This window comes from Neofelis nebulosa, chromosome 3, assembly GCF_028018385.1.
Source record: "Neofelis nebulosa isolate mNeoNeb1 chromosome 3, mNeoNeb1.pri, whole genome shotgun sequence".
Classification (NCBI taxonomy): Eukaryota; Metazoa; Chordata; class Mammalia; order Carnivora; family Felidae; genus Neofelis; species Neofelis nebulosa.
This window is the reverse complement of record NC_080784.1, coordinates 107,231,730-107,375,908: the sequence shown is the minus strand read 5'-3', so window position 1 is coordinate 107,375,908 and position 144,179 is coordinate 107,231,730. Positions and strand designations below refer to the sequence as shown.

General features: G+C 34.8%; 1 long non-coding RNA gene across 7 annotated transcripts; it reads right to left on the bottom strand.

Moving 5' to 3' along the window:
- Positions 1–33,013: 33,013 nt before the first annotated feature.
- On the bottom strand, positions 33,014–117,659 carry LOC131507157 (uncharacterized). 7 transcript variants are annotated; one of them, XR_009259366.1, is made up of 11 exons: positions 117,427–117,659; positions 113,493–113,606; positions 110,859–110,957; positions 108,856–108,907; positions 80,323–80,441; positions 78,212–78,308; positions 59,148–59,248; positions 58,118–58,190; positions 40,756–40,829; positions 38,966–39,030; positions 33,014–34,930 (listed from the first exon to the last, which is right to left on the bottom strand). It is a non-coding gene; the product is annotated as an uncharacterized LOC131507157 (long non-coding RNA). The 7 variants fall into 7 exon arrangements; XR_009259362.1 differs by lacking the exon at positions 110,859–110,957 and having other exon boundaries at positions 59,144–59,248; XR_009259361.1 differs by lacking the exon at positions 110,859–110,957 and having other exon boundaries at positions 40,756–40,878.
- Between the last annotated feature and the right edge of the window lie 26,520 nt (positions 117,660–144,179).

Below are 144,179 nucleotides of genomic sequence, written 5' to 3'. Positions count from 1 at the left end.
TCATATTTAAATATAATTATCATATTATATAAAATAGAGTGATGAACTATCTTTTTATTTCTTCCATAGTTATATAAATAAACCAGCCAAAAGTAGATTTCTAAAACCGTATGTTTAAAAACTAATATGTTGTTAATCATGGAAATTATAATTTTCAAAAACAACAGACACTTGACAATAATTACAGTATAATATTCAGCAGTTTTGGTCAAGGTGTTCTATTGATATATCTATTAAATGCATTCACAGTGGTAAGATATTATGTGAGAAAATAAACAAAATTTCAATATCAGAAGAACAGTAGCATTAAGAGTCTATTTTTAATGTCACCCACTGAAAAGCAAAACATTAGAGCAGTATGAGCAAACACCTCAGTCATTTGAGTGCCTGTAATTAACTTTATTATTGTCTTAGATCCATAAGAAATTCCAGATTTTAGCAATTAGGAAGGTAGGGAAGCAACAATTCTTGGCTCCAGGAACACCCCACCTCACCCATAATTCGGAGACCAGGGAGATGAAGCCAGAACTGTTGGCCCCAGAATCACACCAGCCAGGCTCTATCCCCTAGGGCCCACACATGACCACTTCTCTCTTTCCATAACTAGTTTCCAAACTCAAGTGTTGTGTAAGTGCATATGACTGATGAAATACAAATCACACATGTGGAACCTCACTCACAAAATATCTGCTGTTACCTTTCCAAGCTTTGTGGTGCAAGATTGCATAGCAGAAGTAGGTCGGGACAGGTGACAGCCCACAAAACCTTGGTGCCATAGTTCACAGCCCTGGCTATTCAGCAGGACCCACAGGCTGCTTCCCACATTTAACCTCTACAACAATAGTTCTAACATGTTCCAGCTTAAAATATCACAACTGTATGTCACAAATAATATTCTCCCACTCTTTCTAAAAGATCCAATTTCCCTCAGTCACTGCATTCATCTCTGAATAATACTTATTCCCCTTTACTTCAGTTACAATCTCATCTGAATATCCTCTAACCTATGGATCTAATTATAAAAGTTACAAAGCACAAAACATATATATCTCGATAGGTAGAAGCTCTATTATTCCTCCCCTCTCTCCTCCTGTCCCTTTCCCTTCTCTCTCTCTCTTCATCATGACCTAGTACCTAGTAGAGTTCGTTAAGAACATGCTCTCTGGTGGTATACCTAATACTGTCAATCATGCTAAAACCATTTCCTGAATACACACACACACACACACACACGCACACGCACACGCACACATGCATGCCTGAGGTGGGGGGGGTGGTGGGAGGGGGAAGAAACACTCCTATACACCTTGTTCCTTCATCCTGTCACAAGGTCATAACCAGTATTTATAACTTCCCTTTTCCATTACAAGTACACGTTTCCCCTTTACTCAAATAGAAGCTGGGTGGAGTTCTTTACTTAGTGAGGTAAATACAATATTGAGTTCTGAAAAATGTGGGTCTTAGAGGCCCTGCCTGCATTATTTTGCCGAAATCTTTATTAACTTTATTGCCGGGATGTGACAGTTCTAGGAAACGCTCCAGATAATGATCCCTGGGTTCATGGGACATATTTCTGTCCCATTTTGGATCAGTGGTGTTCTTTCCCTTGGATAATCAGGGCTGACTATTAGCCAGTACAATGACACCCTCTCTAGTTTTGCATGACTTGTGGGGTCATTAGATAAATAGTAACAAGAGCTGTCACCTCCACTTCTACTGTATGTTCTAGGACTCATGATTATGGGAGACACAATACTGATCTTGTCACTGTGGCTTCAAGAGGACATATGTCAGCTGTCCTCTTATCAGTACTTATCAGGCACTATCTAGGTGATAAAGTTAATGGTAAGATTGGGTCAAACATTCCTGGAATAAATGCATTGCCTCATCTCTTTCAGTAAAGAGTGAGTATATTGTCATATCCAATGGCATTTAATAAAGCTGACAGTAAATGCCGGGGTAACAGAAAATGCTAACAGAACCACACAGGCACGGAAAGCAAATCTACTTAAAGAAGCACCTATCCCTGTGGCAGAAAATAATTTTCTCCATGGTGGAAAGTGCCCAATAGAATCGATGTGCCCACCAGATAACTGGCTGTTCTATAAAAGCCTATAGTATTAGGGACTCCAGTTCCTCTGGTAGATTCATTGCTAAGCACAGATATCAGTCAGATCAGCCTTGCTAAGGTACAGTCGGTGGTTTCAAACTTATGATGGTAGAGACGGAAGTTATATAGAACTATTTTGATTTCAAGTCCATTGAAAGAGGCTAACTGTTCCTCATCATGGATCATTTATTTATCTTATTATTTACAGCCATGTCTATATGTGAACCTTTCAGTGATCACTCACATGAAAAATAGGTTACACTCTAACCAAAGTTATCCTTGTAGCTCTTCTCCTTAATTCTTCAATCATGTTCTTTCTAATTCCCTAGCCATCTGGTCAGCCCATCAGGCTAATAAGGTAGAATTTTATGTCATGTCATATTTCCTTGCAGGCAGAGTTGATAAATACATGTACCACTCAAGTCTGTCCAATTGAAGTGCTTCTCTCCAGAATGTCTTTTGGAGATAACCCTGAAAGTCATTATATTGCTTTAGTAAATATAAGCAGCTTGCAATATACGAGAAAACATATGCAAAAGGATTAACTTGCCAAAGTGAACATCCTGTGTCACAGGTGTGGGGTAGGAGAAAGTTAGCATCACAGAATACTTGCTCATGTAACTGATTGTGTTTCCAGGACCAACTTGAGTTCAGTATTGCATCACCATGTTCTCTGATGATAGAGTATTTACTAACACAATTTACTCACTTGATAGATCAGTTTCCACATCGTTCATGATGAACATCTCAGAACACATGGTCACTAGAAGTGCCAATTCCAAGTTTTTGGTCTCTAATAAACTGCTATTTGCCAAAGAAAAATATAATACTATAGTTTTGCTAAAAAATTCTAAGGTGTGATTCTCTTCAGGATTGCCTTGTGTTTTATATTCTATTACAATATGTCATAAACACAATGGCATCATTATGCAACATATCAGGTTTTATGTGCCAAGAAGTTGGTGAGCTTGCTTTCCGGCGTAAATCAACTGGAGAATCTTCTTTTATTCCCCAGTCTACACCAACTGTGCAACCTTCTCTTGCTGTCCACCTTAGAGCAACTGTAGGTATTGTGCTTAGTCTGAATTCCATTTGAAAATGTCAGTAAATGCATGAGAGCAGTATAGGCAAATATGACTCCAAAACAAAAAAGGAAAGACAGAACAAAAAAGGAATGATGACAAAAAAAAAAAAAAAAAAAAAAAAAAAAGGAGGAGGAGGAGGAGGAAGAAGGGTGCTAATGATATGTACTAAGTTTTTGTCTTGTGCAAAATGAGAAGTGAGAGGTAGGACAATGACTTTTACACATTTCAGAGGATATTTCCAGATATACTCAGGTCACTGAAACTCAGAAAATTCACTGAAGTGATGGATCCTTACATTTTCATGGGGTTTATACCCAATACTCTGGCATAGGTCTTTCTAAATCTGCTACTTCCTGTCACCAGTTTCTGTCATCATAATGCCATTAGTGATGAGAGACACAAGCAGAAAAATGTTCACCTTTAGACCAGAAGGCTGGCCTATAGCCTGCATAGTTCCAATAAGGATCAAATACATTGGTTGCTATATTCTTAAAGGGTTTCATGACTGCCTGTATGTCTTAGTTATTATCGATAGTTATTATAGTTATTATTGAATACTTATTAGTTATTATCGAACTGAATGATAAGCACAAGAGAAATCTTATAAAAGTAATAGTTTTACACATAAAAATTTGAAGAAAACATTTATGATCTAATACTCCCTGTATCTCCTCTCCCCCTTGAGCATTATGCATATAACTACCAGCCTTATACAAGAAAAGTTCAGCTCTTTCTGCCCGTGGGTCCTATCCCTATGCTACCTGAATAAACTTACTAAGTTGCACCATAAAACATCTCAAAAATTCTTTCTTGACCATCACACTCAAGGATCCTTTAACATTTTTGGTGGCCCTCTATGGGGATTATGGAGTGAATCCAAGAACCTTAATGTGGCTTAGTAAGTCTTCTTTACCCCCAGTCTTCGTTTCTTTATTCTTTTTCAAAGAGGTCTTGAATAGCATGACCCTTCAGAATATGCCTTGTCCAAGGACCCAGGCGAGAACTTCTTGCCCATGGCTACTCTATGGGGAGGAACAAACTCCTGCTGCTCAGGTCAACACCAGTATTTTGGCTATAATGGTGTTGGGCTCAGAAATCAGGCTTTCCCTGTTCTACATGTTCTTTTAATACTTGTGTTCTTCTCAGGTATGGAACGTCAACACATGTCAGCCACTGATTTATTTTTCTTTCTTTCGTTTTGTTTTTGTTTTTGTTTTTATTTTTGTTTTCGTTTTTAGGATGGCCACTGATCTTATGACCCCTGTGTAAGGTTTCCTCCTAAATAACCTGGTGTGATCCCTCAATGAGCATAAAATCTAAGATACATATAAACAGTGTGCTTCCCCAGAGGGATCAGTTGGAACTATTACCCAGTTTGAGCCCTCACCCAATGGGGAGACACTCTCTTAGAATTGAATTATGGATAAAGCTCACAAGAAAGTTGTCCAGATTAGATAGGAGTTCCATACTTCCCATTTTTTCAGGTCTCTCATTTGTCCTTACCCATGGGCTGTTTGGTGTTCTTTGTCCTGCTCTCAGACTGAAAGTACTTCTAGCTTAGATACATGAAGCTCAATGTAATATAAAATAGCTGTCCCTTCTTGACAAAAGCCAGAACCTCTACTCCATCCACAAATATTAGAACTAGAGACTTACAGAGGGTATTACTACTGGTTGCCAAATATATTGACTTCCTCAAAATGGAAAGAGGCAGCCCCAGTCTGCAGCATTTCAGTTCATTCCCAGCACCCACTATAGTCTAGAATGCAATGAGGAAGTGAAAGGAAGTTAACATCCCTTCTTAGATATTACAGTGTTGGAGAGTGGAGAATGAGGGACATCTCCCACCACTCTGAACCCCAGGGACTTTTGGCAATATTCCTTATGGGACACCATTTGGAAGTTGAGGGAGACTTGGGTGATGAATTCTTACATAGTGCCCTCATTTTGTAGGAATTGACTATGGGATTGGCTTCCTGAGTCCCAAAGGATTTCCCTTGGGCTGTCTTCTAACAAATTAGAGTCAATTTGGACATAAAGAAAAAGTGCTAAACCCAACCCCCAGGAGGTGCAACTCTCTTGAGCTTGCCAGCTCTCAGATCATGAGTGTACTTTCACCTTAATAAACTTTTCCACTGTGCTCCATGTGTGTCTTTAAATTCCTTCTCATGACAAGACCAAGAACCTTCAGTGACTCTTTTAGGTCTGATTGGGTCATGGCCCCAGGGTCTCTCCAGTTCACCCACCAACATCTTTTTGACAACCACAAAAGGACAAGGTTTAACAATAGGTTGAGTAACTCTTATTGGTGAGTCTCCAATTCTTGCTTTCCTTGTATCAATGAGTTGCTTAGTCACTGTTCTTCTTTGGTCTATTCTCTTTCTGATCTACCCAGGAAAAGACCTAAACAGGACACCTCATATGCCTCCTTCCCAAGTTAGCTTTTTTAATACACTGTTGGCCTCAATATAAGCGAGAGGATAAGAAAGCCTGACCGGAAAAATGGACCCAAATCCCATATTGTCAGGCCTTTATGGCCTTGTACCAAACCCTCAATCTGTCCATATCCCCTCAGAGGGCTTTAAGACACCCATCTCCTTGCCCTCTACCCATTAATCCACCATCAGTTCAGCTGCCTCAGGCCCTCTACTTCTATGAATCTGCCACGTCACCTGTGTTCTGTCATATTCTCTATGTGTCTCCCACCTTGTCTGTCTTGTAAACAGATTGCTGCCGAGATCCTGTACATCCTCCCTCTTTTTCATAAGTTATCAGTCTCTTTGCTTCTTCTTTTGTGTGTGTGAGATCTGAAATTTATCTTGAGAGGATTGGATCAATGTTGCCTTACTCTTGTTGTATATGGGGGCTTCTTGCTCATTCATTTCTGGGTTAATGGGTATCATAATTGGAGCCAATTGTCTGGTTAGTCTACCCTGGGACAGTCACTTTAAGGAATATTCCCAAGAAGCTGCTGAAACTCATTTTGTTCCTGGGAGGCTCCCTGTCTTCTCTGGCCTGACACAAACTGCCTATTTTCACTTTTTGTTGATGAAAAGGAAAACTTGTGTCTGTTCATCTATCCAAGCTGACAAAGTTCAGGAGCATGAGCCCTCTTTCTTCTTTCTGGGCTTTGATCTGCCTCCAGCCTTGCTGGTAGTGCCTCACCTCTTCTGCCTCCACCTTGCCCTCCTCCTATTTCTGTGCCACCTTGGGCATGGCTTGCATAACTGGCTCCTATACCCCCCGCACCTCCTCTCCATCGGCCACTGATCCTCCTACCTTTGCTCTCAAGAAGCAAAAAGCACCCCTTCCCAGATTTAAACCACCCATTTCAGATTTCCCCACAGGTGCCTCAACTAAAACTGACAATAGGGGACAAACTGACTAAGTGGACCCAGATATCACATATTTGATATTTAAACTAATTTAAGTTTGTTAGTTTGATTAAGGTATACATGTCTTTAGAGCTATCAGCATTAAATATAAAACTTCTATTCTACCAAGATTTACTAAAAGGTCAAATAAGCTTGGGTTATCTCTGTTGCAATTTGTCAGCAAAAAGAGGACTTAAAATGATGGTTAATGTTGTCTGTCTCACAAGAGCTTTCAGGGGTAAGTATTAAAAAAAAACCAAGTAGGTTAAAGAAATAAAAACGGTTATAGGTAACTTTTAAATAGCTTTTTAAAATCCTTGAGGTTTTGCTAAGTTAAATGATAAATTAGATTGAATTCATTGAATATCTAAGCCTTTTTCAAATGACATAAAATACTAAAGCATTGATTATTGAACATAGGTTTATGCTTTGGACTTATTCCAGAGAAACTGAGGATACTGGGGTCTGTTGGTAAACATGCATTATACTTTATTGAAAGATTATACTATGGAAAAATACATGTTTTTAGTAATTTTGAAATGTATTCATGAATTTCAAATATAAAGAATTCAGATGTAACAGACAGTTCATAATCAGTACTTAATTTTCCCTGGAGACTAGGTTTTCTAAGAGTTAAAATTCTGCTAAATGTAATTAAGACTGATGGACATCAGGGAATCCACCCTGAAGGAAAGTAGGAGATATATGAGAAAGATATAAGGAATGGGAATATATTTTATTGAGGGAAGAAAAAGTAATTTTTGTCCTAAAATGAGGCTGGTTATTTAGAGAAAAAATGCTAAGGACAACATCTAGATAAAGAAGAAAGTTGCAGAATGTTTGTGAAGGGAATATTTGGAAAAAACTTTTATGTGTGGTCAGGACTAAGGTTTAAATGGATGGATTTTAAAAGTACACTGGTATTTTAAAAGTTCAACTGGTATAAATTTGAAATTCTGCTTTAATCTGTTAAAAAGACAAAGTTTTCTTGGATTGTTGGTCTGCTCTTGATAAGAAAATATAATTTTTTTTTCTTTTCCTTTCTTTATCTGCCCAGAAAACCAAAGCTTCTATGTTTTGTTTTTATCAGGTCTTTGATTACTTAAAAATGTTAAAACTTCTCAACCTTAAAGGAGCTAAGTTTTGCTAACAACTATGTAACTTCCTGTAGAATCTCTTATTGCCACTGTGGTTAAATGTAAATATTAAATGTGTAATGATCTCTAATCATATTAGGTATGTGCTTTAAGTTTTTTTTAAGGTTTTTAACAAACTAAGATTTAAATGGTAAATGAAGTCTTTTTGACTAATTAGGCTTGTTTATTTGGTATGTTAAGTTACTTGGAAAGCACTGTCAAATCAATAATGATAAGCCTTAGGCTGTATTTTATAGGTAAATACTATACCTGTTCTACAAATATATGACATCCCTAAAGTTTTAATATGTTTTGATATAAAGCCATCATTTGATATTCTAATTATTAAAATGCTACGTGTCAAAAATTGCTATGTGTCACAGGAATAACTACATTTCCCAGCCAGCTACATTATAATGAACCTTAGATCTTTAACCATGTCCGTTTCTGATGGGTTTTTTTTTGTCATTTATAGTTATTGTTTTTATCTTCTTGCAAAAGAGGTTTCATCTTCAAGGAGATTCATAAAAAGGACTAGAGAAATACAGGTTTTTGGTATCTTTAAAAGCATAAAACTGAACTGGGTAAGAATTTCCATAGCTAAAAAGTTGCATTCAAACTGAATGAGAATTAGTAACATGGGACTAAATGAAATAAAGATGATTATAATTTTTATGACTCTTACTTGAAACATTGCTGGTTCTCTAATGTTTCCTCTTCCAGATTAAGGAAATTTTCTCTTAAATCATCTACGACATACAGAAATATGATGAAATATTCCTTTGTAAACACACTGAAGTATTTAACTTTTCTCCCTACTTGAACCCTCTGAAATTCAGAAACTCTCAGTGAATATTCTTTCTTCCATGGCAATTATAATTATTTACATAAGTTCAATGAAAATCTGTTCTCCTTAAAAACAACACCACTGAAAACATTGGTCATATCCAAAGCTTTGACTGGAATGTCATATTTGAGGGAGACATACGTAGACCCACATATGACCAGACAGTTTTAAGGAATTAAGGTTGACTTTATAGAGCCAATGGAATGCCTTGGAAATGTTGGTCTGATACCTTGCTTATAGAGTTCCCAGAAGCCTTACCAGGTAAGTAAAGAATGTTATTTCCTAAAAGATACAGAAACCTCAGGATATTTGGGAGACATTGAGAAGAGGAATACACCCAAATATACAGGTATTGCAGGCAAGTCTGATGACAAGTATGTGGCTTGGCTCTGGCCTTGAGAAACTATTAAAAGTTCAATATAGAGATTCCTTATAAAGAGTTTCAGCAAAGCAGATTTTAAAGGATCCATATAATAATCAATCACTATTCCTGCTGAGCTTATGTAAATAATTAAGCCAAGTCTGTTAAAACTGGACTTGTTTTGGGGTGCCTGGGTGGCTCAGTCAGTTAAGTGTCAGACTTCAGCTCAGGTCACGATCTCGTAGTTTGTGAGTTCAAGCCCTGCATCGGTCTCCCTGCTGACTGACAGCTCAGAGCCTGGAGTCTGCTTCATATTCTCTCTCTCTCTATGCCCCTTCCCTGCTCACACTCTCTCTCAAAATAAACAAACATTAAAAAAAAACTGGACTTGTTTCACAAGTGACTTAGTCTTGATTTGGCTAGCTCTGGAAATGAGGGTGAATTTGGAAGGAAAAAATAGGTTTCAATAATGCATATTTATATGGATGTTAGATTCTAGATTTGATTGTCTTTAAATGCTTGCTGTTTGCCTAAGCTAGACAACCTGAGGTAAACTTCAGAGAGATTGGCATTATAGCTCATATATAATCTTCCTGCTTGTTACCTTATAGAAATAATAAAAAGGGACCCCATAGGCATATTATTATTTAAACAGCTGGACAATGGAATGGACTCCCCAACAGTTGTGTAACTCAGCTGTCACTTTGATTAATTCTATGTGGCTGGATAACAAAATTGCTCCTTAACAGCTAGAGCACGCCCTACTCTATGGGCAAACTATGAACTTGTGGAGATAATGGATGGTCCCACCTTCCTTTTAACTGGGTTTGAGAATACACTTGGGCATGCACTTATCTTCCAGAACAGGTCATTTCGTACTTACCATTGATTCCTCATAATTGGGATATTGTTAAGGCTAGTTATCAGGCAAAGAAGTCTCCTTAATGGTTTCATATCTTAGCCATATTTGTCCTGGAAGTCACCTCTATTGATGTAAAATTATAAATAGAGGCTGTAGCCAAGCATAAAGCAGCCATCTTTAATCAAACCCAACATCAAGTCACCCACAAATTCGAAAAGTGTCCCTCCAAAATCTAATGGCCCTTGATACCCTGACTACAAGTCAAAGAAAAAGTCATGATGCTAATATTGAGACTAAATGTTGCATATCTATCCCAGATGACTCTGCTAATGTATCCAAAGTTTTAGCAGACATACATACCCAAATTAAGGCTTTAAATGACTCTCAAAATAGCATTATATTATTAAACACTGAAATAACTCAAGTGCATAAAGGAGTTCTACAGAGTAGAAGGGCATTAGAGGTCTTGACAGCAGCACAAAGAGAAACAAGTGTCATTATTAAAGCAGAATGTCTCTGTCTACATTCCAAAATAGGACCAAAATATAACAGGGTTACTTACTGATACAAATAATCAAACTGGTACTCTTAAAGACCCTACATTGTCACTTGATGACTGGTTAAATTCCTAGTCGGAAGGTAGTCTACCTTAAAGGGTCATCTTATCACATATTTATTATATTAATCCTAATGGGTTTTTGTTTTGTTCTCTCCTATTGTGGAGATACAGGCAAGCAGTTCCTTACTCCTTCACCCAGCAGACAGATGATCCTTACTACATGGAACAGTCTTTCCTCAATGTCCACTTTGCCCTCTATAGTGATGGCCTTCCATAATAGTTACCTGTAGGGACAAATAATACCAACTTGGGTACATATGCAGAGACATCTCCAGAACCTCTGTCAGCTTGAAGAAGTTATGGAAAATGAGCCCTTCGCCCTTCAACAACTTTACAGATTTAAGGACTGAAAATTGGTCAGGGGAGAAATGATAAGGGATAGAAGCAGAAAGATGTCCACCTTTAGACCAGAAGGCTTACCTATATAGCCTGCATAGTTCCAGTAAGGATTAAATACATACTGATTGATAAATTCTTAAAGGGTTTCATGACTGCCTGTAGGTATCACTGATAGTTAATATCAAACTGAATGATAAGCACCAGAGAAAACTTATGAAAGTAGTTTTACAAGCAGAAATTCAAAGGAAACAGTTATGATCTAATATTCCCTGCATACCCCTTCCCCCTTAAGCACTAAGCTGATAACCACAAGCTTCATACAGTATGCAGCTCTTTCTGCCCACAGGTCCTGTCCCCATGCTACTTGAGTACATTTACTAAGTGGCACCATAAAACGTTTCAAGAATTCTTTCTTGACCATTGCATTCAATAATCCTGCAAAATTAGTGCTGAAGACCAGTGGTGAAATCCTGTGAGATAGATAATCCAGATTCATGAAGACCAAAACAGGGGAATCAGGCCAAACATTTGATGCAAGATAATGAAGATGTATTTCTGCCCCTGTCAGTTGAAGTAAATAGCTTCTAATATTTTGGGGAGAGTTTGGTATAGAAAAGAAAAACATTTTTAAGTCTTATTGCCACATAACAGAAGTTATATTGATTTGCTTCAATACAAAGACCATACGTGCAACTGTACAAAGCAATGAAATCTTCACCTGATTATATTTACAATAGATTATTGTCAATCTTCATGTTCTATTTTGGACAAACATGCAAGTAAAATGTGGATGCAATAGGAATCATCAAATTTTTATTTTCCAAGTTTCTGTGGGTGACTATGATACATAAACTTCCCCCAAGAGATGTATTGCTGACTTTGGTTTAAATTTTTTTCTAAGTATTTATTCTGGGGCTTTACCTTCCCTACTTTAATAGCTCTATCCTCAGACATCTGGAAGCCAAATAATGAGCCTACCAATTTCAGAGAAAATATACCACATTCAGGAGATAGAGAAATTTAAAAAAAAAACAGTTTCATGGAAATAACATACTAATTTGAAAATCATTTTTAGCCTGAATTTATCTAGCACCCAAAGCCCCAAAACAATGCATAATATACTGATCTTAATCACCAAGAACTCATGTTAACTAAAGTCAGTTTCCTACATATTTCTCTTTCCCAAGTGCACAGTAATTTTCTTAATAAGACATGGTGCCTTCAGTGATTAATAAGAGGAAGATTTATGGTGTATACTCAGGGTCCTCTCTCAAAAGTATTCAGCCTCCCAAAGGACTTGGGATTCATAACTTGATTAAAGTCTGAGATTTAGTGAACAGCAAAAACTTCACCACTGTGACCTAGATTCACAAGATTTAGAGTTCATGTTGCTATATAAATCAAAAAGGACCTCAGAAGATGGCCTTAACTATTTAATTCCCAGGGGATACCCTGTGATGTGTTCACCATTCCTGTTACTACTTCAGTCCTACTGTACTGAATGGCAAGCACTTTCACTTTTCCTCTGGTAATTAAACACTATTGCCTGGTTTCTTCCTTATCAATATCTTAACATCTACATTAAGTTTAGGTGCCCCATTTCAATAGTGGTATAAACAACCTTCACTACCACCATGACAGCCATCTTTTGGGATGCAAATGCTTCCCTTCACCATTCATTCTCAATGCCTTGGCGAAAGAGGTCTTCTCTTAGAATGCTCTTGGAAGATGAATTTAGGAAGGGGTTGTACAAGCAACTCTTGATGAATCCATTGCACCACCCCTTTCTACCTAATTTATTGATTTCTGTATATCCATTTTGTCTAATAATACCTTGTTTTCTCATCTCATTCTTTTTAAGCCACCACTGAGTCCAGAATCTATTTAACACCACACAAATGACATCACTCCCAGATGCTCAATTTTGCAAACTGAACCCAGAGTCATTGGTAAGCAAATTTGACTAAAAAAAATCAGTCCCACCTAAATTATGCTCTTCTTTACTTGTTTAGCACCGCAAGACAGAATTCCCACACAAATTCCCCAGAATTGTTATAAATTAGTAAGTCTTGAAATTCCACTAGCATTGCAACCTTTCCCTCCTAGGTCTGACTTTGTATTAATGCTGTGTGGCATTGAGGGATCTATAGCTAGTAATAGGTCAAGAAAGAATGACTGTTGGGAAAAGGTAGAGTATTGCAACATTGCCTTGCAAGTGACCACTGTGTAATTGTAATAAGATCTCCATAGAAAACATGGCTATTTGCACATGATGGGAAGAGAGTCTGTTTCTGCTAGAATCAGAGATGCACAGGGATATTCTGGAACTTGAAGTCCTTACAATTAACAAATATTTCCAATTTGAAGCATCTATGGTTTCCTAACAAATGTTTCTTAGCTATATGTAACAGACCGGACAATGCTATGAATTCAATTTACCTGGCGCTTTACGAATCAACAAAACTATGCAGCTGTTTTAGATACATGAGCAATAGGGCTTCAAAAACATACTTTAAAGGAAATCATAGGAATTACTTCATATTCTGGCATGCCCTGAATCAAGTTAGCTATAAGTTTGTTGTTTTCTCTCTCAAATACTGTAGTTCATTGAGAAGCATACACCTCACCCAGAATTATTTAGTGTTCTATAACAGCTGCCACATGATCTACCAAAGTTATGCATTAGTCACTTTGTTTCAAATGACCACAATGATTATTTCAGTAATGTTTGCTACAACATACACCAAACTACCGATGCCCCCCCTTCCAACAGTAACTAAATCATTACTTCAGTGGAACACAACGATATCATATAATAAGTCTTGATTTTCCAGATGCAAAACTTGAAGATCCATAGCTTATAACCAATCTGACTCCAAAAACTGTCAAGCAGATCTCAATTATAGATGACAAAAAGGTCTCAAATTATTTTAAGGAGAATGAGCTACTTATAAAGTCATTGGGAAAAACTGGAAGAGCATATCCTAACCTCTGCCTCTAGCAAGGACTCTACAGAAACATAACTGAACTGTGCTTACAAACAAACAAACAAACAAACAAACAAACAAACAAAAAAACAAAAAAACACTGATTTTTTATTAAAACAAGGATTTGGTTACCATCAAGACACCATCAAAGGACTGAGCACCACGAACAGGGCAGCTGTGCTGACAAGATCAGAAAGTTACTGTCAGAAGCATGAACTCTAGGTTACTGAAAGATCTGAACTAGCAAAATGAATCTCATGAATTACTGGCTGTTTCCCCACTTAGCACCAAAACCAAGCACATAAGTAAATCTTATTAAGAGAACCTAAATTTTAACTGGAATTTTTATTGCCTCCCCTCTCTGACCCATTGTTTTACTTTTGTATATAATGTTAATAATTTAAAGAAGGGAATTTTAAAAGTTTCTAACATTTGTTTTAACATATTCTAGCATTTGGGGAACATCTGCTAAAAAGAAAAAATACTGGGATTGAGAGGTTTTCTATTCTTTACAACAGATTTGTTTTAGTTTGTGGAGGAAGATTAGAGAGTATATATGCGTATTAGTGAGAGAATGTTAAATTTATTAAAATTCAGTAAGAGTAGAATAAACATTAGGCTATAAATTTATAAAAAGCTACAAGGAAGAAAATAGGAATAAGAAAGTATTATTGTGCCTCAGAAAATGAAGCAGCTGCCTGGAGCTAAGGGGAAAAAATATATCCAGTCACAAGGGACACACTTTTATGAAATACCTTAACTTGAAATACAAACATCTTGTGCCAAAATACATATTTAGGAGCATGGTAATGAAAATATTGTAGGAAATGCTGTGAAAGGCTTTAGGTGTTGGGACAGCCTATATCCCCATTTCTTTTTATTTTCCAATCTCTATCTCAGTGCTCTGCCTGTGAAAAATTTTATAGCAATGATCATGTAACATTTCATTTCTAAAAGGGGAAAAAAAGGAAAAACAGGAACAAAGCATGCTGTCAGAATCATATGCTCTCAATTCACAGAAAATACCAGAGCCAACATGTCATTAATCAAATGGCTCTAACCTTAGAGTATTTTTATTCTTCTTTGAAATAAAGAAAGAAGGTGCTGGAGGAGGATAAAGAAAGGAGGAATGATGGAAATGGGAAGAATAGGAGGGGAAAGGGAGGAGGGAGGGAGGGAGGACCATGAGCAGATGGCAACCAGAAACAGAATGATAAAGGGCAGAAGGAAAAGGAAAAAGCAAGGGGAGGAAGGAAAGGAAAGAGAAAGAGAGGAATGAAAAGAGAAGGAGGGGAAAATGGGGGGGGGGAGATGGTAAGGAGGAAGAAGAGTACAATTAGAGTAGAGAATGAAAAGAAACAATAATGGCAACAATGTCACCATCCATTGGTACTCCAAACTGAAGTCAATTTTTATAATCAGCTGTATTCCTTCTCCTTCCGGTAGCTAATTTCCCCCAGATATAAAGAAAGGACTGCCTCTGCTTCCTAAACTCAATTGCCCTCTGGTATGTTTTACTGCACAATTAAAGTATGCATCTTAGGAAGACTCTGAAAATACGGGGTGTGTTTGTGTGAGAAAGAGAGAGAGAGAGAAAGACTGCAATTAATACCAAACTACAACAAATAAATCTTGAACTTTGAAGCAATCATTTATTATTTGCAACCAGGTGCTATCATTTTAAAGCTGAAAGGCATGAACTGCTCTATAACTTAGAGAATTGTTTATCAATATTTGTCAAGACACTAGGCATCATTTCAAAGGGTCAAAATTTACCATTCGATTCCAAGAGACATAATATGTTGGTTAAAGTCAGAATAAACTAACCTCTACTCACTATAACTACTATAACCAGACCTTCCAGAAATTTCAATGCCTGTGGTCATAAGAGGTGGGAAAAAAATCCTAAAACTGAACACATTGATTTAGCTATACCAAACTTAGAGGAAGTGTTACAAATATCAGGATTAAAAGGAATTAAATCTAGTTACTCTATTGGAATCTTTCAATTTCTTTTTAGTTCTCCCTTTAACAAAATGTCCCATCTTGTCAGGAGACTGCCCTGCCTTACACAAACCCCATTCTTTCATTCCACTTGTGCAAATAAAAACATACCACCTTGTGACTGAAATGAGAATGCTTTTAATATATATTTTTATATATAATCATCCCAACAGGCTATTCTTCTAAGGCATTTGCTAGTTTTTTTTTTTTTCTGTTTTCCAGCTCTGATGAGTTGGATAAGATTAATAAGACTGTTGATTCACGATTCTTAATCAGAGAATTGGCTGTCAATCATGTGGTGAATTTGAGCTTTATCTAATCTCTGTCATTCAAGTCTCAAATGTATAATCTACATATGGAAAGCCAATGATTACTATGACTATTTTAAATGACAATTAATGTATTTTGTTTGAATTCTCTGTCAAGATGAAAAGGTCCTAAATTGAGCACTTATCCCAGCAATTAAAACTCAAAGGCCCTATAACCTCATAATCTGTTCCTTTTATACATAAGACAGGGAAAGAGTTGAAGATTGAGACCACTTGATATACATTTTTGTTGACATTTTTTTTCCCCTGTGAAACAGTAATATATATTCCTGACAACAGGTCTTTTTTTTTTCTCTATTACATGTGTGCTAAAATAGGAGATAGTTTATTTTGTTCTCACATTTAAGTAGGGGTTCAGAGGAAACTCATCTAGGGTGTGCAGGTACAGGACTCATGATATTTCCAGCTCACTGATCCCCCATTCCTTGCATGTATCTCTTACCTTAAAAGTTTAGGGAAGCACCTCCACAAAAGGTAGCAGAATTAAAGAACCAAGAATAAAGGGGGTAGTTACTCTCTTTTCAAAGAAAGACTTCTGGAAGCTTCCACAAGATACTTCCAGATATATTTCATTGGCCAAAATTCTGCCATATATCAACCTAGAGTTGGAAAGGAATGTGAGAAATGTTACCACTCTGGGTAGCCATGTACTTACATTTAGCCCCAAATCAGCAGCAATGTCACATTGGAAAATGAATAATAGATATTGAAGACAGCTATCATTTTTTTTTGCCATATTTTCTGTATCATTCTGGATTAACATAGTTTTTATTTCCCTTTTTCCTACATTTGATCTTTACTTATCTAAATCCAGATTCTCTGTTAACTGGAGAAAATCAGAAAGTCCTTGACATTTCATGAAATTCTTCAATATTAGTATTATTATGAGGCAGATTTTTAAAAGTATGATATTGCCTATAATGTTTCTAAGTAAATACTTATATTTTCACACGTGTATATTTGATTAGTGTAGGAATGAGACCAAATCCAGTTCTGATAAAGTGACTAACAATAAGTTGCTTTTCAATATGTCATCTTAACTATTACAATACAATTAATTATCAAAGCACTTCAGTGACTTGAGGCATTATTTGATAGACTGCATTTTGCTCAAAAACACTTCCTTTCCTATCTTGGTGAAGGATTATTACTTCTCTGTTTCACAAACTTCAAGCTTGATTATGTGACTTGCTTTCATGAAAAAAAAATGTGACTGGAAGTGACATGCGTCACTTCTGAACAGAAACCTTAGGAATCAGTACATAATTCACCATGTTCTCTTTTATTCTGCAGGACTACCAGTATTGTCCAGATAGAGGTGACCCCATCTGCCTGGGTCCTGAGCAAAGATAATGAGGGGCAGTATTTCATTTGACCTGGGAGATTAAGGAATAGTTTTGTTTACTGTACCATAATCTTGCCTATCCTAACTTAAAAAATAATTATGTCTTAATTTCAGGATTTCTCAAACTCACTAGTCTTGTCAATCAAAGCCTTGCTTTTTATTGAAAGTCTTCCAGCGCTTCCTATAACACAGAATAAAACTAAATATCTTAATATAACCAACAAACTCAAATGATTTTGTCCCTGGCCTATGTCTTCTGCCATGCCATTCAGTAAAACTATCCCCTACAGCTACTGCACTTTGGACTTGCTAGCCTTCTTTCTGTACCTGAAAAAAGATCAAGTTTTTTGGAGCTCAGAATCTCTACAATGATGATCTCCTCTGCCTAACTGCCAGTCCCTGAGCTGAATATATCTCTTCCTCCCTGTCATGCAGGTCTCATTGCAGACATACTTGGCACACGTTGCTAACGAATCCCCCTTCTCTCAGGAACTCAGTCCCACAATTCTATTTTCTTCATACCACCACCAACATTTTGTTTAGCTTGTGGTTTACTAAGTTATTTTAGGTCTCTTCTCACTAGACTCTAAGCAATGTGAGGGAAAAGGGACATTTACTGCCTGGAATGAAGTGGATAAGCCAGAACTGAATGGTTGAGATGAGATAGGACAACATTCGCATGAGATGAGCCTGACAAGGAACTCCTACTATTAATTCAGAAGTATAAAGGATATCAAGGCAATTTCTATCATTGGCTGGATTTCCAAAGACTTGGAAAGCTTTCCAAAGCTTTTCAGAGTAAGACTTTAAAAAGATCATCACTTGGATAAATCTAGTATCATTTTCTCCAATTACATTATCATCTATAAATGTTCAGGCTCGGATCAAAGTAGGTGATAATTCTGCCATGATGTAGCAATTGGAAATTCATGTTTAGGGTGCATTTGGAATTTTTGAATACTGAGGAACATTATCAGTTAGAATTGTGATTAAATTTAGCAGTAAAAACTCATATGGGTAAACTGTTTATTGTTCTGGTTATGGAGGCAGTTCACAGAGGCATCTATAGGGAAGCAGGATTTATTCTCAACCTCCTGAGATACTAAACCCAATCTTTCAATATGCAATTAAAAATGTCCTCTTTTCAACATGTAATGATGACAAATGAGAATATTTAAATTCAGTTGACAACAGGCAGGATGGGGTTCAAAGAAAAAACCCTTGGTTTATCTAAATAGTGACAATTTAGACTATGGTTGTTCAATGATATGGCTTTTGTGGTTTATGAAAATGATTTTAAAGGGAAAATATTCTCTCAGTTATCTCAGAGAGTCAATTTAAAGGCATTGTTTCACCATACAAAGTTTTATTAAATGGTTATTCTTTTTGTGTTTTTGTTTTTGTTTTTGTTTCACAGAATGAGATACATTAAACTAGTTAGAACTTCTGGAAACCAGCATGCTTATAATCTTGTTTCTTCACTGAGATTCACATGATTTTCACATAATTAAAAGTGATAAATGTTAGATAATTTATTAATGACTTTTTTCAGTCTGGTCCCTAACTGCCTACCAGTACTATTCTTCCAACACTAAATGCCTTTTTCAGCTGAAGAAAGTAACTAAATTCAACAAAATACATTCAAGACGTTTACAGTTAAAATTATGAAACATGTCCTAATTCTAACCAAATTGACCTATAGAGCCAATGCTGTTTCAGTCAAAATCTCAATAAGCTTTTGTTGATTAAAATTGGCTATTCGATTCTATCATTTCTGTGGAAAGGCAAAGGTCCTAGAAGAGGCAAAATCATCCTCAAAATAAGAATAACAAGATTTTAGAATGTCATTACCATATTTCAATACTTATTAAAAAGTTATACTCATCATGATGCCATGATATGGGCATAAAATTAGACAAAAATATCAATGAGACAGAATTTAAAAAATCGAGAAATAAACTGCATGCTTATATGGTTCATTATTTTTCAACCAAAGTGACAAATTCAATGAAGGAAAATAAAGTGTATTTTCAACAGATGATGTGAAACCACAGAATAAATTTGTATCAAGAAGTAAAACTTCCACCAATACCTTCCACCGGATGCAATAATTATCTCACAATGGATTATAGGCATAAAAAGTAAAGTTACAAATCTTCTAGAAAATACATAGAAGAAAATATTAGAGGCCTTGGGGAAGGTAAAGATCCATGTTGAGGATGCAAAATGTACCATTATAAGTAGTGGATAAACTAGACTTCATCAAAACTATATACTAAAGTAATTATTCTTTATTTATTGTTTAAATATTGTCTTTTCTAAAGCTCACCAAAAGACAATATTTAAGAAATGCAAGGGAAAGCCTAGACAAGGAGAAAATGTTTGGCCATATATCTAAGGAATAGTATTCAGAATATATAATATACTTTCATAAATCAATAATAAAAACACAACTGCCCCATACAAATGGGATGAGGGAGCGAAAATTAACAGTTTATAAAAGAAAATATATGAATGGCCAATAAGCATTTTTAGAACCTCCTTGATAGAGTTAGCATTCAGGGATATCCACACTAAAACTACCAGCTTAGAAACATTGGAATGATTATAATTAAAAGGACTAAAAACACCAATAATTGATTAAAGTATAGAGCTACTGGAATCTTCATATCTTGCAAGGAATAGGAGATAGTCCAATCGTTTAAGAAGACAGTTTGTAGTCTCTACATGTAGTTAAACATGTAGCTACCCTATGACCTAGGAATTCCATAGATATTTAGAGAAATTAAGACCCATGTCCAGAAAAAGACACTATCACACTATCCATAGCAGCATGAACTAAACCCTGGATATTAATTAGAAATAACTATGCTGTGTAGGAGTGGAAACAGCCAATCATCCTCAACATGAGAAGGAATAAATACATTGCAGTATAGGTACTATTTTTAAAAGAATGAACTACTAGCACATGGAACAACATTGGGTGGATCTCAAAAGCATCTTATTGAGCAATGAAGACAAACCCAAAACACTACCGTGGGGATCTATTACATTAACATCGAGAATAAGTAAAATTAACTTTTTACTTATTGGTGGTGATAAAAACAGGAAGAGCAATTTCTTGTGGGCATTGGAATCGACTAGAGGTACAAAGGAATTTTCTGCAATGATAGTAATCTTTCATAGTTTTACTAAGCTGTTGGTTACACGGGTACACATAATCAAATTTGAGGGACTTCCAGCTCTGCATGAACCTGGAAATCACTTTTCTGTTCTAATAACAAATAAAAACTGAAGCAAACTGAAAACGAACTCTTCTTAAATCTGGAAGAGAAGTGAGGCTGCAGGGAAACTCACTGCGCTCAAAACTGAAGACACAGGGAATCACAGCTTACCTGAGTTGAAACCCCAGTGGGAGCCAGTGCCGGGGTAGGAAGCCTGAACTGTGGTTGACAAGTTGCGGGAGGCTCAAAGCAGACAACTGAGTGTTAAAAACTCCAGCGGACCCAGTTAAGAGAGGCTCCCGCACTTTGGGGAACTTTTTCCCCAGCACCTGACCAGCTTCTCACAGTAAATACCTTTCCTGCTTCTGTCTGGGAAGGGGAAAAGGAACCATTTTGACATATGCCAGAGCACTGTGTTTTTATAAAGGCCTGACCTCTGGCGAAACTAATTGTTGAGAGCCTCACCTGCCGGGGTTTTAGCAAAGCCTACCTCACCTGGGAGAAGGGAACTATCCAATCCCAGTCCAGTCTAGCCATCCTGTTCTACCTAAGGGGAGAGAAAAAAAGGAGGAACACTTGTGAAGCTCACAGTCCAGGAGCACAGGCTCACTAAAAGAAAGACCTAATCACAGGACTATAGAATTCTTCCCCTTCCCCCACACCTCACCACTACATTGCCAGAGGCCTATTTGTAGCAGTAATTTTGCCTAGTGTATCATGTCAGCCTATCAGGAAAAAATTACAAGGACATACAAAAAGGCAAAAAAAAGAATTTGATTTCTTTTAGGTTTGAGTGTCAGGTGAAAGGGATTTACTGATTTCTCCCGCTAGATAACACTCCTTTATTACAAAACGTAGAGAAAAAATTCAATAAAAGTAGCAGAGAAGAATGATAGCCTAACTCTTTTACCTTGGTGTTAAAATGCAAGTTGCTTGAGGCAGTATAGCATCCTTATACAAGATTGCACCCAGCTAATTATTATTACATTTGCTTTCATGTGGAAGATTGCATGTGTTTCTTTTAGGAAACTATTGCTTTAAAAGTAAAAACTGACAAGTTCTTAAAAACAACTTGCAAATTCCTATCAGTGATTATCTCAAAGGTGGGTAGATATATATTTTAATTAGGGAAATGAAATCTGGAACATTTTTATGCAAAAATGTAATTATAATGGATATGAGTGTCTCTCATTGCCTCTCAGTCTGCTTTTTCTTTTCTTTTTTTAAAATTTTATTTTATATTTTATGTTTCCGGTGGCCGCTGTAACAAATTAACACAACGGCTTAAAACAACAGAAATTTTTTCTGTCCCTGTTCTGGGGGCACCTGGGTGGCTCAGTCGGTTAGGTGTCCAAGTCTTGGTTTTGGCTCAGGTCATGATCTTGAGATTTGTGGGTTCAGGCCCCACATGGGGCTTTGCAGCTGGCAGTGGGAGCCTGCTTGGGATTCTGTCTCTCTCTCCCTCTCTCTCCCTCTATCTCTCTCTCTTTACCCTCCATCATTTATTCTGTCTCTATTCTCTCAAAATAAATAAACAAACTTAAGAAAAAAACCCTGCTTATATTGTCACAGTTCTGGACGCCAGAAGTCTCACATCGAAGTTTCAGCTATATAGCATTCTTTCTGGAGGCTCTAGGGAGAATCAGTTTCTCGCCTCTTCTAGCTTCTGATGACTGCTGGCCTTTCTTGATTTGTCGTGGCATCACCCCAATCCCTGCCTTCATGTCCACCTTGCATCTATCTATCTTCTCCTCTGTGTGTCTTTTATATGGATACTTATCAATGGATTTTGGACCTACACAAATAATCCAGCACCATCTCCTCATCGCAAGATCCTGAAATTAATTACAACCGTGAAGACCCTTTCTTTTAAATGAGGTACCATTCGGGACACCTGGGTGGCTCAGGCAGTTAAGCGTCATGGTTTGTGAGTACAAGCCCCACATTGGTCTCTCTGTGGTCAGCACACAGTCCTCTGTGGATCCTCTGTTTCCCTTTCTCTATGCCCCTCCCATGCTTGTGCTCTCAGACTCTCTCATTCATTCTCTCAAAAATAAATTAAAACATTAAAAAAAATAATAAATAAATAAATGAGGTACCATTTACAGGTTTGGAAGATTAAGACATAGACACATCTAGGGGCGCCAGGGTGGCTCAGTTGGTTAAGAGTCCGACTTCGGCTCAGGTCATGATCTCACAGTCCATGAGTCAGAGCCCCGCATCGGGCTCTGTGCTGACAGCTTAGAGCCTGGAACCTGCTTCAGATTCTGTGTCTTCCTCTCTGACCCTCCTCCATTCATGCTCTCTCTCTGTCTCAAAAATAAACGTTAAAAAAAAGACATAGACACATCCTGTGGAGAGTCTTTCAATCCACTGCATATATCAATTAATATAAAATGAACATTACCCTGTGCTCAAGACTGTGTTTGAAGCTATATCAGAGGACATATAGAGTAATAGTTGTCTTCCCAAGTGCTTGACTTTATATCCCACCTCAGTTTCTTAAACGGAGTGAGAATGGGTAAATTACCAATATTTATTATGTTTTGATTATCTTTAAAATGGAAATAAATAATATCAATAGCAAACATTATTTTGGGATTTAAATAAGAACAATGAAGCAAGTAGAATGTTTTCTGTCACATACTAAGTGTTGAATATTTTTTAACTATTATTTGTTCAATAAAAAAGACACATTCTCTGATTTTAAGGAACTTTTACGTCACCAAATCTACACTAGAGGAAGAAAAAACTACAATCCCAACCCATCCGATACATATTTAGAATTTGTGGTCTCATCATGAAAATGATTTACCTTCCTAGCAATTTTTGCTTCTGTTATACTGATAAAAGTTATGTTTCCTTGCTTTATATCACCTGGCAAGTGAGAGAGGTAGATCAGAACGAATACAAATGGCTTGAGAAAGGTAGCCTGGAATTTAAAGTTTGACATCAATAACTGGAATAGGAGATCATCCACAGGCATATTTTTCCTTCGTCTCTCCTACTTTCAACCTACTTGCCTCCTTTCTTTATACCCCACCTTGTTCCATAGACAGTTTACCAAAAGAGCATATGTTAAAAAAAGAACAATACAGTAAAATAACAAAGTTCAAGAAAACCAAAATAGATTTGTCTTTTCCAATAAACAGAATTTCTGGTTTCACATTTACTCTCTATTCTGCTGCAAGGCCCCCAGACTGATGCTCACAGCAGCAGAGAACTTGCAACAATTCAGCTTTCAGGGGTTGAATGTTTACAAACACTCCACTGTACTTGCTTCAAATCCTATTGTTTAATTAAATATTATGTAGCTGGAAAATTATTAATTTGAAACAAAGTTGGTTGTTTTTATAAAAATGAACTGTTTAGCAACGTTAGATAAATGTAGTCATTTAAAATTGTTTCAAAATAGTTACAGGCTGCAGTCCAGGATGGGGGGAAGAAGGAGGGAGTTTAAAAATATCAAAAAATTCTACACTCCAATTGCTTCACAAATGTATTTATTCTACTTTAGAAAACTGAAACTGGAAACTGCAGTTTAAGCGAAAACATCCTCTTTGGAATTCTAGTCTGTGAACCCAATGCAAACAAAAAGGCTTCATCCCCTAAGTGATTACCAATACATTAGTTTCTGACAGCTGCCTTAACAACATACCATACACTAGGTGGCTTGAAGCACAAAAATGTATTGTTTGTTTGTTTGTTTGTTTGTTCCAGAGGTTGTAATTAAGTTGTCAGCCGGGAGGGTCCTTTCTGGAGGCCCTTAGGGAGAATCTGTTCAATACTTCTCTGTTAGCTTCTGGTGGTTGCCTGAAACACTTGTTCTTTGGCTTGTAGACACATCACTCCAGTCTCTGCCTCCAGCTTCACATGATTTCTTCCTTCCCCTCTTTGTCTTTGTGTGTCTGAATTTGCCTCCTCTAAAAAGGCACCAGTCATGACCTCATCTTAATGAGATTACATCTTCAAAAAACCTTATTTCCAATTAACGTCATGAGTTATAAGTGTACAAGTTATGAGTATACATGAATCTTTGAGGGACACTATTCAACCCAGTATAGCTAATACATTCCATTTGTATTTATGTTTTAAGATAAATTAATGCTTAGGGGCGTGTGGGTGGTTAAGCGTCCAACACTTGATTTCAGCTCTGATTATGGTGTCACATTTCATGAGTTCAGATTCAGTTCCCCACATCAGTGTGAAGCCTGCTTGGGATTCTCTCTCTCTCTCCCTCTCTCTCTGCTCCTCCCCTGCTCTCTCTCGCACTCTCTCTCTCTCTCAAAAAATAAACTTTAAAAAAAAGCTAAATTAATGCTCAAAATATTCTTCTATAATTTTATCACCATCTTTAAGTTAGTTACAGTTAATCACATAACCACGTATCCTAATTGCATTAATATAAAAAGAATAAATGATTCAGATCAGAAACACATAAAATATATAGGACTATACTTGAGCCTTACACTGGGGAGATAGGATAAGTTATATAGCTTTTATTATATATTTAAGCTTCTATCTGAAGAAGCACAGCAAATAAGGGGTGCCTGGCTGACTCAGTTGGTTAACCATCTGACTCTTAATTTCGGCTCAGGTCATGATCTCACAGTTCATGAGTTCAAGCCCTGTGTGGGGGCTCGGTGCTGGCAGTGTAGAACCTGCTTGGGATTTTCTCTTTCCCTCTCTCTCTGTCCCTTTTCTACTCTCCCTCTCCCTCAAAATAAATAAATAAACTTTAAAAAAAAAAAAAAAGGCACAGTAAATGAAACCTAAGAAATATAGAAAAGGACAGAAACAAAGAGAAACAAAGAAATATAAAATTTTTTAAATGCAAATAAAAATCAAATGATAAAATTGGTTCTTTGAAAAAATTAACAAAATCTATAAATACTTAGCAAGACTGATCAAGGCAAAAGAGAAAATATAACTTTAGTATCAGCAACAGGAAGGGGGACATCAACTACAGATTTGACAACATTAAAAAGATAATATAAAAATATGTTGAATACATTTGAAACATTACATTCAAAATTTTATATAAAATGGATAAATTGCTCAGGAAAAAAAAGGGCACACCTTATTGGAGCTGACAGAAGAAATTTAAAAATCAGATTGATTTGATGTCTATTTTAACAATTGAATCTGTTGCTAAAATCTGTTGACACAAAAATTCCTTTGGCAGAGATGGATTAACCAATACATTCTTTGAAGTGTTATTTATGGTGGAAAAATTGTATACAAACTCTTCCAGAGAATAGAAAAAGAGCACTTCTTAAAATGTTTCACATGAAAAGCATAAACTTCACAAAAATGGCATATAAGATTATTGTTAGAATGCAGTAGCCAAGAACCATCTCTCTCCTGACTATTGATACAAATGTCCTAAGTTAAATGTTTGCAAAGTAAAATCAGTGATCTAGAAAAAAGATAATATATCATGACCAGGTGACATTTTCCCGACTGAAATATTGATTTCACATTCAAAACCTAATATAATTCATCATTAACACATTAAAAAGGTAGAAAATTCCTATGACTCGATAGGTTTAAAAAAAAAGCAAATTTCCCCAAAATTAAAACATTAAAAAAATTTAAAAACAGAAAATAAAATAAAAACTTCTCAGCAACCTAAGACACAAGATACATTCCTTAACGTTGTAATGACTGACTATCTATAATATTTTAAAAAAGGAGAAAAAAACTATAGCAAATATCATTCCTAATGATGAAATATTGAAAGCTTTTCCTCTAGTTTGGGGAAAAAGTGAAAAGTATCACTGTTACCTCTCTATTTACTATTATACTTGAGTTTGTAGACAGCATACTCAGGTTACCAAAATCTATTGAGTATATAAGGATTTAAAAAAAGGAAATAATATAATTATTAATTTTACATAATTTTACACAAAGGAAAAGACAGAAAAACTATGCTCTTAAAACTAATACATAAGTTTTTCATGGTCTGTGAACACAAATTAATACATCAATTTTTCATGGTCTGTGTATGAATATACACATATATTAAATACATATAAAATAAAAATAAAAAGTAAAACATTAATAATACTATTCGAAATACTTTGAAACAATCTTAAGACAAATAGCTGGGACTGAATTACAAGGAAAGATATATAGGACCAGTACACTGAAAATTAAAATATATTTTTATAAGAAATTTTATAAGACAAATGTAGTTACATATATCCTTAATTTATCACAGAATAACATTAAATAATATTATATCATTTCACAAAGAAGTAATTCCATTTATCCATCACCAACCTTGGTACTCTTCTTGACATGTCTTACTTCTACACAGGTTATAAATATACAATAAATTTTCATTATTTTTGTTTTAATCAGTCAATGGTCTTTAAGGAAAATTTTTTTCATTAAGCCCGAAGAACTCCTTTAAAATTTAAGTGTCTGTCCTAGTGCTAAAATTTTCAGCTTTTGATTTTGGAAATACCTTTATTTCATCTTCATTTTTAAAATTTTTTTTTCAACGTTTTTTTTTAATTTATTTTTGGGACAGAGAGAGACAGAGCATGAACGGGGGAGGGGCAGAGAGAGAGGGAGACACAGAACCGGAAACAGGCTCCAGGCTCCGAGCCATCAGCCCAGAGCCTGACGCAGGGCTCGAACTCACGGACCGCGAGATCGTGACCTGGCTGAAGTCGGACGCTTAACCAACTGCGCCACCCAGGCGCCCCTCATCTTCATTTTTATAAAATATTTTATTCAGTATGGACTTCTGGGTCATTTTTTTTTTCTTTCTGCATCTTAAAGATGTTACCTCTTTTTCTCCCAGGCTTCACAATCAGCCATCTTTTGTTGCTATTCCCCTGAATGTAACATATCTTTTTCTTTCTGGCCACTTTTAAGAGTTTTTTTTTAATGTTTTATTTTCCGGTATTTGATTACGATGAACTTAGGGGTATGTTTGTGTGTGTGTGTGTGTGTGTGTGTGTGTGTGTGTAATGTTGCTTGAGGATTACTGAGCTCCTTGGATCTGTTGATTGATAGCTTTCATTAACTCTGAAAAATTCTCAGCCACTATGTCTTCAACAATTTCTCTTCCTCTATTTTTCCTCATTTCTAAGACACTAACTATGAATATGTGTGTGCATCTAATATTATGACATAGGCGTTGAAAATTGCGGCTCAGTTTTGTTTTACATTCCTTTTTTCTCTTTGCACTTTGGTTTAGGTAATTTTTTTTTTTTACTTGTCTTCACTTTCTTAAACTCTATAGTGTCCACTGTTAAGTTCATTGAATAAATTTCCCATTTCTGATGCTATATTTTACTGTTGTGGTATTTCATTTTATTCCCTTATACTTCACATTTTTTCTGTTGAAATGTTCCCTTTACTTATATATTTTGAATACTTTTCTACTAGATGATGTAAAATATTAGTTAAAAATAAAATAAAATAATAAAAATATTAACTAGAGTCATTTTTAAGTTCTCATTTTCTAATACTAATATCTGGAACATCTATAATTTAGCTTCTGTTGACTGTTTTGCCTCTTAGTGTTTATAATTCACATTTCTAATTTCATTTCATATTTCCTAAATTATATTATATATTGAAAATTGTGTGTCAGAAAAATAAAGATTAAAATTAATGATATGTAACTTCAGAAAAAGACATGTTTCTTCCCCTATTAAGTTGCTTCAAGAGTGGTAGAAGGAATCACTGTAATATATACTTCAGCTGGTTCTGAGCTTTGTTGCAGATTTGGTTAGATTCATTTTACCACTGGCTTCAAATATTTTGCTTTTGAGATCAGAATATTTTCTTCTGCATGGCTTGGGATCTGAGTCCTGGCAAGACTCCAGAGCTCTCTCTCTCTGTCTTTGCTTTTCAATTTATTAGCAATTACAATTCAATTTTCTGAATTGTAAGAGAGCTGTTTTATAGTTTAGTATCCAGCCTTTTAGGTAACTGGGGCCTTCTCTTTCTTTTCCTAGCTTTTCACCTTTGAGAGATCTTGCTCCACTTTGCTGCATTGTTCCCAGGCCACAGTGGCTCTAATTTGAGCTAAATAAAAGTCTCCTACTCTACACTTGGTACAGAGCACCTGCCTGCAGTTGATGAAAGCCTTGTGTACCTCCAGAAAACCTTCCACATCCTGTCCCCCTCTCCCATCCTTCAGCAACCTAGGCAAGGCCCTATTCATCTTGAGAGACTTTCTCAGCCCTTTTACCCTGTGTCCAGTCTTCAACTCACCACCTCCTTGCACTCAGTGATGAATACCTGAAGGAATTCTTTCAGTTCTCCTGTCCTGCTCTCAGGCTGCTGAGTGCCTAGCAAGGTCCTCATGTCTATAGGGAGTATTTTCTTGCTGTTCTGTTCTTCTGACAACATTTAATATGCTGCTATTATGCCCTCAGTCAATGCCTTGTGCGAAACAATCAAAGAATGAGCAGAAACTGATATTGCTTGGGATACTAATTAGTCATGTCAGGCCATATGGAGACATTACAATGGCCACATACGTTGAAATGGGCCACGCTTTTTTCTTTGCTATTATACGACAGGTTCACTCTCTTCCCGCCAGGTGTGCAAAGATGAAAGCAGCTGGGTCCCACTTCCCTTAGGATCGTTTCCTCCTCCTTAGAATATTTAGGTTTTTCTGGTGATCTCAAATTCTTTGATGAGCTTAAAACTATGATTTTTAACCTATTCAGTTTCTTCTTGGTAGGCCAGAAACTTTTTCTTAATTAGGACCAAAAAAACCCCTAACTATAAAGAAAATATTGATCACTGCAACTTCATGAAAAATCTATTTATCAAAAGACTTTATGAAGAAAGTAAAAATGCAGTATATGGGTAGGAGAAGATATTTTCATACATGTAACTGAAAAGCAATTTATATCTAAACTATGTAAAGACTTCCTGCAAATTAATAAGTAAAATGCAGGCATCCACCAATAAAAAACAACAACAACAACACAAAAGAAAGCAAAATTTCAAAAGAAATATTGAAAAGGTTTGAAAAAGGCATTTTATAAAAAAGGTTATCCAAATAGTCAATAAGAATTTGAAAATGTCTTCTATCACATCATAGCATTCATGAGGAAAAAGCAAGTGAATACAGCAATGCCATATCACCTTGTACCTAATACGGTGGCAAAACTAAAGAGCCTAACATTATGAAATCTTGGCCAGAATGTGCAGCAACTGAAACTTTAAACACTACTGGTGAGAAAAAAACATTCTGGAATACCGTTTGCCAGTATCTGCTAAAGCTCAATATATGTATGCCCTGTGACTTGGCCATTCCATGCTGATGTATATGACCAATAGAAGTGAGTATACATATATTCACCAAACTACATGTACAAGAATGTTTACGGTAGCATTGTTTGTAATAGACAAAAAATGCAAGCAACCCAAATATCCTTGAAGAGTAGACATACATAAAGACAGCATGGGAACATCTAATACTCATTATGTTGTCTGAATAAAGACAGACAAGAGATTTAATTTTTGCAAGGTGCAATAAAAGGCAAAACAAATACAGGATGATAGAAGTCATAACATTTTTTTTCTGGTTGGTTATTGAATGGGTGTATATGCGAGAGGTTTCTTGGTCTGTCCTAATACTCTTTTTCATAATGGAGGTACCAATTATCCATTTGTAAACATTATTCAGACATACACTTAAGCTCTGGATATTTTATATATTATATTTTTATTTTTAAGAAGTGTCGGGGCTGAATCTCAAACTCCTAAAATCTAACTCAGGGTCACTAAAACCTTTCTACCACTGCTACTTCACCAGGCTAACAATGATTAAGGTGCTCTTCTTTTCTTTTTTCATGTAATAAACATGCACTGTGGCTCCAAAAAGCCAGTCTTCTTACACTTGAATAACGTGATTTTGCTATGAAAAAAGTAAAAAACTCATGTCACCACACAGACGGGCAGATGCCTTAGAGAAAATGACACATTTTGTCTTTTAACTTTGCAGATTCACATTTATCATAATTCTTGACCTCTGATGTTTCTGTCTTACCTCCTATCAGTTCAACTATGCATTTAAAAAGATATTTTAAATATATCATCCAGGATTCTTAGGTGTTCTCTTCAGGAATAGTTTATCCAGACATCAAGTATGCCAGATCACCAGAATTATTTTAAATCTTGTTAAATATTTTTAACACATTATTTTGTATTTTTTTCTTCTCTCTAGTTCACAGTATATAAATTTTCTAGCCTTTATCATACATTCTGATTAGGAACTCATTTTCATTGTTTTCTATAGTCACTCCCCAAACACGGATTTGTCCAGACCAGCTTTTAAGTTGTTTTTAATCAGGACCCTGTGAGTTTCAACTGTTCTGAAGCAGTTTTCTGCTGACTTCTCAGCTCAGTTTTCTAGAATCTTGTAGGGAGCATTGTATCAGGCCCCACAGCAATGAGTCAAGCTTTAGGTTCCGGTACCTCCTCAATGAGTCTTTATCCTTTCATATCCCAACTTAGATTGGTACCAACATGCAGCTTCCCAATGTCAGTAGGCACAGCCGCTCAGGATCCTATCCCTGGATGGGATTAGTCAGTGGATCCCTGATTTACTCAGGATTATACCTAGTCCTTGTATTGAACAAGCTTGAGACACTATTCTTCATTTCTATTTGAGCATTAAAGCCACCACCTCAAGGCTTTTACTTGATTCTTATAGCCTTCTGTTTCCTACTGCAGCTAATGTGGACCAAGTTATGTTCTAGTTACCTATTAGTTCTAGAAATTGTTCACTCCTTTCCTTATTTGAAAAACTGTATAGTTTGAAAGTATTATATTATACCTAACATATGTATGTGGTGTCATGTGCATGTATTTTCAGTGAGTGGGGTTGTCTTTCTATATTAGCTTGGTTTACCATATTGACCAGAATTTTGTTAGAATTTGAAAATACATGTATTTTCTTAATGTTTAATTTTTTATTTTTGAGAGAAAGGATGTAAGGGGTGGGGGCAGAGAGTGGGGGGAGAATCTCAAGCAGACTCCACAATGCAGGGCTCGATCTCACAAACTGGTAGATGATGACCCTAGCCAAAACCAAGAGTCAGGTGCTTAACCAACTGAGCGACAGAGGTGTTTACTTTTTAGAAACAACTTACCTGGATTTACAGAGTCTTCTTTATCCAAATGTAATCTTCCTACACAAGCATTTTACTAGTTTCAAATTCCAGCAATATTTGGGAAGAGTCCCAAGATTGTTGGGCTACTCATCCATATTCACTTCATATTAACTGTAGAATACACTTTTTAAATTCATTATCCTCAGGAATATGCATCAATTAGCAATTGTTTGTAATTGGCATAAATATGTATTTAAAAATTTTATAATTACACATTTAAGTGCAATGAACATTACATTTAAGTGCAATGAACAGGTTTCTTTGAAAATCTTTTATTTCCCAAACCAGTTCCTATGCAACAGAAGCCATCTGCTCTGTAGCCAGCAGACAAACTTGGCTAATGATCTGCTGATTTCTCTGATAAAAGTTCATCCACTGCTGCCTCCAGCCTTCCTTTCTGATGTGTGCAGACACTCCCACCCTGTGCTCATCCAACCTGTCTTTAAAACACAGACTACCACAGAAATTCAAGCACCTTTTATGCACTGTGCAAATATACATGTGCACTTGCCTATCTTAAACCATGTTCTTCTCCCTCGTATATTGAAATATGACACGGTAATTTCCCTCAGGGTGTTCTGTTTGTCACTGCTCACCCAACACTGTAAAGAGCAAAAGTTTTGCCAGCATCTGATGCCATGTCATGTGATGTGCTATTTATTGGGCTGCATTATTTTTAATTTGAAATTTCATACTCAATGTGACATGTCATATGTCAGGATCAATGATCTTTAAACTTACAACTGAACAGAGTTTTGGCGATAGCTTCCTCAGACTGAGGCTGCTCCAATCCTCATACGCCCAGGAATATGTATTTCTTGTGTTCTGAAAATCCTGGTAGCAAAAGTTTTCTGAATGATCTACAAAATGCATTTATGTTTGAAGCTGCTCCTTAAATGTCTGCAATTTGTTACCTAGGGCCTTGTCAAGGACTGCTATAGAGGCTAGATTTATTTGTTACACAGAAGTTGTACCATTGAGAGACCTTATTATTTACTATTCTAAAAGGCAACACTGTACTACGTAATTTAGAAAACTTTTAAAATCACAATTTTGAAAAGAGCAAGTTTGCATTATAAAGAGCAGTAATCCCCCAAACCACGCTGTTGAATCTGTTTATGAAATAGAGACAGGGATATTTTCAAGAATTTTAAAAGCATAAAGTTAGAGATTCTTGCTTATGGTACACTTATTTTACTTTTTTTACGGACAGAGAGGGAGTGTGAGTGGGGGAGAGGGGCAAAGGGAGAGAAGCAGAGGAAGAGAGAGAGAAGCCCAAGTAGGCTCCACACTTAGAACAGAGTCCGATGCAGGGCTCTATTCCATGACTCTGGGATCATGACCTGAATGGAAACCAAGGGTCAGACACTCAACCAAATGAGCCACTCAGGCACCCTTCATATGTTTATTTTAAAATATTAATTCAATATTCTGCATTTTGACCATATAACCTAATATTTTAAGGCATTTGTGGATGATCCAAAATTTGATAAGTTAAAACAAAAAAAAGGACTTTGGGCAGTATATAAACATTTGACCAAAATTCTAGAAAACTGATTATTTAAACAAGCACATTTATTCTTTCATATGGGTGATGGACAGCTTCCTACCAGGATTATCAGACTGAATTGAAAAGTCCTATTCAAACCAGAGTTGAGATAATGTTTATGACTAGTCCAGGCTGGTGAAATTTCTGAGGACTTTCAAATGGATTCAGTGTAGTGAACAAAGCTGTGAAGAAAATAAAGTTCTGATCTTATTCAGCTTTCCAGCAAAATAACCCAAATTAATGTATCTATTACAGAATCCTGAGAAGTTGCTAACAAAGCAAAGCTGTTATTATCCCAACCCTTTTTGTTTTGTTATTTTCAATAAATGAAAGGGATTTCTATCACTACAGAACTAGAACATAGAGTATTATATCTATATGCACACGCACACACACACACACACACACACTCATTCTAAATGAAGAATTATTAAAATTGAATCTAATTGATTTTCCTCCTTTTTAAATTGAATTCATTTTTTCTCAAACTAATATTTCCTGGCAAAAAGTCTCCAACTAGTAGCATTCCAAAGAATCCTGAGATTTACCCAGGGATATTGTCATTTTTCACTTTCTTCTAGTTTATTCATTTTCTTCTTATTCAGAGACATTATCTTGCATTAGACATTCTATTTGATTCCTCAAGAAAGTCAAACTGATGAGTTATCTTCCTTAAGTATTTCTACAATAGAGGAGGACTTATAAGCACTTGAGCATTGAGTATAATAAAAGTCAGATGAAAATGGGAATAAGTTATATTCTTGGGCAATATATAAACATGCTTTATTAGTATGATAGAGACACTATTCTAAGATCCACTGGTGACTCTTGCATTCCATTTTCCCTTAAAGTGCTCTTAGGTTAATATTTGCTTATTATCAAATGAAATGTTTTCTTTGGCATCTCATTACACTGCAACAGGTCCATTTCAAGAGAGCTCTGTCTTCCTACATTGTTTCTAGAAGTTTGAATATGTTGGATACTTAAAAGTATATAATTCTGATAAGAACAAGTTTTGTTTTTATGTTATATCTTGTTTGTTTGAAGTAAAGCTTTCCTTTAGAAATGAGACATTTCTCACTGGTGACCTCTTAGGTCACTGAAATGAATTTCCTTTAAGTAGCGACAGATTCCTCAAAATATTTTTTATCTTCTTTTAAACTTGTTTTTGTTTTTTTACATTTATTTATTTTTGAGAGACAGAGAGACAGAGCACAAGCGGGGAGGGGCAGAGAAAGAAGGAGACAAAATCCGAAGCAGACTCCAGGCTCTGAGCTGTCAGCACAGAGCCCAACGAGGGGCTTGAACTCACAAACCATGAGATAATGACCCGAGTAGAAGTCGGACGCTTAACTAACTGAACCACTCAGGAGCCCCTTAAATATTTTTGATTTTTAAGGAAAGACTGTTTTGCCTTAATGCTGTGTTTACTTTTAAGGAATCACTTCATTTTCCTGAAGATTAAAAAAAGTGGGTTTTTTCTCATGTTTCTAAAAGGAGCATTTTTTGGAAATTGTCACATGTCCCTTAACGACAATGTTGCCCAGAATAGTTCCATTGTCAGTCTTATGCCTGCTCTGTGATGTGCTCCCAGTTTCAGGTGCTAGAAGGAAACAAGAACACAAAGACAGATAATGGAGGCTTCTGCATTACTCACAAAATTAAATAAATAAATAAATAAATAAATGTGGGCTAAATTTGTTCACTTTAGTATCTGAAAATAGAATATTTAAAATAATATTTAAATAACTATTCGTTTTTGAGAGACAGAGACAGGCTGTGAGCAGGGGAAGGGCAGAGAGAGAGGGAGATACAGAATCTGAAACAGGCTCCAGGCTCTGAGCTGTCAGCACAGAGCCCAGCGTGGGCCCTGAACCCACGAACTATGAGATCATGACCTGAGCCAACGTCACACACTGAACCAACTGGGCTACCCAGGAGCCCCTGAAAATATATTTTAAAGGAAATTAATTTTAATTCATTCTATGAGATATATGTTTGTCTATAAAGATAAATTCAACTCATAAGCTACACATAAAATATACTTTTTAATTTCAAATAGTATATTAAATGTTAGCAAAATTTCTCCTATGAAGATTTGAGTTTATACCTGCCCCACACCCTTTTCATGAATGGTAGAGAAAATCTTGTTAATTGCACAGAAGCAGCAAATATATTAAAGTTATTTGTGGACAATTTGGCTTCATGCTGCTAAGTGCTAAGTGATTGATTCAAAATATAAATTTGAAATAGCTGGTCACAAATGAATTAGTTGATGGCAAATGTATTTCTAGACATTGATTATTTTCATATATTATTAACTTTGTACACATAGAGGTGTTTGCAACTTCTGTATCTTTACATTTCTGTTCTTTCTATTTTTAAAAATTCTCTTTTAACCATAATACTTATTGGGTTTACGTTCATTTTTTATTTTATTTTTTTATTTTAATTTTTTATTATATTATAAATTTTATTTATAATATAAATATTTATTATATTTATATAATATAATATAAATATAATATATAATAATAAATATAATATAAATAAATATAAATATAATATCTATTATATTTTATTTTATATTATATTATAATTTTTTATTTTATTTCTAGCTGCAGGTGACTTGTCTGAAGGCAAATTTCAGAACTTTAACCATCATTTGGATAACACTTTCTATTTTTTAAAGTTATTATTTTTTTAATTAATTTGTATTCTGTCAATGTTGTCCACTTCATTTACTTTAATCATGTTTTTGTCTTTTCCCTTTGCATATGTGTTTTACTTTAAAGCAAGGTTTTTCCAGAAACATTTTAAGCATAATTTTTACTGTGCTATGCTCTTATTGCTACAATTTCAAATGATTTCTGCTTTCAAGATTGAAGCTGTATCAGGAAGTATGGGCAACCTCACTGCACATTCAGTGACATGTTTAGAGAAGAAAATTGAGACAAAATGCTAAGAAACCTGTACAAATTCTCCAAACCCTCTGAGAGTTCACAAAATATATTACTTTCCCCTCCTCCCCGACTTTTGATAAAAGGAAAAAATTCTTAAAGGTATGTAAAAATTGCCAAAACATCTCCACGACACACAAAATTATAAATAATTTGAAGCCAATGACTAGAAATATTAATTTTTTGACCAATTTGTCATGTTGAGCAATTTGTCATTATGATCATTTTGTCAAATCAGCCAGTTTATTTTCAACCAATTTACCTGTAGTTTAATAAAATTGTTCTGTAGTTTCTGGTGTTACTAGAGACATTTAAAGGCCCCTAGGAGAGAAAATTCTGTTCGAAGTAAATGTTCATAAAATCTTCCAAGAGAAGTACACTTTTTCTTTGACCCTTGGTTTTATTCCTGCCAGACTATTCAATTACTATGTGTACAATATATTCCAATTTGGTAAGTGCATTTGATTTTGACCAACATTTAATGTAAGAGTGTGGCATACAAGTATCTTGAAGGTACCAACTTTACAAAACTTCAAGAATTAAATATATTTAAGATATATCAGAGGCTAAGAACAACAAGTTATGGAAAAATATGATTAGCATGATTTTACACTTGCACAAAATAAAACAAATAATACAAAAGTTTCTATTTTTATGACAATCCCCTGAGCAAATGGGATTATACCAAAAGGAATTATAAGGTAGGAACTCTCATTTTTATTTCATAGTTTTTTGTGTCATTTAGAATATTTAGAAACATTTAGTACTTTCATAATTGAAAGATTACATGGTTTGGGTGACTAGGCAGCCATTTGGCTAATCATACAGATAGGCCTGAGCATGTGTCTAGAGAAAAGCATCAACGTCTAGGGTAAGAATTGGAAACTGGCAGATCTAGGCACAAGCTTGACATTCAGCAGACTGTGCCTGATAGTCATGCTGAAGATACTCATATGAAGGTAATGAGTGTCCTTGACTCCCTAGAGCCCAAGAGAGGATTGATTGGTGAGCTGAGTGTCTTCTGACACTGAGATGGAAATTACAGAGCAGTAGGCTTCCTAGGTTCTGTCAAAGCAAAAATTGCACCAAAGCTAAACAAGTAAGGATCTATTCAAGACTATTCCAATAGAGAGGTGCCTGGGTGGCTCAGCTGCTAAACATCCAGGTCTTGGTTTCAGCTCAGGTCATGATCTCACAGTTGGTGGGTTAGAGCCCTGCATTGGGCCCTGTGCTGACAGCATGGAGCCTGCTTGGGATTCTCTCTCTCCCTCTATGCCCCACCCCTGCTCATGCTTCTCTTTCTCTCTCTCTTTCTCTCTCTCTCTCTCAAAATAAATAAACTTAAAAAAAAGGTTGTTTTTTTTAAGATTATTACAACAGGAGTGAGAGACTAAACTCAACCCTGCCAAAAAAAAAAAAAAAAGTCAGGAGAGTTTTTAAGTCAGGGTGCTCGTGGAAAAGTACTGGAGAATGTTAGGGGGTAAGTTCATCAATGGGATGCATCAAGCATATTGAATTATTTCCCTTTTTTTTTCTATGGGATTAAGCCATCTGTTTGCTAATTGGTGCCCATTGAATTTAGCTTCCTACACTCCAACAGACTAGGAAATAGGGGTACTATCTTCCTTGATGATTGCATTTCAAAGTTATAGCCCCTGGGTTTCCAAGAAAGACTTTCCTGGGTTGTAAACATGCAAGAAGCTTTTTAAATGGGGCACAGAAAAAATTCACAATTGTAACTTTTCTAAGGTAAATGCTTTAAGAAAAAGGAGATTAGGAGTTTGTGGTTAAGAAGAAACCTATATAAATTTCAGTCAAGCTAAGTGGAACATTGAGATAATCTTGGTCATTTATTTATATTTGTATCCCATAAGGTCAACATTTCTTTGCCTTTCACCACCTAAGGGATTATGATAAGAATATGACAATAACCAGATATGAGCTAAAATGAGTTTATAAATTTAAATAATATATAACATATTATATAAGGGAGTCTAGTAGTCAGAGAGTCAAGGTGAGTCAGATTTCAGGACACAAAAATTAAAGATACAGAATTATTTGAAGAGTTAATTGCACAAATACCTGAATAACCAAATAATAAAGCACTTAAGGTTCAATGCACCACACAAAAATAAGACACACTCAGGAACCAAGTTTGCCTTAGCAAACTAAAGGAATCAAGAAATGATTTAAGCAAAGCATGTTACTCGTTAAGACTTTTTGGTTTATTGATTTGAAACTCGTTTTATTGGTTTGAAAGTTTAAGTTCAAAAAATATCTTACAGGGGCACCAGGGTGGCTCGGTCGGTTAAGAGTCTGATTTTGGCTCAAGTCATGATCTCAAAGTTTGTGAGTTCAAGCCCTGCATCGGGCCCTCTGCTGTCAGCTTAGAGCCTGCTTCAGATCCTCTGTCTCCCTCTCTCTCTACCCCTCCCGTGAGCTTTCTGTCTCTCTCTCTCAAAAATAAATGAATATTAATTAAAAATATCTTACAGTACAAATACATATAGAGATAGATATTGTATGGGAGAAGCTAGGGAACAGGAGATATAATATAATAGGTCCAAATGGGGAAAGGGGAATGTAAGTATGGAACATGGGTAATAATGTAACAAATAATAACACTAAAAATTCCTAAAGGAAAAAAACATGCAAGTTTGTAAACCAGAAGGACTCACCTGTTTTTCAGGTGGATGATGAAAAATTATACATACTTAGCTCTTAGCATGGTCAAATTCTGAATCTAAAAGACAAAAAAAAAAAAATCCTTTCAAACTCTCTGACAGAAAGAACAAGATAACTACAAAGGAACAAAAGAAAAGAGAGCAGATGCCATATATCAATACTATTTGTCTGGAATTTAGAATATTATACATACTTGCCAGGGAGTAAGAATGCTATCAAAAGCATCTGAAAGAAAATACTATCCATCAAATACCTAATACATGAAATGATGTTTCATTTCACAAATAATCAAAAAATAGGGTATATTTTAAGATCATGGAGGAAAAGAAGTTATACAACCAAAAGGCAATTGTATTCAGAGTAATCAATATACTGATTTCTTCAGAAATTTTCAGAAAACGAGAAGTAACCTCAGGTTTGTAGATGATTGCAACAAGAAAAGGTTATCAGATAGTATAAGATTCAGAGAAGGGTATTTAGAGAGAAGAGAGTGAAATTGCAGAGAAGGAAGATTGGGAGACAATTTCTAAGTCTCTTTTGATTCTGCCAATTTCAAAAACAGACTGTCTTTGCTCTGGCCAATGTTTTCAAGGATGTTTGTACAGCAAACAACTTCGGGAGATAGAGAAAACAAAGGGCAGATACGTTTACTGGCCATTGCAATAAAAATAGTGTCTCCCTATTTGGCGAAGTTCAGGCAGTCTTATTACACATTTTGAAAAATCTGTTTCCTAAGCACAGGGTTCCTCTCCTGTAACGTATCCCCATGTGCACCTGTGTTACCTGACCCTCTCATTGTCACCCTGCAGGAACTGGGTTTCAGAGAGCTGGTAGAAGAAAGATGATATTCTGGCCACTGCTCTTGTTGTAATAAACTGTCCTTTGTCTGTGGAAAGAGGAAAGAAAAGAAAAGGAAAAAGAAAAAAGAAGGAAAGGAAAGGAAAGGTAAAGAAAGGAAAGGAAAAGAAAAGGAGAAAGAAGAAAGAGAAAGAAAGAGAAAGAAAAAAAGAAAGAGAAAGAAAGAAAAAGGAAGAAAGAAAGAAAAAGAAAGAGAAAGAAAGAAAGAAAGAAAGAAAGAAGTAGGGAAGGAGGGCTAGAGGAAGGAAACATTCTCCAAATAAAAGAAAGAAAACTACGACTTGGAGACAGTGAAGGAGAGAAAGAAAAATGATGACATATGAACATTAATTAATACATATAACCACAGACAGAATATGTGTCTCTATATACTGTCATATTTTAATGGGCTGATAATCTTTCTGGGAACAAAAAAAATATGAAACCTGGAACAAAAGAGGACATACTACGAGGAAATCCTCAAAGGTATTCTGTATCTCCTAAAACCTAAGCGTTAGTACAGGAGGGAGTGGAGGTACAATACTAAATCTTCCCTCAGATAGTGGAGAAGGAAGAAAGGGAGAAAAGGAATAACTGTATTTTGAAGATGCCAACTGTGGGATGGATTATGGCACTGTGGAGATGAAACAGTGCTTCTCAGCAGGGGGAAAAAGTTGGCATCTTGTTGCTAAATAATAGTCATACATGACCGAAAAAACTAGAAAAGCAGAAGTAACTATGAATATAATGGTGAGGCACAGAAAAGCCTCTACATGCTGGGGTAGGGTGGGGTTGGGGTAAGGAATTGATAGCATCTTGATTAAAGAAGAAAAAAGGAGGAGGAGGAGGAGGAGGAGGAGGAGGAGGAGGAGGAGGAGGAGGAAACATCCTTATTTTGTGCATGAAGGCCTCCTGGAAGGCACTGAGAACCAAAAGGCAGCCTTACCTGGGATGGACTGCAAGGAAATAGGGGCTAACACGTGAGCCATTCCAGGCTGGCTGATATGGCAGTATCCTTACCTGCAGAATTACAATTGAGAGATGCACAGACATGGAGGTAAAAGGAGCTCTGAAGAATTAGAAAAGGATGACAAGTAATTACCTCTGAATATGTGGGAAAGATTTCTTGTTCAAAGTTAAAACTTCTCCATTTTCTAGCTTGCAACAAAGAAGGTTGGCAGCCAGCCATGTCACTCTTCCATCTTGGATTCATACACTAGTATGAGACTCAAGACCTCTGAAGCCTCCAGGGTTGGCAGGGGTGAGTGAGAAGTGGTGAGAGAGCAGGACAAAGTCTTTTTTGATTACCATCTGACATTGGTTTCTACTAGATTTGAAGATATTTGATGCCAAAATCTTTTCCAGTTTAAACATTTCTGACAATTACCTCTTATCTTCCTAGTTCACTGAATCTAATACCTTGACTCTGAAACTTCTCCAAGACGGACCCATATCCATTGATCTCACTCTCTTTTCAGTGCATAACTAGTATCTCCAGCTTTCATCCTGTAAAATACCTACCATTTAAAAATTTTCTCAGCAGGAAACATTTTATTTTCAATATACAAATTTAATAGTAATCCATTTTAAGCTCATATTTTAATATGCATTTACATCAATGTATACACACACACACACACACACACACACACATTTTATGTTCCCCAAACTCAATATAACATTCTAAACAACAAAAAAGTGGAGGTGAATCTTAAGATACATTTTAAATATAATTGACAGAATGTCAGAATTATACATAAGTGTATTGAAGATGTTTGCATATAAATAGCATGCAAACTAAATACATTTTTACAGGCAGAGCAATTATTAGTTATTGGCAAGTAATAATTTTATGATTTGTCATCTAGGAGCGCCTGGGTGGCTCAGTCAGTTAAGCGTCCGACTCTTGATTTCAGCTTCAGTCATGATCTCACAATTCATGTGCGTTCCAGTCCCAAGTCAGCTCCACGCTGGCTGCGCGGAGCCTGTTTGGGATTCTTTCCCTCTCCCTCTCTCTTTGCGGGTCCCCATGCTCATATTCTGTCTCTCTCTCAAAATAAATAGAATAAAGTTAAAAAACAATTTTTCATTTAAATAAGATAGTTTTTTTATTCACAGACATTTTACTAAGTTTAGTTACATTTAAGGAAATTGGTTGGGGCTTCAGAGGTAATAAATAAATTTTTTATAGTTTTTCCTTTTCTTCAAAATAAGATATAGGCTCTTGGTTAGCTGTTTTGCACAAAACATCTGATTTACAGCGATGGTTTACTAAGTGGGGATCCTCACATTTCCTCACCATCCGGTACACGATGTCTAAGTTAATACCACATGTATTAGTTCTATGTTATGGCAGCCCCTTTAAGTTTCACATTTCTGTGTTAAGGAAGTCACAGTTGTTATAACAAACATGCATCAAGATTTCGGGGACAAAAAAATAAATGTTGCTGAGCTTACTGTTATAGTAAGCAGGGATGGCAGAGAGTGCCATCCCTGGCCTCTATTGTTTTAGGTCCTCATCAGTCTCCTTTCCAAACTGTGTGACCACCTCTCCCCATACAAGTCCTAGCCGGCCGACAAGAGCTACCACTGAACTTCTTAGTGATGCCAGTGCCCCTCTCAGGCAGTATATTCCTGATGAATATGACTGATATGTCCTCTGGACCCTCTCATATTTACACTACTCCTCTGAGGGGTTTTATGGCTTCTCACAATGTACTCATTCCAACATGTCTATCTTACTGGACTCTTTAATCCCTTCCATCATAATTCAGGCATTTCAACTTCATTTGGTGTGGACCACTGCTTTCTCTATACTTCTCAGAGCTACCATATCCCTGACTTTGCCTATTCCTACTGAGTCCTACCAGAGAGTTAATGTCCCAAAAGAGCTTATGCAAGTAAATTAATTCTTGCTCATCTAATCCTATCCAATGCTATAGGTCCTCCACTGAAAGCTCCAAAGAACTTCAGAAGTCACTAAGTGCTCTTTGGTAGCTACCCAAATATTCCAGATACCAGGGAATTCCCAATAGCAAGAAGCTATGGGATGCTATATTTGAAAGTATGGGGAATCACCAAAGCCAGGGGACCAAGTAGAAGTTATAGTCAGATATCAGGTGATCTGCAGGTCATAAAGAGCCTGACTGGTACCTGATAAACAAAGAGCAATGGCCCACCTTTCTGGGAGCAATTGTCTTGAGACAATTGTCTCTGTTTAGAGCAGACTAAGTGGTGCACCAGCTGCAAAGTCTCCATCTCTGAGGCTGTGAGAATAGTTTAACCCAGAGCCTGGTAGTAATGAGCCATGACCAAGCTGCAGAAACGGCTTTGTGTGAACAGAGGTCCCCTGCCAACAACTTGAGAAAATGCCAGTTCTTCCTGTACCCAGATACTAGTCAGAAAAGGAGGAAGAGGAGCCAGGACTCCAGGAGGCTGGAAAGACAGATGTGATAGGGAGTTAATCATTAAATTCGTAGAATAAATTACCCAAAAGGCATTCATTTAGACTGAGGGAAAAAGGTCTAAACTAGAATTTAATGATATACGTAGTCCTTATTATTGCTAATCTCCCATTAGTCAAATAGGGTTTTGTGTGAAAGATGATATCCTTGTTGAAAATAAGGAAAGTTTAGATCTCTGTTGTTTTCATGTCTATTCAAATTCTTATTTCCCTAAATAGCTTTTTCTTAAGTTCTTTTGTTTATGTTCATCTGTAAGAGGAGGCTACTATATAGGAAAAATGAACCTATTATACTTAAATCCCCAGTATACAGTCCAGCCTTCTTTCATGGATAAAAACATATAGCTTGGGTAATTGACTCCAGATCCAGGAATGATCCCTAATTAGAAAAGCCAGTCATGTCACCTACTTCCCTTGCCAGTAACTGGTTGAGGAACCTAGATGGATCATTGTAGGGTTTTCCCCCAGCAATAGGAAGGTGACTTATGCTAAATTAGAACACAGGGAAAGATTTATTCTATGGATACAAAAGAGGAGATTTGTACGTAAGAAAATAATCAGTTCCTTGATTTACGTAGCCATATTATAAGCACAGGGAAAGAAATTAATATGGCACAATGTAGACAGGAGACATGGAGGGACCTGAGCCCTTAATGATATTCTTGAGCTGCAGAATCTAACAAAGTTGGGGTGCCTGGGAGGCCCAGTTGGTTAAGCGCCAGACTTCAGCTCAGGTCATGATCTCACAGTTAGTGGGTTCAAGCCCCACATCGGGCTCTGTGCTGACAGCTCAGAGCCTGGAGCCTGTTTCAGATTCTGTGTCTCCCTCTCTCTCTGCCCCTCCCCTGCTTGCACTCTATCTCTCTCTCTCTCAGAAATAAACATTAAAAAAAAAAAAAGAATCTAACAAACTTGAGACTCACACAACTTCTACACTTTTGTAATTTCTTTGTTGTTTGAGCCAGTTTGTGGCTGGAATTTTCTTATTTGGAACCAGAAGCATCCGGATTGTTACACATCAATATGAAAAGTCAATATGAAAAGTCATGCCACCGGCAGTTCCTTTTGAGTTCTCAAATACTTGTATTGCCAGTCAGTACTAAAGCTTTAACAGGAGTTAATGGGCTATTCCTAAAATAGCAACAGAAATAACCACAGTAGCAGTCAGCTTGTCTCTTCAGTCAAAGATGCCATATTCTGTAGTCCTATTATAAAGATCAGTGAATTGTTCTCCTTATTGAATTCATTTTTAAAAAAGACAAATGTATTTCTTAAATTGAGAGATGGAGTATTTTCCAGGAAAGAAGAGTATCCCCTATTGACAGACAATCTCCAAACCCTCCATGCTAGGCGAAAAAAATTTTTTACAAGAAGATGACTATCATGTAATGACATTACTCTTATAATTTTCATTTCCACTACTTGCTAAAAACCACCACAGAAGTGCTACCTCTGCAAACACACCTGTGTGGAGTTCATTTCTAATATATAAAATTGGGTAGAAATTACTCTGCAAGGTATTGCACAAAGAATTTTAGAGGGAAAAAAAGTTATATAAATCCAATAGACTTAACTATTTTGAAGAGAAAAAGGAAGAACCTAAAAGGGTTTTGTTTGTTTTTATTAGTTTTACTGTACCAATAGAGGAATTATATACATGTTTGCTGAAATTCTCTTTTATCTTAAAGCAGCCTCTCTTTTTATCATTAGAATAGTGTGTTTAAATACATACCTGAGACAAAAGTACGATACTGCTGCTAATGTTTTGTTCACTACATCTTGTAACTAATTGTTGCAACATGTGTGAAATGACATATCAGGTAGGAAGTTCAAAAAGACAGAGATTCTAAAGGAACCCACTACTGCGTTCTCCAAACTCTAGATGCAGAAGCACTATTAAAGCCAAGGGAGATTTATATTTTAGATAAGTCAGTTGATGATAGACTTTTAAAACAAAATGTTCTTACTTGTAATATTTGCCTTTAGAATATATCTGCATAGGCAAAGCTACTCTTAATTCTAAATTCTAAAATTGTGACCTGAATTTGTAAGAGCTCCCTTTGCTACTTAAATTTCCACTCAGGATTTACTCTAGGAGATCTTTAGAGTTAGTCAATATTTTCTTAAAGTTTTTTAGGTATTGAAAATAGTATTAAAATGATTAACGTCTAATCAGATAAAAACTATATAAAAAAGAAAAGATATGGCCCATGTTTAGCTGAAAAAAGCATAGCACATACACTTGAGAAAAACAAGACCCTTCATACTCCCCGATGAGACATCACTCTTAGAGTGAGTTTTTCATTTATTTTATAAATAATTTTATTTTATAAAATAAATGAGCTTTTCTAAATGGACCTCTGAATAGTTCCTTAGAGCTATAAGATTATATTATCTTAAGAACATATCAATATTGAAAGCATATTAACAAGGAGTAAAGAATGATCAAATCTAAGCAGGATCCTTGAGAGAATTTTAAGCCCCATGGGGTGAAGTATTAGTTCTTCTGTAATGTTCCCATCAATAGAATAGAATCTATACCATAAGTCTTAATCTGTATTTTTAATTAATATCATTAGATATCTCACATTATCTTATTTTTAAAAAAGGAAATTATAATACCATAGCTTATTCTCCTATATTGTATCTCAAATTATATTTTTCATGGCCATCAAATGCTCTGAGATTTTTCCCTTGACTTACTATTGCTAACAATTCAAAAATAAATTCTATTTTAAATTAATTCTATTTTCATTAGCTAAAAATATCAGAATTTTGTTTAATTTGGGCAATCTGCTTCCTGAGTCTGAACCTCAATTCTTTGGCAATTAAGTGAGAGAGTGAGGATGTTGGATAAAGTTGTTTCCGTAGTGTCCAAAGTGCCCATCAAGACTGAAACTTGATGATTCTATAGACCAATTAAGAAATACCTACTACATTATGTTTTCTGGTGGACTGTGGAGCTACAGGCAAAAATGGAAAAGTTCCGTGAAAATTAATACATGTAGCTGTGAGAGAAAACCTCAGAAATTGATTTTACAAATAAAAATCTTAATTTTTTTAAAGTAGCCATTTTCCAAAGTAACAGAGGTTTGCTTGTATTGCCTGAATAATTTGAAATTATGTAACCTACTAAAATAACTATTTTGAGGACATCATCATTCATTTGAAAATAAAACTCCTAAAAATTTTATTCAGTAAAAGTGATATTCCCAAATACCCAGGATCTTGGGTATATAGGTATATAGATGGATAGATGAACAGATAGACAGATAGACAGATAGACATAGATATAGATATATCTATCTGTCTGTCTAACTGTCTATATATTTTTTTCCCTTTTTGAGAATCCATACTTTAGTAAAAACTAATTATGAACTCTTCTTTATAATACATGGCTTTTTGCCACATAACAATATAAAGATGCGAAATTCATATACACCAGACATATCCTTAGAGGCACCTGATACATGTTCTCTTTCTGATATGTTCTATAAAAGTAGAAAGATCCACAAAGCATGTGATGATATTCTTAATATCTTCTTAAAGTTCTGTACAGGCAAATGCTCTGACCTGTAGCAGGTGAGAGGGATGGGATTCTGAGACAGGTTATTTGTGATAGCTGATCTCACCAGAATTAGACTCGAGGCCTGGTGTTCAGACACAGACTACTATTGCCAATCCTATCCCACTGAAAAAGAAAGACTCTAGATAATATGATTTTTTCTTTTCCTCAAAGGATTAGAGTCATAGATTTTTGATGGTTTATTTTTGTCACATACTATGTTATATACGTTTTGCTGTACCAGCATTTTAAAATGAGATTATTTGCTTCTAACAGTACAGCTTAGTAAGCCTTTTATACATATTTACTATATATAACACATGTCTACATTGCATTTAAATTATTCATTATTCTGGAAAATCAAAATCTTTTAACTACTTAACCAGAATTTGTAAGACCTATGAGACGGATTGTTGTTCAAAATGGCTACAAGATCTAAAAGCAAATTTTAAATATTTTTGCTTAAAAAATGTGTTGTTTCCATTGTAATTTTTATTATATAAATTTTGCATTCAAAATTTTGAAATTGGATCATCAGTTTATACTGTACAAGCTAAATCTATGAAGCAAGTACAAGTATTTATAAATAAGTAGAAAACCCCACTCTTTACCCAGACAACAAAATGGAGGATTGCTTATAAACAATCCTTGGCTTAGTAACAATTAGTGATGTCTGCACATCCAGTGCCTGAATCCACACTAAACACTCTATCTTTTAAATCATTTATAAAATTTTAGTGTAATGTATAACCTGCTTAAGTAAAACTGTTTACATTTATAGTAACATTGAAAAGAATTCAGAGGGGAGCCTGGGTGGCTCAGTCGGTTAAACGTCCGACTTCAACTCAGGTCACGATCTCGCGGTCTGTGAGTTCGAGCCCCCGTCGGGCTCTGGGCTGATGGCTCAGAGCCTGGAGCCTGCTCCAGATTCTGTGTCTCCCTCTCTCTCTGCCCCTCCCTCATTCATGCTCTGTCTCTCTCTGTCTCAAAAATAAATAAACGTTCAAAAAAAATTTTTTTTAAAAAGAAAAGAATTCAGATTCTACTCACCAGTTTGTTTTAACCTTAATCAGAAAAAAAATTAACATGGATCCCATTCTTGTTCAACTCTTGGCTTGTTCAAAGCTGGCAGTTAGCATCAATTGAGGTCCTTTCACAAATAATCTTATTTGTGAATAAAGTGAATTTATATCATCAACAGATTAATCATCAGCTACTGAACAGATGGGAACAATTTTTAGTTACTCTCAATTTTATCAGATTTGTAATATTAACTTAACTGTGTTAAAACCTCTGTGTTAAAAACCTCTGTCTTATATTATGTATTCTTCATGTGGATTAATTTATTCCTTTTTTGTGAAAGATACATAGTCTTAGCAATTTCCATTTTGTTTTAACAAGCTTTTCATGTTCCATTAAGTTTTTCATTGACCCAAATGTATACTCATTCCCATAAAACTAAAATCTTTGAGTACTAATCTGAAGTATGTTTGGATTAAAAGAAATTTTCTGCAAGAGAGTAGTTTTTTTCTAACTGCTTAGTAGACAATTTGCCTCGTTTAATCATTTAAAATCACTAAATACAATATAGTAAAGATCTTTGTTATCTCTACTTTTCATTTCCATGATAAAAATGCCGCATTGGAAACTTTTGTTTGTAACACTCAGATTACATCTATTAACATAGCATTTTATGCAGAACCTAAATATATAGTAAGGAAAAACAACTATGAGAATTCATCCAATTATAGTTAATCCGCATTATTTGTGCATTCTGTATTTGTGAATTATGAATTCATCTACTTGCTAAAACTTATCTGCAACCCCAAAATCAGTACTCAAAGTGCTTTGGGGTCATTCATGGGCATACACAAAGCAATGAAAAATTTGAGTCACCTGTTTTAGGCATTACTAGCTGAGGTCAAACAAAGCCATGCTCTACCTAGTTGTTTTAGTTCTCATATTGTAAACAAATGTTTTCTGGTGGTCTTTTGAGCCATGTTATTTCACTATCTAAAGTGGTCCCCAAGTGTAGTGCTGAAGTATTTCCAAACTCAAGAAGGCTGTGATGTGCCTTATGGACAAAAAGCGTTGGATAAGTTTCATTCAAGGCATGCATTGTAGTGTTATTGCCTGCAAGTTTACTGTTAAAGAATTAATAATATATATTAAGTGTCTTTAAATAGAAATACACACAAACCAAGGTTATGTATTGATCAGGTGATAAAAATTTTGTGATCAGAGGCTCTCAGGAAACTAATTCTGTATTTCTGGTAGGAGTAATGATTCAATATGCATTAATTCAGTATTCACAGTGATTTTATAAACCTTAACTACTGCAAGGAATGAGAATATATCATATCCATTTTCAGGTAACTAGCATTATCCCCAAGTATACTATAACCTTTTTAATTTCAAGAACTATAGTGATATCAATGCACACTGAGTGGAACAAATGCTAATTCAAATAAGCAAACCTGGGGCACCTGGATGGCTCAGCGGGCTAAGTGTCTGACTTCAGCTCACGTCATGATCTCATGGTTTGTGGGTTCAAGCCCCATGTCAGGCTCTGTGCTGACAGCTCAGAACCTGGAGCCTGCTTCAGATACTTCCTCCCTCTCTCTCTGCAACTCCCCCACTCACGTGCACACCTCTCTCTCAAAAATAAACATTAAAAAAGTTCAAATAGGCAAACTACTCATGAGAAAGGTACATGTATCATGGGCAACTCTGCATTTTTCTTGGATTATCATTTATTTGACAGGGACTGTGCATTTACAGAAACTATTACAGAGCCACAATTTTTTTCTTTGAAATGTTCTATAATAAATATTTTATAAAGTCATTGTGAGTCAATTTGCAACGAATTTGACTCTTTAATCAACATTATTTCCTCATCTATATACTTGCACAGATTGACATTTCTAGAAACCCTGATATAAACTCTGAAAGCTGCACCAGGATAGAAAATGCCTTGAAGCACAGATAGGAAAGATGCTTAGGGAATTACGATCTCCAGCATTTACACAAGTCCTGTTCTTAACAACCACTTAGGTCAGAGAAGAAAATAAAATCTGTTATGACCTTATCATATGAAGGAGTGAGCCCCACTTCCTTCCACTTTCAATGAAACTTCAATTTTTCTTTGATTCAGGCCACACTGTCCTTTCAAAAGCATGTGAAAATTTTTGTCTTTTTTTTTAACTGCTGAAGCAAAAGCTACATTTCAGATTCTCAGGCTTTTGCAAATATGAGATTATTTTAGCACAATAAAATTTTTGAAACGTTTTTAGCATGTTAGTAAATTAACAGAATTTTTTTGCAGTCCAAGAAGAAAAATAACTGTTTTAGATACATCTGAAACAATAGCAAAAGCTATACATTTTTAGAAATTTCTTAAAGCAATACAAATCCCCCCTGCTGTCCAAAGCTGAAGGCAGAGTTTCCTAACAACCTTGAAATATTCTACCATAAATATTTATTGATACTTTAAGAGTACTCCTTTTGTACTAGTGGTAGATTTTAAACAAGTCTGCAAATGCACTTTTACTTGAACTCAGCTGGGAGTCTTAAGAGATATAATCAATGGAACTGTACTATAATTGAATTGCAAAGAATGAAAGAAATAAACTGCATAACAAAATTTGATCAGAAAGAGCTCTTTCTAAGGGAAAACTTTTTAGAGTATGTTGGAAAATAAAGCTTCTGGAAGGCCTTGATTATTTTTTAATCACATTAGCAATCTGGAAGCCCTATGACTCAATGCAGAGAATGCCTTGGGCTTCCCCAGGAAAAGATTATATTGATTTCTGCATCAGGTCCTGAACAGATGGATGAGGGTCATAGTCCATTATGCTAGAAATCAATGCCATTTGACTCTATCACTTTCCAAACAATGAATACTCTGTTGTAACTGATGCGTCTTTTTATTTTAGCGTCTTTTATAAATTCTAAGCACAATGCCAACCTATTAAATCTTTATATTCTACTCCCAAAGTAAAGTAATTGAAAGAGGTAATTACAATTTTTAAAAAGGGGGGTGGGTCAGGCTGCCAGTATAAATACAGATATTATAAAAATTCTTTATCCCTACCAGAAATTCCAACTCAAAATTGCTATCATGAAAGCTCATAAGAAAATGTCTGGACAGTGACACCCGGAAATGTTCCAGACAAAATCTTATCTAATGTTCAATCAATCTGGTGCTTGCCCAAAAGCAAACTTCAGACAGAACCGGAATATAATCCAGCTGCTTTCTCAAGTGGCACCCAAAGGATCTTCTACATCCTCCACTGTTCCATCTATGCCAGAGGAATCTTTTATTCAGGCATGCTTTCTGTTAACACAAGTCATAAATCTTTTATTTATGGTATTTAAACACACTTACCCATATAAGATTGGTAGGTTTTCCCTTCTATTCTTGCAGAACTTAATAATTGCCTTCCTTGTTAACAAACATGCTTAAGAAAGAAGTATTCTTTTAACGAAGAGAGTTCCTCCAGGCATTCTTATTTTTTGAAAACTTCAATTTTGTTTTGTGTGCCTCTTTTGAGATGATGAAATTCATGATTGAGAGCTGGTTGGGACTTTCTATTTTCTTTCTCTTGCTCCCTTGCCTTTGAAATAAAGGAAGAATGGGATTGCCTGGGTCTTAGGATCTATTTCCTCTCCTTTTCAGACCTCTTAAATTCCTGAAAATGCATCACCTGCTGAAAACCAAACTAGGAAAGAAAATACTTTGAATGACATATAAATAGAAAGAGACTGGAGGAATTATTGGTACTCATATTTCATATATTTTACTTCACATAATTATGAGTTTTGACATTTCATATATTTTACTTCACATAATTATGAATTTTGACATCTCTGTACCTAGGAAGCTTAGGTCTTAAAGTCTGTTCAAATAACCATAAAACTCAAAATCAAAACAAATAAATACATTTTATGAGCTTCTGCCAATCACTGATTTGCAAACTGGAATGTACACAAATTATTTAAACTGTGCTTACTGTGCAAAATACACTTTGGCTTATAATAAAACTGGTAGCTAACACGTATAGGGCACTTATGGAACAAGCATTTTCTAAGCACTTTACATAAATAACGTCAAGGTAATTATTCAGGCGAATACCAAAACTACCCCTCATCTACACGTTACATTTGGGATATAGAGGGGTCAAGTCATTTGTTCAGTTTTCCTGCAACTGGTATGCGGTTAGAAATGGAACCCATTTTTGGACGTGGGTGCTTTTTGAAAAGTGAATCATTAAACAGGTTTAAATCCCACCCTCTAGGTTTAAAATTTCAACCTCAAAAGTGATTCAAAGTTTTATGAATTAATTCATAAAACTAGAGATCATCTTTCATAATTCCCATCAGATGCTGAAATCCCTTGAATACTTTCTTTGAATCCTTTGAATTTTTATATATTCCAATGCTATTTATTTTGGTGAGGTTCATCTTTATAAACTCCTATTCAGCATATCTTGTCTCGGTTTTCCAGGCTGTTACAGAAGAATTCCATTTCTCACCTGAGATTCAGTTGATCTTCAGTTTTCTCACCTCAGATGTGTTCCATACACAAAGCATTTCAGCCTCTCCTCTGCAGCTCTTGAAATCACTAGACAACTGGGATGATAGATGGCACTTATGTTCCCAAAAAGAAAATGTCAAGCTACTCCTTCATTGTCAAAACTGTCAGAAGTTGTTGAAGTTGAATCTAGAAGCTCGGCTTACAGTGTATGAGCTCGTTAAAATATCCCCTTCACTCTCCTGGTCTCAGAACTGTACTCTGGGCTTGCCTCACTGTGCTCTTCCCCACCAGTGTCCTCAGCAGTAATGGGACAGCAACACAGAGGTCGAACAGGGGTGTTAAGAGTACAAAGGGGCTGGGGGAAGGCTGTACCATTTATCTAAAAGGAAGGAGAAAGCTGAAATAGCAAAACATAATCCTATCAAAAGGAAGATAGTGCCTATGGGAACTTCCCTTGATAGACCATTTGGAGAAAACCTCATACTTGCATTAGCCAATCTCCCTTTATAAGCACAGTGCCATTGTTTGTTAGACAGTTACATTTTCTACCCCAGTGTTTGTATTGATGTATATTTGTATACTCTTTCTGTTACTCTTTATTAGTATATAGCTATAAAATAGGCCCTATTTGTGAACAAACAGTGACAATGATAGAAATACAGTGACTCAGAAAGTCTTGAATATATTGCCCAACAGAGACAAATTATTACTTAGGTAGCAATAGTAACAGCAGTATTAGTGTGGGTAGATGTTTTAAAACTTCGTCTATGAACAAAAACATTCCCTAAAACAGATTTTCATTGAATTTTTGTCAATATTTTTCATTTAATTTAGGAAAATATGTAATCAGATATGTCAGGGAAAGATTATTATGTTCTATCCCATTTGAGATGCTGGCCTCAGCATGCTGATGCACACTAACACAAGTCTTCAGAGTGTTATTAAAAGAAATAGATTGAACTCCTGACATGAAATGGGTAAGCTGCGATATTTCTATTAGTTTAAAAATAGGACATTAGAGTGTGTGTGTCTCCAGAATTTCTTATCACTCTGGTTGATTTTTTTTCCCAATCTGCTCATCCTCTCCTAACACCTTTTCCATTCAGCATTTCTTCCCCCAAAGTCCAAATATTTTTTTTAATTATGTGATTGTAAATAATCTTCTAACTTAAAAACTGGTCTATTAGTTGTGAAATTAATTGTAGAGGATACAGTTATTAACCATCATATAATTTCTTTCTACAAAAATCCTGGATGGTTAAGAGGAAAAAATAAATGGGTTATGGATTGGGCTGTAGTGTTTATAATTTTAATAGTGTATAAGAACTTACATGACTGGTCTCTCTAGTGTCTACATTTATAATACAATGTCAATACTTAAGAAGGAACTGATCTTTATGAAAATATCACTCTGTCTTGTATATTTTGGTGTATGGTCAGTTCCTACTCTACCTCATCATTACCCTCAAATGCCCCCTTCTTTTTTTTTTTTTTTTTTTTTTAAATTTTTTTTTTCAACGTTTATTTTATTTTTTGGGACAGAGAGAGACAGAGCATGAACGGGGGAGGGACAGAGAGAGAGAGGGAGACACAGAATCGGAAACAGGCTCCAGGCTCTGAGCCATCAGCCCAGAGCCTGACGCGGGGCTCGAACTCACGGACCGCAAGATCGTGACCTGGCTGAAGTCGGACGCTTAACCGACTGCGCCACCCAGGCGCCCCTCAAATGCCCCCTTCAAAACCGAGCTTCACTCCACCTCTAGTTTCCTAAAGGACTCATCACCCAACACAAAGACAACCACTTTATCCTCAGATCTTTGTAATAAATTGCCACAAGTTCTAGATTTGTTGCTTTATGGCATTTTGCACCTTATTTCAGGAATGCATGTTAATATAGTCACAAAAAACAAAAAACGTAATTTAAAATTCTGTTGTGTCTGCCCCATCATAACATGCTGTGCTTCTAGAAGTTGGAGCTCAATAAATGCCTTTTAAATAACCGAAATATATTTTTCTGCCAGTAGCATGCTGGTTAGGAGTTTTCTGAATCAATTCACATCTCCCAAGAAATGAGAAACTCATCAATGCACGAGACTTAGCCAAATGATAAATATAACATTTCTGCAGAGAAAAACAACATGGTGATTAACAGTCTGAAAATCTGCCCCAAAGCTGAATAGCCCTTTCTTATTATTAAGATCTATATAATCACAACAAAAATTAGTTTGGACCTAATCCCAGAATTCCCCTTAGCAGTGCGTGTACGTGCCTTATGGGTGCTGTGTGGTATGGGAAAACACCGAATCCATTGCTTCACTTGTGACTGATTTGGACACGGTCACGGAGCTGTAGGCTAAGGTTGCTTCTGCATTCTTTCTGGGCAAAAACGATCCCTTTGGCCAAAAAAAGCAGATATTACATTTATTTTTCCACATTATTTTTAACTATTAGTAGTGCTATGAGATACAATAGCAAATGTGGAAGGAATGTTGTTAAAATGAACCCAAATGGAGTTAAAATTCAACTTATTCTCATTGTAATTTTATAGTTAGTGATTTTTTCTTCTCTTCAATGATTTCCTCAAAATCAAAAACACGTTAATTATATTTTGGTCCTTAGTTTTCTTATAATAATTGTGATAATAGGCATATTTTTCCAGATCAGGAGGAGATATAATTTGCACACCAAATGTGAGAAAGAAGTTGAAAAAATTTAAATAATTCAGACAATAATTTAAAATATATACTTGGACTTCAGATTCTAGTTTGGCTATATAAATCATGGCATGCCATTAGTCCCATTGTAAGAAGTAGAAAAAGATATATTAAATCAAAGAAAAAAATTTACAGCATTTAAGAGCTTTGTATGGAAAACAATCTAAACTAATTGGTGCTTTGAAAATTAGCAAAAATTGGCAGCTCCTTAGCTCTGAGAGTTATTTCTAAGTAGAAGTGGGAAATTGTGCCTGCCACCAGTAAAGGAATTCTTGAGAGGTTAAGAAGAACCAATCGGGGACTTTACTGGCTGCCTAGTCTGATGTGGTGGACGGGGACCTGGAGGACATCCAAACTCAGAGCTTATTCCCCCTGATCACCAATTATTTGCCATGGGCTTTAGCTGAGTGTGTGCCAGTGTGAGAAGGAAAAGCAGACACATCTTACGGTCTCACTTCTTAGATTCCAAAGCTCTGCACGTTGCAATACATACAGGACAAAATTGCCATCCTGTATTTGGAAATCATTATTCCTTATTTATGCCATTTTTTCTCTTAATTCCATTCTAATCATTTTCTTTAAGATGTTAGTTTTTCTTAACACTAGTAAGTCTTACATTAATTTTATTTTAAATTTTTTTTTTCAACGTTTTTTATTTATTTTTGGGACAGAGAGAGACAGAGCATGAACGGGGGAGGGGCAGAGAGAGAGGGAGACACAGAATCGGGAACAGGCTCCAGGCATCAGCCCAGAGCCCGACGCGGGGCTCGAACTCACGGACCGCGAGATCGTGACCTGGCTGAAGTCGGACGCTTAACCGACTGCGCCACCCAGGCGCCCCATGTCTTACATTAATTTTAAAGTATTAATACTGTTGGAGCCAAGGGCAGGCTGCCCTAGGCGGGACACTTTGGCATAAAGATTATTTTGAGTTAAAGGCCATCAAAACCCAGCAGATTTAGGAAAAGTTCTTTTACCCTCCCCGCCCCCCCCCCCCCACACACACAAACAGTGCCTGAAAAGAATTTAGAGGATCTATTCCAGGAAGAGAACTATCACTAGCATTATACTAGGAAATGTATACTAACTAGGTATGGGAATATGGTAGATAGGGAAGAACCTAGCAAGGCCTAAGTTTGATCAAAGTCTTCCTTGTCCTGTGGTTTCTGAGTGCCCCAGTAAACATTTGTTTACCAAACATTTAGTCTTTTTTCAACTTTCTGTAAATTAGATTCCTTCTTTTGAAGTCCCAGATCCCTATCCCTTTTCCTTAGTTTATTATTTTTTTTTTTTTAAATTTTTTTTTCAACGTTTTTTATTTATTTTTGGGACAGAGAGAGACATAGCATGAACGGGGGAGGGGCAGAGAGAGAGGGAGACACAGAACCGGAAACAGGCTCCAGGCTCCGAGCCATCAGCCCAGAGCCTGACGCGGGGCTCGAACTCACGGACCGCGAGATCGTGACCTGGCTGAAGTCGGACGCTTAACCGACTGCGCCACCCAGGCGCCCCTTCCTTAGTTTAGAATAACATGTATACCTCATCTTGCCTGTCTTTGAAATTCTTTGAAATTTCCTATTGGTGTGGATTCTCCCTATATAGGAAATTAAATTTGATTTTTTTCCTGTTAATTTAGCTCATGTCAATTTGATTCTTAGTCCAGCGAGAAGCACCTTGAAGGTGACAGGACATTCTTGTTCCCTGACAATACAAATTGGTACCTAAAACTTTTTAAAATTATGAAAAGCATTTCATCTAAAGCTTAAAATGTATAATTTTTCACTCTTACATGAATTTTCCCATTTTTGCCTTCCTCTTTTAAGAATTGAATATATGGTACTCATTTAAAATATACAACTGTCAGACCTTGAAAAGGGACACAGTTAGTTTTAAAACTAATGGAAGAAAGGACTAGGACAGAGATTAGAAGAATAATAAAATAATTATTTCAAAGGCTTAAATGCACAATACAAAAATCATATACTCAAGATAATTTGCTTCTAGCATGTTAAAACCCATGGACATCAAGTTTATGGCAGTAAAATATTACTAAAGAAATTTAGAAAATTATGAAAAAAATATTAAAAAATAATCTAGAGGACAATATTTTACATACTTTAATGTAACACATTTATATCAATATTGAGCCTTTCAAGTAAAAGGATGGTATATAAAAGAAATGTCTTTAAATTGAGATCTCCGTATACCCATAATATATCCCAGAACAAATGATAAAAAGGAACCCAGAATGACACATTGCAAATAGCTATGACATTTCTAATAACTTTAGAGAGATAACTGATCTGTCAGTGATGATCAGAAGATAGAAATTTTCTATCAGGAGGTAGAAATTGTTCTAGCTTCTTTTTCACCGGGCATTTTTAAAATTCTGTCACCTTAGAACTGTTTTTCTCTTAGTTAGAATACAATAGTATGTGTTTGTACTCACCCACTATAGATTTTACTTTTTTAATCAGTTAACTTCCAAAATAAATGATGTTCCAATCTTTGATGGTCTATAACAGTCCTATTTCTTTTTTTTTTAATGTTTATTTATTTATTTATTTTGAGAGAGAGAGAGAGAGAGCCAGGGGAGGGGCAGATAGAGAGGAGAGCAAGAAAACCCCAAGCAAGCTCCGCATGGTCAACATGGCGCCCAACTTGGGGCTCGATCCCACAAACCATGAGATCATGACCTGAGCCAAAATCAAGAATCATAGATAAGTAAATGACTGAGCCACGCAGATGCCCCTAACAGTCCTATTTCTGAGGGAATTTCCCTGATCTCAGATTTTATTGTGTTTTTGTTGTTTTAGTTTGGGTTTTGAGTTTTGGGAATTTTGTTTCATTTTTGCTGTAGGTTGTATTAAAAGCGTTATAAATACTAATAAGAGAAAAAAAAACACTTTCTGTCTTCCAACTCAATTTTGAGGCTATTCGTATCTGTTGTTTGCCTGGATGCCAGCTAGAAGACACTGATCTGAACCCCTGCCATGGGGAAACCTCAACAGCAAAGTTAAGTGAGCTCACCTTGTGAGAATGGCTCCTGTAGAACTACAGCTTGCAGCAAACTTCATCCGGATACAATAGCACCTGGGAGCACCTGGGCAATGAGAGGTAACTGGAAGTTGTTATTACAACTACCATTGAGGAAGAAGAAATTTTCCTCTAAGATTTTTATAGTTGGACTAAGAATCAAATTGACATGAGACGGATTAATAAGAGAAAATCAGATTTAATTTCTGACATATGGGAAGTCTACACAGACATGAAATCCCAAAGACAGTCATGTAAAATGAAGTATATATGTCATTCTAAATAAGGAGAAGTGAATACAGGTCTGGGACTTCAAAGGGAAGGGATGAAATTCACAGGAAGATAAAAAAAAGTCAGTGTTTAGTAAATGTTTGCTGGGACACTCAGAATCAATGGGACTTAGAGAGGAATTTTAACAGACTTTGAAACTTCCTCCTTGTCTATAATGTAGTTATCTGGTCCTCTATCTAAATTCTTTTTAGGCAATAGGTTGGTGGGGGGGGGGGGAGGTCAAAGATAGGGAAGGTCATCATAATCTCCATGCTGAAGTAACCCATCTTGGGCTGGCCTGTCTTTGGCCTCTGTACAACACAGCATGTTTATTGCTTGGTATAAAATGATATATAAATAAATACATATTTACCAATTTCTAAGTACATTATCTTTGGATATGACATGACCATTGTACTTACAGGTAGAGGACTAGGTTTTTTTACCTAGATTTTTAGAAAACCAAAACACAGTTAATCTTAAGTGTAAATACAGTTTAATGAAGATGTTTCTTTTCCTTTAGAAAAGTTTTGCTCTGATAAGTAAAAATAAATGCTCCTTGCATAATTGTAAGATTATTTTCACAAATAAATAGATGATGTTGATTATTATGCAGGTGCTTCTCAATTGTCAGCTCATAAAAAATCTAAAATATTGGCTTGGGCAATCAAGGCCAGGTACAATTAGAACCCTGGTATTGGCCTGCATTTTTTTTTTCTGCAGCACCTATCACATTTCATAATACTCTACCTACTTATGTTGTTAATTGCCTCTTCTCAAAAGGTAATCCTAAAGGTCAAGTTTTCACATCTGTGTTCTTCATTGTGGCATTCATAGCTCCTTAAGCAGGGCCTGCTTGGGGGAGGAGAAGGAAAAGATTGAAGATGGAAGTGTAGGAGGACGCTGGGCTCATCTCGTCCTGCTGATCGCTTAGATTCCACCGACATCTGCCTAAATAACCCAGAAAAACGCCAGAAGACTAGCAGAGTGGACTCTCCGGAGCCAAGCAGTAGACAAGAGGCCGACGGAGGAGGGTAGGAAGGGTGGAGAGGCAGTTCATGCTACACAGACTGGCCGGAGGGAGCCAGGGTGGTGGAGGGGCAGTCCACCTGACAAGGCAGAGCCCTCAAAGTCTGGCTTGCAAAAGTGGAGGGGCCGGACTCCATGAGTTCTGACAGCCAGCAGGACTTAACATCTGGAATGTTAAAAGTCAACAGCTCTGCTCTCAGAGCAGGGAGGGTGAGAGGACACTGGGAGGGACAGTTGTTGAGTCCCTCAAGACAGAGCTCAGCTCAGCAAGGGAACAAATGTGCTGGCAAGTGCCATTTCCCTCTTCCATCCCCCAGCCAAAATTACAAACGGAACCAGTTCCAGTCACCGAACTTGCTTGCACCACGCAAATGCGCAATGCTGTGCTTCTGTGGATCCATCCCTCCCATGGGCCTGCCTCCCTCCCAGTGCTGCAGGGTCCCTCCAGCAGGGGACCAGCCATGGCAAAGCAAGCTAAGCCTGCACCTCCTGCCCCTGTGCACCTTGCAGATCCACCCCAGCTAATACACCAGATCCCATCGAAGCAGCACCACAAGCCTGGCAGTGTGCAAGCAGCCCAGACAGGGGCCACACCACTCCAGAGTGAGTCCTGCCCATGGGAGAGGGGAAGATAAGGTACACACCAGGCTGACTGTGGCCCCAGCAGTGGGCTGGGATCAGAGAGCAAGTCTGACTGTGGCCCCGCCCACCAACACAAGTTACTCTGGACAGCACAGGGGAAGTGCCCTTCAGTTTAGAGCTATTGCAGGGACTACCCAAAAGGATGAAACGGAAGAATTCTCCTCAAAAGAAACTCCAGGAAGTAGTGACAGCTAATGAATTGATCAAAAATGATTTAGGCAATATAATGGAAGAAGAATTTAGAATAATACTCATAAAATTAATCACTGGGCTTGAAAAAAGCATAGAGGATGGCAAAGAATCTATTGCTACAGAGATCAAGGGACTAAGAAATAGTCATGAGGAGCTAAAAAGTGCTATAAATGATGTGCAAAATAAAATGGAGTCTGCCATAGCATGGAATGAAGAGGCAGAGGAGAGAATAGGTGAATTAGAAGATAAAATTACAGAAAAAGAGGAAGCTGAGAAAAAGAGATAAAAAAGTCCAGGAGTATGAGGGGAGAATTAGGGAACTAAGTGATGCAATCAAACGGAACAATATCCATATCATAGGAATTCCAGAAGAAGAAGAGAGAAAGGGCCAAAGGTGTACTTGAACAAATCATAGCTAAGAACTTCCCTGCTCTTGGGAAGGAAAAAGGCATTGAAATCCAAGAGGCACAGAGAACTCCCTTCTGACATAATTTGAATTGATCTTCTGTACAACATATCATAGTGAAACTGGAAAAATACAATGATAAAGAGAAAATTCTGAAAGCAGCTAGTGATAAACATGCTCTGACTTACAAAGGGAGACACATAAGAATAGTAGCAGACCCATCTACTGAAACTTGGCAGGCCAGAAAGGAATGGCAGGAAATCTTCAATGTGATGAACAGAAAAAATATGCAGCCGAGAATCCTTTATCCAGCAAGTCTGTCATTCAGAATAGAAGCAGAGATAAACGTCTTCCCAAACAAACAAAAACTGAAGGAATTCATCACCACTAAACCAGGCCTACAAGAGATCCTAAGGGGGATTCTGTGAGTGAAATGTTGCAAGGACCACAAAGTACCAGAGACATCACTACAAGCATGAAACCTACAGATATCACAATGACTCTAAACCCATATCTTTCTATAATAACACTGAATGTAAATGGACTAAATGCTCCAACCAAAAGACAGAGGGTATCAGAATGGATAAAAAAAAAACAAGATCCATCTATTTGCTGTCTACAAGAAACTCATTTTAGACCTGAGGACACCTTCAGATTGAAAGTGAGGAGATGGAGAACTATACATTATGCTACTGGAAGTCAAAAGAAAGCTGGAGTAGCCATACTTATATCAGACAAACTAGACTTTAAATTAAAGGCTGTAACAAGAGATGAAGAAGGGCATTATATAATAATTACAGGTCTATCCATCAAGAAGAACTAACAATTATAAATGTCTATGCGCCGAATATAGAAGCCCCCAAATAAAAAACAATTAATCACAAACATAAGCAACCTTATTGATAAGAATGTGGTAACTGCAGGGGACTTTAATGGCCCCACTTACAGCAATGGAAAGATCATCTAGACACAGGATCAATAAAGAAACAAGGGCCCTGAATGATACATTAGATCAGATGGACTTGACAGATATATTTAGAACTCTGCATCCCAAAGCAACAGAATATACTTTCTTCTCAACTGCACATGGAACATTCTCTAAGACAGATCACATATTGGGTCACAAAAAAGCCCTTAATAAGTATAAAAGAATTGAAATCATACCATGCACATTTTCAGACCACAATGCTATGAAACTTGAAATCAACCACAGGAAAAAGTCTGGAAAACCTGCAAAAGCATGGAGGTTAAAGAATACCCTACTAAAGAATGAATGGGTCAAACAGGCAATTAGAGAAGAAATTTAAAAATATATGGAAACAAATGAAAATGAAAATATAACCATCCAAATGCTTTGGGATGCAGCGAAGGCAGTCCTGAGTGGAAAATACATTGCAATCCAGGCCTATCTCAAGAAACAAGAAAAATCCCAAATACAAAATCTAACAGCACACCTAAAGGAAATAGAAGCAGAACTGCAAAGACACCCCAAACCCAGCAGAAGAAGAGAAATAATAAAGATCAGAGCAGAAATAAACAATATAGAATCTAAAAAAAAAAAAAAACCTGTAGACCAGATCAATGAAACGAGAGTTGTTTTTTTGAAAAAATAAACAAAATTGATAAACCTCTAACCAGGCTTCTCAAAAAGAAAAGGGAGATGACCCAAATAGATAAAATCATGAATGAAAATGGAATTATGATAACCAATGCCTCAGAAATACAAGCTATTATCAGGGAATACTATGAAAAATTATATGCCAACAAACTGGACAACCTGGAAGAAATGGACAAATTCCTAAGCACCCACACACTTCTAAAACTCAAACAGGAAGAAATAGAAAACTTGAACAGACCCATAACCAGTGAAGAAATTGAATCAGTTATCAAAAATCTCCCAAAAATAAGAGTCCAGGACCAGATGGCTTCCCAGGGGAATTCTACCAGACATTTAAAGCAGAGATAATACCTATCCTTCTCAAGCTGTTCCAAAAAATAGAAAGAGAAGGAAAACTTCCAGACTCATTCTATGAAGCCAGCATTACTTTGATTCCTAAACCAGACAGAGACCCAGTAAAAAAAGAGAACTACAGGCCAATATCCCTGATGAATATGGATGCAAAAATTCTCAACAAGATACTAGCAAATCGAATTCAACAGCATATAAAAAGAATTATACACCATGATCAAGTGGGATTCATTCCTGGGATGCAGGGCTCATTCAACATTCGCAAATCAATCAACGTGATACATCACATTAATAAAAGAAAGATAGGAACCATACGATCCTGTCAATCGATGCAGAAAAGGCCTTTGACAAAATTCAGCATCGTTTCTTAATAAAAAACCCTCGAGAAAGTCGGGATAGAAGGAACATGCTTAAACATCATAAAAGCCATTTATGAAAAGCCCACAGCTAATATCATCCTGAATGGGGAAAAACAGAGCTTTCCCCCTGAGATCAGGAACACGACAGGGATGCCCACCCTCACCGCTGTTGTTTAACATAGTGTTGGAAGTTCTAGCATCAGCAATCAGACAACAAAAGGAAATCAAAGGCATCCAAATTGGCAAAGATGAAGTCAAGCTTTCACTTTCAGTAGATGACATGATATTATACATGGAAAACCCGATAGACTCCACCAAAAGTCTGCTCGAACTGATACATGCATTCAGCAGTTGCAGGATACAAAATTAATGTACAGAAATCAGTTGCATTCTTATACACTAATAATGAAGCAACATAAAGACAAAGAAAGAAACTGATGCCATTCACAATTGTACCAAGAATCATAAAATACCTAGGAATAAACCTAACCAAAGATGTAAAAGATCTGTATGCTGAAAACTATAGAAAGCTTATGAAGGAAATTGAAGAAGATACAAAGAAATGGAAAAACATTCCGTGCTCATGGATTGGAAGAATAAATATTGTTAAAATGTCAATACTACCCAAAGCTATCTACACATTCAGTGCAATCCCAATCAAAATTGCACCATCATTCTTCTCAAAGCAAGAACAAGAAATCCTAAAATTTGTATGGAACCACAGAAGACCATGAATAGAGAAAGTAATATTGAAGAAGAAGACCAAAGCAGGAGGCATCACAATCCCAGGCTTTAGCCTCTACTACAAAGCTGTCATCATCAAGACAGCATGGTATTGGCACAAAAACAGACACATAGACCAATGGAATAGAATAGAAACCCCAGAACTAGACCCACAAAAGTATGGCCAACTAATCTTTGACCAAGCAGGAAAGAATATCCAATGGAAAAAAGACAGTCTCTTTAACAAATGGTGCTGGGAGAACAGGACAGCAACATGCAGAAGGATGAAACTAGACCACTTTCTTACACCATTCACAAAAACAAACTCAAAATGTTTAAAGGACCTGAATGTGAGACAGGAAACCATCAAAACCCTAGAGGAGAAAGCAGGGAAAAACTTCTCTGACCTCAGCCACAGCAATTTCTTACTTGACACATCCCCAAAGGCAAGGGAATTAAAAGCAAAAATGAACTATTGGGATCTCATGAAGACAAAAAGCTTCTGCACAGCAAAGGAAACAATCAACAAAACTAAGAGGCAACCGATGGAATGGGAAAAGATATTTGCAAATGACATATCGGATAAAGGGCTAGTATCCAAAATCTATAAAGAACTCACCAAACTCCACACCTGAAAAACAAATAATCCAGTGAAGAAATGGGCAGAAAACATGAATAGATGTTGTTTTAAAGAAGACATCCAGATGGCCAACAGGCACATGAAAAGATGTTGAACATCACTCCTCATCAGGGAAATACAAATCGAAACCACACTGAGATACTACCTCACGCTGGTCAGAGTGGCTAAAAAGAACAAATCAGGAGACTATAGATGCTGCAGAGGATGCGGAGAAGTGGGAACCCTCTTGCACTGTTGGTGGGAATGCAAACTGGTGCAGCCTCTCTGGAAACAGTGTGGAGGTTCCTCAAAAAATTAAAAATAGATCTACCCTATGACCCAGCAATAGCACTGCTAGGAATTTATCCACAGGATACAGGAGTGCTGATGCATGGGCACTTTTACCCCAAAGTTTATAGCAGCACTTTCAACAATAGCCAAATTATTCAAAGAGCCTAAATGTCCATCAACTGATGAATGGATAAAGAAATTGTGGTTTATATATACAATGGAATACTATTTGGCAATGAGAAAGAATGAAATATGGCCTTTTGTAGCAACGTGGATGGAACTGGAGAGTGTTATGCTAAGTGAAATAAGTCATACAGAGAAAGACAGATACCATATGTTTTCACTCTTATGTGGATCCTGAGAAACTTAACAGAAGACCATGAGGGAGGGAAAAGGAAAACAAAAAGTTAGAGAGGGAGGGATCCAAACCATAAGAGACTCTAAAAACTGAGAATAAACTGAGGGTTGATGGGGGGTGGCAGGGAAGGGAAAGTGGGCATTGAGGAGGGCACCTATTGGGATGAGCACTGGGTAATGTATGTAAACCAATTTGACAATAAATTTCATATTTAAAAAAAAGAGTGCCTGCTTCATAAATATTTGTTGAAGGAATATTTAAAAGAATGTCTGAGGTGATATGAAGACTTTTTATAAATATATCTAGATCATAACTAGGAGAAGTTCTTATGTGATCCGAAAAATCTTTCTAGTTACCTTCTGACTCCATGTTTTTTACACAGTGAAATTAAGAATTCCAAATTGCTCCTTCTGGCATTTATCCTTATTTTGTCATAGACTAGCATTTGTGTTGTGCTCTCTAGAAATTTTAAACAGCACATAACAAACAAAAATCATGGAAACAGTATGTATGAGATATCTGTTGCATAACAACCAATATTCCTCCTCATTACAGATCTTTCATACATGCTGGGAAGCCAAATGTCAGTATCTGACAAATTGTTGAATGTAGCAATATGCATCTTTCCTAAGGTTTGGAAGCCAGCCTCCATACCCACGATGAAGCTTTAATTGTGGAGGTATTCGTATTCATAGGTACGTCAAGAAAAGACCACTTTGTCATTGTGCATATCTATTAAATTTTATGTTGCTTCAATTCATCAAAACATATTTTTAAATACCTTTTGAATTAAATAGACTTTGATCTGATATCGAAATCTCAAAATTTTGATCATCTAGTTTTATAAGTTTAAAAATATGGAATACAAGTCAGGTACCATCCATTTACTTATTTCTTTAGATCTAAGCATGGCAGATAAATGAAATATATAACAAAATTGTTTTGAAGACCATTGGGATGTTCAGTAACTTTTTTCTAAAAATTCTATGTATGTAATTATAGTATATAATTTACATATAGTATATATGTAATTTAGTTCTAAAAAACCTATACATAGTTATATTCAAGGCAATTAATTTTATTTAAAAATATAGCCATGGTCAACTAAGAATTGTGAAGTTTTATATAGCATGTTTCTTATCTTGTAAAAACTTAAATTAATGAACAAGACGTCTAGTTAATACCAATATCTTGCATGTCAAAATTTATCAGCAAGAAAATGTTTTAGATGCATATCTAATATTTCAGGAGGCTTTATAGTCAAGGATTTTTTTTTACTGTATACACAAACAAATACCATTTATTGCCCTATAATACACTAACATTTACCTTCTTGCAAAATAAATCATGCACAACACATTTTTAAATATGATCCCTAATAACAAAGTTTGACAAGGTGCTTGTTTTTAATCTTTCTTGGGAGGTTTAACTCCAATCTGAAATGCTATTTACATTCAGCAGTACAATCAATTCTTTCACATTCTATTTTACTGGAAACAGTTTCATTGAAATGTGCTAGTGTAAATGGGTTTCAAGACGTTTATTAAATATCTCATAAGCCTCTCAGCAGTACTAGACTGTAATATAGTTTGAAAACATTTCAAAGCTGTGGGTCTACATAACATGAAGTAAAATATTTGTAATTATGGTGAAATCTCACAGAGTTAGACACTTCATTCAAAATTCCTAATAATTTAAACCCATTGCTATGATGTCTGATTTCTTCTGGCTTCTGACTGTAATTTAATGAGGAAAAACAAACAAACAAAAAAACTTTTAAGGCAGAAGCAATTTACACATTTAGAATCCCTGACATTGTATTATGAATACAAATTCCTTACTATAGAATTGTTAATACAGTTGTTTATCATTGGAAGGGCTAATTGACATCACTATTACTAAAGAAGTTGAGTTAGAGGCTGTCATATATAAAGCTAACATCTAACTGAGTGATTATTTTAACAGAACAGTTCTTAACATTCCAAGAGATCTAAAACTCATAGCTCATACCCAAATATAAGGGCATTTGCTTTCAATACTTAAAATTATATTTACAGCTTATGAAATAATTAATACTGGATTTGTTTTAGTCTTCAATGAATTTATATTATACAGTTAAAATAAAACTCACGTGTTGCATTGTATCAGTGCCCCATTGTTGCTATAAGAAATTATTAGAAACTTAGTGGCTTAACACAACACAAAGTTATTCTCACTCTTACAGTTCTGGATGTCAGAAGGCCAAAATGAGTCTTTTAGGGCTTCCATCAAGGTGTTAGCAGGCTGATTCCTTCTGGAGGCATTAGCATTCCTTATTCTTTCAGCTTCTTTGGTTCCTGGCCTCTTTCACCTTCAAAGCCAGCCATTTCATCATCTGGCCTCTGTTTTCAAAACTCTCACTTTCCTGCCTCCCTCTTTCCCTTGGAAGGACTCTTGTGATTACATTGGGCCCACTTAAATCATCCAAAATAATTTCCTTATCTCAAAACACTTAATCGCATCTGCAAAGTGCTTTTACCTGTAAAGTACCATATTCCCAAATTTTACCGACCGGGTCATGGAGCCATTATTCTGCTTGCCACATAAACAAAAGTGAGTTTTCTTTTAATTTTTACCAGCACATCAAAGTTTTTTTTTTTAAAAAGGCTTAGCCCTTTTAATTATAGCATTGAACATACTGTTGTATTTTAGGTTAATATCTGTCCTATTTTGATACTGTTTTTTTTTTTCACAAACAGTTCTATTTCCTTCTCGTCATTTCAGTTAATATAAGTGAATATCATCATCCAATTGAAATAGTTATTTTGAACGGATACATGACTTTTAAAATGTTCTTCACTGTTTGTGTGCACCATTTTCATTGTGTTTTTATAAGTGTGTAACATTTTTTTGTGAATCATAACCTTTCTCAAGAGAATATGCCTTAATAGTTCAACTGAGACTTTTCCTTCTCTTTTGAAGCCAATTCACACACTTAGCCCCCACTTCAGTTACCTCTTTCTTGTCATGCAAGGCACGTTTTTAATGGCATAAAAGAAGTCAGGTGTTATTGTTAATTATAAAGACCTCATGAAAAATTTAGCAATTCTGTACCTTGGGTAGTGATTATTATAAACTTCACCAAAAAATTAAGTGTAGGATCTAGAGATGTTTTTTCAACACAGATATATGACAGCATAATGAACTGCAAAGAAAAAAAAATTAAAGAAAACAGTTTATTATTGAAGGAGGGGAAAGAAAATGAAGTGGTTTATCACTAAGCACAGTCTTTGTAGACAAGGTATTTAAAAAACAGTGGGAATTTTATTGCTGTCCTTGTAAGGAATGGAATGTACCTACTCTCTTCCTCCCTTGACTCTAGTTCAAGCATTATACATGGAAGAATACACAAAGGACAGCCTATAAAATTAGGATGTTTTATTGCTTCCCATGGTTCACTGATTGGAAGGCAGTAGAAGATCCTGTGCCTATGTACCATTGCCTCTATTAGAGAGAAGGAAGACTAGATAAGAAGTAGTGATTCTATTTACTGTTTATGCAAAGAATTTTGGGGTAATTTAGATTTCTATAATTCACATTGCTGAGACCAAACTTGGGCCCATGGAGAAAAAAAAAAGGAAGAGAAAAATTTATTCAGAATAAAATTGAGAATCTGCACAGATCCTTCCCACAACTATACTTTCCTACCATTCAAACCATTGTCTGTGAGGAAAAAACTATTCCTAGCTTTTAAATAAGTAGTTCATATGAAAGAAAACTTTATTTTTCAGCCGGCAACATGTTCAAAATCCATTATCCCTGAGATGATACTGCCAAAAATTTTAAGAATGTAGACTTGATTTATTAACAGAAACATGATAGATGCGGATTATAAATAATGTAAAATGTAAATAAATAATTTAACAAATCAATAATACTCTGTATTGGTCATGCCATATCTGGAATATTGTACTTAGTACTGGACAGCTTTTCAAATCAGTAGGTATAAAGAAGAGGATGAAACCTTTATAGTAAACCTTTGATGGCTCCAGAGTTCTTAACCCTTCAAAAGAAGTAATAAAGTTTCATCTTGGCCCCTGAGGGAAAGTTTCTGTTCAGAAAAACATTTGAACAGTTAGATATTTGAGTGGGTTATGTTGTAAATAAGCAAATTAATTAATTAAAAATCTATCTTAAATTAGTATAGTTCTTAAACTGCAATGTGTTTTAACATCAACTGTTTTCTTTCACTTCTACAACTTCCCTAAGAGAGAGACAAAGCAGCAGTCGTTCCCCTATTCTAGATAAGGAAATCAAGGTAAGAGGGATTGAGTAGTTTGTATAAAATCACACAGTAAGTGGTAGTCCATGTCTCAAATATTGACATTCTCTTTATAATTTTGTATTCTATACATGAGACACAGTAGTCTCTTGTGTGATATTCTTGTGTGAATTAAATGATACACTATATATATATATATATATATATATATATATATATATACACACACATAGCATGATATGAGACAGTATAGTGGATTGAAACAGAGACACTGGGGCACCTGGGTGGCTCAATCAGTTAAGCATCCGACTCTTGATTTCAACTCAGGTCATGATCTCATGGTTCGTGGGTTCAAGAACCACACTGGGCTCTGTGCTAACAGCATGAAGCCTGCTTGGTATTCTCTCCTTCTCTCCCCCTCTCTCTGTGCCTCCCCTGCTCAGTCTCTCTCTCTCTCTCTCTCTCTCTCTCTCTCCTTCCCTCTCTCTCAAACATAAATTTAAAAACTTTAAAATAGAAACAGAGACACTAGACACAAATTGCCTCAATTTACATCACTGTCATACCAACTTCTAGCTGTTTCACCATTTGTGAAATGTGTTAATAATACCACCCATCCTACAGGGTATTTGGAGGAATAGATAAGTTAGTACGTTATAAAGTGATTTGCTGTAAGAGCTTTATCAGTGTTAATGACCATAAAAATTTATTATTTTCTGACACATGAAAGGCACTCAATAAATGTTAACTACATTAGCTCTCCAATATCAGAGTGTTAATCCAGATGATGAATTAATATGTTTGTCATGTTGTAGAAGACATTCTAGAAATGCAGGGATTGGGGGAGAGTAGGATTTTTAATAAGCAATCTCCTGAGTTCATTTGTAAATTTCTGTAAATCACTGTGATGTAGGGAATCATATGGAAGTTCTCTCCCAAATCAAATACATTCTTTTCCATAAAGTTATATTCCATATATATCTAATCTATGCCCGAGGTGTAACTGAGTGACTAAATTTGCAAACTGTCCTAGGCTTTGGTAAATAAAAAGATAGTCATAGCTATAATTATATATGCATAATTTCCTGTATAAATTTCAATACCCACCAATTTATAGGAATTTTTATCAAAAGTCTTAATTGCTGGTGAATGGATAATGTAACCTCACTGAAAAGATTTTCCTTATTCAGTTTTTTATTTAATATCATTTTTAAGTTTGCAGATTATGCATTCTATACTAGTGAAAGTCAATTCTCCATATTTGCTTTGATGTTCACAGAGAATAAAATTCACAGAAGAACTAAGTTTACATATTTCACTACTAAAATCCAAACCAAGGTGAATTAGATGCATTTTTTTTCCTCTAGGCACTGGAGCAAAAGCAGACAGTAATTTAGTCACAGTACATCTCCAGAGGAAATTACGATTTGTAAATATGTCATGATCTGAGAAAAGGTGTATCCACTATACATATTTTACAACTATAACACTGTCTTATGTGTGTACAAATTTATAAACGAGAAACACTGTGTTCTCTGCTAGATTCATGGTCTTATCTATGGTACAAATTTATTCTTTTCAATATTAACTAGAAAATGATTACACTAGGCCAAGGGAGTATAACCATGTATTATGAAATAATTCTAATAGTTCATTACCATGTTGGTGTCTTGAATGGTAAGTAAGAAATTTTTCAAATTGGTTTATAATTTTGTCAGAAAAAGGAAATTAATATTTAAGCTAATGTAAAAGAAAAAGATGCCCATAAATTATTGACAATGCAAGATCTCTGTATAAGTTTTACAAATCTATATGATGTATGAAGAAAATGTTTTCCATTTCCAAATTGTTGTTTTGTTTGCTTTGTTCTTTTTTTAAATGTTTATTTATTTTTGAGATATGGAGCATGTGCACGAGGAAGAGAGGAGCAGAGAGAGGAAGACAGAGGATCTGAAGTGGGCTCCACGCTGACAGCAGAAAGCCCAAAGTGGGGCTCAAACTCAGAAGCCAGGAGATGGTGACCTGAGCCAGAGTCGGCTGCTTAACTGACTGAGCCACCCAGATTCCCTTCTTTGTTCTGTTCTCTATGGCTAATCCCTTTTTCCTTTTTCTGTTTTTTTTTTTTCCTCACATTATTCTTCTCAATTTTCTACTGCTTATTTGTTGATTTCTTACACACATGTGCATCTAGATTGATTTCCATTTTGTGGAACTTTATGTGAAGTTTATACTATATAACCTCTTTTTACCTGATGTCTTCTGATTTACGTGATTTTAAGATCCATTCATGTTATTATGTATATCAGCAGTTGGTTGCATTTTATGACTGAGTGGTACTTTGTTATAAGGATTTACCATATCTTTATATATGTACCAGTTGCAAATATTTGGGTTGCTCCCAGTTTGGAATATTATAAATAAAGCTGTTATAAATATTGGTGTATAAATGTTTATGCAGATACATATTTTGTTTTGTTTCGATAAATGCTTTGAAGTAGAATGAAGTGAGTTATATTGTAGGTATATGTTGAATTTGACTAGACACTACTAAACTGTTCTTCAAAATAGTTGTACCATTTACAACCCAGTCAACAATGTATGAGAATTTCAGGTTTCTACACTCTTACCATCTCTGAGTATTATCAATCTTCTTAATTTTGGCCATCTAATGGGTATGTATCTAATTGTGGTTTATTTTGAATTTCCACGATGATTAATGATTTGAGTACAATGGCCATTCATAAATCTTCTTGAAGTGTTTTCTCAAATCCTTTCTCATTTTTAATTGGGTTTATTATTTTCTTACTGTTGAGTTGTAAACATTCTTTATATATTGTGGATAAAAGTTCTTTCTCTAAGAGAAGTGTTGTGAATATCTTTATCCAGCCTGTGGCTCACTTTTTATTTTTTAATCATTTCTTTCAAAGAAAAATTGTTTTAATTTGGATGAAGTCCAGTTTATATATATTTTTTTTCTTTCATAGATTATCTTTTCGTATTCTAGCTAAGGAATCTTTGCCTATCCCAAGGTCACACAGGTATTCTCTCATGTTTTCTTCTAGAAGTTTTGTATCTTTGCCTTTTACATTTAAACATGTGATCCATTTTAAGTTAATTATTTTATGGCAGTGTGAAGTAAGATTGATCTTTATTATTTCCATAGTGATATCCTATTGTTCCAGTACTATTTCCCAAAGAGTAGTGTTCTCACTGAACAGTCTTATTTGTTATAAATCAATGACAATATATATAATAGGAGTCTAATCTAATTCTGGACTTTTTCATACTTGTAAATATTATTTATAAATATTGCATTCTAAATATTTAGAAATATTTATATATTTAGAAATTATATATTTTGAAACATGTATATTTAATATGTGTGTATATATATATATATATATATATATATATATATATATATTCTTCTGCCAATACCAACAAAATCTAGCAAGCAATAACATAAGGTTCACAATCTGCATCAACAATAAAAAATTACTGGACATGCAAATAAAGGAAATATGAAAAATTAATCAATACAAACAAAACCAGAAATACATAGATAATTAAATTTGAAGATAAGGATGTTAAATACGTAATATAAATACTCTCATTCTGATAAAGGAAGTAAGGAAAACAAGATCATGATGAAGTGATAAATGATACAAAAAATAGTACTTCTAGAGATAAAAATACAACGTAGTAAGTTAAATGGGATTAGTAGCAGATCAAACGGTGCAGAAGAAAATATGTTTGAACTTGAAGATATAATAATCAAAAATATCCAAATTGGAGCACTAAAATAAAAACAATTTTTTTTAATGAACAGAGCATTTGGAAAATAACTACTGACCTAATAGCTACTGGAATAATTTTATTAGAGTCTCAGAAGAGAGGAGTGGGAAGGATGAAAAAAAATGCTAAGACTTTATAGCTGAAAATTTTTCTAATTTGATCAAAAATATAATTAATAAGCTCAACAAACACCAATCAGGATAATAATAAAAATGCCAAGGCATATTATAATCAAATTGTTAAAGACAAATAAAAATGGATGCATTAAGTGCAAAAGAACGAACACAAACACAACAGCCTTATTGTCAGAAACAATGCAAGCCTGACAACAATGGAGAGACATCTTCAAAGCAATTGAAGAAAAAGATTTGTCAACCTAGAACTTTCTTTAGTGAAAATATATTTCAATAATGAAGGAAAAAGAATTTCTCAAGTAAAAAAATTTACACATTTTATCTCTATCAGAACTAAAATACAAGAAATACTAAAAGTGACCAAAAGGAAATTGATACCAGATGGAAATTGGGAGCTACACATAGGAATGAAGAGCACCAGGAATGATAAACATGTATATTTTCCAACAACAATGGTGCAAAGCTAATCATCAATTACAAAACAAAGCTGGAAAATCTACAATGTAAATATTAAATATTTAATATGTAAATATTAAACAACTTCTGCATAAGTAATGGACCATATAAGAAATCAAATGGCAAATCAAAATATGTCTCAAAACAAAAGAAAAAGAAAATACAAAATTCCAAAACCTATGAGATGCAGCAAAGCAGACGTCAGAATGAAATTCATGCTATAAATGCTTGTATTAAGAAACAAAAGTTCAGGGGCGCCTGGGTGGCGCAGTCGGTTAAGCGTCCGACTTCAGCCAGGTCACGATCTCGCGGTCCGTGAGTTCGAGCCCCGCGTCAGGCTCTGGGCTGATGGCTCGGAGCCTGGAGCCTGTTTCCGATTCTGTGTCTCCCTCTCTCTCTGACCCTCCCCTGTTCATGCTCTGTCTCTCTCTGTCCCTCTCTGTCCCAAAAATAAATTAAAAAAAAAAAAAAAAAAAAAAAGAAACAAAAGTTCAAATAAACAACATTATAACAGAAGGGACTAGAAAAAGAAGAAACTTAGCTTAAATTTAGTAGAAGAAAGAACTAACAAAGAAAAATCAGAAATAAAATAGAGACCAGAATAAACAATAACATAACATTGAAAGTAATGAACAGTTTTTTTTTAAAAATGGCAATGCTCTAACTATATGAACTAGGAAAAAAAAAGAGAGGATTCAAAATGGAATGAGAAATGGAGGAGAAAACAATAAAACAGATAACCACAGAAATACACAGTGTGATAGCAGATTACTATAAACAATTATATACTAACAAGTCAGACAATCTAGAAAAAAAAAAAAACACAACAGATAACTCCTAAACACACACACGCAAGTTACCAAGATTTAATGTTAAAATCTTATATCCAAGAAGTAAGAAATCTTCTTAAATCAATAACAAGAATAAATAGCTGAATTGGGAATTAAAAATATCCCAGCAGAGAAAAGCCCAAGACCATACAGCTTAATTGGTGAATTCTACCAAACAGTAAAAAAATAATAATAATTAATAACAATCTTTATCAAAATCTTACAAATAATGGAATAGTGGGAACACATTCAAAATTATTCAATGAGGCTAGTACTACCCTGATACCAAAGCAGGATAAAAACAATACAAGACAAAAAAGTCCAATATAAGTATTGTTACTCCAACATTCTTTTGACATCCATTGGCTTGATAAATGTTTCTCCACCCCCTCACTTTCAATCTGCAGGTATATTTAGGTGTAAAATGAGTCTCTTGTAGGCAGCATATAGATGGGTCATATTGTTTTGTCCATCTTGACACCTTATGTCTTTTGATTGGAGTATTTAGTCCATTTTTATTCAAAGTAACTATTAATAGATACATATTTATTGCCATTTTATTACTTATTTTGTCATTTGTTTCCGGAAATTTTCTCTGATCCTTTCTTGTCTTTGTCACTTTTGGTCTCTCCTTTACAGTTCCCTTTAATATTTCTTGCAGGGCTTGATTAGTGGTCATGAACTCCTTTAGTTTATATTTGTGTAAGAAATGTTTTATCTCTCCTTCTATTCTGAATGATAGTCTTGCTGGACAGAGTATTCTTGGCTGCAGATTTTTGCCATTTAGCACTTTGATTATATCATGCCAGTCTCTTCTGTTTTGCCAAGCTTCTGTTGAGAAATCTTCAACTAGCCTTATGGGCTTTCCCTTGTAAGTTAATGACTTTTTAAAAATTAATTTATTTATTTTGAGAGAGAGAGAGAGCATGAGCAGGGGAAGGGGAAGGGCAGAGAGAGAGGGAGAGAGAATCCCAAGCAGGCTCCATACTATTAGCACAAACCCCAATGCAGGGCTCAAATTCAAACTGCAAGATCAAGACCTGAAGTGAAACCAAGAGTTGGACGCTTAACTGACTGAGCCACCTAGGTGCCCCAGTTAATGATTTCTTTTGTCTTTCTGCTTTTAAGATATTTTTTCTTTATCACAATAGTTTTCAAATTTAATTACAACATATCTAGGTTTTGGCCTGCTTTTGTTGATTTTGATGGGAGTTCTCTGTGTCTCTTCGATTTGGATGTCTGTTTCCTTCCCCAGATTAGGGTAGTTTTCAGCTATTATTTCTTGAAATAAATTTTCTTCTTTCTCTCCGTTGTTCAGCTTCACTATTTTCCATTATTTTGTCTTCTAAGTCACTAATTTGTTCCTCTGCTTCTTCCAGCCTGCTCCTTATATCAAGTCTATTTCTAATCTCATTTATTGTACTCTTCATCTCTGATCCTTTTTTAACTCTTTTATCTCTGTGGTAAGGGTCTCACTGATGTCCTCTATTCTTTTGTCAAACCCAGTGAGTATCCTTATGACTGTTGCTTTAAATTCTCCATCAGGCATATTACTTATATCTGTTTCACTTAGATCTCTGGTTATGACCTTATCTTGCTCTTTCATTTGGGATAAATTCCTCCATCTTGGCATTTTGTCTAACTCTCTGCCTTCTTCTGTGTTTAAGAAAAGCCAGTTAAGTCTCCAGCTGCTAAAAGTAATGGCCTTATGAAGAAGAGGTCACGAAGTGCCCAGGGCCTGGCACCTCAGGGGGCGTCTCCAGTGTGTGCTATGTGCACTATGCTATTGTGTTCTGGCTGCTCTGTCCTTCAGGCAGTCATCTACCGAGGCCCTCCTTGACTGCTGTGGGCAGTGTTTGGTCCCTGGCCTGAACGTGGCAAGAGTTTTAATTGGTGTGCTCTGGTCTGCTTATGAAATGAGACATGGCACCAGTCTTCTTAAATTTGTAATCTTTGTTATGCCCCTTATTATGTCAGTTAACCAAGGGGATTCTTCTGTGTGTTCTTGAAGAAAAAGTGTATTCCATTTTTCTTAAACGGAATGTTTTATATATATCTTTTAGAACTATGTACTGTGAAGTGTGCTTCAAGTAAAAAAAAAAAATGTTCTTGTTGAAAATAAAATAAATTTAACTGAAGGGCACCTGGGTGGCTCAGTGGGTTAAACTTCTGACCTCAGCTCAAGTCATAATCTCACAGTTTGTGAGTTCAAGTCCTGCATCAGGCTCTGTGCTCACACCTCAGAGCTGGAGCCTTCTTCTGGTTCTGTGTCTCCCTCTCTCTGCCCCTCCCCTGCTCACACTCTGTCTTTCTCTCCCTGTCTCAAAAATGAATAAAAGCATTTTAAAAAATTAAAAAAAAAAACTTTAACTGAGGGTACTCATTTTTTTTTTTATTTTGATTTATTTTTGTGAGAGCATGAGTGGGGGGAGGGGCAGAGAGAGAGTGGGGCAGCGGATTCAAAGTCAGCTCTGAGCTGACAGCAGCAAGCCTGATGTGGGGCTCAAACTCAAGAATAGTAAGAACATGACCTGAGCCGAAATCGAACACTCAACCGTCTGAGTCATCCAGGTGCCCTGAGGGTACCCATTTAAAATAAAACATATCAGAGGGAAGGTAGGGAGGATGGGTGAAATAAGGGAAGGGGATTAAGAATATAGTTATCACCAGGAGCACTGAGTAATGATGTATCAAATTGCTGAATCACTATATTGTACACCGGAAACTAATATAACACTATTCGTTAACTATACTGGAATTGAAATTAAAAACTTAATTTAAAAAATGATAAACATGTTGGTAAATATAAATCAAAGTTTTTCTTTTTTTTAATCTCTTTAAAGAGAACTGACCATCAAGTCATTTTAGTAGTTGGCAGGAGGTCCTAGTATCTTTCCACATGGATCTGTCTGGGAGATTGCTTGACTGTCCTCACAACATGACAGCCAGTTTCCCTCAGAGTGAGTGATCCAAGAGGTAATGAGAAGAGGGAGCTGTAATGCCTCTTATGACCTCCAAAAGTCATGTTTACCTTCACTTTTAGCACATTCTAGTCATTGGATGTGAGTCACAATGTCCACACTCCAGATAAAGAGAAGGTTTTAAAGGAGGAGTGTCAAAGAATTTGGGGACAAGTTTAAAGACCATAGGTATGTGGTATGTTAAGCAAGTGAAAATAATAAATATTATGTTTATCACACAGAATTCAAGGTATCCATTTTTGTCAAAAGAAAACTACTTTGCTTTTAAGAAATTATCTTTCACTCATCAGCTAAATACGGTTGGAGTGTCTGCCCCCCAACCAGCCCTCCAGTCCCTCCCTAACCCAGAGCACAAGCATGTGATCCAGAGACCTGTGAACAATATCAAAACAACACCCTTGTTTTTGTGCATTCAGTATCTGTTTTTCCTGGTGAAGTATTCCTCCATCTCAAGACATACAAAGATCAGTTTGAGAGCAGGGACAAAAATACTGCTGGGTAATCACAGACTTCTGTGCATCTTGTTAGACACGGGTCTACTGGAGTGAAGCAGTAAAGAAAATGGATTCTGATTGAGATCCCTTTGGGTTGGGAACCTGGCCCTGCCACCACAGAGTTATGTGACCTTCTGAAAGTTACTTAAACTTCTCTGTGTTACATTTTCCTCACATCTAAAATTGAGATTAAAAAAATAGTATCTACCCTTCATGGGTTATTATGAATATCAAATGAGTTAAGACATATCATAAATTATGTTATACATTTATATTTACCTTTATATGTATAATTATATTTATTTACATGTAGTCACCGGAAGAATCTGAATCTGTGGCTGCAGACATCCATTTTCCTAGCCATGTAAAAGGAGATCTGTAAAATGAAACCAAAACAAAGATAGAATAAAAATTAAAAGGTGGTGCCAATATCATTGTTTGAGCCCCTGAATCCAGCCATGCCTGAATCCATAGATGCACTCTGCTGCTTAGAAGGCCAATAAGTTCCCTTCATTTTTGCCTAAGTTAAATTTGCATTTGAAAGAGTCTTGAGAAATAGATTATGTAAAGCTAATAGCACTGTGTTTACCACATATTAAGTTGCCAGGAATGCTGACCTACACTGTCCCTGTAGTTCATGTAATTTAAATGGGGAAAAACACTGAATATTGTAATAAGTTTTGAATGTTGAGTAAGTGGTCATTGTAGTGTCTAGGTAAGTGAGCTAAAAGGGAGTGAACTAATTATTAAATTCTGATTTATTGGATCGTAGACTGAGAAGACTATCTCTGCCCTGAAACAGCAAGGGCAGTTCCAGATGAAGTGAGGCCTGGGTCAATTGCCAAAAAAAAAAGAAATTAAAAATAATAACTTTTAAAACATATATAAAAAGGGGTACAGACAGTAATAAGTGGATGCTGGTATAGGGAAATTACAAAAATTTTTACCTTCTTTAAAATTTTCCCTAGAAGTAGTATGGCACTTGTGTCTTACCATTTCAAAACTCTAATGAATTATGTGAACCAACTCCCTATCTACCAACTCCCCATCAATCATATGTCGGCTTTATACCAAAATATTCCTAACGTTATTTTGCTGCACAAAAGAAATTTAATTGAATATCTAATAGCTTACATTTAAAGTACCATTTGTTTTATTATTTATGATGATATGAATTATAACTTTCTATCAAATATGTAGTTATTTGCCCTTTGAAATCGTGTCTGAATATGTATATTGTATATGAGAGTATGTAAGCAGATACATACACTCACATAGATAGTCTCTAAGCAAATAATTTTCTTTTATGTTATATATTCCTTGCTAAAGCATGTTTAAAAAGTGATACAACACAGTCTTTTGATAATTTATTATAAAGAGAAAAAGCTAGCAAAGCAATTTAATAATTACCTTCAATTCAAAACAATAAAAGCATTATTCCCTTTCTGGTGCTCAAAAGGAAATGCAAATGTTCTTTTTAATTCAAATAATGGACATTAAATAACAAGAAAAATAATATGTATGCTATATTTTCTAGAACTAGACAAAAATCACTTATCATAATATTAGTATCAAAATGTTCTTAGTTAAATTTCTAACCAGAAACAGAAGTGGTCACAAACATTAACAATGAGGGACATAAAATTTAATTAGACTGGATTTGCAGTGACAATAAGAAATGCCTATGAGTCCATTGCATCTTATTCAAATAAGTCATATGTCATATGACCATAAACGTTGAAATATAAAGTGTTCAACATATCTAAAAAAATAAGGGATATTTCAAAATATTGATGTTTGAAATTTGGCAAATAATTGATTTAATTTTTTATTATTCACTGAATTATTCACATCGGCAATGCCCATGTCACAATTGCATCAACATTACCTGTCAAAACTACACACACAATCACATAATATATTGATAGCAGGTTGATTTTGAAATGTAAAATTAGAATTTGCAGATGTAGCCTGGTGCTGGAGTGTCACATTCCCCAGAACTTCATGGAAAATTGAAAACATTTTAACAATTTTTGTGAATTGAGATTACTTGCCGATTTTCACTACATATGCTAATTATTCTTTAAACATTCATGCCAGGGGACATGTTCTACAATTCTAAGCCACATAAGTTAGCAGGTTTATCTTGGCCATAACTGTAAAATTTGGAATTTGGAAAGTATAATGAGCAACAGGGATTTAAAGGGGAGAGAAAGAGAATGACCCCTTTCTTCTGAGCTTGAAGAAGGCATATCATGCAGAAGAGAACGGGAGGTGACCACAGTGAGAACTGACTTGTATTCATACCACATGCTAATATTTTAGATTTCACTGCTATTTTCTCTCAGTGCAAATAGTTCACACTCTTGGCTTCATGTCGAGCAATGCACCTGGTAGTAGGAAGAAGATCTTGAGGCAGATGATCTGCTACACTGCTCATAGCACCTGCTCTGTGGGGAAGCTGTGCTCATTTTGATCTCTGCTGTGGATGAGAAGACAGACCAATAACCTGTGGTAAGTTGAAACACACACGAAATTAACCTTGATAGGCCAATAATGGAGAAACCAATCAAAAGACAACATATTAGCCAGTACACTAACTCTGATTGATTTGCCATGCTTTTCTCTAACAAGGCATTTATGGTTCGAGTTAAAGTAACTGGCTTGCTCTCTTTCTTCTAAAATTCACATGGTTATAAAGCTAGTCTCTTTTCAAAAGTACTTTGTATTTTTTCCAAATGTCACTTTGATAGTCTTCTATGAAAATAGAAAAAAATCCTTATGTTTCTTCCTACTTCTTCATAATCATTTAATCTTTGAATGTCACTATAATCATTATTATTAAAAATAATCATCGTATTAATGGTAATAGCCTCCTGATATTGCTGGGGTTTTTTATATTAACATTGTTATTATTTTCTCCCAACATATCCTGGAATGATTATCCTATTCTTTAATAGGCTAACAAATGGGGAATCAGAGTATGATAATAAGATAATAAAGGAATGGCAGTGACCATTTTTCTGTTTTTAATGATACATTAATTGAATTTTTATTTCTTCATGTTTAATTTACTTATTTGGAAGAGCAAGAGAGCATGCAAATGGAAAACCTCATAAGCAATATCTACAGCAAAGCAAGGCAGCAAGGTATCCCTATAAATTTCAAAATATAACTGACTGAGAACCAACACTCAATGACCATAAGACCCATATTATATCAGCATCTGTACATGAGGAAGCAGAAGAAAGCAATACTTTGACTGATGGAACTAAGAAAAGAAGAACCTCAAAATATGCAACATAACCAAACCACACTGCCATTTGAAAGCAGTAGCTCAAACTGATTGTTTTCTTGCCAAAACCTGTATGAGATGAGTTGAGGGGTCCACAGTAAAATAATCTAAAAAGGCCAGAGCAGTTTGGCCCCTGGGAAATCTCAAAAGTGACCACTTAGGTCTCCTAAGCTAAGGAGAAACTGCCTGGAGTGAAATAAAAATTGAGCAGAACAATTATAATAGAGATGAAAGAAATAAAAACTTTCAGAGAAAGATGAAGCAGGAAACAAAACCAGGAAGTCTTAGAAAACAAGCTTCTATACTTTTAGTGTTGGATGAAAATAAAAAAAGAAGGAACTGAAAGAAGTTTAGGAACTCTTCCAGAACCAACCATCCTACTAAAAGTTCAGAAAAAAATTGGGGCACCAGGGTGGCTCAGTCAATTAAACATCAGACTCTTGATGTGGGCTCAGGTCATGATCTCACAATTCATGAGAGTGAGCCCGCGTCAGGATCTGTGGTAACAGCATGAAGCTTGCTTGAGATTCTCTTTCTCCCTCTCTCTCTGCCCCTCACCTGCTCACATTCTCTGTCTCTCAAAATAAATAAATAAATAAACAAGCACACAAACATTTTAAAAAATAAATAAAGTTCAGAAAAAAATAATTTCACATCAAATTAAGAAGCAAGAAGTATTGGGATGCCTGGGTGGCTCAGTTGGTTAAGCCTCCAACTTCAGCTCAGGTCATGATCTCACTGTTGGTGAATTCAAGCCCCGCATTGGACTCTGTGCTGACAGCTCAGATCCTGGAGCCTGCTTCGGATTCTGTGTCTCCCTCTCGATCTGCCCCTCCCATGATGATGCCTTCCAAAAAGTGATACTTAATAAAAGGATATCTAAGTCTGTCCCTTAACTTTCTATAACATGGAAATAAAGACAGTATTATATCTAGTTTTTGACCTTTAATATGAAGATTACATAGCGGGCAATTTTATATTTAGGTCTTTTTTAACCAATAATAAAAAACACTAAAATTTGCCCCAAAACTTAGGTTTTCAATGTGAGATTACTAGTTTATACTTTCTTTCCATAAAAGCAGGATTTCCTTTACATTTTTTTCCTCTGAAAATAAGATTTTTCTATTTAAATAAAATTAAAATTATCTATGTTCCAAGTTTAGAAATTACTTATCGGAATAAATGGAGTCCAGAATTTGGTCGTAAGCAATTACCTTATGTATTAGGTATATGTACCAAGTCAAGATGTAGAAATAAAGGGCAAAACTTCAAATGGGAAATCTGAATTTCTACCAGAAAGATGAGACAAGAGTACCTTTGCCTTAGTTTCTTCACCAGAAAATGTTTTTCTTAAACTATGGGGTTAACATGTCCTATAGGCTTACATTAAACAAAAATGTATATCAAGCATGAAAGAGTGACAGATGTATTTAAACAAAAGGAATAATTTAAAATTTCACACCATTTTTTCATTTCCTTTTTAATATTTGAAATAAAAATGAAGAGGGAAGACTTTATTCTTTTGTTCAATACCTTTCTTAGCATATGTTAATTATTCTTTTCACAAAAATCTACTTATATTCTGATTAAAATTCCATTATTGTAATGTATGTCAGAACAGGCCATAATAATAAACCTCGTTCTTTTCTAGTATATACATATTAAATTAGCTAACCAGACTTAACTATGTCTTTTTGCAAATAAATAGGGAATGCTGAAATTGAAGGGGAAAGCCCTCTAAACAATTGAGATGTTTTCCCTTACTTTAAGTTTGTAAGTACCAAAGGTCTGTTTCTTCTTTCACTACCTGATATGTCTCCAAAACTCCATTCTTTATTTTGAGTAATCACACCAAAATGGCAATTCAATGGTGTTGCATTTGGAAAGTTTAAGGGACATTGGTTTAAAAAATGTTCACTGTCTTTGTTACTAATGTCAGTGTGTCTGGATTGCCAAAAGAGTTTTTTAAAAAGCTGACAATCTAACAACGTAATTATTTTCATTGTCATTTCAATAAAGAATTCATCCAGTCATCTGACTTTGAGCAATTCATGTGGCTTTAGCTGTAAGATAGGGACCTTCTCTTTTAAGAAATAAATTGAGGGGCTCATCCATCAAATCTCTAATCACTTCTTTTCTTTTAGAGCACTTTAAACACTATATGGGCTGTGATGCTGGGAAGCTAGAAGCCAAGCATCTCTTTTTATTTCATTATTTCCAGTGAGCCCTCAGAAAATCAATAGTATTTATTTTAAGATAAAGCTTTGGTTTTTTGTACTTTAGCTCTGCATTATTTTAAAATAGGCTATTTGTTAATATACGGGATGTAATATAATTGGCACATTCATGTCAAAAAAGGAAATGTGTCCTGTTCCTAATGTAAATGATTCTGATACATTTGAAAAAGAATGTTAATTTTCTTTGTAAGATATTTGGGTTTTGTTTTGTTTTGTTTTGTTTTGTTTTGTTTTGCTATGATCTTTACCTTAAGGTAATAGTAAGCCCTTGGGTTGGGCGTGTAAATAAGTGTGATTTAAAAAAAAAAAAAACATCTTGGCAAGATATTGGAGCTACAACAGAGACATTGACAGTTACAACTGTCAATGTCTTTCCCTGACATTGAACAAGAATAAAACAGATGCTTCAATGTACCATGTAGCATTGTTCTGCTTCTTTAAAATTGCAGTCTAATAGCTATCTAATTATTCATTCATTTTTCTGTTCATAAAATAATATATTTTTCTCCCCCTACATACTATTTTTTTAATATAGAAAGAACCCAAGATTAAAATGGACAATAAAAGTATTTTACATATTTCTCCTAATATAAGCAGTTTATTTTACAAGAGGAATGGTATGGCAGGCTGATATTTTATTTCAGCATAAATAGTAACCAGTATTCCTTTGTTAAAATGTGTTTTTCGAACTGGGAAATAAAACGTATGGGAAATGGCAAAGGAACTGAGTTTAGCCAAACTGCAAACTAGACATTTGAAACATATAATTTAATAATTTTCAAATATACAAACTGTCTAAACACAGGGAATACTAGACAACCACACCCATCTCTACCTGAGGACAAGACCAAATGAAGTGGGCTCAAAATGTAGCACGAACATTTTAAGTTGGAAATTCAACTATTGAAGGGATTGGGCTGGCCTTTGCAGAGGGTTCTTTTTATGAGTTACAACTGGATCCCTCATCTCAATTATTTCTTTCTTTTGACTGTGACTTCTAGATAATATTGAGAATCTACTCACCAAGAGATGACATTTACTGTGCAGTCATATGTGGAAACGGTCATTCAAGGACCTGTTTCTTTTTATTGGCAACTTATCCTTATCACCTGATACAGACTATTATACACAGTAATGCACAGTTAACTATTGGCTACTGAATAAATAAGTGAGGTAATGAATCCAAGTATGGTGTTCTATAAAATATCGGGCTAAAGGAGGGCAGGGTATCACAGTAGTTAAGAGCATGGTATCTGGAGCTGCAGTTAGGAATAAAATCCTGGCCCCTGCATTTACCAAGTGTATGACCTTGGGCACGTAATTTTATCTCCCTATGCCTCAATTTCCTCACCTGTAAAATGGGATATCAATAATTAGGTAAAAAGTTAAATATTTAGTTTCAGACACTGAAAGGAAGCATTAAAAAAACAAATAGAAATGAGTTGGTCACAGTGAACTTGTGAGAAGTACATGTTAAGATAATAACATTAAAATATATGGCACAGTGGCATAAGATTCTAGCCAGCTTCAACATAATTAGTTCACCTATAACCAATTTCTCATTTGATCCTCAATTGTCATTTGACATTCTATAGCCTTAATTTCCCATCTATGTGAAAGAATCTACTAATAGGGGCCCCTAGGTGGCTCAGTTGGTTGAGTGTATGACTCTTGACTTCGGTTCAGGTCATAATCTCATGGTTTGTGGGTTTGAGCCCCATGTCGGGCTCCGCACTGACAGCACAGAGTCTGCTTGAGATTTTCTCTCTCCCTTTCTCTCTGCCTCTCTCTCTGTCTTTTTCCCTCTTTGAAAATAAATAAACTTAATTTATTAAAAAAAATCTACTAATAGGTAACCCTACTATACTTCTATAGTATCTCTTATGTATCAATTATTTAAGCACATTTTCATCTATTTTTCAGGTTTTTTTAAAGAAAACTTGCAACATTTAAACTGAGGAGCAAAAGCAAAACTTGGAAACAAGCTATCCACCAGAACCAAATCCTCACAGATTGGTCAGATGTCAGGACAGTGATTTTTCTTCAGTGACAGCAAGACCACGGGCTAAGCCGTTGCATGTCTCTGGAAGGCAGTGTCTGGCAGGAACCTGACAGAGGATCTGTCGAGAAGAGCAGATGGGCAAGAAAATGCTTCACAAGGAGGACTCCTCTGTGCTTTCCACACATATCCACACTACCTCAGCACACCCTCCCTACTACCATCAGACCAACATGGTGCTAGCAGCACAGTCATACCTGACACGCAGTTTCAGAAAAAAAAAAAAAAGTTTCAGTAGTCAAGTTATTAAAAGGACCCGTGAAATATCTCTCATTCTCGGGAATATAGAAAATTACAGTTGTGTTTCTTTCCTTCTTTTCCTAATAAAAAAAAAAGTGAACCAGGTGCATGGCTATGAAAATTCCAAAATAATAGTTTGAAAGATACAGGAATCCTGAAGTAATTTATCTGCATGTTTTGAAACATTCTCCTAGAGCCAAAATATTGCAATGCACACAGAGACACAGCAGGAAACTGATCATTACTGACAGTATCAGCAACATTTTCAAATTAGGAACTTTAAGAACTTTGTATGATTTTAATAGCAGTTAATAAAAATCCAACCAAGATATATACTAGCCTACTGACTTTTCTTTGGTAACAATTTGTCATTTAAGTGACTATTAATAAATTTAAACTATGTCAAATTTTTTCATGAATATCTTAGGATGGCAGATATATATCAAGGTCAACCTATTTGCCCTGCTTCCAGGTAGATTCGAATATAACTTTTTATTGACTTCTCATCATGGTGACTTTCTACTAACTTATTTTTTAATCATTTTTTCATTGAAAAATAAAATGAAATTAAAATCCCATAGTAAACATTACTTCCCATTTTGAGATTTATGTTTCAGATAACAAAATTTCTAATTTCCATCAAGAAAATGTTGGTTAAGTATACTTTCAGAAACTTATGGGCACTATCTTCCCATCTTTTCCTTTGTAAAAATAAACTCTACCATAATTTGAGTAAAAATCTGTATCAGTTTATTGCTTCAGAACTTATTCTATTTCTACTATCAAGATCAACTAGACTGACTTTGGACAATTGAGTTCAACATTCTCTGCTGAGCATAATTCAACTATGGATAAGGAGAATTCAACTATGGTCTTAGAAAAAAAAAGCCAAGTAAAGGATTTTGATTTCTTATGATAAAAATGTGCTTTTAAAAAATGATGTTTTAGTTTCCTTCTTTTATAGTTAACCCAGGCTCTACTTAAATCTATTACAGTCCTCTGCCTGATCATTATACTAAGAATTTTTTTCCCTTCAAATAATTCCTGCAAAGCTATTTCTGAAACCATTTCAACCACAGAGAAGGAATCACACTAAAGTTGCTTCTGAGTAAAAGAAAAGGGAAATGCAAGCATAGAGTAACCACTTACTGAGCTTTTAATACGGGCCACTCAGCTGAGTGTTTCTTTGTAAACCACATAGAAAAACTCAATCTGTTTTAAAAACATGGAGGTAAATTACATGAAATTAGGAGATAAAATAATGGGAAATAATCAATTATTATTCTTTTTAAGTAAACAACAAAGAAAGCCATCAAGGTCACCTCTTTATTTAAGGTTATATATTATCTATTACTGAATTTATTTGAACTATTTTGATTATAAACTGATTTTGCTTTCAGAGATGCACAATCACTGGAGAAGATGTTCATCTCTGAAAAAAAATAATAAAAAGATGGTAACACTGCAAATTGTCCTTCAGGATACCGTTACATCTAAGAAGAAGGGCACAATCAAACTGCACTATTGGCTGCAGTCTCTGTCCATGTATATGTTGCTACTCTTCTTCCTGAGGGGTAAATATTTGTTAAATGCTACATCTGAATCAAAGAGATCTTTTTCAGATTCGGAAAGAATAACTTGGTATATTTGCATATATTCTTTGCAATATATTTGTTATTGATAATTAACAGCTCCTGATATCCTACTGGGATCTGACAGAACACTTAATCATGGGCAGCTCTAACGCGGCATATGAAGTGTGCAGTATGGGCTGGGATCTGACAGACCCACCAACTCAGAAACTTGGGCATGTCCAGGAATAAGTCATTATAAATTGGAAATGGTATATCTATTACTGAGCACAAGAAAGACAACAGAATAGAAATAGACTACATTGTTTCATGGTCCATTTATTCTATCACTGTTTTACCAGCACTGCTCCCTCAGGGCACATTTATAGCCTCACAAATTGTGGTTCTTTATGATCAGCTGACAAATGTAGAAAAATCTGAATTTGATTTGTGAATAAGTCAGCTTAGGATGTGTGTACATGAGTTCAAGCCTACCAATTGTCCTGAAAAATATTAAGAGAAATCTTTTCAGTGTGCGCTGTATCTGCTCATCTACTTTGTGTGGAAAGGGAAGAATGCCAACGTTAGGATATATAAAGGCATATGGGTAATGGGAAATGGCTTGGTTGGTTGGACAAAGGCCTAGAAGCATTTGAAGAATGAGGTTAAGAAAGTCTGGGCAAAAGGCTTATGGATGAATATATGGGACTGGACATCAATGAGATCTTTGAATTACATGTTGACATCCTCCAGGAAAGTTTGCACCCAGAAAAGGCCTGATTCAACAATCAAGTAGAGAGAATAACTTGCTAATTGACTTTAGTCAGCCACTATCATAAGACTTCAGAGTACTGGAAAATGGATACATCAAATGAGTAGACATAGGTCTGTCACTATGGTGTCTCATTCACCAAGGCTGATCTAGCTACTAACACCGAATGTTCAAGGTACCAGCAAGAAATATTAAAGCTGAGCCTCCAGGGGTGCCAGGGTAGCTCAGTCGGTTAAGTGTTCCACTCTTAATTTTGGCTCAGGTCATGATCCCACAGTTCATGAGTCTAAGACCTACGTCAATCTCCACACTGATGATGCAGAGTCTGCTTGGGATTCTTTCTCCTTCTCTCTCTGCCCCTCCTCTGCTCACTCTCTCATTCTCTCTCTCTCTCTCTCTCTCTCTCTCAAAATAAATAAATAAACTTAAAACAAAACAAAACAAAACAAAACAAAAAGCTCCAATATGACACACCAAACCTTGCAAATTCCCGAGAGGTGCTCTGTGGAAAATTGACTACATTGGACCCCTTCAAACTTGGAAGGAGCAACAATTCATATTCACTGGAATTGACATATATTTTTGCCTTTCTTATTCATAGCATCTCATCCAGCAGAGTTCGTGTTTGACCCAACACTATATCACTAATTGGTATAATGCAAGAGTCTGGGAACCAAGAGGAGACAGTAGGAGTGGTCTTATTTAATATCACTCTAAATTACCCATTTCTGTGAATTTGTACTTCCTCTGGTTGTGACTCTTGATTCTGAAGATTTAGAAGTCTTGGATCACAGAAAGGAGAGAATACTTCTACTAGATGATATGTTAATATATTATTCAATTTTAAACTAGAACTGCCACCCAGTTGCCCATGATAAGAGGGGTAATTGATTCTTCACTCAAGTCTTTTTCCCAGAGTTTGCTTTGCTGGGAAACTGGCCTGCTACAATCCCCTTCTCAGTGAGGCTTTCCTGACTATTATATTTAAAGCTATACCTCCAATACTTTCCATTCCTCTCCTCTACTTGTTTTTGTCCTTAATACCATCTAACCAAGCTATTTATTATAGATAGGTGTTTTGTTTATTAAAACATGTGGGTAGAGTGTTACCCATTTTTTCATTCCTGTATCCCCAAATCTCTGATTCAGCTAACAGTTGCCACAAAAACTAACTCAAAACTCAATGATTTCAAATAATAATGTTATCCACTTGCAATTATGCAGTCAGTGCCATGAGTCTATTTCATACTACATGCCTGCATCCACTAGGGCAGTCATTAGATATGTCATCATTCAGAGTCTTTTGATTTGCTATTGTCTAGTAAAATTCTTTGGATCTATTTCATCTGTAATTTTTTTATCTATTCTTTAATACATACTTTATAGAAAAAATACTATGTTCATTATTCACTAAATTATGCCTTTAATTTTAACCTTTGACCAAAAATGTGCTACCTTTGATAATACCTAAAGCAGAGAATATGAAATCTCATTTCCCAGAAGTTTTTTCTTTATCTACTAATCACCAAATAAACTTCATGGACTTTGAAAAAGGATCACAAGACTTCACTGTCAACTATTTAATACCCATAGTCCCTATATTGTGATTTTAGGAAACTACTTCTGAAAGAAACTTTTAAGAATGCCTTTTCATTTTATCTCAATGCACAAAGATTTTATTTATGAACATTTTCATATATTTATATACAAATAGTATTTCTTTGATGTTTCATTTTTGAAGGCAAAGAAGACATGTTTGCCTCAGGCATTTCATTCCCATTATGAGCTTTATGGAAACAGACACTCTATTGTAGTACTTTTAAAAAATTCTGGTAAAGAAGCACATGGTAAGCCTGCTCCTGTTTATAGAATTCTGATGTAGAAAAGCATTAGAAAATGCATTAGAAAATTAACATGAAAGATTTATGGACCAATAGATTTTTTAATGAGGTATGTTAAAATTTTGAGATATATTGATTATTAAACCAAGAATAATATGTGAAATATTTATAAAAGTAGTCTGCTAAAAAAAAGCTGATTTGACTCTTTAAGGAAATATAATTTAGGACAATTAAAACATTTATATCCAGAAACATATGCCATACATGTATGTATCCACCTACATACATCAGTACACATATATGTACAAAGGCTATATGGGTTACACTTTTCAGATAAAAAATGTCTTGGTTTTCAAAGTTAATTTATTATCATCATGAACTTGATATTCATTATCCACAAGTTTGCATATAATAATGATGTGTCATTTTTATTAAATAAACATTACTTACATTTTAATTAAATATAATATAACTTGCATACGTTGTTCCTTAATAAAATCTGTCATTTTTTCACTTTAATTGAAATTATATAACTATCCTTATTCAATCTATAGAAAGCTTAATATTATAGAAATATAAATATATAACAAACATAAGTTTTTCCAAAAGGTTAGAACATACACAGGAGAAAAATAGTAATAAACAATGGATATTAAAAAGATAGAAGCAGTAATGGAAATGAACGGAAAAATAAAATCTGTGGGATTAGAATTGAACATGTTATGCACACACACAAAATGTTTTGATCCTATGATATCAAAGATATTTAGGGAAGTATCAACAAAGAAAATATATTCAAGAAGAATGAGAAAAAGAAAGGAAGGCAGTGAGGAAAACTACCCTGTGAAATGATAACTTTTTATTTTCATAAAGCATTTAGCATGGACACTGAAGCTGAGAAACAGGTATCTTAAAGGCATGTATATGATATGAGAGAGAGAGACAGACTGACCGAGAAAGAAAGAGGGAAACGCCCTCTAACTTCAGAAATTACTCTTAGCCTCACTAATGAATGACATGGGTGCCTCTCCATAGATATGTTAGTAAAATCCCACACTAATTTTCTAGTGTGTAAAAGCAACTCATTGTCTAAAAAATCTTTGATATGGCAGAGCGACATCAGAATTGTTGTGATAAAAAAGAGAGACTTTCCCCCAAATCCAAGACTTTAACAGTCCTAAAGTCAATGCAAGTTAATATCTCAATAAAATCTGCTATCTATGTAATTATTTATAAAATACATACTTTGTATATACATACAAGCCAAAAACACAAATTTTCACTTACAGCAGTATACATTTTTCATAAGAGGATAGAGAAAACTCAAATTCTCCTATGGTTATTAGCTTAAAATTTGTTTCAAAAAAATATTCAACTTCAACATTCTAACCTAGTTAAAATTTATTATGGTATTAAAATGTTTCTATTTTGTAAATATCTACTTATTTGATTGCCTTAGATTTTAAAGCTACATGCATGTTCATAGCTATAATTTTTTGCCATAATACTAAAAACATTGTTATATGAAATTGATTTTTTTATTTTGCAAAGACATTGATGAAAAAATGAACATAACTCAAGCAAGTATCTTGGTATTTAGATATAATTCATTTTCCTGATTATTTGACTTTACATAAATACAAATATCAATATTTACATATACATATAAGTCTATAGTATGTTTTGTGTATTCATGTAAAGCATCATTAAAATAACAGATCTTTTTAAGTATGGTAAATAATGTCACAAAAGATGAGAATAAAATTTCATTATGTATGTCTTTAAAATCCCAAAGTATTTGAAAAAATATTATATTTTTAGCTAGTGATAGAAAAATTTCCAGATGGTAAAAATGTGAATGATAAAAATAGGCAAATTGAAATTAGAACTGTGATGGATTAATTTCCTTTTGGTTGTCCTTATGTTGTTTATATTCATGCCAAGTACATGAGCCAATAGTTTCAAACAACACAGTCAGTAAAGAAAAGGAAAGGAAAAATTTTTAAGTAGTTTTCAATAACATTTGCAATTTGAAAATCAAAATAACTATCCACACACACACACAAAATCTTAGTTTCTTTACAATGTTTGGTTTCAAAATGTTTGCCTTCAACTTTAAAAGCCCTCCCACATACTTTTGGATGTAAGAGAATATTAGATGATTACTAGAAATACTGTGGCCAAAGGTAGAAATTTAGCTTGCCTGTGAAAACAAAACTTTCCTAAATTGTCATATGAACAAGACAATCAAAACATTCCCAATTGTAATAGGCTATTTTTTCTTGAAAATAAAAATGAATTGACCAAACACTCAGGAAACAAAGTAGGAAGGAATCAAGAAAAGCATAATTTGACTGAAGAAAGGTTAATTTTTCAATTGTCTCCTCTTTATATCTAACATTATTTATTATCAATAAATGATAAGATTTCACAATAGCCCAAGAACGGTACTAGCAATGTTCAGTAGCAATGTTTTTGGTTTGAAAAAACAATAGTGAAAGCTGATTTTTTTTAATTCCCCCCCCCCAACTCCCACAAGAAATGTCTTTCGGGCAGTTATTTAGCTAAAGGCCACCTGTGGAAAAGCGCTGGCATGTACTGGATCCTTTTTCTCCTAAAGGAAAATAGCATGAAATATCACATTGACTATGCTTGCAGTAAAACATAGATTAATGGAAATGCTCTCAAATGGAATTTTGGAAGTCTTATGCAATCTGGCTGCAGAAAATCTCTTCCTGGTGTTAAATTTTTGTTATTGATAACCATTTTATTCTAATATTTACCAAATGTTTCAAAATGCCTACATATACACCAAGACTAAGGGTTCTGTGATTAAATACCTGTGACAAATGCTGAAATAAACACACTAAACCCATGTGTTTGGCATAGGTATCCTCAGACATACTAATATGCTAATGAGCAACACGGATCTCCAGGGGGACATTACTGCCTGTGGCTGTTCCAATATAGAAGCTAACTCATACATCTGCTAGAATCTTCTTGTCCTTCAATTCCTAGGTGACATTGCCATAAAATTTGAACTCTCATTCTTTGGATTTTGAAAGTATTTTGCCTACTACTGAATTTTTGCAAACTCCCTGAAGGATTTGAGACAGGTTGAAGAAAGGAAAAGTTTTAGTCCTGAAGTTTATTTAATTTTGTAAGCAATTTCTAAGAAAAAATAGTATAAAAGTACAAATACATAAGGCATAAAAATTAATATTAATATTCACTTGAGAGCAAAGAAGAAATCAAAATCAACGGTGCATACTTTTAAAGCTGAAAAATTCCACAAACACCGCAATGTCCAGAAAAAATATTTTTATTAATTGAAACAATTTTATTATAGTTTTATCATAATTTTAGCTATACAATTTTTTACTTTCTCTATGACAACAGTTTTGTAATAACTTTTCTGTAGGGAAACAAATCCCTCTCCTATCACAAGAGATTAAAATTTGGTTTTTATTTTTGAAAATTTAGAAAAGTTACTTTCTTGCTTTTTAAGTTTATTTACTTGAGAGAAAGAGAATGCCTGTGAAAACAGGCTGTCAGCACGGAGCCCAGCGCAGGCATCTGATACAGGGCTCGGTTAAATCATGACCCGAGCTAAAATCAAGAGTCAAAGGCTTAACCCACTGAGCCACCCAGGTGCCCCGAAAATTACTTTCAATTTAACAAATTGTTCTTGATGATGCCATGTAAGAATTTACTACAGTTGCCCAATTTGGGGAATTTTCTACCAAATTTCTTTTTCTTATTTAATATTTTTAATGTTTATTTATTTTTGAGACAGAGCATGAGCAGGGGAGGGGTGGAGAGAGAGGGAGACACAGAATCTGAAGCAGGCTCCAGGCTCTAGGCTGTTGCAAAGAGCCCAATGCAGGGCTCAAACTCACAAACCATGAGATCATAACCTGAGCCCAAGTCAGATGCTAAACCAACTGAGCCACCCAGATGCTCCCAAATTTCTTTTCTATATGGACTGTAATATTGTAGTGTGTATTCAATTTGTCTTGTGTATTGACCAATACTAACTATTCTTTGAATTGATGGTGCTCATTCACCACTTTCTCTCCAATGTCTGTTGAAGTTGCATAGTACAGTTATGGATATCATCATTAATGATCTCTATTTACTGTACTATATATTTTAGTATTTAGTTTTACTTAGGCTCTCAATTTTGCCAACTAGTATTTAACAAATGGATTGTTTTGTATTTAAATTTACAAATGCAAGTACCCTTTACTAACAACTTTTAGAAAAAGAACTTCAGATAATTCAGAAGGGAAAAAAATGCTTTCTTGCTGTTGCAGAAAGAATGCCAGTTGGGATGATAACATGAGACAAGAGAATCTGCATTGATAAGATACCAAATTAAGAATAGTGACAAGAGTATCAATGTATTCCTTTCTGATACTAAACATAGAATAAAAATGTTTACATTTTTAAACTTTAGCCATTCTTGTCTATTTTCTGTTATCATAACAAATGTATTTGTAATTTATTTGCAAAATAAATAAATTTTCCCATGACCCTGACATTTTAATGCTGATTGTTAGAGCTTATAGAACATAATCTTTAATAACAAATGGCCTTGTTGTCAACTGGTTATTTTGTGTAATAATATTCAAATTGGAATCTCTGGTTGATTAAGATATAAATATTGAGTGCTTTTTTTTCTCAATGAATCTTAAAAATTTCATTTGCCTAGTTCCCTTTTGTGAATAAAGGGGAATATAAATGGCTCTGTTGGATTTCTCATATTAATGAAATGTATGTAAGAGTGTTTCCCATTTTCATTCATAGGTTTTAGTTTGTTATATCATCCTATAATTTTTAGTTATTTTATTTAGAATGTTTTCATTGATACTTACTGACAACACAAATGAGACTAGCCTGTATTTTTTCTTTTTGATGTTTTAATTGTTAGGTTTGGAATCCATGTATAAAATTTTCCATAAAAGTTACTTGCAAATTTTATTTTTGAAACATGATGAAAAGCTTAAATAGCATTGGAATTATCTACACATTATGGCATAAATAGAACTTGCAGCCTCACTCTTGCTTTTGCTTGGTTGGGAAGAGGAGGTGATGCTAAATCTTTAATGAGTCTGATTCTTCTAAATTGCTGTATTGAGTTCATCTCTCCTAAAATTAATTTGATTAAATTATATTTTCTTTGAAAATGATTTCTTTCACCCAGTTTTCAAGTTTCAATAGAGAGGAGTAAATTATTCATGGTAGTTCCTGGTCAGGAAAACAGAAGCCACTCTAGGTATTCAAATAGAGGACATTTAATGCAGGGAATTGGTTGTATAAGTGATGGAAAAGCTTAATGGCTAAACAGAAAACAGTAAGGAACCCTAAAGGAAGCAATAGCAAGAAGGTGCTACCCTAGATGGACAGAGGAAACAGGTAATGTAACCACAGCTCAGAAACCAGGCTGTCAAGTGAGAACAAGAACCCAGCAGGAGAGGCCTGAGGGAAGCTGGGACCATGACAGGGAGGGACTGTCCAGTGAAAGCTAGAATCCCAGACAAAATGTAGATGGCTTCTAAGGCATTGTCTAATGTGGGAGTCAAAAAATACCCTGGATTTTCCCTGGTGCTTTCCCTAACCTATTTGCAGAAGACAGAGAGCCAGGGAGGTGGGAAAATATAGTTCCCACTGATGTGGAGCAGAACAAGGAAATCCAGGGAATGGATCTGAGAGTAATCATGACAGGAAGTTTTAATTTTCTTTGATATTTCTCCATAGTCTTTTCTTAACTTACATGTAAATATACATAGATTATATTTCATATCATTTTTAAGATAGGCTAACTGATGATCAATTTCATTACTTTTTTCAAAGATGCAGACATTGCCCCTTTCTAGCCGTAGGGTATACCAGATGCTGGAAAAGCTACTATTTCAGAAATTTTGGATGCAACATGTGATCACATTATGTGCATAACTGCCAGCACAGTCAGCCAGCACCACTCTCCAAATGCATACAGTATTTGGTAACTATTGACCCTAGATGGAAAATTCTACATAATATTGCATGGGAACAAGGCAGTCACTTTAAAGCAAAGGAGTCCTAACGGCGGGCACATTCCCATTAGACTCACTGCCCTTATCACGTGCTGCACCACTCAGAAACTGCCAGCCTGATAGAGCAGTCAAAAGGCCTTTTGAAGGTACAACTGAGGCACCAGTTTGGAAACAATACCCTGAGAGGTTGGGGCCCATCCTCAATGATCCCTATATCACATTATATCAGCAACTTATATGTCGCTGTGTCCCCAGCAGGTATAATACATGAAACAGGGAACCATAGGATAGATATTGACATTCCATTCTTACTATAAACTCGCATTATCCTCTTTGGAAAATTTGTTCTTCTTGTCCCCTCAACTTTAGGACATACGTGGTATGTGCTATATAAGTATTCACTGTTATTTTTATGTTATGTTAATAGTAAATTATTATTTGATATTGTATGAAGACAAATTCAGAGGAATTGTCTTTCCTCATAGCCAAGAAGATACTCTTGAATAAAAGTTCCATATCAAAACCCCATAATATAATAAAATGTACCTATATAAAACATATATAATCACATGTAATAATCAAAACATAATAATATATGAGTTATATTTTAGATTTACTGGCCAACTGTTCACAATTGTCCATTTTTTACCCTCTGCATCGTTTTGACTGAGTGTTTGTGTCTGTATAATATGAATTTCTATCCCTAATCTCTTAAAAATCACCTGAAATTTTCTTTGACTTTAATTATTTTGATTTTTCTTACAAATCCAGTTGACAGATTGATACTCTTACTATCTAAAACACATTCTGCTTGTGAATTATAATTTATCACAAGATTAGTAATGATCATTTGGCAAGCAATTGTTGTAATGAAGACACAAGTACTCTTAGTAGCCATAACAGTATCATCAGGAGTTAAGGACAATACACACATTGGAAGACATTTCATAGGTCAAATAGCTACTGTCGTCTGCTTTAACCTGGAAATAGGAGAAGCTCTAATATATAACCTGAATAAGAAGATGCATTTTCAAGAACATGGCATGCTAAAAAATAGAATCTCAAAACCCACCCAGAGTGGAAATGAACAAATAAATTGCCATGAGAATTATCTTTATCAATGCTTATTATTACAGTGAAGGCTTTGTTCAAATATAGAAAGTATGTGGGAGGTTATAAAGGAAAATGTTTCACTAAATCTTAAGACTGTGTAAAGTTTATAAAAATTACAGCAATTGCCTAATATAAAGAAGATGGAGGAGGAAGCGAGGACGATGAAAAGAACAGTAAGAGGAAGAAGAAAAGAAGCAGAAGAACGGCAGCAGCAGCAGCAAGAGCAGCAACTTTGTCCTTCAAAGGACCATTGGAAAGTATCAATGCCAATTTAAAAATATTACCCATTGTTTACACCTTGACACAAGCCCTGACACACACCTTGACCCACTGTTTACACCTTGACATAAAACAGGTCCATATTTTATTTTATTTTTTAGATATATTCATTGTCAAGTTAGCTAACATACAGTGTATATAGTGTGCTCTTAGCTTCGGGAGTAGATTCCCATAATTCTTCACTTACATACAACACCCAGTGCTCATCCCAACAAGTGCCCTCCTCAATGTCCATCACCTGTTTTCCCCTCTCCCCCCACCACCTCCACAACCCTCTATTTGTTCTCTGTATTCAAGAGTCTCTAATGGGTTTGCCTCCCTCTCTCCTTGAAACTATTTTTCCCCTTCCTTTCCCCCATGGTCTTCTGTTAAGTTTCTCAAATTCAGATCCATATTTTAAATAAAAATATAATCCAATTATATTTTTATATATTGGATATAATTAAATTATAATCCAATTCTGGTGTGCCACTGATTGACATGAAAAGAGTCCATAGACTCTTAAGAAATGAAAATTTTAAAAAATGTAATTGGCCTTCTAGTAAGCTTATAATTATACTTGGACTTTTACCTAAATAACTTCTTTAACATGTTCTGTACCAAATATTTTACCTACCAGAAACTCATAACCCTAGCAGCATCTGGATAGCTCAGTCAGTTGAACATATGACTAGATTTTAGGCTCAGGTCATGATCTCTGGGTTGTGGGATCAAGCCCCGCATTGGGTTCCACACTGAGCATTGAGCCTGCTTGGGATTCCCTCTCTTCCTCTCCCTCTCTGCCCCTACCCCACTTATTCTCTCTCTCTTATCTCTAAAAAAAATCCATAACCTCAGATTAACCATGAGAAAATATCAAATACAAATTCTCAAAATATACCTGACCAGTACTCTTCAAAACTGTCAAGGTCATGAGAAACAAAAAGGCTGAGAAACTGTAAAGATTGGAAGAGATAAGGAGGAGACATTGTGATTAAATGCAATGTAATATCCTGGATTAGGTCTTGGAACAGAAAAATATCATAACTGAAAAAGCACAAATAAAGCCTATACTTTAATTAACAGCACTGTACCAATGTTAATTTTCTAGTTTTGACAAATGATTATATAAAATACTACCATTCAGGAAAGCTGGTAAGGGGTATATGAGAACACTCTACTCTCCTTGCAACTTTCTGTAGATCTGAAATTATTCCAAAATAAAAATTTGTTAAATACATATAACCCAATTACACATTAAGTGGCTACCTTTGTGACACATTTCTAAGTACCCTTTATCTTACACACATATCACATCTACTGGATAGTAAAAATAAATAACATTTGTGCACAGGAATAGTTTTGATTATCTAAAACCCATCTTAAATTTAACTGAAACTGGTATGCCCATGTTAATATTATAAACAAGATAAACATTTCTTGAGTTTATGAGATTTTTAAATTTTATAATAATAATAATTAACCAGTAACTCTGCATATCTGGCATTATTCTAAGCACTTTATCCACTGATGTATTTAACAAATATTTGACAAATTCCTACAATTTGCCTAATATTGTTCTAAACAATAAATACACTAATAAAGCAAAAGAAAAATGCCCTCTGTTACATAACTCACTTATTAACAAGGGAGAGAAGCAGGAAATTAATTACACAACAAATATATAATATCATGCAATGGTAAATAGAATCAGGAAAAGTAAATTGGGGGAGGGGAGAATAGCGAGTTTAGACAAACAGCTGCTCAATGGAGGTGACATTTGAAGAGATCTGAGTGAAGTGAAGCAAACACAGAATGTTATAAAGAAAAATTCCAAGAGAAATGAACAAGTTAAAAAAAAAAAACAAGATAGGAGCATGCTGGAAAAAATCATAAAAACAACAATACCTGTAATAATCTATAGTTAAATAAACAAACCACTAATTAAACATAATGATTAGAGCTATAAAAGTTAGCACTAAAATAATTAATTATGGAAAATGCTTGCAGATACCTCCAGGGAGTCAGGTTTTTACTAAGGAAGGGAGGGATGAGAGGTTTCTTGTTTCACAATAAGACTTCCCGAAATATTTGATGCTTTACCATGTGCGTATACTTTATTACTTTGCTAAAGGTTAATATAATTATATCTAACTCTAAGACTTCAGTCAGTACTCCCATACTTCTGCATTATAATTATCAGTTTTATACCCAGTAGGGATAGGGTTATGCTTGTGTAAAATACGAAGTAAGAATTGAAAAGCCCTGCTATTAAATTTGCAAAGTTGGATATAAATGTTTTCCTTTCTGTTCTGTCTTTACCAGCAACTTCTCAATCATGAATATGCTCAGCACCTACATCTGCTTTCTGTTCTTCAAATTCACTTAACCTCATTTTCTAAAATCTGAAATAATTTGTAAATTTCTGTCTAAAATTCTCAGTCTCATCAGAACAAACACTTAAAGTAACTTCAATTCTCAAGCATACTGCCTGGTTAAGAGTTTAAGACAAGCTTCTGAACATATTGTGAATGTATCCAAATGCATGTTTTCTTTCCTCTGTGTCAGCATTTTACAGAGGTCTCTTAAAGAGTTCTAGGGGATATCAGTTTGTAATCACCCATGGAAAATGAGAATAGGAAATACAATAATAAGTTCCAAAAGCATTTAGCATGATAAGTTCCTTTGTATTACTTCCGATACAATACATGAGTTGCACATGTATTATTTCCTATGCAAATCTTTTGCAAATAGTACTTTGGAGAAATTTGTCATAGGACTTGAAGATAGTGGGTGAGGTTGACATACATACTAAAATCTATAGAGCATGCGTTTATTGTTTTTGTTCTCTGTCAAGGGATGGCATCATCAAACTGTAGCATAATGTTTAAATATTACCTTTCTTAATAAGTGAGAACACATCTTTCTCAGATACTCTCAGATATTAATAGTAGTATACTTAAATATTTATTTTTTTCAATAGTATATATGAATAAGTTGAACTATTTAAGTAAGCACAAGAGTAAATTAAGTAAGATAACTTTACATTAAATCAAGGATCAAAGGATTGAAAACAGCTTCTGTTTTTCTAAATATTCCTTTACCCTTTAAAATATTTTTTTCATAATCACTCCCTTTTTTCTCTTTCCTAAAGCACATAACAAAAATTGTATATTATGCTTCCAGATGTTCATGATCAAACTGAATGTCTTCAATTTAGAAGTCCACATTAGCTTCTGTTAATTGTTAAAGTAAAACAATCAAATAGCTGAGGAAAAAATTGATAATAACTGGCAAACCTTAGCAAATCTAGTGTTTTCATTCAGTCATACTAAAAAGAAAACTTCATTCACAACCATTTGGGACATAATAAAGGATTGTATTTCTTTTGTTTTAACACTGGTATTTGTAAAAGTATGTTCACCTAATGTAAAAATTGCTGAAATTTAGTATGTATACTACATATTATTCTTTTTTTTTTTAAATTTTTTTTTCAACGTTTTTTATTTATTTTTGGGACAGAGAGAGACAAAGCATGAACGGGGGAGGGGCAGAGAGAGAGAGGGAGACACAGAATCGGAAACAGGCTCCAGGCTCCGAGCCATCAGCCCAGAGCCTGACGCGGGGCTCGAACTCACGGATCGCGAGATCGTGACCTGGCTGAAGTCGGACGCTTAACCGACTGCGCCACCCAGGCGCCCCTACATATTATTCTTTAACAAGGTGGAACTTAAATATAAATGGATATAGCACATAACTGGCGATGAAGCAATGTCACTTCTAGGAAATTCACAAAGTAATGTGAAATTATTTAAAGAATTGCCTAAAATATGCAAATGTTATTTAATGAAGATATTCATTTATTCATGAAGGATATACTACATATGTCAACTATGTGCCCAAGCACTATATGATGCACCGGTGAGTCAAAGTTAATGGAGCAAACCTCAGTGCTCACAATCTATAGCTGGAAATAATAAGAATGCCTTCCCAGAGGAGAGATGGTCTAAAGTGAGCTTTTGAGAAGTAAGTGCTTCAAGGCAAAGAATGCACCAAAACATGACTCCCGAGGCAAAATCTCACAGCTGTTTCAGAGATGTCATGAAGAAGGACTTGGGTGAGCTTTAGAAGAGAACTCTGGAAACCATGGATGGAAAACTGACCAAGAGCCTTACATGCTCTGCAAAATTGTTTGAACATTATAGATAGAAACTGGAATTGCGTTGAATGTTTTTAGAAAGAATTTTATATTCTGGAGATTTCTAGGCTTGAGGAAACTCTTACCTATGTACACAAGTAAGTTATCAATTTAAGGTATTTCTTTTTATAAGCGAATCAATTATTCCTCTTTAAAAAAAACTGCTAATTCTGCCTCTTCCTGTGTTTCTCAATTATTACATCTGCAATGTAAACTGACATGTAAATGTATGCACTTATCTTTAAAATTAGAATAGTTAGCACTCCCAAAGTCATTCCCACTTCACCTGCCCCTTCCTAAACACAATGACCAGAAATCTAAATTGCATCAAAGGAAAATAGAGGGGGGTGCCTGGGTGACTCAGTCAGTTGAGCAATCTAAATTGCATCAAAGGAGAATAGAGGGGGGTGCCTGGGTGACTCAGTCAGTTGAGCAATCTAAATTGCATCAAAGGAGAATAGAGGGGGGTGCCTGGGTGACTCAGTCAGTTGAGCATCCAACTTCTGTTCAGGTCATGATCTCGCAGTTCATGAGTTTAAGCCCCATGTGGGGCTCTGTGCTGACAGCTCAGAACCTGGAGCCTGCTTGGGATTCATTCTCTCTCTCTCTCTCTCTCTCTCTCTCTCTCTCTCTCTCTCTCTTTCTCTCTCTCTCTCTCTCTCTCAAAAATAAATAAACATTAAAAAAAGGAAAATACAGAACTTTGTAATTTTCTAGCTACCTTCCCTTTCTTTAAAGATCTGGTGGGATGCCTGGGTGGCTCAGTTGGTTAGGAATCCAGCTCTTGATCTCATGGTAATGATCTCATGGTTCTTGAGATTGAGCCTCGCCTCAGGCTCTGTGCTGACCACTTGCTTGGGATTCCTCTCTCTCTCTCCTTCTCTTCTCTCTGCCCCTCCCCTGCCCTGGCATGCTCACTCACTCTCTCCCTCTCTTTCAAAATAAATAAATAAACTTAAAAAAAAAAAAAAAAGATCCGGAAACTGAGACCAAAAGAAGACAACTTCCCCAAGTCTTATAGCTTTGCCCTAGAATGCAAGCCTTCTTAAAAAGGCAGAATTTTATGGTGTGTAAATTATTCCTCAATAAACTTGACTTCCAAAAAAAATAAGCACTGTATTATGGGCAATCATACAACTGGGGGGAAATATTACAGAAAAAAATTGTGCACAGAAATGATGAGTACACTAAGTACTTTAATTTCTGTAACATTCTGACATTACCATTTTGTTATTTCTTTTTTTTTTTTTTACTATGTGTAGTTCTTACAGAAACCCATGCAAGTAGGAAGAGAATATTATCTCATATTTACATGTAGTGATAACTGAAACTCAGAAGAATTAAAAATCTCGCCTTATGTAACATAGCCAGGAGCAGACCATGATCTAAACCCTGGTCTTTTAAATCTAGTTCACAGCATTTTCAAACATATCTTTTGTCCTCTACCCCACTCACCATCTTTCCCATACAAACTGACAAAATATAGTAAAAAGTTCCCTTTCTAAAACTTCACAAACCACACAAACTCAGTGAAATAGACCAGATACATCCTACATATCCTCTACTTCTTTTTTTTTTTTAATTTATACAAATAAGGATAACAATATCCCCCTCATGAGGATTTGTATGATGAGGGGTAATGAGATTATTATGCACATGCTAGTCCCAGACAATGACTGTCATATAATAGACACTCAATAGACATTAGGTCCATTCTGCCCTTGTTATAGCCTAGTATTAGTCTACTTCTCAAACTGGGTTATCTCTACGGGTAGGAAGTGGTACACTAGATGATAGAGAGTTGACAGTGATGCTCTGGGTGCTTCAATTTTACTCACAATTTAGGTGGATATTACATAATTTAAGTGATCAATAACTATACCTTGGTTAAATTCAGACAAGAGAGAAAATAAAAAATAAAGCTGATGTAAATTTTCAGGATTTCAAAGGAATTCTATTCTTCTGGATTACTTTGGGCAATGCCTATATTTGTTCTACCATGCCATGACTGGCATTTTACTGGAAAGGTATGAGAAGCAAGCAAGAGAAAATTTTAAAATAAACTATATATACCCATTTTCAAAACTCTTTAGCAGGATTTTATAAATCTAAGCATATGCCTATCCTCAACCCAGCTATTCCACTCTTGGGTATATGCCTAGCAGAAATATATATATATACATATACATATATATATATATATATATATATATATATATATATATATGAAACTACACAATCAAATGTTTATAGCAATACTCTTTGCTAGATCTCTAAACTTGAAACTACTTAAAATGCCTGAAAGAGTAGAACTGATAAATTATGGTTATTCACAGCAATACACAACAGTGAGAATCAATGATCCAAAATCATATGCAGCACAGAATGAATTTCACAGACATAACATTAAATGACAGTGACTAGAAATAAGAGTACACACAGTATAACTCAACTTCCATAAAGATCAAAAACAAGCAAAACTATGTCAACAGATTTCAGGAGAACAGTTACTGTTGGGGAGATGAAGTAATCAAAAATGGATCAAGGGGTTATTGGATATTTATAATATTCTATTTCTTATTCTGTTGCTAGTGACACAGGTTATTCAGTTTGAGAAAATTCCTTGGACAGCACACTTACAATAAATGCTCTTTCCAATGTGCATATTATAGTTTAATAAAAGTTTTTTTTTAATTACAGAGATATAAAAAGGATCTATCAAAATTTCACAGATTATCTTTCCTTATGTTTAGAGATGGTGACTGAAGATAGTCCCATATTTCATAGAAATGGATAAACAACTTTATTGTATTGGGAATTTCCAATACTAAAAACATGGAATGTCTCATGGTGAGTGTGATGCTAAGTGAAATAAGCCATACAGAGAAAGACAGATACCATATGTTTTCACTCTTATGTGGATCCTGAGAAACTTAACAGAAACCCATGGGGGAGGGGAAAGAAAAAAAAAAGAGGTTAGAGTGGAAAACAGCCAAAGCACAAGAGACTCTTAAAAACTGAGAACAAACTGAGGGTTGATGGTGGGTGGGAGGGAGGGGAGGGTGGGTGATGGGTATTGAGGAGGGCACCTTTTGAGATGAGCACTGGGTGTTGTATGGAAACCAAATTGACAATAAACTTCATATATTGAAAAAAATAAAAGAATGTCTCATGGTAAACAACTGAGGCCTTTTGCCAACAGTCAATATCAGTGAAACAGTTATGTGAGAAAACCACAGTGGAGGTATGCCCACCATCCTCAATTAAGTGACTACATCCTGACCAATATCCTAGTTGAAACCACACTTAAGATCCTAAACTAGAATGGCTTAGGCAAGCTACTCCTGAATTCCTGATCAACAAAAAAGTGAGATGGTTAACATTTTTTGTTCTAAATCAGATGTTTAAGGTAATTGATAATAGATAATTCACTAAATTTTGCTGATTATGAATAATGCTATAATTCACTAGACAATTAACTAAATTTTGTAGATTATGAATAACACTATAAAACATAGTCTTTGTGTGGACATTTTATTCATTTCTCTAGTCTAGGAGTGAGATCTCTGGATTGTATGGTTTATATATATGGTTGTATAATGCTGCATTTTCACAGGCAGCATGAAAGATCCAATGGTCCTGTGACTTTTCAGCAATTGGTATTCTCAGTTGTTGTTGTTTGGGTTTTCTGTTATTGCTCACTTGTTTTAGCTATTCTAATGGGTAGGGAGCGGTATCTTATTGGAGTTTAATGTGTACTTCCTTACTGAGCATCTTTTCCCGTGCTTATTTGCCAGTCATTTTTCTTCTATGGGTTTAATGTCTGTACAAGTCCTTTAGCACTCTGTAATGGATTGCTTTCTAATTTTTGAATTTGGGGAGTTCTTTTTATATACCAAAGTAAAATCCTTAACAGGAATATGTTTACAATTATTTTATTCCAGCCTCTAGGTAGTCGTTTCATTTGTTAAATGTCTTTTGAAGACAGCTTTTTAATCCTGATGCAGCAAAATTCATTGTTTTATGATTCATTCTTTTTGTGTCCTAAGATAACTTTGTCTAACTCAAGGAATTCCTTCTGTTTTCTTCTGGAAATTTAGAGTTCTACATTTTAGTTTTAGGTCTATGATCATTTCCATACCTATGGCCCAGAGATCATCTTCTGCTGAAGTTGAAGAACATCACTCTGACATCTCACATTAGAAGTGCTACTCATCAGGCCAGATGACAGATGACAGAAAATTTGTTTGAAAGCATCCTGGATCTCTCAGTGTCCTTCCCTTTCCTAAAGAAGTGCTACCTAAATGATGTTATATGGGCTGAGAATCTGGTGGCATGAAACACAGCAGGTTAAAAGGCGGGGGGGAGTCTTCTAAGTAAATAATAAAATAAAATAAAATAAAATATAAAATCAGATGATCATTCCCAACAAAAAGTCTGCTGGGATTTTGACTAGGGTTGCTGTAATTCTACAGATAAATTTGCAAAAACAAGTTAATATTATTGTTTCTTCTGGTCCGTAAACATGGTATATTTCTTCCTTTATTTAGCTCTTAAGTTTATCTTCCTTATTTAGTTTACCTTCCTTATTTAGCTCTTAAGTTTATCTTTTTACAGTTTTAGATATCTAAGACCGGCATATCTGTTGCCAAAGTATTTCACGCTTTTGATGCTATTGTAAGTTTTTTTTCTTTCAATTTCCACTTACTCTAGAATTTAGAATTAGGTTGTTTTATATATTTATGCTAGCACTGAGATGAGCTAAACAATGTCATCACATTTCAACTAGGTTTTTTTTTCTTGCCTTATTATAATGCCTAGCTACACTAGTGCAATCGAAATCGTGAGGGTAGTTATTGCTTAGTTACCAAAGTTAGGAAACTATTAAATATAATGCTTCCTGGTTTTCAAAAATGGTTGAAGAAGTTCTACACACGTAAATTTGACAACTTAAATGTATTGAAGAAATTCCTTGAAAATCATCATCTGTCCAGTCTCAGCAAGATGAAATACATAAACTGAACAGCACTAAAACTAGTAAGGAATCATTAAAAACCTCCCCCTTGACAGACCTTGGCAAAAAGATACCTTCAGGCTATGATACTTCAATGGAAAATTTCACCAAACATGAAAGAGGAACTATGACCAACTCTAAACTATCTCTTCCTAAAAAGAAAAGACAGAGGAACACTTTCCAATTTATTTTATGAGAGGAATATTTCCCTGGTACCCAGATAGACAAAAGACAGTACATAAAGAAGAAAAAAGCAAAGCAAAAAAAAAAAAATAGAAAAAAAACACTACACAACAATATTCCTCATGAACATAGACATTAATTCAAAAATATAAAACCAGGTAAAATCTACTAATAAAGTGGATTTTCTCCTGGGAAGTCAAGACTGATGATATAGTAAAAAATCAACTCATATAGTCTACTATATTCTCAACTTAAATAAGATCAATCCCATGATCATATTAAATGATGAAAAACATTTTATAAAATTCACACCCATTTCATGATAACTCTCAGCGAACTAAAAATACAAGGGAAATTTCTCAATCTGATAAAAGGCATCAGCAAAACCTATATGTCACATTTGTTTAAAAAATGGACTTATAACTCATATTATGACCAAAATAAATTCCAAATGAATCAGAGATGCGATGAAAAAGAAATATCTATACAAACATTAACAACAAAGCATAGATAAATAATTTGTGGTGTCAAATCCAAAAGCAATAAGAAACAAGATAAATGTGATGGTATTTTTAAAAGTTACAGCAAGAAACATCAAAAGTAAAGTCAAAATACAAATGACAAACTAGGAGACAATATTTGCAATTTATAGCTAAGACAAATTGTTCTTAAAATTCAGATAAAAATAGCAAAAACACATGAGTAGCCAACCCTCAGGGGAAAAAAATATGTACACAATCCTTAAACATATGAAATACACAATGCTTCACTCATAACAAGAGAAATGTGAATGAAAATCGCTGGCAGTGTCATTGATTGCCTATCAGAATGGCAACTCATGTTGGCAAGGCAGTCTTCTCGAAACACTCAGAGGAATTTGACAATACTCTAAATGACATTTGCATTTGAACCACATATCCAAATTCCAGAATCCTTCTAGGAACCTTCTAGGAACCTAAAAATTCCCCTAAAGTGTGTATGTGTCTTCTAAAATACAATACTTCAAGTGTATAAATTTAATTTCTGATCACAAAATTTATAAACAAGCAAACTGCCCAACCATAGAAGATGAATAAATTATAGTATATCTATATGAAAGAGTACTCAGCAGCAGAAAAAGGATGAAAAATATTTCTATAAACTGATATGTAGTTGTCACCTAGATAGTTTAATTGAACAAAATCAATGACCTTTAAAATACCTTAACAGGGGTGCCTGGGTGGCTCAGTTGGTTAAGCTCTGACTTCCAGCTTAAGTCTGACTTCCAGCTCAGGTTGTGATTTCATGGTTTGTGAGTTTGATCCCCACACTGTTAGTGCAGAGCCTGCTTGGGATTCTCTCTTTCCCCCTCTCTTTCTGCCCCTCCCCTGCTCATGCTCTCTCTCTCTTTCTCTCTCTCTCTCTCTCTCTCTCTCTCTCTCTCTCTCTCAAAATAAATAAATAAACTTTACTTTAAAAAATTAATGAGTCAGATAAAATACCTTAAAAAAATAAGGAAACAATAACAACTAGATAAAGCAAGAGTGGCAAAATCTGGATTATTTTAAAATCTCTATGTCCCTACTATTCTTGTTTCATTAAATATTTTTAACATTAGTCATGCCAAAATTTTTAAAAATGTGGAAGTTAAAAAAATCATATACAACAGTTTTGTTCACTCTGGAATTTTCCTTGAATTTATGTAAGATCAGATCTGCAGTTTCAAGCAGAAGAATCATGATGGGTTATCCATTGTTTCTTCCTTAACATTTCAAATGGAAAAGAAAGTACTGGAAGATGCATACTTTGATACCTAACCAGATTTTAACTGTTTTCATTGTAAGGTGACAGAGAATCACTCAACTGGAAAGCAGGTTTTACCATTTTTTCACTCAGGAGAATCTCTAGAGACCACCAGGTATTACTCCCTCAAGAACATGAGACTGAGCATATCCACCCTTAAGAATGACAGCATTTGCTGACCCTGATAATGTGCTTTCTATTAGCCTGCTGTTGCCCAAGCATTAAAAACATTCTGTTGTGCAGTTCTCTTTTTAAAAAATTCACTAACCTTACTTCTTTGTAAAAGGCATCTGATTTTAAAAGCACAGGTAGATGGACTTACTGAGTTTTATTCTCTTGATGGAAACTCAACACCAAACATTGGGCAAAGTCATCTGTCAAAAAGAAAAAAAAAATAGACCTTCACCCCCAATTTAAGCAAAACCTGTAGCTTTGGTTTAATTTTGTAAATATAAAGAATTTAAACACTGAGAAAATGGAAACATATCTTGAAATTTACTATCTGAAAGAGCAAATCCTCTAAAATTTTCAGAATTGGAGTTTATTTTCCTTTCAGATCCATGACCCAAGAAAGGGATGTTCAAATGTTTTGTCTGTACTGACATCATGCTATATGAATACCCTCAGATTTCCTTCATTTTCTCTCAATCCTTAAATATGTTCTTTAATATTTAAGCTTTCACCTGTCTTGCTTCATCTGACACAAATTGTGATTCTACTGGATTGAAGAGAAAATTCCTTTGTAGCTTACACCATCATATATTTTATGACTTTGCATGCATTTCTCAAGTGGAAAGTGTCACTAACTTAAGTCCTTCCAGCATAAGTCTATCTTCCCCACCCTGTCTCCATCATGGCCTCACATGATTTCATCACTCTCTGGCCTTCTTTTAGTTGGCTGTCTGTAGTGTTAGATTGTGAATTGCATGAAGACAAGTAATCTCTTTTTTTTTTTTCATTATCTACACCATCCACAAGGTACTTAATATTTTAAATACATAAGTAAATGGGGGCGCCTGGGTGGCGCAGTCGGTTAAGCGTCGGACTTCAGCCAGGTCACCATCTCGCGGTGCGTGAGTTCGAGCCCCATGTCAGGCTCTGGGCTGATGGCTCGGAGCCTGGAGCCTGTTTCTGATTCTGTGTCTCCCTCTCTCTCTGCGCCTCCCCCGTTCATGCTCTGTCTTTCTCTGTCCCAAAAATAAAAAAAAAATAAAAAAATAAAAAAAAACGTAAAAAAAAAATACATAAGTAAATGAATGGCTGAAGTAGATACCTTAATTAAATGACTCATAGAAACATCTACAGGGTGAGGTGTTTGCTACGACCCTTGGAAAGCTACAGAACACAGCATGCCTGGGACCCATCCTTGACCCCTGTTCCTCTCTTATTTTGCCATTCAGGGCAGGTCTGTGTCAGCAGGACTCATATAAAAAAGGTGGAAACAGAAAGGGGGGCACATTTGCTTCTGAAATCTCCCTTTTAGTCTATGCTGAGTGCGGCTGGTCTTCTGTCATTGTCAGTTTCCTTTCATGACATTCCTTACCTCCTACTCTTTTCCACCTAACTTGAAAAGGAAAGTTGTTTACTTTGAAATGAAGTTGAATATTACCGCCTATCAATAAAACTGTTTGTGAAGCAAACAGAACTTGAGGCATCATTCAAAAGGTAATAAACATCCTGAAGTGCTATAAACTCCATGAGAGAGCAATTTGAGAGCTAGCCATAATAGTAATAATTAACATTTATTGAGCACTTAATATGTGCCAGATATTTTGCTAGGCAGTTTACACTTAACCCGCTAGCAGTTTTTTGAGATAAGCATTATTACCTTTTACAGATGAGGAAGCAGTCACATAGCATTCAAAATAGGTCTATCTGACATCAAAATACATTCACTTAAACATGCAGCTGGAGGCACAAAAAGTAATCACAGAAAAGAGGCACTGCTTTGACCAAATAACAGCACTGTGGCATCCTTTGATCCTAAGACATTCAAGCTGATGGAGGGACATGGATTTATAGTTAAATATTTCTACACCACTGGAGTTGTTCTAAAGTTGGGGCTGGGTGGCGCTATAGGCCTTGGAACCCAGCACTGTGATTATGTCCCTTAAAAAAAAAAAAATCCATGCAAACAACTGAAGGAAGTCCAATGCTGTTCTCTACAATATTCAGTTACCTCTCAGATTTACTGCCAATAATACCATCCATTTATTAATTAATACCTTTTGTGTTATCAGTTATAATTATTTATTGATCATTAAGGTTAGCACTAAGTTAAAAAATTCTTTCACTTAACACACTTGAACAACTAAAATACTTAACTAGAAATATCTGGTATCTTCCAGTAGTTTATTAGTCCTGGTACCATACGATTATAATCTTAACATGGAATAGTCTGTTCTTTAAAGCAAATCTTAAATCCTAAAAAAGAAACAAAACAACAAAAGCCAAAAGAACTATATCATCTGTTTTTTCATATTTTTAGCTGATTTAAATTAATATGGCTATCAGGCTTATTGACATCTATAATGCTTTTCTTCTAAGATTCTCTAAAATGTTCTGAATCAATTTTAAAAACGCTAAGCCTGTCATCCTCCACCTAAGCTCTTCATTACTTTTCAAGTCAATATCTTCTCTTTAAATTCCTTTTGCCTCTCCTCTCCTTTGGCATCTTTTCTGACCATTCTCTAAGCTCTTTTAAAACCTCCTTTATACCAGCATAGCAAGTCACATTCCCCCTCCCTCATCTTCCACTGTGTTGTCTGAGGGTGATAAAAGAGAATGAAAAACAAAGGCTTTCTTAACATTGTTATGATTTACGTTTCTTAATTAAGTGATATATCCCAGTGGCAGTGAGAACAGGGTATTTGGAGAGGGCAGGGAGAAACATTTGGATCTGAAAGTACCAAGCTGAAATAAACATAATGATGGCAATTAAACTACAGTGCTGACTTGGGAGGGATTACAAGAGTCGAAACGTTCACAGAATAGAGTCTGGCACATAGTGCCATTAAAAGGTATTTCACACTCATCATACACATAGCAATGACAAAGCATTCAGTGGAGTTACTAAAAATATTCAACAAGAGATATTTGTCTTCATTCCTCACTAATAATTATCAAAATATATTCTTAGGGGCCCAACTGATCCAACAGAAACACAAATATGTATTCATTCATTTTGCAATTGGATAAAGGAACTAAAGGACGTTAGATTAAGGTAAGCATGCAACCTACCCACATACATCCTAACTATGGATGTAGAAATTAATTCTATTGATCACTAAGTTTATCTGAGTATATAAAAGTAAAACAAAATGAGAGTTAAGTAAATTATAATTGATGAATATATAAAGAGGTATTAAGTTAATTTATCATTTTATTCACATGATACACCGGGTGACATATTGAGCGCATTTCCAGAACTTATATGTATTTCTGATATTAGGTTCACTTAAAGGCAGAACATTCACTACTAGGTGAATAGACCTTTAATGTATATGGAAGTAAAACTTCAAATTTCTTTAGCTCTATAAGTTGTAGAACTGAAATGCACCAACTTCTAAAACAAAGAACTCTGTCATAAAATATTAGTGACAAAAATGTAATTTAAAAAACCAAATGCAATCAGGAAACATGTGCTTATGGGCAATGCATAATCTTAAAAAGAATTTAAAATAACTCTAAAGTTATTGATTTTGTCCCTTCATTTCATACAAACCACAAATTCAATTTCATGATATACAAAAGAAAAATGTTTCAAAATAGTACAACTTAAAGGAGTTTTTGTGTTTGTGGATTTCAATAATAGAATAAATCTCTCTTTTTAAGATGTCACTTCAGAAGTTTTTTCTTAAACTTCCAAATGTGTATATTTTCAGTTACTTTAATAATAACTCTTCGTTGGCCTTCTAGGAATTCTTACCACTGCATTTTGATGTATTAATAATGTTCTGATGTATGTTTTGGTTTAAATAGGTATTGTTAAAGGTGACCTTTTGGTTTGATTGTTTAGCTGACTTTAGTGCTAATAAGATAAAGAATGAGGTGTCTAATGAACCTCGTGTATGGAAATAATGATAGATGGCTTATTTGGAATTCTACAGACGTGACACTGCCAAGCCCGCTGAGGAGTCTCTGGAACCTAACTAATTTTAGAGAGAGGTTTTATTGATTACACAGAGACAGGGCACATTGTAATCATTTTTACAGCAAGGTATTGCCTGAGGTACCAAAATCCATTAAGCAAGGATTATAAACTTTGTTTTAAACTGGATCCTAAATTGTTTCTTGATGTATAGTCAACAACAGCTCGGTAAGATCAATCACAGTTACTAAGGCATATTAAAATCAACTTGTTTAATTTTAATTGCTCATATGCCTGACCCTCTGAGGTGCAGCTGTTCATGAAGCTCGATTATGTTTTTTCCCAGATAGGAGTTTCATTTTAGTTTACATTATAATCATTTCTTTCCGAAGGCCACCACATAATCTACTTTTTACACTTCTACTTTTAATTTACTTTTCCTATCCTTAAAAATGTACAGGAAATGATGCCTCGCTATGACATTTTGGGTCATTCTGTACATCGTTTCATCCTTTTAGGAAATAAGATGTTTCAATATAATTATTTGAGTTGAATGTTAAAATATATTGTATATAACTGTACACAGACACATTTGCAAAAGTTTCATGTGGATATATTCTTACAGAATCTTAATAGTTTAACTAGACTAGCTTCTACCTGGGAGTCAAAATATTTAGTTTGTTTAATGGCATGTAAGTTGTCTTGTTTTAAATGGGTACTTTATATATTTGATGTATTGCATAGCTAGAGTATGAATACATGTATATCTTAAATATTTATTAAAATGTAAAAGATTGTAAATCAACATCCTTATTCTATGGCATATGAGAAAAAAAGGAAAAGAAGGTAAACATGTGAGCATGGCTTACCTGGGAATAAAGTGACTTTAACAATCAGAAGACCTGACATCAAGATCTAGAGTCCCATTAAATAATTATATAACCAACAAGCTAGTTAATTTCTTTGGGCCTCCATTTCTACATCTGTAAAATAAAAATAAAATAGAAATAAAATAAAGATATGGAAATTTGAATCTCACTATGCAATACATCTGACAATGTTTTAGAAATTTAAATGTTCAGTATTATTGTACATGTGTACATATATACATAGACTGATACATATATATGATCTATTCAATTTGTCAAAGGTCAAGAAATATACAAGTAACTGTAATCAGGGAAGAGGTGATGGAAAAGAGTCCAGTGCAGTGGGAAATTAATCTAATTTTGAAATTATACATTTTATGTTAAATGAGTTCATGCATTTTTAAAGTTATAAGTTCAAAATAACTAGACCAACACTTAAAATTTCAGGCTTGTTAGGTTGATAGTGAGCTAAACACTAAGATTGCATTAGTTAAAATGTATCCATTGCATGTGTATATAGTCGATCTTCTAGTAATTAAACTGTTCTTTAACTCTCTAGCTTCAACTCAATAAAAATATTTAAAAATTAACTTCAATGTTTTGAATTTCAGATGAAGTTGAATATCACTGTTGGTGACATATCCTTAAACACAAATTGAGTGAGAAAATTACTAGCGTTATCGTATTTAGTAATATGTATATCACTTCATTTCTTAAATACTAAAATGTGTTTACTAATGCATCAATTATATTATGAGTCACTGATTATTCTAATCAAATTATTTAAGGTACAGGAATGAAATGTCAATGTTAAATTCCAGTTTTCCCTTTGTTTAGTCTTAAATGCACTGTAAGTTAACACAAATAAAACACTTTGTCAATTTCCTAAGGGAAAGAAAGAAGTATAGCATGACATGGTGTACCAGTTTTGTTGGCTGACTGATAACTCTCCACCCCAGAATGTATCATGGATATTACATCATGCTGCTTGGTGTGGTTGGGAAGGCAAAATCCAGCTGACAACAGAATAACATTCCCTCCATTGACTAGTCTGTTCTCTTTAACTTCCTGGATACTTTCCCCTCTATCCCCTGCTCTCTCTCTTAAATTCATCACCCTTAAAAAATTTTACCCTTCCTCCAGATTTCTTTTATTTCTTCCTCTGTCTCCTAAGAATCACCTACAATTTCTATTATCATCACTTTGAAGATGATCCTTAAATTTTTATTGGTAACCTAGACTTCCTATCTAAGCTTTAAAATCATTTATCAAATTACTTCCTCAATGGCTACTAAGACATCCAAAAAGGCAGAGACGACATTTTGACTTGTCATAGTATCTCTAACACTTAGCATAGTGCCTGGCACATAGTAGGTAGACATGAAATAAATGGAAAATGAAGGAATGAATGAATGCACATTTTATAAGGATTAATGTGATGTCTACATTAGATGAAGAAGACACTATGAGAGATTCTGATTTAGTTTGAGGCCTCTGGCAATCATTCCAAACAAAATGATGAGGCTGTGCAATAGAGTGCTGAGTGTAGGACTAGAACAAAAGTTACCTAAAGAGCCATTATTTAGAAGAAAGGCCTTACAGGCCTATCTTACAGTTTATGCCATTACCTCAATCTGGAGAGCCCTTCTCCTATCAAAATTATTCCAATTCTAGAAAGAGGCTTAAAGCTCACTTATTCCATTAAATTTAAGCTATTTATCAGATCCCACATTATTTTTCTTCTCTCAGCTCTTACTAATAAATGAATAATTACACACAACTCCCTGCCACACACACACACACACACACACACACACACACACACACACAGTGGAAATAGCGTTAGCTTCAGAGAAGAGTAGACACATGTAAAATTTTAACACTGTCAATCACTACTTCTGTGGCTACAGGCAATCTTTTTAAGTCTTCTGAGACTCACTATCTTCTTATCCTACAAGATAAGAAGATTAAAATTGATTTAATTATCAAGATTAAAATTAATAAAAAATACATAAAATTCATTTTGCACAAAATACATAGAATTTTCATTTCTATTGTATTTAAAATAAAGTTCATACACACTGGCAAATAGTTTTTGTCTCTGAATACTTCAGGTTTGTCACTTAACCAGAGTGAGACATTTAACAAAGATCATATGGATCTTTGTAGCCTCCACGGCACACACTTTATACTTGATATATTCTTGATCATTATTTGAAATTTTTGCAACTAACTCCATTTTATAAATATTTTTTCTATAGTATTTGATTTGAAAATGTTCAAAGTTATGCCCCTCAGGCATGTAGGTGTTTAAAGCTTTAGGGTAATAGAAATAATAATGCATTAATCTGAGTCTACCAAAATCTTGCTTTTTCTGGGTGTATCTAATATGCTTGAGAAAATATTCAAATTCCATACAGTGAAGACGAATTTTTGAGGTTCTAATAAATTTATTAGTTATAAAACCTAAGGTTTTTTCAGGGTTTTTTTTCAGCTATAGGCAAATAAAATGTTGACATTATCAGTATCCGTGTACTTAGGTTCTTACATATACTTCTTTTTTTTAATATGAAATTTATCGTCAAATTGGTTTCCATACAACACCCAGTGCTCATCCCAAAAGATGCCCTCCTCAATACCCATCACCCACCCCCCCTCCCTCCCTCCCACCCCCCCATCAACCCTCCGTTTGTTCTCAGTTTTTAAGAATCTCTTATGTTTTGGCTCCCTCCCTCTCTAACTTCTTTTTCTTTTTTTCTTCCCCTCCCCCATGGTCTTCTGGTAAGTTTCTCAGGATCCACATAAGAGAGAAAACATATGGTATCTGTCTTTCTCTGTATGGCTTATTTCACTTAGCATAATACTCTCCAGTTCCATCCACATTGCTACAAAGGGCCATATTTCATTCTTTCTCATTGCCACATAGTATTTGAGGATGTGGAGAAATGGGAACCCTCTTGCACTGTTGGTGGGAATGAAAACTGGTGCAGCTGCTCTGGAAAACAGTGTGGAGGGTCCTCAAAAAATTAAAAATAGATCTACCCTATGACCCAGCAATAGCACAGCTAGGAATTTACCCAAGTGATACAGGAGTGCTGATGCATAGGGGCACTTGTACCCCAATGTTTATAGCAGCACTTTCAACAATAGCCAAATTATGGAAAGAGCCTAAATGTCCATCAACTGATGAATGGATAAAGAAATTATGGTTTATATACACAATGGAATCTTACATATACTTCTATAACCATTATGCCATAGCTACATAATTCAACCCAAAACTATTAAACATCAAATCAAGGGCTTAAGTTGATGATAAAAGTGATTGAGTTTTGCTAAAAGGCAGAAATGGTAATATAATCTAAATATATATATTTTTCAAAGTTCCTATGTATTTAGTATTTCAATAAAATATTCACACATAATTCTAAGAATTTTAAGTATTTCATATAACAATTTAAAGGACAGAAACCGGTATAAAGTACTTTTGTATTTTGCTACAAATGGTATTTAGAAAACTGAAAGTTTCTGAGTTTTCCTGGTGGCCTGTTACTAATATTCATCCCCCTATTATTCTATAACTCACTCAGGCATACAGGGTAAGGCTTCTAGCGAGTTGGAACCACATGTTTCACTGCATTTTGTCAGATTACTCTTTGCCAACATCAACAAGGAAATTTATGCAGACGGTCTCAATAGATTCACCAAGTTAACAGACAAGTAAGGATAAAAATTGATAAATTACAGTCACCTTTTCTTACAAATGCCAGACTTTATATGCTATTTAGATATGTTGAAGTTGAAAAATTTAAAAATCTATCGTGTGAAGCAAACATTCTGTGGTGTTTGCTATTTAGACTTTCGTAGAGAAATCATCCAAGTGAAAAATTGGACCATCTTGTTACTGTCACACGATTTCCTATTAGCTACTAACCTGCATTGCCTTAAATTGAACATGTGGCACACTGCTGTATATTTCATGTCACATTTCTCTCAGAAGGTCAGCTTTTTCTGAACGTCCACTGGTATTTGTTGAAAGTAAGTTCCAAAGAGAACCATGAGTTTGAGACCTTGGGCCAAAATAAAAATACGGCAGAAGGACATTTGCTCCTTGATGATCTAGTTCTGGACACATGTACCACACTTCTGGGATCCAAACCTCAGTCATTACCTAGCAGCCAATGACAAGGCCCAAACTCAAAATACTAGCAAATACAGGGAAGATATCACATGATTCTGTATGGAATTAATTGGTAATATTTTTTAAGTGTACAACTGCTTTGGTAAAAAATAGAAAATTTAAGATGCTATATAAATATCGTTGGTTCGTTCAAAAGCAAAAACATTGGAATTATCAATTAACACAGTAGACAAGGAGCTTAAGTTTTAGCTATATAGCTAATGTTGCATTTTTAGAATGGTCATTAGTCACTCATGCTGGTAGAGGGAGGTAAAAATTTCCAAGAAACATTCTAAGTGTTACTAAACAGCATTTTCAGATTGTTTTATTAATCACCAAGCATTGTATTAAGCACCTGTGAGTTGCAAGCAGCTGTGTTCTGTGCCCAACAGCAAGTCATATAGACACTGAGCGTGAACATGGACACTGACCGTGACCATGGACACAAAAGTATACCAGGGAAATAAGTTTGAAAAATTTTAGTGATATTACAAAAGAAAAAACGTTTAGTGTTTTAGAAGGAAATAACAGAGAAGCAAAACAAACTTGTTATCCTTTGCCAATTAAATCAGCTATAATACATTTTATTCTTATATATGGTTTTGCATGTAACCTAGGAAGGAATGCATATGTATCGGTCAGAAAATGGCACACTGGGTTGGTCAGGCAAAACATCCAAATCAAATCTGGCAATTAATATACTGGAAGTTGTTGCATGTCAATTATGAAGTATGAGGACATATTAAGTGAAAATGTCGATAGGAAATTGGGGGGGTGGTTCATGGTAAGGCTCAAAACAGAGGTTGAAAATAGGGATGTATATTTAAAAATCATCCATGAATAAATAAACGATGAAGCCACTGGTGATTTATAAGGAAAGAATAGAAATAAAAGGGCAAACTGAGGATAATTCTCATGTAAATACTAAAAAAGGAAAAGGAGCCATACTTCAACATAGTGTTTTCAGATAAGAGTCCCTGATACCTAATGTGCTTCTACTGAATATATTGTAACTTTGAGATACTACTACCCTAATTCAGTTAACCATCAAAGTTTAAAAGTGGTTAAATACCAGTTTAAAAAACATCTATTTCATAATAATGCTATTTATTACAACTGCTAAAAATAAATTCTAGCACATTACTGCTTAGTAAACATCTCTGAACCAAATTTACAGCAAAATATGCACATCAACATATACTATGTATTTAGAGAAATAGCATGATAACATTGGAAAACTTTCAAGACTTGGTCCATCTGGCTCCACAGCTTATTGCTTTTTCTGTATCAAACTATCAATGGCCAAGTTATTTGGAGAACATGAATATCAGAAGTGAAGATAAGCTGTATAAAAAGAACAGAAAGATAGAAGATAACTGCATTGATGATTGTCAATAGCTCTACTAATAATCTAGCTTTGCAATCAATTATGAAATGTACAGACAATAGAGTTAACTGGCTTAACTCTGGATTAATCTGATGTCTACATCAGATGACGAAGATGCTATGGGTGTTGTTTTATGGTAGAATCATAGCTGACTCACTTCCATGTACTCAGTCCAGATCTATCTAAAAATCACACGATGGATTTGCCAAAACTGGCAGAAACAAGTTAACTATTATTCCATAACAAGATAATTTTTTAATATTCCTCTTCTTGATCATTATTATAACCTTAAATACTATTATGGCATAATAATATTAGTATTTAAGGTACTTTTTTCCCTTTCTTTGGGATTTCAAGTTTTCTAAGGCCTGTATATTTTAACAAACCATTGGTTTTAATATTATTTTTTCTGCTTATAAGCCTTCTACCCTCATCCATAGATTTTTTTAAAAAATCATGTCTTGCATTGATAAAACCTAAGAGTGGCCAGGGACATTGAATTTTTCTACTTAATTTAGAACCTGACTTGGTTGTTTCAAATCAAAATCTAGCCTGAAGCACATTTTCAATGAATGAGCAAAGTTATGGAGGGGGTTAGGGGTGGGGAGTTATCCGCATTCTCAGTGGCTCAGTATTATAACATTAAATGAAGTGGCAAAAATGTGGCTTTAATAAGCTTAAATGAAAAGTTTTAAAATATTATTATTTTGATGGGTAAAGGAATAAGCGAAAGGTTTCAAAACTAATAATCCCAGAATATACTTTTAATAAGTAGAATACAAAAAGACATTTAATAATTATAATGGAAGAAAAATAACTTTTCAAAAAGGTCATTCTAAGTACAGTTCACGTTTTCTTGACAGCTCTTTGAAAAAATATAAGTGGTACTTATTTGTGGAAGAATCGTGGTCTCCTGAATTTTGATGCTCACAATCATTGCTGTGGGTTTTATATATTATGAGTCACTTTGATTACTCTCATTATATCCTCTTAAGCTTTGATTCTGCCAGATTCTATCTGCAAATGGGCTGCCCCCAAAACAATGGCACCATTAATTGCTAAGTGAGCTGAAAAACAATGAGACCTGCAGGCTCTTGTACAAATGGACAGTCAGAGCCATCGTCCTAATCAGATACGGTTGTGCTCACTTGTGGACTAGTTGGACTCCTCAGAAATGTTGCCCACATCTGTCACTTTCTCACTTCTCACAGTAAACACATGTCAAGCTTTATCGTTCTACAGTCTTGTTTTCTAAGAAATCTCTGTGCATATATGTGAGCAAGAATCATATTGGTTTGACATAGTCCTTCACAGGGAGCTCAATTAGAAGCCAGACTCAGAGAAAAACATAAAAAATACATGAGTATAAGAAAGGTTCAATATTTGTGTGAGTTAAAAGGAATAATACAGTAGTAAAATCTAAAAATCTTTCAAAAGTCATGCATAGATCTTGTTAACACTGTAATTTCTGATCTAAGTCAATACACCACCATTTCAGAACTCTATACACCCATAATCTCCCATCTAATGCAAGAAAACACACTAATCACATTTAATTTTAAATCAAAATCAAAAATTAAAAAAAATATTTGTGTAAGGGTTTCAATAATTATAAAGAATTGGCACCCCAGCTTTGGAATTAACAGAAACAAAAAAAATCATTGCATTGAATTCTTAAATAACAACTATTATAATTATTTCCCTCATTCTCTGAGACAGGAATACAAATATTTGATAATATAAACAGCAAAATAGTCTCATTTGTGCACATGATTTAAAACTTACATGTAATTTTGATTTCAAACTAGGTGGTTTTGGGATCCTCTCCTTGGACTTGACTAGTTCAGTTGTTCAGAGAAAAAATATTAGAAACTTATCAGTTACTGGGATGCCCAACTGGCTCAGTCAGTAGAGCAGGCAACTCTTGATCTCAGAGTTGTGAGTTCAAGCCCCACACTGGGTGTAGAGCTTACTTGAAAGGAAGGAAGGAAGGAAGGAAAGAAGGAAGGAAGGAAGGAAGGAAGGAAAGATGGAATGAAGGAAGGAAGGAAGGAAGGAAGGAAGGAAGGAAGGAAGGAAGGAAGGAAGAAAAGAAATTACTACTCTTTTTTTGTCGTTTTCTATTGCTATTTACCTTTAAGTGCTTGTTATTTTTGCCTTGCAAACTAAAATTATAAAAGCACAGAGGACTTATTTTAAGAATAATAAATCACCTACATAAAAGGTAATCAAATACAGATGCATGTCTATTTAACAAATATTTGTTGCACATCTAGCTAAAGTCAGGTCCAGTGCTAGCCTGGAGACCCCAAAAGTAAATGAGAAAATACAACTACAGCCACAGATCTGAGTCAGCTTGTTGAATATACATAAGTGTCTGCAAGTAGTTAGTCTATATTTTCTTTGTCTATTCTAACCTGTTCTTCTGAAACAAAGATGTAATCTATGAGAAGGGCATAGGCTTAAAATCTGGGAAACTTGGATTTAGGAAATTAGGACTCATCCCTGAAACTATTCAGCAGTTATAATTTAGGAGAGTCACTTAAACTTTGTGTCTTTGTTTCCTTATTTGCTTGTCATGTGTTTTTCTTCATAGCTCCCTGCCTTTGCATAAGTTCATCATTATAGGGACACTGGTAGTGTGTCTTATTGTCCTTAGTTTTCCTGTAGCTTAGTAAAATGTAGTAAGAGTTCAATTCAAATTATTTCAACCTAACTAAACTTAAAGGTAAAATAAGAATTTTCACCAAACTACTAAAATTTCTTTAATATACAGACACGGTTATAGGCAGTATTGATTTTAGCCCAAACTTTATGGAAATAAAATGAATAGCTATTAAGTCTGGAATTTGTTTTACATGCAGGGATTGCTCTATGTTCTTCAATGCAATTATCTCATTTAATACTTTCAAATGTACTGTGTACTAAGGAGTAGTTACTTAGCAGTAAAGATTCACCCAAACAATCCAGGACAAATCTTTAGTTCTTACTATGAATGTAAAGTCTTCACCATCATACAAGTTCACTATCAGTTAAGTCACTATCTTTGTCTTTGTCCTTTTTTTCTTAACTTTTTTATTAGAATCACCAAACAAAGCACATAAAAACAGAGAGATATGTATATGCAACCATCACCAACCTCTTTCCCTCTCTCCACTGATTTATTTTAAAGTAAATCCCAGACACTATAACATTCCACTCTAAGTACCCCCAAAATATTATCACACATAAAAATAAAAATAAAAATAATTTCTTATCATCTAATACATATCTAATAAGTTTCAAATTTCCCCAATTGTCTCATAATTGTTTTAATAATTGGCTTGTTCAAATCAGGATCCAAACAAGACATACAATTTCTTCTTTCAATATATTTCTTGTAATATCTAGCATACCTGTTAGTTTTTCAAACTTTCTACTCCACTACTTGTTTTGTTAATAACTAATTTTCCCATTTACTTATTTCATGCTTGTAAAAACCCATTTATCCTAATGCAAGAATGACCAGTTTTACTCTGATAATTTGGCTATATTGCTACACAGCTGGAATCAAATATATTTGGGCTGGAACCGTGTCCTATCACTATTAAATAAAATAACAATGTGCTATTTGATCATCATTATTAATTATCACTAAAAGAGTTATAGATATTATATGCACAGTGGTCAATAATTTATTTTCCTAGAGCAATCCAAATAATCTGTCAATATAGAACTATTCATTCAGAGTTAGTATTTTTGTTTCAATAAAAATATTTGTAACAAAGGCTTTAAATGCTTAAGGTGAAAATATTCTTTTAATTGATCTAGCCAGATTGGAGACAACTATAATTATTATTTTGCCATACTCGATTTTCTTGCTTATATAAGAAATAGAGAGGTATGGAATGAAGATACAGAGAGACTAATAGGAGTTATGGGGGCAAACTCTAGATTCAGGTAGAACTAATCCAAACCCCATTTCTGGTTTCATAGCTTTTTGATCTACAAATCTCAATCTTTCTGAGCATGTTTCCTCACTGAAAATAAATTAAAATAGTCTATATTGTTGAGAAGTTTAAAGAAATGTTGTGTGGCCATTAGGAATGCTAGTTCATTCATTATACAGCATAGATTTGTCTATGCTTAATTATTTACTAACTGGACAACTTATTAATGCCTTAAGAGTATGAGCTGTAAAGTGGTATTAATAATAAGATATAAATGGGTATCTTATTGAAAATTTGAGAGAGCCTGTGGCATCTTGAAAATATATTTTAAAAAAACAACAACAAAACTTTCAATAAAGGCATTTCTGGTTTGAAATATCTGATCATACTCCTGTCACCAAATTTTAAATATTGTGATAGATAGCCATGGCTTCAATTATATTGTAGGTTCAACAATGGAAAAATAGTCAATATATATATATATATATATATATATATATATATGTATGTCACCTAACAATACAAAGAGTTCCTCTTGCTGACTCTGTTCACTTTGTTTATACTTATTTTTTTAACCAAACTTTTGACCCATTTGACTTGCATAAATGTAAGTTAAAGACAATTACCTACAATTTAAGGACACTTCTGCCACTATGTGAGATGACTATATATTACTGTGATCTTAACTAGTGGATATAAAAATAATTCTCTTCAGCCTTGCAGCTGTCTAGATGCAAATAAAACATTTGAGATTTTGTACAACCTATACTCATTTGCAGACTTAAATGTGTCATTTTTAGTCCCTCCAGGAAGAGATAACCAAAAACCTACCCAAAACATGCTGCCTTCAATTTTTACTAAAATGTAAGGGGAGTCAAAGGGTTCTCTTTGGTTCAGAAATAGTTAATTTTTAATCCACAAGAATAGTCTTTCTGCCTGATGTAACTACCTTGATTATTAGAAAAATATTGTATCAGAGATTTGACACAAAATGGACGTTTTAGGATCTACATAACTGCTTCTGTATTAACTTACTTTTATGTAACGTCCGAGTAACAGAAACCGAGTAACAGAAAATATTACCATAAGTAATTGATTATTTAAAATAATTTTAGATGTGGTCCAGAAGAATAAAAACAGTTTACTACTATAAAGAGAACCTTACAGCAAGACACTTTAAATACACTCAATTTTTTAATACAACTTCAAAAAGCAATTCAGAATCCTAGAAAAGAGAATTTATGGAACCCTAGGGAGGAGACCCAGATATGATGCCTCTGGTTTCCACCTGGACAGTTCCATTAACACATTTGAAACACAAGAGCCTCCTGGGACTCAGTGCAGTGTTTTGTCTCACTGACTTTATCCTTTCCATCTGACAGTCACCCTTTGAGATCCAGGCCTGGACTGTGTCCAAGCTACAACACATTAGTTATGTTAACTGTGATATAATAAAGAATGTGCTTTAAATAAATTGAACTGTGTATTATAAGCAAACAAATATAATGAATCCAAAAGATTTAGAAAATAAATGAAAATGGTAAAGCTTAATGGCTCAAAATTAAAGCAGGCAGTGTCCCAATCAAGTGCGTACGTGTATATGACTGAGCTGGGCAAGTGGCTTATGCAGAAGGGAGAAAATGTCAGGCGTGGTAGAGGAAGTGAAGAGAAAAGACTGCTTCATGGAATTAGCCAAATCAGTGAGAAGCCTGCCTAGATAAAAGGGAAAGCAGATGGTACACAGTGGCTACACTAACAACAGCAATACAGATTCTAAAAGTCAAACTCCTACTGCCCGGTTTTTGCTTTCTTGATTCAGTCCAAACTACCCATTTTTTGCTGTCACTGAGACACACGCACACAGTCTTTGGAAAAGTTTACAGTACTTCCCTTCCCATTCACAATTTAAAAAACTGGGAATTTTCATTATAAAATATTCTTCCAATGATAAACCTAACATTTATTTTCAAAAGCATTCACAACTTTTAGTAAATAATGGTATGTGAAATTTAGGGTTTCCTAAAGTTCGCTTGACTTACTATAAATTGTTACGTGTTCTCAAAGCTTTCATTCTGGGATTAACTCACAGGGTGGCTTGTTTTAAACCTTATCCTTATGTGAATGAAAAATCAGAACTTTTTAAACTTTCTCTAAAAGGAATATAGTTATTCTCTCTTTGGCCCTGGTTTACATAACTAAATACTATTGCAAAATATTCAAAACTATTGTTTTCACTTTTCCCATTGTGTTTTTCCTCAGAGATTCCTCTTTTCTCAAACATCTCTGATAACTCAAATCTCACTGAAGTATAGAAAAATACAGTAATAGATGTGCAGTACAGCATTAACGTGTAAAGAGTTTACACTTGTATATAATATGAATTTATACTTGTCTTTGCTATGTTTCTGTTCATCCAATCCATATATGACTCAAATTATAGATCTACTCTGAAGGAAAGGTGGAAAATCAGTAAGAAAGTAGACAATTCTATACTGTCATTGCAGGTGGTAAAGCGATAAGTAAAAATAGAGGGTTTTAAGATCCTAGTATCAGGAAAGAGATAATAATAATTTAAAGTAGATAGTATTAAGCCAAGAATACTTGTTGTAACCTCTAAAATAATCACTAAAAGAATAGTAAGAAATGTATGACTAACAAGCTAATTTGGGTGTAGAGGTAAGGGGGAGGAGGAGGACTAAATAATCTAAGGCTTGCATTTGGTTAATTCAAAGAAAACAAGAAAAAAAAAGAATAATAGATGACATATGGGACAAGTAGGAAAACAGTTATTTAGAAATTTAACTAGAAATATATAAATCAGCAATTTTATTAATAAAAAATGGACTAAGTATTCCAAAAGAATGTGAGACATTATTTAAAAAATAAGCTACTTATGAAAGGTATATATTAAATATAAAGCTACATAAAGTTTGAAAGTAAAAGTAAAAATCCAAACAAAAAGAAATTTTTTATAGTTATAGACTTTAAGGCAATACATATTATTAGAGAATAACTGGTACTTCAAAATGTTGATAAGCTGGTAAGTCCACTTGAAAGAGAAAATTCGAAATCTTTATTGATCTAATGGTTTTGTTTCAAAACATACTCATCAAAGGTTAACAAACTAAAAGGAAAAATTGATTAATCCCTAATTATAGTGAGAAATAACATTTCTCTAAGTGATCAAATAAACAGATAAAAAATCAGTAACCGCATAAAAGAATGACAATGAACAAATCTGACCCAAGTGATTGGTATAGATTACCACACACCATAATGAACGAATGCATTTTCTTTTCAAATAAACATTTATCAAAAGGAACCATATGTTGAGTCATAAAGGAAGGCTTAACAAATTGCAAAAGATTTAAATTATTTACAGTACGATCTCTGACCATAGCAGAAATACAATATAAGAAAATTCCCAACTTCTAAAAAAAAAGTCAAAGAAGAAATCAGAATGAAAAGTATGAAATGTTTTTCACTAATTGATAATGACAAAACGATATGCAAAAGCCTAGGAATACAGTTAAATTTGTGCTTAGAGGAAAATTTATAATCTTAAACATATATATTGTACACACAAAAAATGAAAATCAATTATCTATGTATTTGTCTTTAGAAATTAGAAAATAAATAGCAAATTAAACTAAAAGAAAATAACAAAGTAAATAAAGTAAAAGCAGAAGAAAACAAAGGTAGGTAGGTAAATTTACAGTAGGTAAAAGTCAGTAAAACCACAAATTTATTCTTTAAAAAGACAAAAAATGTTGACAAATATATGGCAAGACTGAGAAAGGAAAAAAAAAAAGGAAGAGGAGGCAGAACTTATCAACATTGGAAATGAAAATGAGGACATAATTACAGAGGCTACAAACTTTAAAAATATAAGAAAAAATATACATACAAGTATATACCAATAAATTTTAAAATTTACATGATCTGGAAAAATTTCTAGGAAAATATTTTATCAAAATTTTACAAAAGAAGTTTTAAAATTTAAGTATTCCTATTACTGTTATATCTTTATTTGTCATCTTTTTATAAGGAAATCTCCTGCCCCAAATTAACTTACCCAGAATTTTTTTTCCAAATGTTTAAGTAAAATCCTACACAAAGTCTTCCAGAAAATAGAAAAAGGAGTAATTCCCAAATCATTTTATTGAGTCAGCATAACCTTGCTACAAAAACCTGATAAAGATATTGTAAGAAAGATAATATACAGACAAATATCTTCATGAATAAGGATGAGGAAGAAACCCTGAACAAAAAGATTAGCAAATCAAAGCCAGCCATATAAAATGAATTAAAATTTTATACTTACAGAGAGTTTTCTATGACTGAGCAATTGATAGCCACTAAAGATATAGGAAGAATGATATTTTTTTAATTATGGTTGATCACAATCCAAAATATATTTCAACTATAATATGATGATTTACATTTATAAATTAAGTAATAGAAACTCTCAAAATAAAATGTGAGCAAATATGGTTAATATTCTGGCCATAATATGTAATATATTTCCTGATGTAGGTGTCCTCACAAGGTTTTCTTGTGACCTTAATAAATCAAATATATGTAATAAAAGATTTCTCAAATATGTTCCTCAGAATTCTGGTACATTTTAAGAGGAAAACACACTAGAGTTTCCCAAATTTGTTTGATCTTGAAATCACCATCTCCCTTTTTCTGGCATGAAGCAGTACTCTTCGAGTAATTTTACTTTAAGTAAACTTTAAGTAAACTTGACAATTCAAAGAACCTTTGAGATTGGTATGCCATGTATTATACAAATGAGGAAACTAAAGCTCAAAAAAGTAAGACTTGCCTAAAGTCACTGGGTAGACAAGTGGAACAAAATACACACATTTCACTTTCAATGTTTTATGAAGTCCATATAGAAGTCTAAGCTGCTATTTTATTCATTTAGATTGTGCCAATTTTGTCACATCTTTACAAAAAAAAATTAGTCATATATCAGCAACTTGGGAATTATATTTTAAAAACTCATCCCTCATTACAATATACATGCAAAACATGAAAGGTAAGAGGTAACTAACAAATCTTTATCCCTCTTCTTAGTCCTACTTTCTCTCTTAAAATATCAGATCATTGGCAATGATACTGAATATAGCAAGTTCTCTGATCCCAGTTTTCCTTATCTATCTGAATCTTCCTAGATCAATTTCCTTTTACTCTTTGACATTGTACATTTCTCTTGCCAATTTCCAACCCTGGGTCAGCCCATCTGCTCATTTCCTTTGTTCCGTTTCCCAGGCTGCTAAGAATATATTACATTGAAATCAATATCGTTATGCAACTTTCTTGCTCTGTTTTTAGAAATACATTTTACACTTGTTGCCCCAATCCACTTGTTGTCCCAATTCTTTAATCAACCACTAGTAGATTTCAAATCCCAGTTTGTAAGCCCAGCAGATGTCCTTGTTTCATTCTGTAAGGAAATAGAAACCATCAGGAGCAAATATTTTCAAACATCCTCTCCACCTCAAAATTTACTTTAAAAAATCACTTATTATCAATTCTATTTGCTCTTTTCTCCAAGAAAATCATGCATTTCCCCAATAATTAATTATCTACCAATTATTGTCTGCCTACTCAACTCTTCTTGGAAGAGTCATCTGTATTTGCAGCCTCCTCTTTCTCACTTGCACTCATTCTTCTATTTATTCTAACCTACTTTTTCTCTGATTACTCCACTAAAAATGTTCTTGAAAAAAATCTCCTATTGTCTCACAGTTGTCAAGTCCAATGACTTCTTAAAAGTCCTCATCTTTCTTGATCCCACAGTCCCAATGTTCTAAAACTGATGATCCTGTCTGTAAAATTTCCTGATCTTTTATCTTCTATTTCACCTTTGTATAGCTTCACTAAATCTCTGATTATGCTTCATCTTCTTTAACAGCAAGTTGCCCTTTATTGCTACTTAAATACTTATATTTCTCAAGGTTCTATTGCTATCCATATTCTCTTCCATCTGTCTTCTCATGCAGAGTAATCTAATGATTCACATGAATTCAACTATTAATTATACAGTCTGAAGTCTACATCTTTGGTCCTGGCCAGTCTTCTGAATATCAGAGACATGTTTCCAAATGACTGCTTTATCAAACTTATCTCACTATCCCTCCAACTTAGTCCATTCAAAACTGAGTTCCTCATTTTCCCTCCAAAGCCTACTTTTCCACCTGTCTTCCCATACAACAATGAATCCTCATTTACTCAGTTACCATAGCCAAAAATCTACAATTCACAATTCTTTCTAAGCTTCTAATATTAAATAAATCTTTTGAGTCTTATTTTCCTTAATTACTTCCTTAAGTATTCCATCCTAGTTTCATTATCCAAATTAAAAAAAAAACTCATTATCACAACGATTTTTCGAGTCTGATGATATCCTTTGCCCATTTTCTCTCAAAGTAAAAATACCCTTCACCTTGCTATCGGGTTCTTTCAGTAATTTTTTTTATTATTTTCATCTTCTATTGAAAAAAATCTTACACATTTCTCCACTATCTACAGTATATAGATGAAAATCATCACTATAGAATTCAACGCCATTTGATTTTTACTTTATTTTATTTTTTTTTAATTTTTTTTCAACGTTTTTTATTTATTTTTGGGACAGAGAGAGACAGAGCATGAACGGGGGAGGGGCAGAGAGAGAGGGAGACACAGAATCGGAAACAGGCTCCAGGTTCCGAGCCATCAGCCCAGAGCCTGACGCGGGGCTCGAACTCACGGACCGCGAGATCGTGACCTCGCTGAAGTCGGACGCTTAGCCGACTGCGCCACCCAGGCGCCCCTACTTTATTTTATTTTAAATAAGCTTCCACACACAATGTGGGGCTCCACCTCATGACCCCAATATCAAGAGTCACATGCTCTACACCTGAACCAGCCAGGCACCCCAATTCAAGACCATTTGTAATATAGCCCCAAATACCTGCGTAGATCCTCTTCCAATTGATGCCTTCATTCATTCTATGTTCTGTCACACAAAGTAATTAAGTTACTTTATCAGTCATCACCATACATCCAGGACTATTTGCAAGAAACACAATGTGATTTTAAAAATTATTCTTTGCTTTTAAATTTTTACTTTTTTATACCTTTCTTCTAGTCCTAGCTAACATGCATGCAGAGTTAAGACACAATGAAAATGCACCAAACTCTTTCAGAGCAAAACCTGCTCATCTCTTCTTTCTTTACTCAGCACAATCACTTTACTTTTCATCTAAAATTACACAGCCTTTAGTGAGACTTTTTATGTTATACATAGTTGTGAAATAATGAAAATAAAACAGTATGTCATCTGGAAAATCAGAGGTATCTTAACTCAACTCCGTATCTTTTTTTCTTTTTAACTATGAAATATTGGCGAGGTCATTTATCATCTAAAATTTAGTTTCTTCATCTGTCAAAAATATATCACAGGGACGTTGGAAAGATTAAAAAAGGTATAGTGCCTAGAACATTAATTGTTTGATTTAATTTCATTCACTTTAATAAAAACAAAAATAACAACAATAATAAAAGAGTAACATCTATTAGGTACATACTTTTATGTGCTTTACATGTATTGACTCATTGAATTCTCACAATACCACTAGTTGATTATTACAATATTTTTCCCATTTTATATATAAGGGATCAAATCCTTAAAAAGGTTAATTAATCTGACCAGTGTCACAGCTATAGTGTATAGGAGAGCCCGATTTCAACCTAGGCAGTCTGGTTCCAGGTCTCCATCCAGCTAGTAAAGGCAAACTTGAAACATCCTTTGATATTTGTGCTGTTTGTTTAAACTCTCTCCCTTTCTTCACTGCTATCAGCTCCAGTTCTGGCCCCATCCCTGCCCAGATTCTCCCAGATGGCTTTTCCTACCTTTAACCTCTGACTTTCTTGTTTAGACTTAGTCCTTCTAGTATTTGAACATCAGCTTTGCCCAAAAGGTCCAGTGTTTAGCTTTTGCATTTCCAGCAAACTCCCAAACATCTCCACACCACCAATACCACTAGTTCCTCACCAGACCAATGCCCTATATTTCTTACAACCCAATTGTGGTCATGTGGCCAGTATTTCCATAGGTCAATGCCCTTCAAATGATAAGGTATTATGATAGTACTTCAGAACTATTGTATTGAGAACCAAATGATTCTCATTTCTCTTAAATAAGGAAAACTAAATCTAAGAGAAATTTAATTCAATTTAGGTCTTCAAATTCCAAGTGTGTGTCTTAAATGAAAATAATTGGTATTTGGGTAAGAGAGTTTTGTAATTGCTGGCAAACATGATATTCTTTTAACAAGTCTCACAGAGTTCCATTCTTCCTCATCTTTTGACTATGATCCTCCACATACCATATCCATTGTTTCTATACTTAAATCTTTGTACCCAGCTCTCTCCCAGCCTTTTATATTATCTTCCTGAAAATATTCCAATGAAGAAGCTGACAATCTTAATACTATGCTACTGGCCTTGAAGCATTTTCTTTCTTTCTTTCTTTCTTTCTTTCTTTCTTTCTTTCTTTCTTTCTTTCTTTCTTCCTTCCTTCCTTCCTTCCTTCCTTCCTTCCTTCCCTCCTTCCTTTCCTTCTTTCTTCCTTTCTTTTTTAATTATTTGTTATAATAAATCTATAAGGTAAACTGAAATTTTTCTTAATCTCAAGTAATTCTGGTTATAAGAGAGTTTCTCTTGTAGGAAGAGCTATAAATCATTAGACATACAAATAGATAAAATTAAATGGATGTAGAAGACATACAATATATTTCTTTACCTTTATTTGCTATGAATAAGTTTTCAGCAGAAATCATTAATCAAATCCCATTTGGAGAAAAATTCAACTAAAAACTAATGGATTTTCAAATAGCAAAACTGAATGGGTTGTAAGTTAAAATATTTATTAAGCTTTAAAGACAGAAAGCAATTTCTTTTGGAGATGTGTAGAGGAAGAAATATTGGGATCTACAAAAGGAATCTAAGAGGTAGAAATGCCAACATGCCTAGAAAGCTCTTCCTTTCGTACCTAAACCCTGAGCTCAGATGTCTTGAAGATTGCATACCCTGAGGCAAAACAAACAAGGAAGAATGATTAGTTAATTTTTTATGGGGATATTAGTGATGTATATATTGCTTAAGATTCTGCTTCAATGTCTAAGAAGAAAAGGTAAGACATTTTGTGGCTCACTGACCTAAAATTGATTCTAAGAATTGAATGATCACAAAGATGAAAGATATATCTAGAGATACACAGGTTACCAGACACCAGCAGTTGGCACTTGACAGGTACTGACTATATGAAGAAGAAAGTCACTTATTCTATTTTATCTATGTATGCCATAGGAGAATATATTTGTGCAGTAAGATGTGGTATTAATTACAGCAAATTTCTACAAAATAGCTATAGGATTTAGAGAAGTCAAAAGCATTTAACATGATCTTCTTTAGCTGCAAATATATAAGGACCAAATATCAGAAATCAAGTGTGAAATAAATGACCACTGGGCCCAGAGTAGTAAACTCTCACAAACTCTACTTTTTACCTGTATTGTTAACAGTGTGCAACAGTAAGACTATCAGCCTGCAGAGAAAATTAATAGCTGGACCTATGCTAGGGCAAGGAAAAATGCTTATAACTGGGCCAAAATACTCACATAAACTCCCTTATTCCATATTTAATCAGTGTCATTTTCCAGCATAAGAAATTTTCATCTTTATTTACAGCTTCTACCTTGGGGAGCAGAATGTTCATAATCTGTTTCACTTGGAATGCTTTCAAAATGCTGTTTAAAAAAAATGAGGCTTTTTCAACATATTTCCTATAACAAGACATAGTCTTCCCTCTGGTAATAAAACATTTTCTCAGAGGGCCCACTACAATCCAACAATCAAAGTAGACTGTAAGCGGACATTCGAAATAAGGAAATTTATCCCATGGAGAAGGTATAAAGAAAGTCTATTAAGACTTTCTTCTATTCTCAGTCCATCAGTGGGCCAAGCAGTTTGTTTTATCAAATTAGCTAATTGTTGCCTTAGGGGAATAGGTAATTGGAACCATAGAGTATGAGTTAAAAGTTGGGAGATGGGATCCAGGACAACAGCACAACCCTCGGACAACTGAGAGTATCACAAGGCAAGACTTAGAGAACAGACATCTGGAATAGGGGCTGGATGGAGTCCTTTAAATCCAAAGGTCTTTTGCTTGAGTCACAGAGAATTATGATTGGAAGTCAGAAAAACATTCTTGCTGGCCTGGAAGAAAGAAAACATTCACAGTGTCAATGCAGGTAGTCTCTAGGAGCTAAGAGAGGACCCCAGCTGACAGCCAGAAAGAGAAGGGGAACCTCAATTCTACAACCACGAGGAATTGAACTCTGCCAACAGCAAGAATGAGCTTGGCAATGATTTTCACTCAGAAAATAATGGCAGCTAATATCTGACAAGTACTTACTATCTACCTGTCGAAGTTAAGCATTTTCCAAGTAAAGAAAAGTCCTATGAGGTAGATATTATTTCCATTACCCCCATTTTACATATGAGAAAACTGAGGAACAAACAAATGAATAACTTGCTCACAGTCAGTGAATTAGTCCATCAGAACGTGAACAGCAGCTGACTGACCCCAGAGTTCCCATGCTAAATCTCCTCTCCACTATGTTTATATTTAATGACAAATGTCTGGGCTATTATGTGCCCCCTTACCAATGCAGACAAAAATCAAATAGCATTTTCTGCAGTTCTCTTGCCTCTGACATTTTCTCCCCCAATATGCAGAACAAAACAATTTAGGCTTTTTTTCAAAAACATGGAGTGCTAAATAAACCTCCCTGATTCTTTAATTTTTATTTGATTCAAAGAGGCTATTAAATAATAGAATTCACTTAGGGCCTATAATTAGAGAAGCATCTTTCCTTTTCCAGGGTGAGTCCAAATGTAATATAAGATATCCAAACAATATTAAATACATTCCTCAGAAAGTGATATAAGAAACCTTTGGTGCTTATGAAGTGAGAGAGAGTATAAATAAGTTAACACTTCACTGAGTATTGGATGCTTGATGAAAGATGGCCCTCATGTGTCTCAACCTTTGAGGAAATCTGTGAGAGAAAGCATCTTCTTCAAGAAGCACTTTTCATTTTGTTACACAATAACTAGATAGAAACACTGAAGAGAAATTTGTACCCACTAAGTCTCCATTAGAAATGTGCTAATTTCTGAATTTAATTAATTTGTCCAACAGATATTTATGAGCACCTTCTAGGTACAAGGCTCAGTGTTAAATGAAGATATTAATAAATTGAAACAGAATATCCTTCAAAGAGATATAACCTATAGAAGAAATTTAAACGATTGCTTCTAATCAGTCAGGAATAAAGAAAGGTCTATGCATATTTTTATTTAAGTCATTTGCACATACTGGAAAACCATCACTGTGCTCAATCTTGAGTGGAACTCCATACGAATCTATTCTGGCCTTTCATTAGTATTTACTTTTGGTTAATTATAATTTAAAAACATTCTTTGTAACATTCAGTTCCACCAATAAAGCATATGTCACAAATACAGAGCATTATAGAGAGAAATAGCCATAAAGTTTTGCTTCCATATGATTTACATTTGTGTCTGAAATTTTAATCTATGATCACCCCAATTATAACCGAATTTCATGAAATTACTTGTATTAAATGCACATGTTATTTCATTGCAGTCCATCTTTCTTTCCAGCTCTCAGGACTAATGTATCTTTTTTTTATTATTTTTAAGTTTATTCACTTATTCTGGGGGGGGGATGGGGAGGAGGGGCAGAGTGGAGGGATAGAGAGAGAGAAACCCAAGCAGGCACCATGCTGGGCTTGATCCCATGAACCGGGAGATTATGACCCCAGCGGAAACCAAAAGTCAGATGCTCAACTGACCAGGCGCCCCAAATCCTAATGTATCTTGAAGAGAATTAATTATATCCTCTATTTTACAGATGAGGAAACATCAGTGAATTTGACTTTCTAAAATAATCCCATAAATGACTTAACAAGACTGATGTCAAGGACCCTAACTTCCCTCTAACTGTACAATACTCAGTCCTACCTGTTCTCTTGTCTGCCTTGAGTGAACAAGTAGATTACAATGTGGAGGCCCTCAAATTGTTAATAAATCATCCCTGCACTACTAATTTGCATTAATCAGGGTGAGTCATGGCAAACAAAAAGGGGGATCTGTTTTTAGCATTTATTATACCAAATAAATAATTTTTACCCCCACAAAAGGGACAAGTAAAAAGGGACAAAGTTATCTTTGCCTCCATGTGCTGGAAAGAACAGGTACTTCAGTCAGGAAAGAGAGCTATTTGTGGCAAGGAGACATAAGCCACTGTGTAGATGCTCAAGTAAAAGTAAGAATTGAAAGGTCAAGCAAAAAGCAGTGAAAACATTCATAAAGGTGCTAAGTAAAAAGATCAGATGCTCATCAGTTTGCAGAGCCTAAGAGGGTACAAGAAAGACTTCCACGAAGAACAACTGATAACTATTGGGTACTTAAATATTTAATTTGAAAATAAGTGGTTAAAGGGGCACCTGGGTGCCTCAGTTGGTTCAGTGTCCTATTTCTGCTCAGGTCAAGATCTCACGGTTCTTAAGTTCAAGCCCCATGTCAGGCTCTGCTACTTCAGATTCTCTGTCTCCCTTGCTCTCTTCCCCTCCCCTGCTCACTCACCTGCCTCTCTCTCTCTCTCCCCCTCTTTGTCTCTCCCCCTCCCTCAAAAATAAATAAATAGGGGCACCTGGGTGGTTCAGTCGGTTAAGCATCCGACTTCTGCTCATGTCACGATCTCATGGATCGTGAGTTCAAGCCCCACGTGGGGTTCTGTGCTGAAAGCCCAGAGCCTGGAGCCTGCTTCAGATTCTGTATCTCTCTCTCTCTTTCTGCCCTTCCCCCACTCATGCTCTGTCTCTCTCTCTCTCAAAAAAATAAATAAACATTAAAATATAAATAAATAAATAAATAAATAAATAAAACAAAAAAGAAAATAAGTGGTTAAGAAAAAACTGAGGATTCTCTGTGATTTTTAATAAGGACTCTGAAGCAACCTAATTCATAAGACATCGATGACAGAGAGAATAACAAACCCTTGGATAGAGATCATACCAGATTAGACTAATCCATTAGCCATTCTAATTAAAAGTTAAAACAAGTTCCTTTTTATTGTGAACTGGAAGTTGATATCAGAATACTACTAAATATACTTTTACTTATTAAATGTATTTATACCAAAATTTGCTATAAAATAGGTATATTTAATATCTCAGAATATGCATTCAATTTTCTCAGCTTGTTTAAAAAATCCCATCTTCTTAAAGTTCCCTATTTTAAAACTCTACATTTATTATTTGATGTAAAACAGAATATATGCCTATTCATCTCCTGACTCGTTCCCTCCAAAATTAATGTTGATTACAAAATTATATATAGACTGAAGGGAGAAAACATACAAAATAATGTTACACACAGGTAATTATTTCAGTTACCATAATGGAGCTCAGTGAAGATAAAATGAGTGAACAGCATCCCCACAGACTATGACCTTACCAGGGCTTAGGTTTCATTGGATGCCACTGCATTTTACATTTGATCACCAAAACACTGCAATGACTAGTAAAGAAGATGTGTTTACTTGAAAATCAGCAGTTTACTACCTTCACTTGTTAATAGCATGGCCTTTGTGTACTACAGGACAAAGACCTGTGGCTGATTTATCACTTTATTCCTCAAGCTCATCATACAGTTAGCAAATGAGTAAATGGGTATAATAAAACTCTTCATGTGAAATGGAGCAATTAATGCTATGAAGACAACAAGCATATGAAAATGCATGAAGTCATAGTTTTCAAAGTCGATATCTGCCAGTTTCAAATCATATAAATACTCATTATTATGACAGCAGAATTCAGTCTCTGTGAACTTCAAAAAAAAGAAAACGTCCAGAACTTTTAGTTAAAAAATGAGAAAAGTGCCGCTTAATTTGATGAAATTTAATATTTAAAAATAAAAATTAACCAACCTTACCAAAAAGTAAATATAATTTAATTCAGAGTAATAGATTTTGAGGATGGAGAAAATGTATACTCTAAAATACTATAAGATTTTTTCTTCTGTCCAGGATGGAACTGGATTTACTCTCTGACCTGAAACAAACAAAACAAACCACTGCATAAAAAAACAACCTCCAAGGACATAGGCATCAGGCCATAATGACAATGATCCCTGAGAGAAGGGAAACAATAGAAGTGAACACTAAGATTGCCTGAATTTATACTGTACAGTACAAGAGGAGGAATCCAAGAATGGAAAAGATAAAGATGGACATCTGGGGAAATCAAAGCAGCTAGAGCTCATAGGACAGAGTGACAGAGAGTAGGAACCCCAGAGATCTGTAGAAGCCCCTCCCCAAATCTTTAGCTAAGTACTACTCAGCACATGCATTTAAAGAAATTACCTTAGCATGGAAAAGAACCACTGGAAAGGAGAAGAGGGAACAAAGAACATTACTTGAAGATTGCACTAAACTAGAAATATTTCCTGTTCTTACCAGCCAGCGTAGAAAATTTAATTGGTGAACTTAGGCAGGAGTATTTAGGGTGGTTTTGTCTCAGTAGGAGGAAAATTAGACCAAATGTTGTTCTGGACTACCCTACAAGGCTTAAAGCAAGACCTGACAGGATAAAAGCTTTTATTTCAGAAATACAAGTTTGGTTTAACACTTTAAAAACAAGCCATGTAATTCATCACCACACTACAGAAAGAAACTTATGTGATCGTGTCAATTGATGTAGAAAAAGCATTTGACAAAATCTGACATCTATTTCTTATAAAAACTGCAGGAATAGAAGAGAACTTCCCAACTTGATAAATGGTATTTATAAAAGCCTACAGTTAATACAGGACTTAATGGTGAAAGACTAAATGCTTTCTCCCTAAGATCTGGAACAAGGCAGCACCTACACTATGACCACTTCCATTCAGCATTGTACTAGAGGTCCTAATCGGTGCAATGAATCAAGAAAATGAAATAAAAGGAAAACAGTTTGGAAAGACAAAGAAAACTTTTTTTTCTCAGATAACACGATTGTCTATATAGAAAATGCTATGGAATCTACAGCAATGTTACTAGAACTAATAAATTAATTTTAAAAAGCTATGAAATACAAGATCAATATGAAAATCTATTATATATCTGTATAATAGCAATAAATGATCAGAAATTGAAATTTTAAAATTATTTAAAAGCATCAAAAGTGATAAAATACTTAGAGATAATTCTGACAAATGTTGTATATGTGCACTGAAAACTACAAAACTTTGCTGAGAGAAATTAAATAAGACCAAAATAAATTGAAAGACATAAATTCACAGGGAAAAAGAGTAAATTTAGTTAAGATGTCACTCTCCTCTGAACTGAACTATAAATTTAAAACAGTCGAAGTCATAATCTCTGCAGGCTTTTTTGGTAGAAATGACACTGAGTCTAAAATTCATATGTAAACACCAAGGACGAAGAGCAGAGAACACAATTTTCCAAAAGAATGAAAAATTTGGAGGATTCACACTACTTTACATCAAGACTCATTATAAAGCTACAGTAATCAATACAATAGTGTTAAATAAATAAGAAAGAGATTTGAACAGAAAAGTGATTTTAGAAATAGACTCAAACATATATTAACCACTGATTTTTTGGTAGAGGCCATCCAAAAAAGGAAAAATAGTGTCTTCAGCAATTAGTGCTGAAAAAAAAAACACATCCCTACGTGAAAACATAAAATAAACTTTAATCCATATCTTACACCATGTAAAAAAATTAACTCAAAGTCGATCAGGGACCTAGACATACAACCTACAACTATAAACTTCTTGAAGGAAAGCAAAAATATAATTCATTTAAAAAGTGACATACTAGGGGCGCCTGGGTGGCGCAGTCGGTTAAGCGTCCGACTTCAGCCAGGTCACGATCTCGCGGTCCGTGAGTTCGAGCCCCGCGTCAGGCTCTGGGCCGATGGCTCGGAGCCTGGAGCCTGTTTCCGATTCTGTGTCTCCCTCTCTCTCTGCCCCTCCCCCGTTCATGCTCTGTCTCTCTCTGTCCCAAAAATAAATAAAAAATGTTGAAAAAAAAAATTAAAAAAAATAAAAAAAAAATAAAAAAATAAAAAGTGACATACTTCATCAAAATTCAGAACTTCTGTTCTTTATTTTTTTTTTTTTTAATTTTTTTTCAACGTTTTTTATTTATTTTTGGGACAGAGAGAGACAGAGCATGAACGGGAGAGGGGCAGAGAGAGAGGGAGACACAGAATCGGAAACAGGCTCCAGGCTCCGAGCCATCAGCCCAGAGCCTGACGCGGGGCTCGAACTCACGGACCGTGAGATCGTGACCTGGCTGAAGTCGGACGCTTAACCGACTGCGCCACCCAGGCGCCCCAGAACTTCTGTTCTTTAAAAGATACTGTTAAGAGAATGAAAGAACAGGCTACAGACTGGAGAAAATATTTACAAATCACATACCTGACAAAAAACCAGTATTGACAATATTTAAGGAATGCTCAGTGACTCGATAATAATAAACAACTCAGTTTTCTTAAATGGGCAATACAGATACCAAATACGCACCTAAAAAGATACCCAACATCATCTTTCATTAGGAAAATGCAAATTAAAACTACAGTGGTATGCCACTATACATCTATTAAAATAGCTGAAATTAAAAAGACTGATCATACCAAGTGTTGGCAAGGATGTGGGTCAACTGGGACTCTCATACACCAGTGATGAAAATATAAAACAGTGTAGCCATATTATAAAATAATTTGTCAGCGTCTTAAGAATTCAAGTGTACAACGCCACATGACCTAGCCATTCCGCTCCTAGATATTTCCTCAAGAGAAATGAAAATACGTCAAACTTTATGTTCCTTTATATTTAAGATGTGTCTCTTGTAAGTAGTCCAAAGATATTTCTTTAATGTTGTCTGATAATTTTCATCTTTTAATTGAAATACTTATTCCATTTTGTTTTAATGTTATTGCTGATATATTTCTGTTTAAAGTTTCATGTTTAAAATTTTATTAACAAAGTCAAAAACTGGAAACAACCTGAATATTTATAAATAGAATGAATGGATAAAAATTCATTGTCTATTCATACAGTAGTAATAGGAAGACATACTTCCAACAGCATGGATGAATCTCATAATAATCAGGCTGAATGAAAGGAGTTAGGAAAAATTAAAAGTATATGTTTCTAATTATATTTATATAAACTTATAGAAAATGTTAATTAACTCCAATTAAAAGTATATGTTTATAATTATATTTATATAAACTTATAGAAAATGTTAATTAACTCCATAGTGACACAAAGCACATCAGTGTGAATGCCTGGGAAGGGCTAGGATGAGTCAGAGGGATATACAGGAAAAGAAGAAAACCTTCGGGGATGATAGTATGTTCATTTTCTTTATTGTGGCATATACACACAGGTGCATACATATTTCCAAATATTTACAATTGTATACTTTACGTACAGCTTATTGTGTGGTAACCACTACTCAATAAAGCTATCATGAAGTACTAAGTATAAAAATTATATTCTAGATTTCCATACTATGGAAAGTATAATTTTAAGTAGCATAATATTTCTATATGTTTGAAATGAAAAGTTTTTGTTTTTAATTAGAGTATACCCTCTATATCATAAATAACTGGAAAGATTGTGTCCTAAGAATCAACATTAAGCTTCGTAAGTAAAACCTTCTCAACCAAGATTCAGCCTAAAGCAGTTCTACAAGGAACCATTCAAATTTTCAAGAAAGGTGTCTATAATATAATCATATTGTCCAAGCTTATTTACATCCCAAGGGAAAAGACAATGACCAGCTGGTAAAAAATGTTCATTCCCATCACTTGAGCCATATTTGGAAGAATTGCCTACCAAGAGAAATACAAAAAATGTCCGATCAGCAGCCAAATATTCCCATCCTCACCTGACACACAAAGTTGCATCCTTTATTTTAAAAACAGGCAATTGCTTGGTATGTGTTGTGTCTTCATCAGACATTTCTTATTTGCTCTGAGTAGTACTGAGTGGAAAGTCATAGCATCCTGCCAATTATTATAAACAAAATACAGACACAGAGAGGGGCCAGCTGTCATAACCTGTGTCCTCCAAGTGTGAAATGGCTCTAGATTTAATTCTTTTCGTTTTACTGTTCTGAATCATCACTCCATTCTTAGAAACATCCTCTATAATGTGAGTAGGGGTCAAGAAATTGAATTACTGATACAAATAATGATAGCGACTTACTGTTTCTAAGGCCCAACAGATTATTCTGACTTTTATGGTAGCAATTATCAGTTAAGCTTATGGTAATCACTTTTTGAGTGGCTTCATAAAGGTGTGTTTCTATAGGTTAATTCCCACATCATGCTTTCTAACGCATTGTCACTTAAAAAAATTTTCATGATAAATTTTTAAAATCACTTCCTTTTAACTTAGTCCATATCATTTTTGCCTTTCCCTCATATTATATGCATTTCTGTTTTCAGAAACGTATATCAATAGGTGGCTGAAGAAAAATAAAGGTACCAAAATTTAGTCAATTTCATCCAGAAATGTTGCCCATTGACTTGCAGTGAGTCTGAGACCAAACACCATACACTAATATTAAGGCCACTGACCTAATCTAAATTGTACCTAAAGCTTTTCTCCAAATGTTTGGTCTTATTAGTGTTAGTATTGCACTGAATATTTACTTAAGTAGAATTTACTAGATGAAGAAAAGAGTAACACTGGATTTAGGAACTGACTACAGGGGCACCTAGATGGTTCAGTTGGTTAAACATCCAACTTTGGCTCAGGTCATGATCTCATGGTTTGTGAGTTCGAGCCCTGCATACGGCTCTATGCTGACAGCTGAGAACCTGATGAAGCCTGCTTTGGATTCAGTGTCTCCATCTCTCTCTGTCCCTCTCCCACCCGTGCTCTGTTTCTCTCTCTCAAATATAAACATTAAAAAAAAGACAAGGAACTGACTACACTATATGATTTTATTTTAGAGTACATTAATATATGATTTTATTTTAGAGTACATTATTTTTACACTGTTGGAGGGAAACTCACATGAAACATGAGACCATTTTTGCAGGCGCGGAGAACAAAAATACTTAGGATGGCAAGTGGAGGCAATACAACCTGCTAAAAGGCTTCCCTGTGTCCTAGGCAGATCAACCACCCAACCAGCTGACAGTGTTTTCAGAAATGCCTACAAGTTATGAAATATTCAGGGACATCTAAAACAAAATATAGGCACACCTCTTAGTTTTTACAGAGTTAAGAAACTAAGTGGAACACGAATTAACATACGCATAATTCTGGGTGAATAACTGTGAGGAAAGGGTGCTTCCGGAGGGCTGGAGTAAAAGATCACGAGTCTCCCTACAAAGCCTCCAGGGGATAAAGAGGGAGAGAGGACAAGATCTGACAGAGTATGCGAACCTTGATTTCAAAGGGATGACACATTCAATGTGCAGTGTGACCCTAAGTTGTGCTCAGCATCCTCTGCTGACAATCAAATAGGTAAGGAGAACTGAGATTAACAAGATTTGAGATACTGCTGCAATTAGACATATTTTTAGCTACCATATTTGTAGCAAAGATGGAGACATACCAAAATATTTAACCCTAATAAAAATGCATCAGTTACAGATTTTATAAAAGGAAATCTAAACACCCCACATGAATGTTTTGACTGGAATTCATAGTGTCCATATGAATTAAATGTTAAGGGGGAAAAAAACCTGTTTTCTGCAGGAAATAGCACCAACATAAACTGAAATGGAGATGTTGCCCAAGAATCCCAGTTCCTTTGTAAGTGCAACCAAATGTGATCATTAGATTATGCTGTGCTATCTACACAATTGATTAATCATACTTTTACTTTGAAGACACTTATCATAGTCTATTTCTTTTGAAAGCTCAATATGGTGAACAACATATGTGAAACAATTTTGAAACCCTAACGTATGGTAGATATGAAAATTCCTATATTATTATTGATACTTAAATAAATTTAAAAGCAGAACATTACAACACTAAGCTGATTTCCTGCCTAGTGAGTTAAGATAGTTTAATTTTTATTTGGGGGCAATAAAAATATTAATAATTTATGAGACTACAAAATACTTCTGGGAAAATAGTACATCATTATTCTGAGTCACTATGACTCCAAATCAGAGCAATCTAACATCTGTTTATAAAATAACAGGTTATAACTGACATAGACATAAGCATTTTGTCAAGATGAATCAATGAAAACAATAACCTTTATAGGAATTTTTTAATTAAAAAAAATTTTTAATGTTTATTTTTGAGAGAGAAAGAGAGAGATACAGAGCATGAATAGGGGAGGACAGAGAGAGAGGAAGACACAAAATCTGAAGCAAGCTCCAGGCTCCAAGCTGTCAGCAAAGAGCCCAATGTGGGGCTTGAACTCATGAACCACGAGATCATGACCTGAGCTGAAGTCACTCAACCGACTAAACCATCTGGGTGCCCCTATATGGAATTTTTTAAAGAATCAAGTTTGTTTACCAGAAAATACTCTTATTTCTAAATATAGCATGATTATTGATAAATTAAGCAGAATGAAATGGTGATGTGTAGTATTTTTCTGAGTCATTTTCACAGAAAATACTTGTGTTATCTAATTACTAAATATCTTTAAATAGCCAGAAGTTTCCAAGAGCTCTTTCCAGTATCTAAGTGAAGGTACAGAACTGAAATCTAGAAACCTTGCCAGTGTACAACAAAACCTTGATTTTTGTTAAATAGCAGATTTAGGTTTCATTCTAGGAAGAGATGAGAGTAGAAAATATTTTAGTTGGGTTGGCTTTACTAACCATACAAACATTTCATTGAAGATCTGATAGTGTACACGTATCTTCTTATAATTTGCTTATCCTCTAAATTTGCTGTACACAATACAAAACTTATCATTTTCACCAGTCCTGAATTAGGTGATTAGAAATACTTGGATGACCACTGGAGTTGTTTTGTTTTGCTTTTTCCATCCTTACATACCATGTACAGATTATGACCATAAAAGAAAAATTTTAAACTACAAA